We start from the raw sequence: 109842 nt of genomic DNA on the forward strand, positions 1-109842 counted from the left end.
GTGTTACAGCCCATTCCAGAAGTTGTTTGACCAGTGCATGGTATAACGCCTCATATGTAGAAAGCTCCCAAATACTCGTTGACTGAATAATTAAACACACAGTAACTGGTAGAGCAGGGGACTTGTGAGACCTGACCTCATGTATTCTGGTTCCCATCTAATTGTTGTTTTATGGTGTGCCAAGCATATCCTATGTGCTAGGGATGCAAAGAGAAATAACGCGCAGTTCTGGTAGATAACCCAGTCTAACAGAAGTATACACAACTAAACACAGTAACGTGTGACTGTTTTCTCAATAGGAAGAAGCTATTGAGAGATAAAATAAGGCAATGGGAATGTTTGTATCCATACATATGGGACACCCCCTACCTCATTTTGGAGAAGCAACCAGAATGGATCCTGGAACTCAACGGCTAGCAAGATGTCCAGGCTTCTGCCATGTGTGTAGCACATGCAACATATATCCAAGTACACAGAAGCCAAAGGACTGGTTTCCTCCTTTGTGGCTTGATACACTTAAAAAGTTGCAAGCAAGTGGGCATTAAATCACAACAGTTATATTTACTTTCTAATGGCAAAATGAATTAGTGATTTACTAGTTCCTGTATTTATGACTTCCTCAATATGACTTAGGTAAATAGTCATCTCTCTTCTTCATTCTATAAAATACTTCTCAGGTTTAAATGTATTTTATGATAATGTTCAAACAGTCTTCTATTCAGAGATGCTCTCAGAGAAGCAGAGCTAGAGACCTGATGATTGCCCATAACATACCTCAACTCTGGACTGTAGGAATATGTGAAGATATGAGACGCACACAATAAAACAATAGGTGAATACAATCAGCTGATGTGTGCGTATTGAATGTATAGTATATAGACAAGTTTGCACTCTTTTGCATCAAAACCCTCTCTTTAAATAAAGTCTAGATGCCAAGTACAATAGGGACTGTCCTGGTGGTCAGGGCAAAGGGAAGCAGATGCAGCATGTCTACCACTCAGGCTGCCCCTCAAGGCAACACAGTTTACAAACCTCAGATACAGGAAGAAGTACCCTGCTAGGTGAACATCAGGGAAGAGGACGGTGGGAAGCGCAGACGTGAGCATCCATACCATAAACTATGGGTGCATTTGATCTAATTCAAGTCACCATTTTTTGTATATTGATTCATGTATTCATGTATTTATTTGGTCAGTTACTTATATTTCACTGTGTTCCAGAAACAATTTGAGGTGAGTTACCAAGTATATGTACAAGAAAACTTAACAGATAGAAGGAAGAGTAAAGTCCATACACAAAAGTACATACCAGAATTACCAAAGATGGGCCAGAAATTCACTTTCAAGCTTCCCACCAACCAAAGCAAAGGGGGAAACACAACCAGATGGAAAATTCAGTCCATCTGTGTAAATGAACTCCCTTACGGGGAAAAAAAAAACACTGGATTTTCAGGGATCTCTGATTGTTGGCAGGGTTCTGAATTAGGTTTCTGCACCATAACTTAGACATAACCAAATGCTTAATAAAAATTTCAAGGGGGCTTCCCTGGTGGCGCAGTGGTTGGGAGTCCGCCTGCCGATGCAGGGGACGCGGGTTCGTGCCCCGGTCCGGGAGGATCCCGCATGCCGCGGAGCGGCTGGGCCCGTGGGCCGTGGCCGCTGGGCCTGCGCGTCCGGAGCCTGTGCTCTGCAACGGGAGAGGCCACGGCGGTGAGAGGCCCGCGTACCGCAAAAAAAAAAAAAAAAAAAAAAAAAAATTTCAAGGGAATCTTATTGCATCTCTAAGTATGTACAGGTCTTTCCTACTATGTACAGTTAAATAATTATACATGTCCTTCTATTTTTAATTTCCTCTGTATACATAAAATTATACTCTCCTTTGCCAGCTTTTAACTGAGGAGTGGCTACTAATATGATGAAGCTGAGACATGTTATTCAAGTTTTTAAAATTACAGCTCATGTTAGGATGAAAATGTATGTAACAGTGACCTAGAGACTAATTGCAAGGTACTGTAAAAGCAAAGAAATTATGGGATAGTATAGCTTATACATTTACTGAGAAAATTCAACAGGGAAAAACATTGTAGAATAGGTCACATAGAAAAGGCTACATGGGGCAAGTGAATCTTAAATGAAACTTGGAGTATAGAATTTAACTATATAGAGAATAAGTCAACAATTATGTCAGATGAAGATAACAAATGAAGCCTTGAGTAATATTTACAGATGTTTAATTTTCATTGTTCCTATTTATCTACTTTCATTTGTTCTTTGAGAAACAGTATGGCCTTTTTCGTAAACTTGTAGTTTCATGCCATGACCCAGCAATTCCACTCTTCAGTATATGTTCAAGAGATACTCGTGTCCATGTATACCATGAGATATGGTCTCTTGTCCATGTACACCAGGAGATACGTACAAGAATGATCCTCACAGCACTGTGCCCAGGGAAAACCTGGAAACAGCCCAAATACCCATTGACAGGAGAGTGGATAGACTGTGGTAAAGTCGCATGGAATGTTATACAAAATAAATGAACTACAGCCTCTTACAACGCGAATGAAGTTTAGCAATATAGTGCTTACAGCAATAACTTTTTATAAGGTAAAGACAACTCAAATATAAATATGTAATCAAAAGAGAAACAGAACAGGGAAGTCAAGATTGTGGTGACCAGGAATGGAGGAGGCAGGCTGGGGCCCAGGAGGCCACACAGAGAGGCACACCATCATCAAGGTTCTGTTTTCATGTTGGTGGTGAGCCACAGGAATTTATGCCTTAATAAAGATAAACTATAAATAAACATGCTGGGCCTTCCCTGGTGGTACAAAGGTTAAGAATCTGCCTGCCAGTGCAGGGGACACGGGTTCGAGCCCTGGTCCGGGAAGATCCCACATGCCGCAGAGCAACTAAGCCCGTGCGCCACAACTACTGAGCCTGCGCTCTAGGGCCCGCGAGCGACGACTACTGAGCCCACGAGCCACAACTAATGAAGCCCGCGCACCTAGAGCCTGTGCTCTGCAACAAGAGAAGCCACCGCAATGAGAAGCCCGTGCACCACAACAAAGAGTAGCCCCGCTTGCTGCAACTAGAGAAAGCCCGCGTGCAGCAACGAAGACCCAACGCAGCCAAAAATAAATTAATTAATTAAAATTTAAAATAAACATGCTTTTAAAAATAAATTATAAATAGTTAAATAAAAGAGGAACAATGATGAATGTATGTTTTGAACTAAAAATTATGACCGGGCTTCCCTGGTGGCGCAGTGGTTGAGAGTCAGCCTGCCGATGCAGGGGACATGGGTTCGTGCCCCAGTCCGGGAAGATCCCGCATGCCGCGGAGCGGCTGGGCCCGTGAGCCATGGCCGCTGAGCCTGCGCGTCCGGAGTCTGTGCTCTGCAACCGGAGAGGCCACAACAGTGAGAGGCTCGCGTACCGCAATAAAATAAAATAAAATAAAAGTTGTTAAAAGAGTAAATCCTAAGAGTGCTCATCACAAGGAAAAGGGTTTTTTTTTATTTCTTTAATTTTGTATCTATATGAGATGATGGATGTTCACTAAATTTGTGGAAATCAATTCATGATGAAGTCAGATCATTATGCTGTACACCTTAAACTTATACAGTGCTGTACATCAATTATATCTCAATAAAACTAGAATAAAAAATAAATAAAACATAAAAATGAAAACGTTCTGGAGATCTGTTCCAAAACAACGTGAAGACACTATTGAAATATACACTTAAAAATGATTAAGATGGTAAATGTTATGCAATGGTTTTTCTTTACCATTATAAAAAAAAGTAAAGGGATGTAAAAAGATATGCCATAGAAATACTAATCAAAAGCAAGCTGGAGTGGCTATGTTAGTAACCAAAGTAGACTTCAGAGGAGAGCCCAGGGAAACCACTCGAATCATTTGCCTTGTTTTTGAACTGACTGTTGCTCCCAATATGCTCAACTCTTCGAACAACTGTTCTTGCCGAAAGGCTAATTTATTTTCTTTGGATACATTTTTCATTGACTGCTGCAAGCAAACACAATTAACTCTCCATTGGTAAATGGCTTTCCTTGCTTGGCTTACAAACGAACCACTCAGGAACTTACTTCGGTTGCAGCCTTGTTTTCATTTTTTATTTTTGTGAAGAAATTCTGCTGTGATGGAATATTTTAAATTTTCTGATGTTTTTGAAGTTTGCTTTCCTATGAGTTGGAATTGCTGTGGTGACTGCTTAGTCTGGTAATGTGACATATTGTGTTCTTTTAGCACTATTACAGTGTCGTTACATGATGAGCATGAAGCTTCTGTTTTTTTAATATTTATTTATTTATTTGGCTGCACCGGGTCTTAGTTGCGGCACGTGGGATCTTTACTGCGGCCAGCGGGATCTTTTAGTTGCGGCCTGCGGGATCTTTAGTTGTGGTATGTGGGATCTAGTTCCCTGACCCGGGATCAAACCTGGGCCCTCTGCATTGGGAGCTCAGAGTCTTAGCTACTGGACCACCAGGGAAGTCCCAAGCATGAAGCTTTGACAGCTAATCTGACACAAAATAATTCATACTCCACTGTGCCTTAAAGGCTCTATTACCATGGGGTGAGGACTCATTGTTGGGGTTCCTTTAACTATCAAGTGTGTAGATCCTGATTGTATGTTAAAGGAAGGGGAAATGACCACCAGGCGGGTCTGCCGATCAGGGGACCCTCAGCGAGATGGACTTGGGCCAGGACTGCACTTAATACCTGGTCCTCTCACTCCAAAAGCAGGCCATGGTATTGGTAAGATGCTACAGAAAAACTCGAATGAACTTTTTGGCCAACCCAATACATGCTGGGTCCCTGTGTATCAATGTCAACTAGGACCTTGCGTCTCCCAGTCCTCAGAAGAGCTGGGTATTCCTCAGTGTGCTGTCTTCTGAGTAAATGGCCATACGTCCTTTTGGACAAGGACTGGGGAAATCGTGAAATATATATTTATGTTTTTTATAGTTCTATGAGTTTTGGCAAATGTATACAGTCATGTAACAACATATATATGCTATATATATAGATCTATTAATACATATGATTTTTTTGGTATAAAAAAAGCTATTTTTAAAAAAGAATCCCAGATTTAAGTTCATGCTTACTCTCTATGGTCGCAACTACTATTTGGAAACTGGAATGAGACCTGGGCATCTGTCCAGCGTGTCAGTGGAACTAAAAAAGATAATTATAGGAACATTGGTGACAAAGAGAACTAAAGCTTCTGCTGGGGAAGGTCGGCACAGGTTGCACACAAACATTCAAAAATCAGATCGATAAGTAGCCTTGGACTTCTCAATAGCAACTCTGGAAGCTTTAAAACAACGTTGCAATGCCTTAAGAATTCTGAGGAAAAATTATTTCCAACCAGAAACTGTCATTCAAGTATGTAGTAGAACGAATATCTTTTCAGACATGTATTTAATTTCATAAAATTAGCTCCTGAACTTTGTGCTCCACCAAAAATATGGGAACAAACTAAGGAAAAGAGAAAATGTAGCATATAGGGGGGCTCCACATTAAAAGAGGGGGTGGAGGGAATGCCCGCAGTATGAGTGGGGACGTATTTCAATACAGCTCTGCTACAGTCTCAGAGATCAACCAATACAGACAAGAGCAGCTCAGAAAGCTTCAGGATGGACTCATTCAAGGCTAAATTGAACACCTCATTTGTTAACGTATTGAGAAGAGAGTTTGGGTGAGAGTTTGGAGATAAGCCTCTAGAAAACAAAGCAAATAATAAAGTGTGCAGGAAAGGAAAAGTAATCATAACATACTTCACGGCTCAGCTGTAAAAAGAGTTTATACGGTCAGAAAACTGTAAGCACTGAACACTGATTCAACCAAAAATTGATCCAATAGTATGGGGAGGGGGTGTGCGGGTGAGAAGTGTCCATGTGCAGGCTATGTGTGAGAAAAAGCTAAATCTTCATATTTCATTGCAAAATGATAAATGAAAAAAAAGAAAAAGTCTACAGTTTAGTTCTGAGAAGCAGAGGAGTCCAAGCAAACCAAAAGATTGGACAAGCCATATTTGCAGGAAACACTTTGCCTGTAGCAGTTATGACATCATTGTGAACAGCTCCTTATCAAAGGAGGCAGGGAAGGGACTTCCCTGGTGGCACAGTGGCTAAGAATCTGCCTGCCAACGCAGGGGACACGGGTTCAATCCCTGGTCTGGGAAGATCCCACATGCCGCGGAACAACTAAGCCCATATGCCGTGGTACAACTAAGCCCGTGCGCCGCAACTACTGACCCTGTGCTCTAGAGCCCGAGAGCCACAACTACTGAGCCCGCGCACCTAGAGCCCATGCTCCGCAACAAAAGAAGCCACCGCAATGAGAAGCCTGCGCTCACGGCAACTAGAGAAAGCCCGTGCACAGCAACAAAGACCCATTGCAGCCCAAAATATATAAATTTTAAAAAGGAGGTGGGGAAGAGTAAATGCAAAACCTCGAGGCTTAGGTAAATACCTGCCAGTGGGCACATGGCCCTGGAGTCCCCCGACATGCACACCCACCAAGATAGCTAGTCCAGGAAAACTCATTTTCTTCAAAGATGCATAACCCAAACAGACAACACGGTTAAGGGTCTATAGACAATTAATACAAACGAAAAGAAACAAAGGAAGGAGGGGAGAAAGGGAGGGAGGGAGGAAAGAAGAAAGTCAAATGCTGGACAAAAAATATCACTAGAATATTGGTGATGTGTTTATGAAAGCTGTAACCAAATATTTTACTGACAGAAAAGTAGAAAATAGTAGTAGTTCACTGATATTTCATCTTTAAGTTATCATTAAAGGTGACAAATCAAGTAGTATGTAAGCTGTATTTTATAATACCAGGTTAAACATAAAGTATACAAAAAGAGAAAAATAGATGAATTTCATCATCAATCATAGTACGGAATTATGACAATATCCAAAGAAATTGAGGATTAAGTTCATTATAAAATTATCCCATTAGGGACTTCCCTGGTGGTCCAGTGGCTAAGACTCTGCACTCCCAATGCAGTAGGCCCGGGTTCGATCCCTGGTCAGGGAACTAGATCCCACATGCCACAATTAAGAGTTCGCATGCCTCAACTAAAATGTCCCATGTGCCGCAACTAAGACGCAGCACAGACAAATAAATAAATATTTTAAAGTAAATAAATGAAAAAAAAATAAAATTATCCCATTAGAACAAAAATATAAACCTTCCAAATTATCAGAAGTAACATACACAAAACTTCATGGAGGATTTTTTTAAAGGTTTAAAGGAGAAAGCGTGATATAAAATAAGGTGAGAGATCTGGGCTCAAACATACCTTTCATATCAAAATGTAAATGGGCTTAACTCACCTATTAAAAGAAAAAAGATTAACAGATTGGATCACAAAGCAAAACATAACTCTGTGGTGTTTACACATAAATGCTGACAATAAAAAGACGGGCAATAGTACAATAGGCAAATGCAAATAAAAAGAGAGCAGGTGGGACTTCCCTGGTGGTACAGTGGTTAAGAATCCACCTGCCAGGACAGGAATAAAGACCCAGATGTAGAGAATGGACTTGAGGACACGGGGAGGGGGAAGGGTAAGCTGGGACGAAGTGAGAGACTGGCATGGACTTATATATACTACCAAATGTAAAATAGATAGCTAGTGGGAAGCAGCCGCATAGCACAGGGAGATCAGCTCGGTGCTTTGTGTCCACCTAGAGGGGTGGGACAGGGCGGGTGGGAGGGAGACGCAAGAGGGAGGAGATATGGGTATGTATGTGTACGTATAGCTGATTCTCTTTGTTAGAAAGTGGAAACTAACACACTATTGTAAAGCAATTATACTCCAATAAAGATGTTAAAAAAAAAAAAAAGAAGAAGAAGAATCTGCCTGCCAATGCAGGGGACACGGGTTTGAGCCCTGGTCCGTGAAGATCCCACATGCCACGGAGCAACAAAGTCCGTGAGCCACAACTACTGAGCCCACGTGCCACAGCGTGCGACAACTACTGAAGCCCGCGTGCCTAGAGCCCGTGCTCCACGACAAAAGAAGCCACCACAGTGAGGACCCCGTGCACCACAAGGAAGAGTAGCGCCTGCCAGCTGCAACTAGAGAAAGCTGGAAGACGGCAACGAAGACCCAACGCAGCCAAAAATAAACAAACAAACAAACAAATAAAAAGAGAGAGCAGATGTCACAATCAAATAGGGTTGAATTCAGGTCAAAATCATTAAGCAAGTGAAAGAAACACATTTTGAACGATAAAAGGTCCATTTCTCAATGAAGATGTAACAGTTATGAAGAGACAACAAAGTAAATGGCATCAATAATCAAACAGCAAAGTCACAGGATAGCAGTAAATCAGTGATTTCACCACAAAGCAACATCCATATTTCTGCTCTGCCATCTCAGATAGTGGACATCTGGTGGATTGCCTGGTGGACCCCATACCCTTTCTTGGAGCAGCATCCTGCCCTCCGTTCCCAACTCCATCCACCTTATCACAAGTTCCTGGTAGCCATGCATTCATCACAATTGTTTGATCTGTTTGAGCACCTGACCCAAATAGGTCAATCAGAGAAACTTTTCTATGATTTTGGAATTGGTTGTAAAAGTTTCTTAGTCTGAGCTGGTCTCTCCAACAAAGATGTTAAAAAAAATTTGGGAAAGTATAACAAGGCCATATTTTTAATCATGTAACTTGGGGAGCAAAGAAAGCTAGTCCACAGAGAGAGGGGAGCGGAATGAAACAGATTTGAGAGAGAAGCAGCAATGAGACAGAGAGAATATTGCCGGGAGTCTGTGTAGCTTTTCTAGTCCCTAATTCTGGTTCCATCTTCTTGGGGCCCGATTGCATTCCTTTCCCTGGGATAGGAATGCAGGAATTACTCCTGCATCTGCTTTACAAACTTCTCTGAGTATCCAACTAGCTTATGTTGATTTCTTTTAAGATACTTGAAACCAAAAGTTCTAGTATTATTCAGTTCTAATCCCACTGCCCTTCTTTCAGCCCTGCTGGGGCATGGCAGTTCATTCCATCCTGCCAGGCCACCATACTCTATTTCTAACTCTATGGTCATGCCTTCCCTTGTTCTCTTTATCTGTATCCTTAAGAACTCTGTCCCTCTTTCCTCCATAAAGTTTTCTAAACTATTCCAAACCTCTTTGATTTCGCCCTCCTCTGTCCCAAATGTCCATGTAATATTTGTATATTAGGAAAAGAGTTGAAAAATGTTTGCCCAGCTATGCCAAATAACACTCAAAGCTTTTTCCATCTCAAGCATCTAACTTTCATACAAAATCTTTTAGTCTTCTAGCTTCTGCTGTGTGAAATTCCCATAGCCTTGCCCCATGGTTACAATCTCATGGAACTGTTCAAGACTAAGCGATTAGTATTTCATTACTTACAGCACAATTTGCAACAAAACAGTTTCTGCTCAAGGGAACTATTCAACATGAATTCCATGACATTTCCCTTGAAATTGGAAAACAGAAATTTATAAGTGTAAAAGCTGAATAGTATATAGAATGTCCATTAATAAGATCATTGTATAAACAAATTGTGGTATATTTGTAAGTGGAATACTACAGAGCAAGGAAAAAGAATAAACTACTGAAAATATGCAATCACATGGATGAGTTTCAAAACCATTATATTGATTAAATGTATAGAAATATTGAATCACTATGTTGAGTATCAGGAACTAATATAATGTTGTAGGTCAACTATACTTCAAAAACAAACAAGCTCAAAAAAACAGATCAGATTTTTGTACCAGAGGTGGGGGGGTGGGGCAGGGGGAATTGGATGAAGGCAGTCAAAAGGTACGAATTTCCAGTTATAAGATAAATAAGTACTAGGAATGTAATGTACAACATGATAAATAATTTAATTAACACTGCTGTTTGTTATATATGAAAGTTAAGAGTGTAAATCCTAAGAATTCTCATCACAAGGAAAAATTTTTTCCTTTCTTTAATTTTGAGTCTATATGAGATGATGGGTGTTCACTAAACTTATTGTGATAATAATTTCACGATGTACATCAAATCATTATGCTGGACACCTTAAACTTATACAGTGCTGTATGTCAATTACACCTCAATAAAACTGGAAGAAAAAAATAAGACTCCTGGAGATAGACGTTGGTGGTGGTGATTGCCAAACAATGTGAACATACTTAATGCTGCTAATCTGTACACATTAAAATGGTTAAGATGGTAAATTTCATGCTATGTGTATTTCACCAATGAATAAAAATAATGTTTAACTTTTTTTGGCTGTGCCACACGGCTTACAGGATCTTAGTTCCCTGACCAGGGATTGAACCCTGGTCCTTGGCAGTGGAAGCCGAGTTCTAACCACTGGACCGCCAGGGAATTCCCACTAAAAATGTTTTAAAAAATAAACATACACATGGGACTTCCGTGGCAGTCCAGTGGTTAAGACTGCACTTCAAATGCAGGGGGCATAGGTTCAATCCCTCGTGGGGAACTAAGATCCCACGTGCTGCGCAATGTGGCCAAAAAAGAAAACACACACACACACACACACACACACACACACACACACCCCAAACAAGAAAACCCCATTGTGTTGATTGAAAGAAGCCAGACATAATAGTACATAATGAGTACCTACCATATCAGTCTGTGTATGTAAGTTTCAAGAACAGGCAAAACTAACCTATGGTGAAAGCAGTCAGAATGGGGGTAACTTCTGTGAGAGTTCTGAGTGGAAAGGAACATGAAAGACCTTTCTGGAGTTAAAGAAACCTTATGTATCTTGAAGTGGGTAGTGGTTAAAGGGTTGTATACAAGAAAAATTCATTGTCGTATGCATTTTCCTGTATGTTAAGAATTCCTTAATTTGTATAAAAAATAAATAAAATAAAATTCAAAAGAAAAAATGATGCCCATGAAAACAAAAAAGAATTCCTTAATTAAAGAAGATGCCAATGTCCAGCTATCAGAGTTGGCTTCAGCTCAAAACAAGCACACCTCGACTATCTCCAGGTGATAGTTAAACCACTTCTGTTTCAAGCCACACAGTGTCCCTCCACAGATCACTTTTCAGTTGCATGTGTCTACATCCAGATATTTTATGTATATATAAATAATAGGGGGGAGGGATGGTTAATCAGCCCTGGTGTTATTTTTCTCATTTCTTCAGAACGGTACCTTTCTGCCAGAAGCCAAACGTATTTCAATATATCAGTCTTTCCTTTCTTACGTTCTTGGTAAGATTATACTAACAAAACATATTTCCCCTTGTACAACTACGCTATATTAAAAAAAAAATCTACCTATGGATTTTCATAAAAGAAACGTATGCTGTGCTTTTTTTTCACTTCAGAATAAAGTTTTATAAAGGGAAAAAAAATACATTATTTCCCCCCGTTAGCACAATGTTTTCTCTTTTTGCACAAACAGTAGTATACTAAATATTGTTCTGCATGTTGTTTTTTTCACTTAAGTATAGATCTTAGTGATGAAACGTTTTTTTGAGGATTGCTTAGAATTCCAGCGAAAATATCGACTTATCATAAGAGAAATGTACACTAAAATCATTTAAATAAATATATCAGCTTGGCAAAGATCAAAAAAGCTAATAGGGACTTCCCTGGTGGTCCAGTGGTTGAGACTCCACGCTCCCAATGCAAAGGGCCTGCGTTTGCTCCCTGGTCAGGGAACTAGATCCCGCACGCGGCAACGAAGATCCCGCATGCTGCAACTAAGACCTGGCGCAGCCAAATAAATAAATATTTTAAAAAGGCAGATAACTAATATATTTTCAAGGATATTAGGAAATAGAGACCCTCATGCATTGGTGGTAGAATATAAATTGATACATTCTATGGAGGGTAATTTATCAAATTAGAAATGCACATATTCCTTCATTCAGCAACTGAGTCAGGTTAAGCATATTTAATTCACTTGCGAGCCGTTTGTATTTCCTTTCCAGTGAACTATCTGTTCATGTCTTTCCCCATTTTTCTATTAGGTTATTACTGTTGTGTCTCCTTGATCTTTATAGATTAGGGAAATTCACCCTTTGTGAAAGGTGTTGCAATTTTATTCCAGTTTGTCATTTGCCTTTTGACTGATGCTGTTTTTCTTTCATGAAATTTATCTTATTTTATTTTATTATTTTTCAAAATTTTATTTATTTATTTATGTATTTATTGGCTGTGTTGGGTCTTTGTTGCTGTGTGTGGGCTTTCTCTAGCTGAGGCAAGTGGGGCCTATTTTTCCTTGCGCTGTGCAGACTTCTCTTGGCAGTGGCTTTTCTTGTTGCAGAGCATGGGCTCTAGGCTCTCGGGCTTCAGTAGTTGTGGCACATGGGCTCAGTAGTTGTGGCTCGCTGGCTCTAGAGCACAGGCTCAGTAGTTGTGGTGCAGGGGCTTAGTTGCTCCACGGCATGTGGGATCTTCCCAGACCAGGGCTCGAACCCGTGTCCCCTGCATTTGCAGGCAGATTCTTAACCACTGCACCACGAGGGAAGCCCCATGAAATTTATTTTAAATAGTTGCAATTATCAATCACACTAGGCCTTTCCTAGTGTGAGTTTTTAAAAAAATCTCACCTGATTTCTTCTAAAGTTTTATGATTTCTTTTTTTTAAGTGAAGAAACTACAATTATTTTTATTGAAAAATGTGAAAGTGAAATATTATATTTATTGCATTATTTTTCTTAATATCTTTTGGAGTATAATTGCTTTACAATGGTGTGTTAGTTTCTGCTTTTAACAAAGTGAATCAGCTATATGTATACATAAATCACCATATTCCCTCCCTCTTGCTTCTCCCTTCCACCCTCCCTATCCCACTCCTCTAGGGGGACACAAAGCACTGAGCTGATCTCCCTGTGCCATGCAGCTGCTTCCCACTAGCTATCTATTTTACATTTGGTAGTGTATATATGTCAGTGCTACTCTCTCACTTCGTCCCAGCTTACCTTTCCCCCTCCCCATGTCCTCAAGTCCATTCTCTATGTCTGTGTCTTTATTCCTGTCTTGCCCCTAGGTTCATGAGAACCTTTTTTTTTTTTTTAAGATTCCATATATATGTGTTAGCATATGGTATTTGTTTTTCTCTTTCTGACTTACTTCACTCTGTATGACAGACTCTAGGTCCATCCACCTCACTACAAAGAGTTCAATTTCGTTTCTATTTATGGCTGAGTAATATTCCATTGTATATATGTGCCACATCTTCTTTATCCATTCAACTGTCAATGAACACTTAGGTTGCTTCCATGTCCTGGCTATTGTAAATAGAGCTGCAATGAACATTGTGGTACATGTCTCTTCTTCAATTATGGTTTTCTCAGGGTATATGCCCAGTAGTGGGATTGCTGGGTCATATGGTAGTTCTACTTTTAGTTTTTTAAGGAACCTCCATACTGTTTTCCATAGTGGCAGTATCACTTTACTTTCCCACCAACAGTGCAAGAGGGTTCCCTTTTCTCCACACCCTCTCCAGCATTTACTGCTTGTAGATTTATAGATGATGGCCATTCTGACCAGTGTGAGGTGATACCTCATTGTAGTTTTGATTTGCATTTCTCTACTGATTAGTGATGTTAAGCATTCGTTCATGTGTTTGTTGGCAATCTGTATATCTTCTTTGGAGAAATGTCTATTTAGGTCTTCTGCCTGTTTTTGGATTGGGTTGTTTGTTTTTTGGATATTGAGCTTCATGAGCTGCTTGTAAATTTTGGAGATTGATCCTTTGTCAGTTGCTTCATTTGCAAATATTTTCTCCCATTCTGAGGGTTGTCTTTTGGTCTTGTTTCTGGTTTCCTTTGCTGTGCAAAAGCTTTGAAGTTTCATTAGGTCCCATTTGTTAATTTTTGTTTTTATTTCCATTTCTCTAGGAGGTGGGTCAAAAAGGATCTTGCCGTGATTTATGTCATAGAGTGTTCTGCCTATGTTTTCCTCTAAGAGTTTGATAGCGTCTGGCCTTACATTTAGGTCTTTAATCCACTTTGAGTTTTTTGTAGTATACAGTGTTAGGGAGTGTTCTAATTTCATTCTTTTACATGTAACTGTCCAGTTTTCCCAGCACCACTTATTGAAGACGCTGTCTTTTCTCCATTGTATACTCTTGCCTCCTTTATCAAAGATAAGATGACCATATGTGTGTGGGTGTATCTCTGGGCTTTCTATCCTGTTCCACTGATTTTTATTTCTGTTTTTGTGCCAGTACCAACGATACTGTCTTGATTGTGTTTTCATTTTCATTTGTTTCTAGGTATTTTTGATTTCCTCTTTGATTTCTTCAGTAATCTCTTGGTTATTTAGTAGTGTATTGTTTAGCCTCCATGTGCTTGTATTTTTTACGGTTTTATTTTCCTGTAATTGATATCTAGTCTCATAGTGCTGTGGTCAGAAAAGATACTTGATACAATTTCAATTTTCTTAAATTTATCAAGGCTTGATTTGTGACACAAGATATGATCTATCCTGGAGAATGTTCCATGAGCACTTGAGAAGAAAGTGTATTCTGTTGTTTTGGGATTAAATGTCTTATCAATATCAATTAAGCCCATCTTGTTTAATGTGTCATTTAAAGCTTGTGTTTCCTTATATATTTTCATTTTGGATGATCATTGGTGAAAGTGAGGTGTTAACGTCCCCTACTGTGATTGTGTTACTGTTGATTTCCCCTTTTATGGCTGTTAGCATTTGCCTTATGTATTGAGGTGCTCCTATGTTGGATGCATAAATATTTACAATTGTTATATCTTCATCTTGCACTGATCCCTTTATCATTATGTAGTGTCCTTCTTCTTCTCTTGTAATAATCTTTATTTTAAAGTCTATTTTGTCTGATATGAGAATTGCTACTCCTGCTTTCTTCTGATTTCCATTTGCATGCAACATCTTTTTCCATCCCCTCATTTTCAGTCTGTTTGTGTCCCTAGGTCTGAAGTGGGTCTCTTGTAGACAGCATATATATGGTTCTTGTTTCTGTATCCATTCAACCAGTCTATGTCTTTTGCTTGGAGCATTTAATGCATTTACTTTTAAAGTAATTATTGACATGTATGTTCCTTTTTCTTCTATTGTGTTTCCTGCCTAGAGAAGTTCCTTTAGCATTTGTTGTAAAGCTCGTTTGGTGGTGCTGAATTCTCTTAACTTGTGCTGTCTGTAAAGGTTTTAATTTCTCCATGGAATCTGAGTGAGATCCTTGCTGGGTAGAGTAATCTTGGTTGTAGGTTTTTCTCCTTCATCACTTTAAATATGTCCTGCCACTCCCTTCTGGCTTGCAGAGTTTCTGCTGAAAGAACAGCTGTTAACCTTATGGGGATCCCCTTGTATGTTATTTGTTGCTTTTCCCTTGCTGCTTTTAATATTTTTCTTTGTATTTAATTTTTGATAGTTTGATTAATATGTGTCGTGGCATGTTCCTCCTTGGATTTATCCTGTATGGGACTCTCTGTGCTTCCTGGACTTGATTATTTCCTTTCCCATGTTAGGGAAGGGAAGTTTTCAACTATAATCTCTTCAAATATTTTCTCAGACCCTTTCTTTTTCTATTCTTCTTCTGGGACCCCTAAATTCGAATGTTGGTGTGCTTAATGTTGTCCCAGAGGTCTCTGAGACTGTCCTCAATTCTTTCCATGCTTTTTTCTTTATTCTGCCCTGCAATAGTTATTTCCACTATTTTATCTTCCAGGTCACTTATCCATGCTTCTGCCTCAGTTATTCTGCTATTGATTCCTTCTAGAGAAATTTTAATTTCAGTTATTGTGTTGTTCATCATTGTTTGTTTGCACTTTAATTCTTCTATGCCCTCGTCAAACATTTCTTGTATTTCCTCCATTCTATTTCCAAGATTTTGGATCATCTTTACTATCATTACTCTGAATTCTTTTTCAGGTAGACTATTTCCTCTTCATTTGTTTGGTCTGGTGGGTTTTTACTTTGCTCCTTCATCTGCTGCATATTTCTCTGTCTTCTCATTTTGTTTAACTTACTGTGTTTGGGGTCTCTTTTTTGCAGGCTGCAGGTTCATAGTTCCCATTGTTTTTGGTGTCTGCCCCCAGTGCATGAGGCTGGTTCACTGGCTTGTGTAGGCTTCCTGGCGGAGGGGACTGGTGCCTGTGTTCTGGTGGGTGGGGCGGGATCTTGTCTTTCTGGTGGACAGGGCTGCATCCGGTGGTGTGTTTTGGGGTGTCTGAGAACTTAGTATGATTTTAGGCATTCTCTCTGCTAATGGGTGGGGTTGTGTTCCTGTCTTGCTAGTTGATTGACATGGGGCATCTAGCACTGGAGATTGCTGGCCGTTGGGTGGAGCTGGGTCTTAGCATTGAGGTGGAGGTCTCTGGGAGAGCTCTCGCTGATTGACATTACGTGGGGCCAGGAGGACTCTGGAGATCCAGAGTTTCACTTTTTACATTTAAAACTTTGATTCATTAGATATTTATCCTTGTAAGGTGTGAAATACAATTTTATTCTTGTCTCAGATTTGTCTCCTATATCTTTCCCCATCTTGCTCACTGTGCTCCAGCCACTCTGACCTTTTGGCCAGTTCACCAAGTTCACTCCCTACACAGTCTTTTTGCAGTTGCTTTTTTTTTTTTGTGATATTCTGCCTTTGGATCTTCCCAAGACATTCTAGTCTTAAACGTGTCTTCCTCAGAGAGGAATAACATAAAAAGTACTATCATGACATTGAACTGTCTTGAAATCTACCTATTTATGTTAATTCTGTTTGTCTCTGCTATTGTCAGTTACGTTTTTCCTATTGCTTAACTCCACAAGGCAGCCATTTTAAGCTTATTGCTAAATTCATTTTGGGTAAAATGGGAGACAGGGATTTGGGGACAACCCTGCTGCTCTGCCTCTAGGACAGAACATTAACGGAAAGGCGTTAAAGGATCAGATTGATTTGCCCTTTTTCTATATGTGCAAGATTACCACACCCTGGATTGAACATTAATCTTCAACATGAGATTTGAGAGTTTGTGAAATTATCAGAATCGAAGATGTTTTGGATACTAATTATTCATAAAAAGGTATGAGTAGCTTGATCTCACAGGATATTTTATATATAACAAAAACTGAATGACTGATCTTACAGCATTACAGTTAGATAGCACGAATATCTTACACATTTTAGGTAATCTAGTATTTTAGACAAAGATATTCTGACTTTGCATTGAACAAGAATTGACTTTGACCTATTCCCAGCCTCTTCGAAGGCCCTCACTCCTCCAAAAAAGTATTTCGGATTTTCGTATGAGCAACTGAGAACTGGGAGGGAACATCATACCATCGATTCCAACACCATCTTTATACAAATAGGGAAAGTAATAGGAAGGCAAAAAACCGGAACCCATTCAGAATTCATCTATGACATCACACTGACTCATCTATGACATCAGCAGGTGTTAACATTGTTAATCCGGTTAATTGAATTAACAGAAGGTGTGGAAGGCGAGCCCTGAGATTTGTTTTCCATTAAATGGATTAAAATGGATGGTAATCCTCATTCTTTTAAAGGTGAATTTCAATTAGTTTATTACAGGTGTGTCTATGAGGCCTTCCCAATTAAGGCTCCTCTCCTACCGGAAATGGGTCATTTAGCATTCCACTTTCAAGAGAGTACGTCCCATAAAATACCATCAAACTTTGTTGAAAAGTCTTTTTTTAAAAATTAATTTAAACAGTTTAGACTTTATGAACGAGCCCATGTTCATTTGCGTGTTCAATTTCCCAACTGCAAAACGTTACTGAGCATTTTACGACCGTGTCACACAATCCTCCCTGCAGCCGGGCGAGAAATACAGGAGTCGGTTTAGGAACGGGAGGCCTGTGGGAGTCAACGTCGCGCTTTGCGCAGGGAAGCCGCAGGGCGAGTCCGGCTGGAGTTAGCCATTTCCTTTCTTCCCCGATACTTCGGGCTGCGGGGGTGCTGGCCGGGCATACACCGAGGCTGGTCCCTGCGTCCCTCTACCCTTTCCCCGCATCCGCCTTGACTAACCAGCTGACAACCCCAACTCTCTGAAAGCGAGAGCGGGAGGCGACCGGCGCCATAGCCAGATCCGTCCCAGGCACATCTCCGACGCTCGCCTTTGGGCGAGCCCCAAACGCGCCTCTGGTTTCCAGGTGCGAATAGGAAGCTTCTCCGGAAACCCCAGACCCCTCCCCTTTAGGAAGGGCGCAGACGGCGTCTCTGTTTCCAAGGAAACCGGTCTTGCCATGACGTCACTTCCGCTGACCTGTCTGGACTCCAGGCTGTTGGGAGGAAAAGAGGAAAACTGAGCCACAGCCACGACGGTGGATGTGAGCGTCTCCTGTCTGCGCATGCGCCCGCTCAGCGGCCTGCTTCTATTTATGTGGGGGATCCAACATGGCGGCCGCAACGATCCTGGCGATGGCGGTGGAGCCCATCAGAACATAGTGGCGGGGAAGGGGGGACAGTCCGCACTCACGGTGGCGTCGGCGGCGACGGCTGAGGGTGGTGGAGGGAAGAAAAGCGACGGAGAGCAAAAGGAAGGGCAGGCAGGCAAACAACTCGGCGTAGAACCGAGCGCCGGCTTGAGCGAAGGCAGAGGGCCAGAACAGTGGGGATGGCGGAGCCACGCAGAGTAGCGTTTATTAGCCTGTCACCGGTGAGGCGGCGCGAGGCCGAGTTCCCGGGGGCCGAACGCGAGCCCGACTACCCTCGCGAGCCCCCCCGACTGGAGCCGCAGCCGTACCGCGAGCCGGCCCGGGCGGAGCAGTCGGCCCCGCGGGAGGTTGCCCCCCGGTCGGACGCGCAGCCCCCGCCGCGGGAGAAGGCGCTCCCCCAGCGCGAGGTCAGCCGCGCCGAGCCGCCCATGTCGCTGCAGCGCGAGCCCCCTAGGCCCGAGCCGCCGCCGCCGCCGCCGCTCCCGCAGTTGCACTTGCAGCCGCCTCCGCCGCGGGAGTCGGCTTCCCGGGCCGAGCCGCAGCAGAGGCCGTCGAAGGAGACAGTGCGCCTGGAGCTGGTGCTCAAGGATCCCACCGACGAGAGCTGCGTGGAGTTCAGCTACCCGGAGCTGTTGCTGTGCGGAGAACAACGGGTACAGAAGATCCCTCCCTCATCCCCCAGACCCCGGGAGCCTCAGGACCCGTCCGCCTCCCCCAGTGGTTTGTCCCTCCCGAAGCCCACCTTGCGTGTCTCGGGTTGCCCCAGGGGGTGGCTGGAGGGGGCAGGGGCCGAGCGGGTGGACGGGCGGTTGGTGCTGCTTTCCTCTGGTCCCCAGTGTTGGCCGAGGCTCCCACCCGGCTCCACCAACCCCCCGCTCGCCACCGCCATCGTACGCCCGCTCCAAACGCTGTTCCAAGCCGGCTTCCCTCTGCACCTTTCGAAACCTCAGGTTTCCTCTCGGCTTCCCACAAAAAATCTGGGGGCCCTGCACGTTGCGTTGTTGGGTTTTGCTTGCGGAGCTCCAGTTGGGGGACACGCCCCCCAGTCTGAAGCAGAGAGATTGTGTAACCTCTCCAGTATCATCCTTACCTTCATCGCTGTTGTGCTGGGCGCTGAGATGTGCTTCTGAGCGTGGGGTATTTATCTTAATTGAAAGGGGATTTAAAAGTAATCTAAACATTTTCAGAGTAAGGATTCCACTTTAGGATTGGAGGTTACGTGGGTTAGTTATCTGGTTCCTTATTTTTCGCTCTCGTGTTGATATTGGTAAACCTTTTTAGCTTTGTTTTCTCTAGTGTTCATACAATAATTGAATGGGAGGGTGTCTCGTTGTATTTGGTGCCTACCATCATATCCTTGTTTGAGTACATATCATTAGTTTATGGGTCCTACTTGGAGGATATTGCACTTGGCCATTGTAATTTTTGGAGAGTGATGAAAAAAACTTAGCTTTGAATTTCTAAAAACTTTATTGAAAATATATAGGTATGCCTTTGGTGGAACTGGTGAACAATGGAGATAGGAGAGAGGTTCGTTGGTAACTAATTTTTATTGTTGGTTGGTGATGTTCAGAAGTAAACTAGAAAGGGAAATGGTAGAGTAACAATAATAAGAGAACAGTTTCCTCTGTTGTTTAGAGACTATGCTCTTTATTAGGTTTTGCTTTAGCACAGGTCTAATGGACTCCAGAAGTCACTTGTTTTATTTTCATCCTCAATTATCTTTATAGTTGAAATGAATACCTTAGTTTAAAAATATCATACTAAACAACGTCACTAGATTTTGTTTATTGTAAGGCCAACTAATCTTTTGATCATTATTTACAAATACTGCTGTGTGGTCAAACCAAAATGAATTGTTAAGGATAGAGATCATTTTGGTCATTTCCACATAACATTTTGCGCTTTAGATTCACTTTAGTGCCCCTGTCATTTATAAAGTGATGCCATTTTTTTCCCCAAAAGATTTTTGCGAATACTGGATTGGAGCATTTTTCAAAAAACTGTACTATATTTGCTCTTTTAATCTATGTAGACTTGCAGTTTTACTTCCTAATCTACATCATAAGTTACAGGTGATTATATTTGGGAAAAATGCATAGTAATGGCTAACATTTACTGATTTCTTACAATGTGCTAGACACAGTTCTAAGTGTGGTACATGGCTTGTGGAATTTAGTCCAGCAGAGCTCCATGAGACGGATACATTTATCCACATTTTGCAAATAAGGAGGCTGGTGTACAAAGTGCTCATATGTATCTTATTAATACTTTTTTCCATGCTAGTACCAATTCTTAGTAAAACAGAATTCTTACAATTAACTCATATAGTTTAAATTTAGAAAGTCCTGCCGAAATGAACTGAAATAAGAGTTATAGTAGATATACAAAGACCTCTGTTATGACCCTCTTTATGCTGTAATATTGATACTATGATAAACTAATAATAGATATGTATCTTTTAATTATAAGTATAAAGTTAATTTTGATACCCTATCATATTAACTTGATAAAATCAGAATTAATAGTTTCATGTAATAGAAAGGTGAATAATTCAGTTTAATTTTTCTGTTTACACTATCAGTTGGGGGTATTTTAGTCCAGATTTCTTGTACATTCAGCCATATATCATTTGTCATATTCCACTGAACCAAAAAATCCATTGCTTATACAGTGTACCTTTGCAACAAAGATTTGTCAGATTTTCCTATGATTACTCCCAGTGAACATATTTATTGCATAAGAAAGTGTAGAAAACACCTTTCTTTTTTTTTTTTTTTTTTCCCCGTACGCGGGCCTCTCACTGTTGTGGCCTCTCCCGTTGCGGAGCACAGGCTCCGGATGCGCAGGCTCAGCGGCCATGGCTCACGGGCCCAGCCACTCCGCGGCATGTGGGGTCTTCCGAGACCGGGGCACGAACCCGTGTCCCCTGCATCGGCAGGCGGACTCTCAACCACTGCGCCACCAGGGAAGCCCGAAAACACCTTTCTAAATGAAGTTGTCACGTTTCCATGAAAGGAAATCCTAGGAAGAGAAACCATCAAAAGCAAAATGTAAGCAATAGAATTGATCTGCAAAGTGGTGATTCCCAAATTTGCCCTCAGGAGGAGTCCAGTTTATTTTTAGTGATGTTGTAATATTTTCAAAATAGTTTTAATTTTAAGTTATTGTAATTGAATGACATACTATGTAGCAGGGTTAGAGTAGAAAGGGGAGGAAAAGAGATCTTGTAAAATTAAAAGAAGAAAAGTTTCTAAGATTTTGAAATAGCCATCTGTCACCCAATAAGATTTTACTTGATAGGTGTAAGTATAAAATAATCTGTTACATGTGAATACCAGCTGTACTAGGGTGAATTTAAATCATCCCCCTTTGTAAATACGAAATGAACAGTAAAACCCCAATTAACCTAATGCAGTTAGAAATTTTTCTAAACTTACTTCTTATTAATACGGAAAAACACGATTAAATGAGCGTGTGTTGGCAAAATATGGAAAACAAAACCTCGTCTAGGTTGTCAGGACACAGGTTAGCTAAACCCTTAACCTTGTTATCTGTATAGTATTGATCCTTGATTGAGGCTGAGACATTGCAATCATCTCTATCCTGAAAGATTAATTTGTTCACCATTTCTGGCTAAGGGGAATTCATACACAAGAAATTCTTTTTTAACTCTTAGTAAACCAGAAAATCACTTAACCAGAAAACATCTTCCTATAAACATGATTAATTGAACATTCAGTATAAAAAGAAAATAAATGATTATAGTGTTAATGTGATTATATTGTTACCAGAGAATTCTATGATATTCCATTGCTTGTCATACTGCATGTTTCGGATAACATATACGAAAGCTCTCCTGAAAATGATGTTAATGAGTTAACATCAAGAGACAGAATCATTGGGTCACTTTTGCCTGTGGGTGGTTGGTAATTTTGATATTTACTAATTGTCAGATCTTTTCACCTGAAAAACGTAAAGCTTACTTAGAGCCTTGATTGTGGATAAGCGTTACTTCTTAACTGTGAAAGAAAGGTGACTCAGTTTTCTTAAGTTTATTTTTATAGACTAGCAAGGGTAAATAAGAGATTTACTTTTGCTGCCTATATAAAGTCTACATAAAATAGTTCAGAATGGTGTATAAGGTGATTCTTATTTAAAATATATATTCATGTATTTATATTTGCACATATAAAATGGGTCAGACCAGTAGTAAGACCTAGTATTTGGACTTCATAGTGACATGAAGGAAACTGTTTATAATGGCAAGCAAGTCATGGTGGTTGTTTACTCTGCTTAACTTTAGTCTCAAGTTAAGGCTATGCCCTGAATATGCCTAGTACTTCTTATTTCATCACCAGTCTATTTCTGCTAGTTTGTTTCCTTTCAGGTCATATTTATATTTTCCATTGGTAACTCCTATTGGGATAAAAGATTCTATAAATATATTACTTATTACAATAGATAATTTAAAAAATTGATTCAAAAATTCCTTTAAGCTTTAAGATGTATCCTTTAATTCTAATGCCCTAGGTATGATGAATTGTTTTGTATTCATTATGTCCATATTTTTCTGTCACATTTTTAGATTAATCATGTCTCAGCCTTAATAGCCAGGATCATGTATCTCAGTTTCAAACTGTGCAAATCTTCATCCCTTCTGCATTTTTTCTTGCCCTTCAGGGCAAATCTGTATCTAATATTTCAGCTGTGATATATTTTCATTTTTAATTACTGCTTGAAGATGCTACATCAGTAATAGCATCTAGCCTTTTTTTTAAATGAACTTCTTAGTTCATAATTAGATGAAAATAGCATTTTTATCCACATGTAGCTCCTTGTTTTGGGTTTTTTGTATATTGAAATATATGTGTGTGTGTGTATATATGTATATCTATGAAATGTGTCTGTGAAAACAGTAAAGGATGTGATGTATCTTTTTGTTTGTTTTGGTCAATAGATGGTAAATGTGGGATCCTAGCTCTGTGTGTGTGTTTGTTTTTTTTTTAATTTATTTTTTATAAATGTATTTTATTTATTTATTTATTTTTGACTGCGTTGGGTCTTCGTTGCAGTGCGCGGTCTTTCTCTAGTTGTGGCGAGTGGGGCTACTCTTCATTGCGGTGCGTGGGCTTCTCATTGCGGTGGCTTCTCTTGTTGTAGAGCATGGGCTCTAGGTGCACGGGCTTCAGTAGTTGTGGCACACAGGCTCAGTAGTTGTGGCTCGCGGGCTCTAGAGCGCAGGCTCAGGAGTTGTGGCGCACGGGCTTAGTTGCTCCATGGCATGTGGGATCTCCCCGGACCAGGGCTTGAACCCTTGTCCCCTGCATTGGCAGGTGGATTCTTAACCACTTTGCCACCAGGGGAGCCCTTGTTTGTGTGTGTTTTAAACCATGCATTATAGTAGATTTTCACTCTCCTTGCTAGAAAGAAGCTATGATAATATAATCTGTTTGTAGCTATTGAACTTTTGTGCTTTGTTTACAAGTCGTATGTATTTTCTGAATGGATTTTCATTGACAGGTTGTAGGTGATACAGAGGTGGTCAATGCTAAGTCTCAGCAAAAAGCTGTAGCAGCTACAGATACTCCAGTGCTAACTCAGGGCAGATGATTAAATGTTGATTGTAATAACCTAGATTCCAATAACCTTTTAGAAGCATTGTCTGACCAAAGTGGTTAATCTTTGTTGGGAAGATCTCAAACTAGAGTTATAGGTGGGATTTTCATGTTTACCTAATTTTCTTGGGTTCTTTGGCCTTTTTATTTTTGGTGGGGTAACCATAGATCATTTTTTTTTTTTTTTTTAATATTTATTTATTTATTTTGGCTGCCCTGGGTGTTAGTTGCGGCACGCAGGATCTTCGTTGCAGTATGTGGGCTTCTTAGTTGCGGCATGCATGTGGGATCTAGTTCCCCAACCAGGGATTGAACCCGGGCCCCCTGCATTGGGAGCACGGAGTCTTACCCACTGGACCACCAGGGAAGTCCCCATAGATCATTTTGTGGGTGAAGACAGTTTGAATTGTTGAGTTCTTAACCACCAAAAAACTTTAAAATGTGTAAGAGTTCATTAAAACTGCAAATATTTTTGCTATAAACCAACATTTCATTCTATTTCCTTTTGTTTTACTGTTGAATTTTTTGTTTTCTAATTTTAAAAAAATTTAATTTTTTAAATGAAGTGTAGTTGATTTACAGTGTTATATTAGTTTCCTTTTTAGTGACTTTTTTATTAAAAAAATTTTTTTTCAATTTATTTATTTATTTTTGGCTGTGTTGGGTCTTCGTTGCTGCGCGCGGGCTTTCTCTAGTTGCGGCGAGTGGGGACTGCTCTTTGTTGCAGTGCGCGGGCTTCTCATTGCAGTGGCTTCTCTTGTTGCAGAGCACGGGATCTAGGCGTGGGGGCTTCAGTAGTTGTGGCTCACGGGCTCTAGAGCACAGGTTCAGTAGTTGTGGCGCACGGGCTTCGTTGCTCCGCGGCATGTGGAATCGTCCCGGATCAGGGCTCGAACCCATGTCGCCTGCATTGGCAGGTGGATTCTTAACGACTGTGCCACCAGGGAAGTCCCTTTTTAGTTACTTTTTGTGTGTGTGTGTGTGTGGTGCGTGCGCCTCTCACTGCCGTGGCCTCTCCCGTTGCGGAGCACAGGCTCCGGATGCGCAGGCCTAGCGGCCATGGCTCACGGGCCCAGCCGCTCCGCAGCACGTGGGATCCTCCCGGACCGGGGCACGAACCCATGTCCCCTGCATCGGCAGGCGGACTCTCAACCACTGTGCCACCAGGGAAGCACTTTAGTTACTTTTTAATGCTTCTAACTTTGTTAATATTTGGAAAAATTGACTCATGTTTTAAATTTAGATATATTCAACTCTGGTTGAAGTAATACTAATACTTCTATTTCTTTTACCATTCACTTTGAAGCAGAAGAAGCCCGTTTACATGGAAGACCCGTTCAATGATGATCATCAAGAGAGGCAAGAAGTGGAAATGTTGGCTAAGAAGTTTGAAATGAAATATGTAAGTATAATAAACTTTTCACGTAGGTAATTTTATCCTGTTGGCCTATTTTTTTTTCCTCTGGCAGTTTGGGAGGGCTGATAGCATCCATTGCTCACATTATCTTGTTCTAACAGATTGAACCCCAATAAATGGTTAGCTGGTCCTATAAAGATTCTGATAGGTTTGTGATGGCTGTAATAGTAGCTGTCATTTATTGTACTCCTTCTAGAGTTCAGGCAGTTTGCTTATCATCAATATCTCCAATCCTTATAACAACACTCCAAGGTAAGTAATATGGACCACATTTTACAGATGAAGAAACAGGCTCTGAGCTTAAGGTTGAATAACTGATCCAAGGTCACACAATGGCAAGAATGAGGCTGCATGTCCAGGTCTGTCTAGCTCTAATTCTTTGCTCTTTCCACTGCCATTGAGAACACTTTTAATTCCTTTGGTGTAGTAGTTCTCAAGCCTTCCTGCTTCTTAAGAGTTTAAGAGAATGCATGTGTGTACTTCTAGGCCACTGGGTTCAGGATCAATCAGAAGCAGCATGAAATTTCTTTATAAGTATCTTGTCTACCTTAAAATTCATGTGCATTTTATATTCTTTGCCACAGTAGATTGGTGTTTGTTTTAATATAAAAATAAATTTGAATTACCTGATTGTAAAGTTGCTTAATGTTATTCTCAATTTTTCTAGTATAATTGACTTTGTTGGAAGATCCCCCCTATCCCCTCCCCATTTTTATCTTATGGCTTTAACTGCCTTTTGTCTCTGCTAAAACATGACCCAGGAGAAGCAAGACCTTACCCTTTGTGGTTCCCCTGTGAGCATTGAAAAGTATCTCACAGAGATAGGATATCAGCTCACACTGGCTCTGTCATTCATGTTATCTTCAAAATGCAGCTACGGTCTTGGTGGACACTTGTTGGCTCTTTGCGGTAATGAAGAAACAGTTTGGGGGATGGAGAAAATACATGAGAATATTTTGAAATATGGGTCAGGTTCTAGGCCATACTTTGCCAGCTACTAGTTGTGTCCGTTGGTGAGGTTATTTAACCTCTTTGGGCCATAGTTTTCTTATCTGTAAATTGAGATGTTCAGGTTTTTCACAGCCCCTTGTGGCTCTGTATTCTTTGGCTGTATAATATCTTTAGGGGTGGACTAATGGGTGTTTCCATGGAAGAAATAGCCAAAGTTGTTACATTTGTAGTGTTAATTATAATACGGTGTCCTCAGATTATAAATCCTGAAATAACTGTCTAAACTTTTTATACAGATTAATACATTGGTTAAATTTAATGTTTTAACCAGGTAGTACATTTACATGGTTCAAATTCAAAAATGAAAAAAAATATAGAGTGAAAAATCTTCCTTTTATTCTACTGTCCACCCACCTAATTTCACTTCCTAGAGGCAAGTAATATTCTTGGGTGTCCTTCCAGAGATATTTTATGTGTATCTCTCTATATACATTATTCCTCCCCCTACCCCACACCTCTTTTTACACATATTACAGAATGCATTACATGGTTCTGCTCTTTGCTTTTTTCATTTACTATATCTTGGAGATTTTTTTTCATATCAGGACAAAGAGAGCTTTCTGTCTCTCATTTTTAAGGCTACACGGTATTCCACTGTATGGACATATCACAGTTTATTTAACTAGTCCCGACATAATTTCAGTTGTTTCCAAAAATTTACCTTTCTAATAGTACTGCAGTAAATTACTTAGTAGCATGCCATTTCATACATTTTCAAGTTTATCTTCAGACCGGATTCCTAGAAGGGGAATTTTTAGGTCAAAAGATTTATGCATTTATAGTTTCGGTATATACAGTATTATCAAAACCAGTTTCTACTCCCTCCAACACTATATTAGAGTGGCTTTTTTCCCCATGGGTTATAACACCAAGGATTAGATTGCCCTTTGCAAGTGGAAAATTCCTAGCATATCCTGTAAGTAATGTACCTCACGGTTAGCATTAAATCTTATTGGGAAGCTTTTGGATAGTTCTTGGCATAGAAAAACCAGTGTTCTGAAGAAGTTGGTTGATGTGTAAAGTTGTTTCAAATAACTGGGATATATCCAAGCACTGTCATTGTGCAGGGATAAAATGTTATTCTTGTTATAATCCAAATTAATGGGCTGTATTTCTTCTCTAGATTTTTATTTTGGCTACTGACTCTCTTATTTCCATTCTAAGTAGAGATTTAAAATGTCCTACCTCATGAAGGCTTTATGTGCATAAACCTAAAAGCATGCCATAAATATTATATCCGTGAATGTTAAATATGCATATTATAACAAATTATTTGGAACGTTTTAAGAAAATCATTAGGCTAAAAGTGACCTGGGAGAAGGTATCTTGCCAGCTCTAGGCTCTAGGCTTCACAAAAGATCACTCTTAAACAACAAAGATTTTTATTGGTGTTCAGGCATATCATATACAGACATCTATATGTATATTTATTCATATATGTTGTATATTTATTTATACAAACACTATATATATTTTTTTTAAGTAAAAGAAAATCTTTTAGATATTTGCAAAATATTAACCCACCGAAGTTAGATTTCTCTTTTTGCAGATGACAAAAAGATGACTTAGTTCTTTGAGGTTTATAAAACACAGATAAAACTTGTATCCCTAGCTACCTTTTCTTCTTACTTTTTTTCCCTTCATAATATAACTTAGATGTCCTTGTCATTATTTCTTTTTTTTTTTTTTTTAACATTTTATTTATTTTTTGGCTGCGTTGGGTCTTCGTTGCTGCGTGCGGGTGAGCAGGGGCTACTATTCATTGTGGTGCACAGGCTTCTCATTGCGGTGGCTTCTCTTGTTGCCAAGTATGGGCTCTAGGCTCACGGGCTTCAGTAGCTGTGGCACGCGGGCTCAGTAGTTGTGGCTCTTGGGCTCTAGAGCACAGGCTCCATGGTTGCGGCGCACGGGCTTAGTTGCTCCATGGCATGTGGGATCTTCCCGGACCAGGGCTCGAACCCGTGTCCCCTGCATTGGCAGGCGGATTCTTAACCACTGTGCCACCAGGGAAGCCCCCCTTGTCATTATTTCTGAAAATCGCTTAAGGTTACTTCTAGCCCTTTGTTTCTTGGAACAAGAGATGGAGTTATTTGTTAAATTTTGTATATAAATAATAAAATATTTGAGCATTTTTGTTGGACATACAAAGAGACATGGTATTTGCTGCCTCCTGGAGAAACTTTCGACATCATTGGGAAGACAAAACATACATATGACACACAAATTCAGGGCCAAGCAGTGGCCTATGGAAATGAATGACTCTCCTTTGGGGACCTGAAAGTGAGTAGAAGTCCCATTCTTGAAATTGGAAGGAATTTTGGAGACTTGAATGGATACTTTCAACCTCCTTTTTAGCCTTTGTAGGCTAGCAATGGATGAGATGCAGCAGCAGCAATATATTGTAGTGGAAGGAGCCCAGCGTTATGAGTTAATGCAGCTAGATTCTGATCTTCTCTTTGCCATAACTAGCTAGGTGACATTAGTGAAGGCTCTTGGTTTTTTTATGCTTTAGTATGTGTGAGGAGAAAATAAGGTCTGCTTAGTCAACTTTATAGCACAAGGGTTTTGTCAAAATAAGATGGAAAATAGATTATTAGTGTTTGAAATATTTAAAGTGCTATCTAAATGTGAAATGCTGTTCAGTCACTTAAATATATCATTCTTTTTTTCTTTTCTGAAAAATAATTTATTTAAGGAAGTAGCAAGTAACTGATTAATTCTGCAAAAGAATAGACATTAAAACACCTAATATTTTTCTCTCCCTTCCAGGTAGCCAGATATATGTGTGTGTGTGTGTGTGTGTGTGTGTGTGTGTGTGTATGTGTATATATATATATATTTTTTTTTAATTAATTTATTTTTGACTGTGTTGGGTCTTCATTGCTGCACGTGGCCTTTCTCTAGTTGTGGTGATCGGGGGCTAGTCTTCATTGCGGTGCAGGGGCTTCTCGTTGCCATGGCTTCTCTTGTGGAGCGTGGGCTCTAAGCGTGTGGGCTTCAGTAGTCGTGGCACGCGGGCTCAGTAGTTGTGGCTCATGGGCTCTAGAGCGCAGGCTCAGTAGTTGTGGCTCACGGGCTTTGTTGCTCTGCGGCATGGGGATCTTCCTGGACCAGGACTTGAACCCAGGTTCCCTGCATTGGCAGGTGGATTCTTAACCACTGCACCACCAGCGAAGCCCGGGCAGATATATTAACCAGGCCTCTTGATTACCCCAAGGGCTAGACCAATGCAGTGAATTACTTCATTGCATAAAACAGAAATTAAAACATATCATTCTTGTAGAGAATTGCTTTTATTCTGTACCTGTCATAAATTCTTTTTATGTAAACATCTATGTGGTTTTAACCTCTTTTAATTGATGACTCCACTGATTTTGATCTTTTAGTTCAGGCATTCTATTCCAAGTGGCCTTTATTTTTCGTCCTCCAGTCACTTTTTACATATTCTTAACTATTGTGGTCTTCTTAAAGACTACAACAGATTATTTGGAGCCCTTTAAGAAAATCATCAGCCGGGACTTCCGTGGTGGCGCAGTGGTTAGGAATCCACCTGCCAATGCAGGGGACATGGGTTCGAGCCCTGATCTGGGAAGATCCCACATGCTGTGGAGCAACTAAGCCTGCGTGCCACAACTACTGAAGCCCATGTGCCTAGAGCCCGTGCTCCACAACAAGAGAAGCCACTGCAATGAGAAACCCATGCACCACAATGAAGAGTAGCCCCTGCTCGCCACAACTAGAGAAAGCCTGTGCGCAGCAGTGAAGACCCAACGCAGCCAAAAAGAAAATCATCAGCCAGAAGTCACCTGGGAGAAGATACCTTGTCCAATCCTAGGCTCTCACAAAAGATCACTGTTAAGCAACAAATGAAGATATTTACTGACCTATTGTTTACTGTCCTTTAGTTACTTTAGTGCCTGAAATTCAGGAGTAGCAAATTCAGATGTCCCCAGTTTCCCCTGATTAATCAGTGAAGCAAGCCAGATGGACAATAAAGGTGGGGGATTGTTTCAAACAGGGGACAGCGCGTGCTCTGTCTAAAGGGGACACTGCTACTCAGTTCCAGCCTGTGTTACCTTGTAGGAATTTGGGCTTAGGGTTGCCAGATCTTTCCATTTCTCAAAAGAAGGCTGAAATCTGGATTTTACTCTGTTATCTCTTACTTTTTTTTAAAAAATAAATTTATTTATTTATTTTTGGCTGCATTGGGTCTTTGTTGCTGTGCACGGGCTTTCTCTAGTTGCGGCGAGCGGGGGCTACTCTTCGTTGCGGTGCTTGGGCTTCTCTTGTTGCGGAGCATGGGCTCTAGGCTCACGGGCTTCAGTAGTTGTGGCTCATGGACTCTAGAGCACAGGCTCAGTAGTTGTGGCACGCGGGCTTAGTTGCTCTGTGGCATGTGGGATCTTCCCAGACCAGGGCTCGAACCCGTGTCCCCTGCATTGGCGGGTGGATTCTTAACCACTGCACCACCAGGGAAATCTGATTATATCTTACTTTTAAATGTGGGCTTCTAACTAAAACACCTACTGGGCCAAACAAAATGTCCATCTGTGGGTCAGATTCGACTCTCAAGCATTTGTTTGAGACCTTTGTGTACTTGCTTCACTATTTTTTTCCTAATATATTTAACTCATCAGTCCATCTACTTTTACATTCTGCCCTTTCTCTTCTGTGAGCAGAGTGGTTGGTGGTACATGTGGGGGCATGTACCATTTCCATTGTGGAGGAGCATGCGTTTGTAGGAAGTTTCAGAGAATGGAGCAAGTTAAACTCAGTTGGGGGTTTCCAGATATGGAGAAAAATGGGATGCAACTTGATCTCAGAAAATTGACAAATGTAATAACAGGTCCAGTGACCAAGGAGGTGGAAAGTATAAAATAAATCTTACATGTATAGTTTTCAAAAAAAAAAAAAATAGGATGCATTGAGATGTGGCTGCGTCCAAGAGTGATGTTAGTGATAAATTCTGTGTTTTGCTGGAAGGCCTGAGAGGCAAGTTTATGGGCTTTTTGTGGTCTTTAGTATATCTAGCTGTTGCTTGTGCTGGAGAGGAGTTGAGTGAGGGGGAGCAAGCGGCCACCTGAGGGAGAAGGGAAGGCTGCTTGTGGAGTATAGGATGTGCCTTATCCTGCAGCAGTTGCTTGTGGAAGAGGATTGAGACAGCTTTGGTGATAGCAGAAATTATGGAGAGTATAGAACCCTGTATTGAATGGTTGGTTTGTGTTTTTTCCCCCATTCTGTCCTATTTTTATTGTCTATGTCATATTTCCTGTTATGTTACTCTTCAGGTAATGTGACACTGGGTATTCAGCACCAATTGCTAAATGTTCTTTTGGGAACAGAGCAGTATAAGTATTCAGCACTTACTTTTACCTAGAGTATATTAAATTGGTTGTTGTACATAAATCTTAATAAATAGCTAAGTCCGAGTTTTGACATTTGTCTTGTTGGTTACTGTAGGAAGGAAGGAGGATACAGTTTAAAGAGGCCCCCGTGACTTTCCTCATTCCCAGTTTTAAGGCTCCAAATGTGGAGACTATCCTACTTTCCAGTTCAGTTTTTAGATGGTTTCTAGGTTGTGTATGTTTTTCCAAGGCCATGTATACTGTAGATCAGGAAATGAGGTTTGGTTTGATGGGTGTAGACTTGTTCTCTAAGCCTTCTAGGGCATAGGATAACCTATGGTGGTTGGCAGATTTCTTTTAGTGATTTTTCTCACTGTGTTACCCCAGCCATCTTGAAAGATCATGCTATCCTAGAATTGGATATAAATTCCATAATCTAAATGAAAGTGCTTAACACAATACCTGGTATATCACAGTTAATACTGTTTGAATCTGAATGACTCTCTAAACAGGAAGACATGTACTTCTGCCAGGCATTTATTAGCATGTATAAAATCACATTATGACTTTAAAATCTGCTTTGTATACCACATAGACTTTGAATACCACCTTTGATAGTACCACCTTTGATGCTTAATTCTTTGTGATTTTGGACTCTCAGAGCCCTAAGTAGCTTCGTATTTATTTTAAAAGGGAGGATAAGGGACTTCCCTGGTGGCACAGTGGTTAAGAATGCAGGGGACACGGGTTTGATCCCCGGTCCGGGAAGATCCCACATGCTGTGGAGCAGCTAAGCCTGTGCGCCACAACTACTGAGCCTCTGCTCAAGAGCCTGCGAGCCACAACTACTAAGCCCGTGTGCCACAGTTACTGAAGCCCATGTGCCTAGAGGCCGTGCTCTGCAACAAGAGAAGCCACCGCAATGAGAAGTCCACACACCACAACGATGAGTACCCCCACTCGCCGCAACTAGAGAAAGCCCACACGCAGCATCGAAGACCCAACCCAGCCAAAAAAATAATAATAATAAATAAATAAAAGGGAGGATAAGGGTAGATTTGATGAGTTAAAAGTCAGTTTGAGCAGTTTTACAAATAAGGCATTTGATGAAATAGAGTTAACACTGTTTTTAATCAAAAACAAAGTATATTTATAAAAAGTCTTGATTTTCTTTTGGTATGGCTCTTAAAACTGATTTTGTCCAGTTATTTTTTAAAGGATGGCAATATCTTGGAATAACTGTGTAATTTCCAATGAAATTGGCTTCTTCATGATATATACTACTCAACTGAGTGGAAAGGAAAAATATTTTTATACTTAAAATAATTATGAATTATTTGAAAAGTGTCCTCAAATATGAGACTGATATAAGTGGATGTTAGAAAGCATTTATGCACCCTATCTGGGAATTTTAAGAATTCTATCTGTTATTCATATTATTAGATGATCATCCACAGTTGCTGAGGCAGTAGAGCGTCCTTGGGAACTTCCTGGGCTGGTTTTCCTCTCTTTGTTTGATCAACTTGGTAGGGCTTTGGGTAAAGCAGTTTGGGCCAACTTGTAAATACCACCACAAAATAAATTCTACTTACAAAGCACAAATACCAGTGTATTTAGGTTCTGTTGGCCAGTAATAGTGTAGTCCTACAAATACAATAAAAATGTGAAATAGTAACCTTTCAAAGCAGTCTGAGGGGTGCGATTTTTTAAAGGGCGAGGGAGACTTCTCCACTCAAATAATTGTTTCTTTAGTGCAGTTATCAATTGTAATTGCTTGCCATGACATGCCCTTTTAAGTCCTTGGCCTCTTTGAGCTAAATAAATTCTCTTCCATCTTCTTTCAATCCCTTAGGAACAGTTGAGAATCAGCAGTTTTAGGGTATTTGGGAGGAAGGTTTTGTATCCATAAGTGGTGATTATAGAAATCTGTGTATAGTATTTCTGTGCTGTTAAGTCAGCTCTTGACTGTCTTTCCACTGACTTAAATCTCTACCCTTTTCTATTGGTAGGTTAAGAAAATTAGTAAAGGTAGAAGATAAGGTTGTGACAGGGCTGGAACAAATAGGAAGCTTTGTGACCAGCAGATATTTTCTTCTCAGTTATCAGACTAGAGTCTTAGCAGTGTCATGAGTCTTCTGTCTTCCACAGGTGATCAATGGAAGCTTGTTATTAGTTAGGTTTCTTATTACCTGAAGGCAATAGGGGGTCCCGTACTAAGAACACTTGTTGTTTGTTTTCCATTTTAGTGTTAAGTGTAATCGGACTTCATTGGCTTGAAACACTGATTATCAGGTTAAAGCAGGTACTAATGACTCAGTAAGCTAGTTTTTTTCTGAGTCGTAGTGTGTGAACTAGTGCCCTAGGGGAGTAGATTTAAAGGGGTTTCTCCATTTTAGATGTAGCAAAATTCAAGGATTTTTTAAATTTGGAAAATAAAATTTGTATTTCTATAAGATGCATTTATTGTGTAAAATGTAACATCAACAACTGGAGGAGGCCAGAGAATTTATCAAGTCAGACTTTGATGCTACTGCAGAGTGTATTTTTGCCACAGATGCTGAAAAAGACAGCAACTCAACATAGGCCCAGTAGGGGAGACATGATAATATAGTCCTTTGCCAATCTGTCTTGAGTTCCTTTAGGTGAATTTTAATATTTGTAGATTTAAAAAAAAAAGGAGTTCCCTGGTTGCCTCGTGGTTAGGATTCCTGGCTTTCACTGCTGTGGTCCTGGGTTCAGTCCCTGCTTGGGGAACTGAGATCCTGTAAGCCGCATGGTGTGGCCAAAAAAAAAAATTTTTTTTTTTTGTGGATTAACTGGTTTGTGCCTTTTTGGCAACTGTCAAGAATTTGGCTCCACTTTATATCATTTGCGTATCACTGGATTTCATCATAATTGGGGGACTAGAGAATTGTAAGCTGGAGAATAGAAAAAGGAAGGTAGGGCAGAGGGCAGGCCGGGTACTTGGAGTTTTCCCAGTAAGGCCAGAAGGTGAAGAAAAGTAAACCGAGGCCAGAAAAACTGTGCTCTGTTGGCCTCTGTGTTGCAGGAGGGAACTGGGATGTGCCAACAGTAGTGCTTTGGCAGCAAGCCAGTAATTGGTAGAGCAAAGACAATGTAACCCTGGCTAGTGGAGAGGGATTTAAGAAAGAACCACCATGGGCCTGGGTGTGTCGCATATAGTTTATCCAAAACTCTCCCTGCAGTGGGCCTAGGAAGCAGAACCATATAAGGAGTCAAACAGTAAATGATGTTGAACATTTGATGGTCCAGACCTAAGAAAATAAAATTCCTTGAATGGGTAGTACATGCACTTAATAAAAATTTGAAAGATACAAAAGATAAAATAATGAAAAGTAAATCTACCTCCTACCCCTGACTCCCAGCTAATCAGCTCCCTTCTCAGAAATAATCACTGAGTTTCTTGCCCAAGAGATCTATGTATATGTAAGCATTTACATATTTCAAAGATTTTTTTCACTATAAAAGAATATATAAATACAGATAAAACAAAGAGAGGAAAATAAAAATCAGCTAATCATCTCTAAGCCCACTTCCAGGCATAACCACTGTTAATAGTTTGATGTGTACCCTTTTAGGGCTTTTAAAAATGCATATGAGCTTATGTACGTCCTCTCTTGCACTTTTAAAAATCATTTTAGTATTACATGAACACATTCCAGTTATTAAAAAACAAATTCAAATATACATATTAAGCCAAAGTCTTCCTTCACCACTGCCTCCAGTTTTATCCCTTCCACACTGGTAATGGTCATGGTTATCTACATGTTACAATTCTTTGAGCATTATATATATAATATATAGCTGTAGATGTATATTGTTGTGTTTTTCTTAAATGAGATCCTACTATTTGTATGATAGTTGGAAAAGCAGTATCTTGTTACGTTAATGTTGTCTCCATGATTACCAGTTAGGTTGAACACTTTCAGATGCTTAGTGAACATCAGTATTACCTTTTCTGTGAATAGCCTGAACTATACGTAACATCTGGTGAACTGCTTTTGTTGCCTTCTATATTATTAAATATTCTTCTACCACACTGTTTTAAAATGGCTGTTAATATTGCATAGATTTGTCATAGTATATATAATTTATACCTTTATCATTGTTATGATGCTTTAATTGATATGATGCTTGGGAAAGCTCATACTTCTAAGATCCTATTTTGAGAGCCATTTTAGTCAGATTAATACTGTTATAGTTAAGTAAAAGCATTAGCCATTTTGGTTACTGTCATAGACAAGAGTGACATTTACTTATTTAACCATTTTGTTGCATATATTAGATATGGACTCAGAACCATTAATAACTGCTATCTTTTCCTGTGGTTAACTACTGGTAGCCTTGCCTAGACTTAAATGTTCCTGAATCTGTCTACTTACGCATAAGTTACTTGGACTTCTGCATATGTCTTGTTGGGCCCATTAAAACAGAACCTATTTGTTTTTCTAGTTTTCCCTACGTAAATCTTTTTTAGGCAGCTAGTTGTGCCTAGACAAAAAATACGTTAGGAGAGCAGAAAAAGATCATTGTGATTTTGAGTAGAAAACATCCAGGAGAAAAGGTTTAAAACTTGGGCTGAGGAACTTTCTTGGTGGTGCAGTGGTTAAGAATCTGCCTGCCAATGCAGGGGACACGGGTTCGAGCCCTGGTCTGCGAAGATCCCACAAGCCACAGAGCAACGAAGCCCGTGCGCCACAACTACTGAGCCTGCGCTCTAGAGCCTGTGAGCCACAACTACTGAGCCCGTGTGCCACAACTGCTGAAGCCTACCCACCTAGAACCCATGCTCCCCAACAAGAGAAGCCACTGCAATGAGAAGCCCGCGCACCGCATTGAAGAGTAGCCCCCGTATGCCGCAACTAGAGAAAGCCCGTGTGCAGCAACGAAGACCCAACGTAGCCATAAATAAACAAACAAACAAATAAATAAATTAAATTTATTTAAAAAAAAACCCCCAAAACTTGGGCTGAGCAGTAAAGGGTGGGAGAATTCAGAGAGGAATAAGAGATTATTCCCAATAAGGGGGAAGCATGAGGAAAGATAAGCAAGTGTGTTTGGGAGGAGAGTGGTTCTATAAACTGAATGGATTGAAGTGTTCAAGTCAGAAAATCCTAAGAAAAAAGTTGGAAGGGTGGTTTGAGCCAACATTTAGAAGGTATTTAATTACTGCCTTATTAAGGGTTTTGGATATATTTTGTAATAGGTAGGATGCTTCTGAAGCATTTTGAGCAAGGGAATCAGAAATATTAGATGATATTAGGCAGGATGAATTGAGAATCAATATGAGGAAGGAGAAGCTAATTAAGGCATTCATTACATTTAAGTGAAAAACAATGGCCAGGATTATAAGCAACAGCAGTTAGAATGGAGAGGAAGCTGTCGATGTGAATAATCATATGAACAAAGGTTTGTGGGGAGAGAGAGTTGAAGTAGAAATAATAAGCGTTTTTAAAAATCATCATTATTGAAGTATAAATAAATACAGTTCATTCAAGTATATAATTTGGTATATTTTGGTAAATATACATAGTCCTGTACCCACTACCACAATTATGATATAGAAAAATTTCATCACCCCAGAAAGTTCCCTTTTATCTCTCTACAGATAATCCTCTCTCCTTCAGCCCAGGCTCCTGGCAGTCTCTGATCTACTTCCTGTTTCTGTAGATTTTTGGTTTTTGTTTTTTCTTTTTCTAGAGTTTCCTATAAATGGAATCTTACAGTCTTTTGTACATGGCTTCTTTCACTTATTATAATGCTTTTGAAGTGCATCCATGTTTTGCATGTTATCAGTGGTTCCTTCCTTTTTATTGCTGCATAGCGTATGGATGTACCACAGTCTGTGTATCCACTTACTGGGTGATGGGCACTGGATGGTTTCCAGTTTGTGGGTGCTAAGAGTAAAGCTGCTCTAACATTGGAACACAAGTGTGTGTGTGAACATATGTCTTCATTTCTCTTGAGGAAATATTAAGAGAGGGATTGTTAGGTCATGTGATAAGTGTGTGTTTAACTTTATAAGAAACTGCCAAATTGTTTTCCAGAGTGGGTGTATCATTTTGCAGCAGCATGTAGGAGAGTTTGAATGGTTCCACATCCTTGTTAATGCTTGCTGTCATCAACCTTTGTAATTTTAGTTAATAATGAAGTTTTAAGGCAGAAAAATAGAGTTAATAAAATGGAAATGTCAAGTGGGGGAAGCTAATTTGGAGATGATTGACAGCAGGAACACTGGTTTGAGTTTTGGTATTGAGTTTTATGTGTCTCCGAGTGGAAAAATGACCTCAGAAGTTCTATCACTTCTCCTACAGGACTTTTAATAGAATGATACTTTGGAGTCAGATGGTCATGAGTTTGAAAATTGGCTCTGTTACTTTCTCTATGAGCTTAGACAAGTTATTTGTTTTTTCCAAGGTTTAGTTTTTCCCACTTGTTAAATGGGAAATAATATATGGTTGTACTTAAGAATAGGTGCTAATGCAAAGTTAGCGCTCAGTGGATGGTGGCTGTCATCATCATTATCATGATTGGTAATTAAATATATGTTTTATGCCCCCGCTAACTTGTGACTTTCTTGCAAATCTCTGAATTTTTTTCTTTCCTAACTCATCTCCCCAACTGTGTTCATTCCCCACCACAATGGCCAGAGTGATTTTGTTAAAGCACTAATCTTACCAGGTTACTTACCAGTTCCAACACTTTCTGTGGCTTCCACAAGTGATTACTTCCACTCATCCTTGTCTGGGCATAAATATCTCAGGAAAGCCTTGATTAGGTCTTCTGTTAAAAAATCCAGTACCACCTATAATTCCCTTTTTACCATTTATTACTACTATAATTATTTAATCTTTCCCTTCTCCACAATACTATGAATATAAAATCCATGAAGGCTGGCACTTGGTAGGTGCTCAGTTCATTTGTTGAGTAGATTATCTTCTTTTAACTTCTTTTAGGGCAGAGACTTCATATTTAAATCTAAGTTCCTTCTGACATCTAACATAGCGTTCCGCAACCTTTCTGGCACCAGGGACTGCTGTTTTTCCATGGACACACGGGGGTGGGGTTGGTTCAGGTGCTAACGTGAGCAATGGGGAGCAGCAGATGAAATTTCACTTGCTCACCCACTGCTCATCTCCTTCTGTGTGGCCCGGTTCCTAACAGGCCGCTGCCTGTTACCGGTCCGTGGCCTGGAGGTTGGGGATCCCTGATTTAACATATTGCTTTCCTTTTTTTTTTTTTTTGCAGTATGCGGGCCTCTCACTGTTGTGGCCTCTCCCGTTGCGGAGCACAGGCTCCGGACGCGCAGGCTCAGCGGCCATGGCTCACGGGCCTAGCCGCTCTGCGGCATGTGGGATCTTCCCGGACTGGGGCACGAACCCGCATCCCCTGCATTGGCAGGCGGACTCTCAACCACTGCGCCACCAGGGAAGCCCTCCTTTATTTTAAAATTAATTTTTATTGGAGTATAGTTGATTTACAATGTTATGTTAGTCTCTGCTGTATAGCAAAGTGAATCAGTTATACATATATTCACTATTTTAATAAATTCATTTATTTATTTATTTATGGCTGCATTGGGTCTTTGTTGTCACTCTTTTAGATTCTGTTCCCATATAGGTCATTACAGAGTATTGAGTAGAGTTCCCTGTATTATACAGCAGGTTCTTATTAGTTATCTATTTTATACATAATAGTTTGTATATGTCAATCCCAGTCTCCCAATTTATCCCTCCCCTCTACTTTTCCCCCTTGATAACCATAAGTTTGTTTCTACATCTGTGACTCTATTTCTGTTCTGTAAATAGGTTCATTCATACCACTTCTTAGATTCCAAATATAAGCGAGATCATATAATATTTGTCTTTCTCTGTCTAACTTACTTCACTCAGCATGACACTCTCTAGGTACACCCATGTTACTGCAAATGGCATTATTTTGTTCTTTTTTATGGCTGAGTAATATTCCATTGTATATATGTACCACATCTTCTTTATCCATTCCTCTGTCAGTGGACATTTAGGTTGCTTCCATGTCCTGGCTATTGTAAATAGTGCTGCAGTGAACATTGGGGTGCATGTATCTTTTCAGATTATGGTTTTCTCCGGAGATTTGCCCAGGAGTGGGATTGCTGGATCATATTGTAGCTCTATTTTTAGTTTTTTAAGGAACCTCCATACTGTTCTCCATGGTGGCTCTACCAATTTACATTCCCACCAACAGTGTAGGAGGGTTCCCTTTTCTCCACAGCCTCTCCAGCATTTATTGTTTGTAGATTTTTTTGATGATGGCCATTCTGACTGGTGTGAAGTGATGCCTCATTGTAGTTTTGATTTGCACTTCTCTAATAATTAGTGATGTTGAGCATCTTTTTATGTGCCTCTTGGCCATCTGTATGTCTTCTTTGGAGAAATATTTAGATCTTCTGCCAATTTTTTGATTGGGTTGTTTGGTTTTTTTGATATTGAGCTGCATGAGTTGTCTGTATATTTTGGAGATGAATCCTTCATCAGTTGCTTCATTTGCAAATATTTTCTCCCATTCTGAGGGTTGTCGTTTCATCTTGTTTGTGGTTTCCTTTGCTGTGCAAAAGCTTTTAAGTTTAGTTAGGTCCCATTTGTTTATTTTTGTTTTTATTTTCATTACTCTAGGAGGTGGATCAAAAAGTTTTTGCTGAGATTTATGTCAGAGAGTGTTCTGCCCATGTTTTCATCTGAGAGTTTTATAGTATCCAGTCTTACGTTTGGGTCTTTAATCCATTTTGAGGGTTTTTTTGTGTATTGTGTTAGAAAATGTTCTAATTCATTCTTTTATATGTAGCTGTCCAGTTTTCTCAGTACCACTTATTGAAAAGACTGTCTTTTCTCCATTCTGTATTTTTGCCTCCTTTGTCATAGGTGCATGGGTTTATCTCTGGACTTTCTATCCTGTTCTATTGATCTTTATTTCTGTTTTTGTGCCAGTACCATACTGTTTTTACAACTGCAGCTTTGTAGTACAGTCTGCAGTCAGGGAGCCTAATTCCTCCAGCTCCATTTTTCTCAAGATTGCTTTGGCTTTTTGGAGCCTTTTGTGCTTCCATACAAATTGTAAAATTTTTTGTTCTAATTTGATAAGGATTGTGTTGAATCTGTAGATTACACATATTGCTTTTTACAGCATACATTTTTAAAAAAAATTTATTTGGCTGGGTGTTAGTTGTGGCATGCAGGATCTTTTAGTTGCGGCATGCAGGCTTTTAGTTGTGGCATGAGGGATCTAATTCCCTGACCAGGTATCAAACCCAGGCCCCCTGCATTGGGAACATGGAGACTTAACCACCGGACCACTGTGGAAGTCCCTATAGCATACTTTTTTTTTTTTTTTTTTTTTTGCTGTACGCGGGCCTCTCACTGTTGTGGCCTCTCCTGTTGTGGAGCACAGGCTCCGGACGCGCAAGCTCAGCGGCCATGGCTCACGGGCCCAGCTGCTCTGCAGCATGTGGGATCTTCCCGGACCAGGGCACGAACCCGTGTCCCCTGCATCTGCAGGCGGACTCTCAACCACTGCACCACCAGGGAAGCCCTATAGCATACATTTTTAACAGATACTTTTGAATCTAAGTAGTAGTTCAAAATAAGCTATGTAACTTAGTAGAATTACTGAGTCAAATATGATGAAGAGTTTTAAAACTTATTTTAGTATATTTCCATTTTGGCATTAATACTTAATAGAAATTTTAGAAAACATAGTAGAGACAAAAGAAAACGTAAGTGTATGGCAGAATTTCTTGGCAGATGCTTTCAGATCGCTTTCCAAGAGTTTTATTGGTATACTCTTATCAGCAGTGTTTGAGCAGTCCTGTTTCTTCTCCATCTTGCCAGAATTTTAAAAGTTTATAATTTGATAGATGAAATTGGTGTCTTACTTTAATTCCATTTATTAATTGCTCTCCATTGAGCTGTATTGTTGCCTTTTTCATATTAAATTCATTCTTGTATTCCTGTCATATCTATTTTAACTCCTATAACTTTAAATATATTTAATATGTGACAGGGCTAGTCCTCATTAGTTTTTATCTGTGGATTTTTATATTATTAGAACTCTCTCTTTTTTGGGTGAAACATTCCCTCGTGTGTTTAACTGCTTGTGTGTTACTTTTTCTTGGTAGAATAACTTCTAACATACAAATATCTTTTTCCTTTACTTACTTCTTATTCTCTGTAATTCTGTAACCTAGTGTAAGAGTTCCAGCTTGCAGACCTAGCATATGGAAAAAATAAGGACACTTTATTTATGTGTTGCATTTAAGCATATACATGCGTTTTGTGTGTGTGTGCATGTGTGTATGTGTGTGTAGGTATGTTTAAGTTGCCAGTTGGTGTCTCTTGAGAATAATTGTTCTTATTCTGAGATTATGCCTTCAGTGGTCTTATTTAGCAAAATAAAAGGGTTGTCACCCTGTGTTGGTCTCCAAAATTGTTTTTGGAACTTGTAAAATCTAAAAACATGAGAGCCATTACTTTATCTCACACTGAAATGACCCTCTTGGTGGTGATGGTATAATACAAGTTTTGGTCATTGAAAAACATAAACTGGAGTCATAGTTATGGGGATTAGGTTTTTTAACATCAGTATGCAATACAAACATAGCATTTAGTCAGAATTACCTTTACAAATTAATTAGAAAGTAAATGGTACCATGTTGGAGACTTTTCTCAGTAAGTCCATCATATTTGTTTTTTTCACGTAAACACTGGAAAAGATCATTTCTTTACGTGGAAATAAGATGAAACAATTTGCTTTCATTTAAGAGCCATGTTGCACAAAACTCAGCCATCTTTCACCAATTAGAACCAGTGACACTGCATTGAGAGACATGCACTATGGGAATTGAAACCAAAGGAGAGTCATGTCTTGCAGATTTCACCAGTTTTTGCATACATTCATTTTTTATTTTCTTGTATGTCTATGTGTATAAATAAATCTAGGACATTAAAAAAATAATTTTAAGATTAGTTTGGATTTACAGAAAATTTGCAAAGAAAATACAAGGAGTTTCCATATAGTTCTCATCCACTTTCCCCTGTAACATCTTATATTTGTAGAGTAGATTTGTTACAACTAACAAACCAATATCGGTTCATTACTATTAATTAACGCTGCATTTTATTCAAATTTTACTATTTTTCCCCTAATGTCCTTTTTTAGTCCCCGGATCCCAACCAGGATACCAGATGACCTTTAGTTATTATGTCTCTTTAGGCTTATCTAGACTATGCCAGTTTTTCAGATTTTTGTTTTTGATAATCTTGACAGCTTTGAGGAATACTGGTCAGTTATTTGTAGAATGTCCCTCAGTTTAGTTTGGTGTTTTTCTTGTTGTTTAGTTTGTCATGATGTTTATCTCATGGTTAGCCTACAACTGAGGTTATAGGCTTTTGAGAGGAAGACCACAAAGGTAAAGTGCCATTTGTGTCTCCTCATGTCAAGGGTGATGCTATCAACATGACGTTATCACTGTTGATGTCGACCTTGATCACCTGGCTGAGTAATGTTAGGTTTTTCACTGTAAAGTTACTTTGTCTCCTCCTTGTCATACTGTACTCTTTGGGAGCAAGTCCCTAGGTACAACTTACATTCAAGGTGTGAGGGGACTTAAATTCAACCTCCTGAGGGGAATTAATCTGCAGAAATCATTTGGAAATTCTTCTAACAGGTTTTTTGTTGTTGTTCTTAGTTTATTTATTTATTTATTTTTAACATCTTTATTGGAGTATAATTGCTTTACAACGTTGTGTTAGTTTCTGCTGTATAACAGTGAATCAGCTATACATATACATATATCCCCATATCTCCTCCCTCTTGCGTCTCCATCCCACCCCTCTAGGTGGTCACAAAGCACCGAGCTGATCTCCCTGTGCTATGCGGCTGCTTCCCACTAGCTATTTTACATTTGATAGTGTATATATGCCCATGCCACTCTCTCACATCATCCCAGCTTACCCTTCCCCTTCCCCGTGTCCTCAAGTCTGTTCTCTAGGTCTGTGTCTTTATTCCTGTCCTACCCCTAAGTTCTTCAGAACTGTTTTTTTTTTAGATTCCATATATATGTGTTAGAATATGGTGTTTGTTTTTCTCTTTCTGACTTACTTCACTCTGTATGACAGACTCTAGGTCCATCCACCTCACTACAAATAGTTCAATTTCATTTCTTTTTATGGCTGAGTAATATTCCGTTGTATGTATGTGCCACATCTTCTTTATCCATTCATCTGTCGATGGACACTTAGGTTGCTTCCATGTCCTGGCTATTGTAAATAGAGCTGCAATGAACATTGTGGTACATGTCTCTTCTTCAGTTATGGTTTTCTCAGGGTATATGCCCAGTAGTGGGATTGCTGGGTCATATGGTAGTTCTATTTTTAGTTTTTTAAGGAACCTTCATACTGTTCTCCATAGTGGCTGTATCACTTTACATTCCCACCAACAGTGCAAGAGGGTTCCCTTTTCTCCACACCTTCTCCAGCATTTATTGTTTCTAGATTTTTTGAAGATGGCCTTTCTGACTGGTGTGAGATGATATCTCATTGTAGTTTTGATTTGCATTTCTCTAATGATTAATGATGTTGAGCATTCTTTCATGTGTTTCTTGGCAATCTGTATATCTTCTTTGGAGAAATGTCTATTTAGGTCTTATGCCCGTTTTTGGATTGGGTTGTTTGTTTTTTTTGATATTGAGCTGCATGAGCTGCTTGATTACTTCGGGGATTGATCCTTTGTCAGTTGCTTCATTTGCAAATATTTTCTCCCATTCTGAGGGTTGTCTTTTCATCTTCTTTACGGTTTCCTTTGCCGTGCAAAAGCTTTTAAGTTTCATTAGGTCCGATTTGTTTATTTTCTAACAGGTGTTTTTTAATTTTATGGAAACAGCATGAGTACTGAATCAGTCTAACATATCTGTTCTTCACAGGGTGGGAAGCCCCGTAAACACCGGAAGGATCGGCTACAAGATTTAATCGATATAGGCTTTGGCTATGATGAGACAGATCCATTTATTGATAATTCAGAGGCTGTGAGTAATGTATCTTTAATATAGCAGCAATTCTTTATTTGGATAGTAGAATTCAAGGAAAAACTAAATGTTTCAGCAAGTGTTTTTACTAACTAATCCCCTTTCAGTATACATCTAAATTGTTTCCAGTTTTATGTGATTACAAATAGTTGAGCATCTGTATACATTTCTCTTTGTGTACTTGAGTATGTATGTAAGATAATTATAGAGTATAAATATATGTGTAGGGTAAATTTCTAGCAGTGGGATTTATTGATCAAAGGGTATTTACATCTTGAATTTTTATTGATATTCCCAAACTTGGGGAGGTATATTTTTGAAATGACTTCCAGATAAGAACCACGTGATCTTGAAGACTGGAGCTATTGGGTTGAAGTTAATCTGGCAGATGTCTTTAAAATGTACTTAATATTTTTATTGCTGCCAAACCTTACTACAGTGGCGGTAATTGAATGCCAGGCCTTATCACTGTCTGTTTTGATCAAGCCCTACAGCTTTTGCACTGGAATCCTCTTTCTCTTATAAAAGAAAGAGGAATTCAGGAGAGCATTTCAGGACTACAGCAGTCCATTGATCACACAGCAAATAAATAAAGGCATGTCTTGTTAGGTGGGTCGGTAAGGTATATGTTCTTACATTCTTCTCAGTGTAGTAGAGTAATCTAATCCCTGGATTATATCCTCTGCAGTGTTCACTGATTACTTAGGATATACAGAAAGTGACCCTAAGGCCGCTGTTATACTACCTACAAATTAGTACCTCTTTTTCCTGTTACTACAGTGCTTGGTTGTGTAGATGATGACAAGGCATATAGTGGTAGGAGAGTGATAGGAAGGACTTCCAGCATAAGGTGTACAAGATACCCTGTCATACTCCGGTGTTATTTTGGTGTCCTGATATAAACTGGTTTACAAGCCTAGTCTGTAGAAATAAAATGTTGACAGTGCCTTTGGAGTAGAGAGGATTTCCTGTTACCAAAAATGTTGTCAGCCTTTTTGTAGGTTAGGGCATGGAATGTTTTCAACAGTATTGACCTTGATTTGGCATTCAAGTCAAAAGTCCTAGATTCTAGACCTCACTTGGTTTCTAATTCACTGTGGACCAGGAGCAAGTCTTTTATTTTAGCATCACCCAGTTTTCTCTGTTATGAGTGGCTTGCCCAGCAGAATTTGTACTCTGAGACTCAAGATAATGACACGCTGAAAAGCATAATGCAAGTATAAAGCATTGGTACTGGTGTTAACATTATATGTAAAGTAGATTTTTGAATTCTAAGTAACCCAAGAGGGAACTCAACCATATATAAATGGACATTCCATGTACTCAGGTTTACATAAATAGAATTTTTAAAAAATTAATAAACTTGGGACTTCCTGGTGATCCAGTGGTTAAGACTCTGCACTCCCAATGCAGGGTGCCTGTATTCAATCCCTGGTCAAGGAACTAGGGATCCTGCATGCTGAACTAAAAAAAAGAAAAGATCCCACATGCCGCAACTAAGACCCTGTGCAGCCAAATAAATAAATAAATATTTTTTAAAAATTAGTAAAGTTAATTTTTTTAGAGCAGTTTTAGGTTCACAGCAAAATTGAATGGAAGGTGCAGAAATTTCCCATATACTACCTGCCCTCACAACACAGCTTCCATTATCAGCATTCCCCCACCAGAGTGGTATACTAGTTACAGTCCAAGAACCTACATTGACGCATCATCACCCTAAGTGCATAGTTTACCTTAGGATTTACTCTTGGTGTTGTACATTCTGTGGGTTTTAACAAGTATGTAATGACATGTGCCCACCATTATACTGTCATACAGCATAGTTTCACAGCCCTAAAAAAGTATGTGCTCTGCCTATTCATCCCTCCCTAACACCTGCAGCCACTAATCTTTTTATTGTCTCCATAGTTTTGCCCTTTCCAGAATGTCATATAGTTGGAATCATATAGTATGTAACCTTTCATAAATAGCATTTTTAATATTTTCCTTTGTAGCATTCCAAATATTTGAATAAAGTGTTTTTCAAACATATTTTTATAACCCATAATTGGACCTGTGTATCAGTTTAGAGACTGTGGCCAGCATTTTTAAAGAGAATAAAATAGAATAGAATAGGAGCTGTTAACAGTAAACCACTGGTACATTATGTGATTTTTATTATGTGTGTGTGTTTGTACCATGCACTGGCTTTTGATGTGTAGTATATTTTCCACTTGGGTTGTGGTGAAGAAAATTTGAAAGCCACTGCTCTAATAATAAGGATAAATTTTATAGGTATAAGTTGTATAAGTTATACAATTACTGACATTTATAGGACAAGTTAGGTCCCTGTTTTATACGAGGAAATTGAACTAAAGCACAGGTTGTTTATTGACTTGCAAAATAATTTTGTATCATTTTCCTTAATAGATTATTTGGTTCTCATTATAATTCAATAATTCAGACATAAAACACTTAGGAGCCAACCAAATAATTCTCTGTTTTTTAAAATGATTGTATTGCCAGTTGGCCATTTTTTTTTTTTTTTTTTTTTTTTTTTTGCTGTGCCACGTGCCTTGTGGCCTTGTGGGATCTTAGTTCCCCGACCAGGGATTAAACCTGGGCCCTCAGCAGTGAAAGTGTGGAGTCCTAACCACTGGACCTCCAGGGAGTTCCCACCAGTAGGCTTTCACTTTTCATATATTATTCGATAGAGAGTGATAATAATCTGGTTCTAATTAACTTTCAGAATTGTATACTACTTACTACTATAATATCTGAAAATAAATGCTTTTGAATATTATTTTTAGTCTAACACTTATGCTGCCAAATTTTTAAAAGACCGAAAGAAAATGTTTTTGTTATTGAGAAATAATAATAATACCAGACATGAGTAATGCTTTTATTTAGGTTATCTCTTTTAAATTTCACTAGAACTTTGTGAAATAAGTAATATTGTTCCTGTTTTACAACCCTGAAGTATTGATGTTAAGTGATTTATTCTTGGTCACAATAGCTAGTTGTTGGCAAAGGATCTAGTAAATCTGATTCTCAAGTTCAGTGATCCGTTGCCTCTTAATACATTGTACTTAAAAGGCTAAATTATGCAGAAGTAGAAATATAATGTACATGTGAAACTTGTGTAAGGTTATAAACCAATATTACCTCAATAAAAACAAACAAACAAAAAAACCCAGAATATTTCCTGTACCTTACAAAAAAAATGCTTGGCACATTTATAATTCACAGTGCAGTGAAGGCTGTGTATTAATCCTTGCTCTGTCACTTATTGGTTGTGTCACTTTAGTGTGGTTGCCAGATTTAGCAAATAAAACTACAGTCTACCCAGTTAAATTTGAAAAAAAAAACAAAAAACAAAAACAAAGGCTAAATCAAATATGCATAAAGAGTTTGTTCTCCTGAGAAGTGTTCTGATAGGGAAAGCACAGCAGAATACTGCAGAAGAAGACAGACATTGAACACATCCACATTGCCTGGTAACCTAGTGATGAGTGTGTTTTCCACATGAGATGCTGCTTGGTATAGTGGATGGGCTGGGAAACAGTCAGTGACTCTGCCATAAACTAATAAAAGTACTCTGGCAAGGTTCTTAACCTCTCTGAATTTGGTTTTCACTTATAAAATGGGAATATTTATTTTCCTTGCCTCAAAAGGGTATCAGGAAGATCAAGTGAAATAATTTATATGAAGAAGCGTTGAAAATTATAAAGCAGTATACAAGTATATGTAAGCAAAAAGTACAGGTGTATTTATCTTATCAAAATGACACATTTTCAAAATAATTACTACAGAGCCTTTTCACTTTTAATCCTTTACTCCTCACATCACTCCTTTACTTGCAGATAGTACTGGGCCCTTTCTGAAGGTCTTGCCTGTAGGTCTTTGTACAGTAGTAGCCTCTCAAGTGGAGCGACAAGAAAGGAGTACATTCCTTTTTTCTTTTTCTAACTTCATTCCTTTTTGATTCAATATGATTAAATGTACATTCTTTCTTTTTCCATTTTCCATGTAATTTAAAATGATACAGGTTAAAATCACAACTTTTGTACTTAGCCTTAATATTTTTAGAATAATTAATATGTTCTGTATATTTTTTGCCCATGGCAAAGAATTTTCCTTACAAATATGACTTTCTTAAAAACTAATTATGTAATATGAAGAAAACCCTTAAATAGAGTTCTGGGGAACCCAGTAGCAGGTATCTTGCTTTTGTTAGATAAGTAGTTCCTTTTTTTCTCTTCTGCCATGAACATCTTCGTTTAGTTAAGACTGGCCTTCCATTTAATGATTGTTTTTTCTTCATCTTCATCAGGTGAGATAATGATAAACCTTAAAATCTAGGCTTAGAGTACATTCAGACTGATTTAGACAATTTGAGTCTGTTTTGCGAAGCCAAGTGCCTCGCTCATTATGGGCCCTCGGTGTATGCTTACCGAACAGGGCAGTTCTTTTTCTACTTCCCTTTAAAACATATATATATGCTATTTTTCTTTTATATGTTTAAAAAATATTCCCTACTTAAAAGCTTAGAGCTAAGGCAGAAGAAATAACCTTTTATTTTTTATAATCTCTTTATGAGTAAAATTATATACCAATATGGTAAGAAATGAAGTTAATTTGCTGCCTGGACATTCAGTCATTTGTTTTAACTTGTTTCAATTTCTCATCAGAATCATTTGTCATTAAGAATAGCAGTGATCCTTCAGTTTTTCTCGGCAGATGATATATTTAGAATCTGCTTCAGTATTCCAGAAGTTCATTTCTTAAATATTGAATGATCAGAGCTCATTTCTATTCCAGATAGTAACTTTTTCTTTATTTATTCACAAACATCCTCATTGCAGTTAGTTTTGCAGTTAAGATTTAAGGAAGATTCTGACATGGTGATTGAGTTTCTTTGACATATTTATAGAATTAAAGATAAGATATATCTGAAGCCTTTTTTTTAAACCTAGTATGACGAATTAGTTCCTGCTTCTCTAACAACAAAATATGGAGGGTTTTATATCAACACTGGCACTCTCCAGTTTCGCCAAGCTTCAGATACTGAAGAAGAAGATACTACAGACAACCAAAAGCACAAGCCACCCAAAGTGAGTTTATCCAACATTGCACCAGTAATGAGAGCATTCAATTAAAAGGATATATTTTTTGATTTTTACTTGTACTTTACAGCTGTGAATATAAGGAAAAGTAAAATGCTAACCATTGTTTAATGAATTTATAGTTAATTACATGCTTTAAAGTAAAATTATGTAGATATGGGGAAATTTATTTTTATATCATAAAATTCTATTATAATTTTAATATAATTATAATATTTTCTTTTAAAACTTCTCTCTCCATATCTAGTCTAATAATCTGTTTCTGGATAAGGTTGAGGTTTTAGGATACGTTAAGACTTGATATGGAAATGACTGTTAATAGCTGTTACTTTTCCTAAGATGTAAAGCAAATTTTATAGAATATATATATTTGGGAAATTAATAGAATGTCCTTAGATAAGCGTTCCTTGAAGTGTGAGCCAAAGACATATTTGTACCAGAATCACCAAAATGTTTGTTAAAAATGCAGATTAGGGCTTCCCTGGTGGCGCAGTGGTTGAGAGTCCGCCTGCCCAATGCAGGGGACACGGGTTTGTGCCCTGGTCCGGGAAGATCCCACATGCCGCGGAGCAACTAAGCCCTTGAGCCACGGCCGCTGAGCCTGCGCGTCCGGAGCCTGTGCTCCGCAACGGGAGAGGCCACAACAGTGAGAGGCCCGCGTACCACAAAAAAAAAAACAAAACAAAAAAAACCAAAAAGGCTCTACCAAACCTTTAACTGAACCAAAACCAGGGGTGGGAGTTCTCATGGACCCAAAGAATCTGCATTTTTAACAAGCAATTCTTATGCACCCTGAAATTTGAGAAAAACCACTTGCCCTGGATGCTGGATTGATAACATCAGCGAGTAAAGCAGTAATACTTAGGTAAGTTATGCATTTAATCATTTTGTAGATTCCCAAAATGAAAGAAGATGATATTGAGTTGAAGAAGCGGAAGCGGAAAGAGGAAGGGGAAAAGGAGAAGAAGCCAAGGAAAAAAGTACCGAAACAACTGGGGTATGTGAAATTAGACATAATGAGGGAACTAGTGTTGTAGCATGACAAACTCTCCTTTTAGAAAGATATATTTAGCATTAATTAGTTCAGCTTAGCTGGGTCTAATTTAATACAGTATTTATAAATGTCAGTGACCTATCAACTTATATTTTAATAATATTTATTAATAAGTATAAGTCATCTTAGAGATGTTTTAGATCAGATTTAGAAATTTGTTAAGTATTTTGCTCATTACAACATTTTATCAACAGGAACCAGTTTGAAAAGATGGTACAAACATTGAACATGTTATTTTAATTTTCTTGTACTAAAACTGAGCTTAGATGCCTGGGGATTGACAATTGGCAGTAGTCTTTGTATAAACGATTTATGGTCGTTTTAATATTTTTTTAAAAGTCATTGATTTTACTTAGCTATTCTTAATGCTTGTGACTTTAGGTAATGATATGGCCTCTAAAAAACCAAGTAGAATTTCTCAAAAGCCTTATTAAGTCATAAGAGGGAATTCCCTGGCGGTACAGTGGTTAGGACTCAGCACTTTCACTGCCTGGGCCTGGGTGAAATTCCTGATCCCTGGTGGGGAACCAAGATCCCGCAAGCCGCGAGGCACAACCACGAACAAAAAGAAAGAAAAAGAAAAGAAAAAAAAGTCATAAGAATAAATGTTTGTACCTTGCAGTCATAAAGCTACCATTTGTCTCTACTTCTCTATGGCTTTTTTTGTAGAGTCAAGGTAGAGTCAAGGGACAAAAACTTGTGAGAGGCTGGGTTTTCCTCCCCTCCCTAGCAGAGGAGGTACATCTGAATTTGGGGCTGTCAGTATCTCCAGAGTTGATGTAGGGAGGTATTTATCCCCTCCTAAACATGAGATTATAGTGATCCCTGAGTCATTAAGAAATTATTAAGGAAAATAAAATATTACTACTGGTTGTTTTAAATATTCATTATTTACAAGTAAACTTCTTTATGAACAAAAACTGTAAGTAATGCCTTTTATTGAGTTTATCATTTTCTCAACTTTGTAAACTGATTTCATTCAGCAAATATTTACTAAGTGCTTACTGTGTACCAGACACTGTCTGGGTTTTGGATATATAACAGTAAATGAAACACTGGCCTACCTGTAAGGCACTAATAATCTTTTAGGTTCTGTAGTGCACGTAGAAGCATATAAACCATAAAATTTAGAAAAGATTTTTTAGAGAAGGTGATAGCTAAACAGAGACTACCCTTTCCTCTTAGTCCCTATAGGGAGAAAGTTGTCATTGAAAATTACATGTATCTATCCAAAAGCCTCAGAACACTGTTCCTAGAATGGAAAGTGAAAAATGATCAGAAGGTAGTAGCAGATAGAATAGGGTCTGGATAGAAGACATGGTAATGAATGAAGGCTCACAGATTGACACAGACATTTTGCATTTCTTTGGCAGTTTGTAGTACAAACCACCTGGGGTACCAGTGTGAAGGTGTATTATGTAGGTTTCTCTGGTTGTAATCAACTCTGTTTTCAGCAAAAGTGCATTTCTTTACTTCGTTAATTCTTTAGGTGCCTACTTTATAGATGTGCTAAAGAATGAACATTCCAAACAGAGTAGTAAGTTTAACTTTGTATACTTCCATTTCCTTTTATTTTTTTTAATTTTGGCCACGCTGAGGGGCTTGCGGGATCTTAGATGCACGACCAGGGATTGAACCTGCATCCTTGGCGGTGAAAGTAAGGAGTCCTAACCAATGGACCGCCAGGGAATTCCCTAACTTCGTATACTTAATAAACCAGAGCTCTATTCAGTTTTGTTTATTTCTGTTGACGTTATTTCATTTTCTTCACTCTAATGGCCATTCACCTGCCTTTTGTAAGTGACAATCCAGATGATGATGAAGATGCCATTGTAAAAGTGTAATTTAGTAACAAATTTGCTTCCTCACCTATCAAATGATTATTTTAATTCTGTGCCTGCTTATTGGGGTTTTAACCTTTAAAATCATACATAGCCTAACTGATCACTTTTTTCTTCACAGAGTTGTGGCTCTAAATTCACACAAATCTGAAAAAAAGAAGAAACGTTATAAAGATTCTCTTTCTCTAGCTGCCATGATAAGAAAATTTCAAAAAGAGAAGGATGCATTAAGGAAGGAGTCTAACCCTAAAGTCCCAGTGAACTTCTCGACCTCCTCTATGCATAAAACCCCCTCTGCTGCTGTGGCATTGGGGAATGATGTCTCGGACTTAAATCTGAATAGTGCTGATCCGGACCTCCCCATTTTTGTTAGCACAAATGAACATGAACTATTTCAGGAAGCTGAAAATGCCCTAGAGATGCTAGATGATTTCGACTTTGACAGATTACTGGATGCTGCTTCTAATGGTAGCCCCCTGTCTGAGTCAGGAGGAGAGAATGGAAACACCACCCAGCCAACCTATGCCTCTCAAGTTATGCCCAAGGTGGTACCTACACTCCCAGAGGGTCTGCCTGTCCTTCTTGAAAAGCGTATCGAAGACCTCCGTGTAGTAAGTGTGATAATTTTCTTGTGTTGTGTTTGCTGTACAAACATAACAATAATTACTTTCAGGCAAAAATAATAACCTATGATCCTAACTACTTAGAAGTAACTTTATTTTCTATATTTCCTTTTAAGCATTGACTCTATGCATAGTCTTTTTCTTTTAAATATAGTTATAACATGGATAAAAGTTGGTTTTATTATCTCACTTCACTTTATATTTTTCTGCATAGGTTTCATAAATACATACATAGTCATGTAAAGAAAATAGAAGAAAGGTAGGAACAAATAGTAACAATGCAGAAGTGTTCTTGAACTTGGTCCCAACTATTGTTAACAACTAGTTATTCTACAATCGATTTTACCAGCTAGTCCTTACCAGCTAATCAGCAGCTTTAGTAAGCATACATTGTGTTCTCACTAGACAAACTTTTAAGAGTTGAGATTTTAGCATTTCACAGTAGATTCCTCTCCCGATTGACTTGGGTACATAATCTTTATTTAACTAGCTGCAAATCCAGGTATGTCAGTACACTTCTCCCTTTAATCTCAGGGAAATATAATTTTGACTTAAAATGTTTCAAACCTTGCTTAAAATGCCCTTTTTTAATTACTTTAGCATGTTTGTTTGAACCCATGCCATGTTTTAGTCCTCTTTTTTTTTCTCCTGATTACAGAAGTTGTACACTCAATATAAATTTTTTTTTTTGGCTGCACTGGGTCTTCCTTGTGGCTCTCGGCCTTCTCTAGTTGCGCTGCGGGCTTAGTGGCCCCAAGGCCTGTGGGATCTTGGTTCCCTGACTAGGGATCGAACCCTCATCCCCTGCATTGGAAGGCAGATTCTTAACCACTGGACCACCAGGGAAGTCCCAATTGTTTTTGTTTTGTTTTTTTTTTTGCGGTACGCTGGCCTCTCACCGCTGGGGCCTCTCACCGCTGGGGCCTCTCCCACCACGGAGCAACAGGCTCTAGACGTGCAGGCTCAGCGGCCATGGCTCACGGGCACAGCCGCTCCGCGGCACGTGGGATCCTCCCGGACCAGGGCACAAACCTGCGTCCCTTGCATCGGCAGGCAGACTCCCAACCACTGTGCCACCAGGGAAGCCCCCAGTTGTATTTTATACTTAGGGAAAGATGCCCCATAATCAGACATTCCCCACCCCCAACAGGGATAACGACTATTAAACTACTTATTTTTCTGGATTTTAATCCATGCATTTGCAAATATGTTGTTATTAAAAATAATTGTTAGTCGAAGTATAATGTATGGATTATTGTACAAGTTGTGTGTTTCTTCTAGGGTTATAGTAACCATTTAAATCACATTTTAAATTTATTAATCTCTATGTTGTATTTATTTCTCTTAACTCTTTCTGAATTAGGGAAGCGAGAGATTTATCTAATTTTTCCAACAACTGATTCATGGATTCTGTTTATCAGTTCTATTCTTTTTTCTGTTTTTGTTCTTTAGCATTTCTTCTGAGGTTGTGGCTCATTAAATTCTCTTACATTTTTTCTTATTTTAAGGTACTTTATTTATTAGTTCAGGACTTAGAGAGTTGTGCTCAAGTATCTCATTGCCAGTGTTTTTTAGGTTATAACTTGTATTTACCATAGTTTTTGCTTTGTTTTCTTTTTACTTTTTTTGGTAAGATTTTCACTGTCATTTATTTCTAAGTATCTTTTATTTTACTCATGAGCTATTTTTATTTTATTTAATTTTTTTTGGCTGCACTGGGTCTTCGTTGCTGCACGTGGGCTTTCTCTAGTTGTGGCGAGTGGGGTCTACTTTTCATTGCAGTGCATGGGCTTCTTGTTGCAATGCCTTCTCTTTGTTGCAGAGCACAGGCTCTAGGCACACGGGCTTCAGTAGTTGTGGCACGCAGGTTTCAGTAGTTGTGGTGCATGGGCTTAGTTGCTCTGTGGCATGAGGGATCTTCCCGGACCAGGGCTCGAACCTGTGTCCCCTGCATTGGCAGGTGGATTCTTAACCACTGTGCCACCAGGGAAGTCCTCTGCTTTGTTTATTTCTATGCTGTATTGTTTGTTGGCCCATAAAATTCTTGATGGCTAGATCTCTGTTGTGATATTTATCATTTGAAGGTGACCCTTTCTGTGCTATTAATGCTTTTCACCTTGAATTCAGTTTTGTCTGATTTTACTGTAGACTCCTTTCTCTTTATTTTTGCATGGTATAGCTTTTCCCATCATTTACCTTCATTTTAGCTCTTTTTTTTTTTTTTGAATTCTTTTATTTTTTGACTTATTTTAGCTCTTTCTCTTATAGACAGCATGTAAATGGAAATTTGTTTATCGACCTCATCTGAGTCTTTTTTAAGATTTTCTCTTTAAGATTTTATCTTACCTACCACTGTTATAATGATAATGATATATAATTCATCTTTATTCTGTCATTTTCTTTTATATTCTGTTTTATTGTTCCCTCCCCTCCTTTGTTTTTCATTCTTTTGCTATTTTCTGTGCTTATTTTTTGAAAAGTATACAATCATTTTATTAATCAAATAGGTTTTTTATTTACTATTCTTAACCACTTTATGTATGAAGTGTAGGTATTATTTCCTTTTTATGGTTAACAAACTTAAGTGGAGGTAGGTTAAATAGCTTGGTCAGTTCACACAACTAGTAAGTGGTGGAGCCTGAATTTAAACACAGGGGTTCACCTGACTCAGTAGTACATGCTTTTTGCTATCCCATGTTGCCCCTAAAATCTTTAGTTTCTTTTATGTTTTAAATAAAAAGTGCTAGGGATGTAATCCAGGTTTTCCAATATATAATTAATAATAACAGCTATTATTTATTTAGCAAAAACCTATACTTTGTATTGAGTGCAGTGCTCCTGGGACCCACAGCTTCACAAGACATCATTTATTGTTCAGGAGACAGTTCCCTGACTAGGCTTAGAATACTGTATATACTGTGGAGTCTAATCCTCCAACAATTATGTGAGGTAGGTAGTATTCTTCCATTTAATAGATGAGGAAACTAAGGTTCAGAAAGGTTAAAGGAATTTCCCAAGGCCACGTAATTTTTAAATGGGTGAGGCTTGATGCAAAGTCAGGATTTAAAGGCAGGACCATCATGCTTTATAACTTGCACTCCGTCCACTGTGTTATATGCCGTTCATATTCACTTAATAAACAGAATTGGGGGCTTCCCTGGTGGCGCAGTGGTTGAGAGTCCGCCTGCCGATGCAGGGGGCGTGGGTTCGTGCCCCGGTCCGGGAGGATCCCACATGCCGCGGAGCTGCTGGGCCCGTGGGCCATGGCTGCTGGGCCTGCGCGTCCGGAGCCTGTGCTCCGCAACGGGAGAGGCCACAGCAGTGAGAGGTCCGCGTACCGCAAAAAAAAAAAAAAAAAAAAAAAAAAAACAGAATTGATTAGTAATGGTGTGTTTCAATCTTGTAAGGTGCTATTATATACTAAAAACTCTTTCTGTAGTAGCCATGCTAGGATTAGAACAGCTACTTCCTAACCTCTTAGGAAATTATCAATAAGAAGATTCATTTCACTTATTAGTATTTGTGAATTCTCTGTATTTTTTTCTTTGAAATAGGAGATGGTATTTTTTTCTTCAGGAGATGAGAATTCATTGTTGCCTAAAATGCTCATATCTTTCTGATAAGGACTTTCTTCTTGTTGCTCTTTTCTCACTTTGTAACATATCTTCCACTGTTCAGCCTCTTGACTTCTTTTGATTCTCTTTCTTGGAGTTTAGTTTCCATTCTGGCTTTCTTCCTGTATTTCTTCTCCCTATACATACCCAGTCTTCATCCTTTCTAAGAAGCACTGAGGCACATCTCAGAAATTGTCCTCCTCTATTTACAGAATGTGATGTTGTCAAACAGTCTAAAATTATCAATCTGCCAACTGACGGAGTCAGCATGTGACTTGCTCAGATTATTGGATCAGGCCTCTCGATGTCTTACATCTTGGGCACCTCAAGATAAACTATCTTTTGTTATTTCCCCAGTAAATTTTGCTTATGGTACAGTGTCTTGGTTTGCATACTCTTTGTTTCTGGTAAACTGGTTAAGATGACAAACACAGTGATGAAAATATTCTTATCCTCATTGAATTAATTGTTGCTTATCCCTTGATAATGACTGTGGCTAATTTTTTCATTGTTAGTAATTAGGTAGAACCCAGACTGGCTGCAGTAAGCTGAGTATCTTTGTACAGGGTGACAGTGTTGTACAGTTGAAGTCAGAAAGCTTCTGGTCTGAGTCCTGGATTCACCACTTACTAGCAGTGTGATTTGGGGGCATTATCATGTAACTTCTGTAAGATTTAGGTTCCTTGTTTGTAAAATGGGAGCTATAATACCAATGTCACTGTCTGTTATGAAGATTAGACATGGTAATGAGTATAATATATAGAATATCAGACACGTTGGACAGTATTGTCTTGTAGAAAATGAGACATCTGCTTTCTCTTATCTTGGAGATCACAGCAAGAATTGATAAACAAACCTTACAGATACTCAAAATACACAAGACACCCATAGCACCCATAAAAAGTCTTATATGTGTAACTTTTAAAAAATATAAATTTATTTATTTTATTTATTTTTGGCTGCGTTGGGTCTTTGTTGCTGCATGCGGGCTTTCTCTAGTTGCTGCAAGCGGGGGCTACTCTTCGTTGCAGTGCGCAGCCTTCTTATTGCAGTGACTTCTCTTGTTGCGGAGCATGGGCTCTAGGCACGTGGGCTTCAGTAGTTGTGGCACACGGGCTCAGTAGTTGTGGCTCACGGGCTCTAGAGCGCAGGCTCGGTAGTTGTTGGCGCATGGGCTTAGTTGCTCCACGGACCAGGGATCTTCCCGGACCAGGGCTCAAACCCATGTCCCCTGCATTGGCAGGCAGGTTCTTAACCACTGCGCCATCAGGGAAGCCCCTGTGTAACTTTTTAAATTTAGGAAAATTCAGAAAAATGAAATACAGACATAACAGGGAAGAATGTTATGTATGCTAAATTTTGTTTCAGCACTGTTTCATTGCCTGCTCATGCCAGGTAATAAGCTGGGACAAAGTGAAGTTAATCATAGCCCCACCCTCAAGGAGCTTATTCTAAGTAAATAGATATGGAAGCATATAATGTGTAATGTGTTTATTGAGAGTTATATTGACAATCTTGTGTTTCTCTAGGCTGCCAAACTTTTTGATGAAGAAGGAAGGAAAAAATTCTTTACACAGGATATGAATAATATTCTTCTGGAGTAAGTAATTTTCTTCTTTGATTAAGAAACCTTGAAAATTATTTAAACCTTAAGAAGTCATTAAAAAATATAGTAGGCCTTTGAGGTACAGATGCTGAGTGGTTGGCTAGTCTCATGCATTAGCTCTTCCCTTTTGGCCTCACAGCATGTGTGATTAACATTTGTTTCTTAGCAAAACGATGCTTCTACATACATTGGTTCTCCGGGACCCCTTATGATAATCAAAGCTTCCAATGTTATAACTGCCAGAGCAAGTGACTGCTGTATGGATTGAATATTATCCTAGATTTAAATGCATTCTTTGTCACGTTATGTGAAAATATCTTTCTGGGACAGTTCTGATTGTTCGTATTAAATTTGGTGTACTTTCCTTCTACTTTGATTCAGATGTGGGGAAAATAATTCCATTAGTATCCAGTGAGGTTTATTATAATTCATACAGACATTTATAGCCAAATGGAAAGTGTGGTTTAATGAAGAATCATTTTTGTGGGGTAGGATGGAGGCAGTGTGGAGAAGACAGATGTTAAGTTGGAAAGGAGAGGGTGAAAGCTGGTTTATGATATAAATTGTATTTAAATTAGTGATAATTTTCACCCTTATCTAGAGTTTAACATTAATGAAGTTGCATGTTCTAAGACTGTGGCCACATAAGCTGTACTTATAAACCTTATAAGGCTTATAAATTTTGACCATTGTTCCAGAAATTGAGTATATAATTGGCTACAAGCAGAAATGGGCAAAAAGGAAGTGGTCCTGGGAAAAGCAGCAAATTCCTCTCTGATGAAAATAATGTATGCCTACTTTTGGTGGTTCAGTAGCATCATATACAAAGAAACAAGGCAGTGTTTCCAATACTACGATTCCTGTCTTTTAAATATATAATGGAGATAGTTTCTCATGAGATATAAAGGTTGGATTAGCTTATTGGTTGTTTTTTTTTTTTTTTTTTTTTTTTTGCGGTACGCGGGCCTCTCACTGCTGTGGCCTCTCCCGTTGCGGAGCACAGGCTCCGGACGCGCAGGCTCAGCGGCCATGGCCCACGGGCCCAGTCGCTCCGCGGCATGTGGGATCCTCCCGGACCGGGGCACGAACTCGTGTCTCCTGCATCGGCAGGCGGACTCTCAACCACTGCGCCACCAGGGAAGCCCCAGCTTATTGGTTTTGATAACTATTTTAATTAATGCAATCTCTCTTTCTCCTGAAGTACGTAAAAAATCATTTTGGTCTCCATGGACTCAAAAAACACATAACCTAGTATGCTAGTAGCATGGAGACAGAGGAATTTCTTGTTCCTATTCTTTATTTTAGCCAGGGGTTTTCAGATTGATTCTGTCTGCCTGCAGGTGCTTCCTGTCTGTTCCACCTCCTTTTACCTAGCTCCCTTTTAAACCTTAGATTCAATAAACAGTGTAACCATTACTCATCAGAGCTGTCCCAGATTCCAAAATCTGGGATCTGACTAGCTCCTTTTTTTTTTTTTTTTAACCTAAGAGCCCTAAGTTTTCTAGATCAGGTCTTTTTCCTGTGACTGAGACAGTCCTTTTTTATTTTACTCTTCTGTAAGGGGACAACTCTTTCTCTTCTGAGAGAATCAAAAAATCATCCTTGGGATATAACATCTCAAAGAAGCATCTCTGTTAATTCCTGCCATGTCTGTCTTAAAACGAATCTTCTAGTTTTCTTGGAGCTCATCTGCTTTTTATTTCACTGAGAGTGTGCCTCTAATTCTACAAGCCCTAGTGTTCAGAGTTGAATTTTTTTCCCTTTTAGCGACTACTTTCTTACGCCCCCTTGTCGTCTTTTTTTTTTTTTTGCATTACGTGGGCCTCTCACTGTTGTGGCCTCTCCCGTTGCGGAGCACAGGCTCTGGACGCGCAGGCTCAATGGCCATGGCTCACGGGCCCAGCTGCTCCGCGGCATGTGGGATCTTCCCGGACCAGGGCACGAACCCGTGTCCCCTGCATCGGCAGGCGGACTCTCAACCACTGCACCACCAGGGAAGCCCCCCTTGTCTTCTTTTTCCACTTTCCTGAATAGACATCCCCTATTTCTCTGGACTGAGTTGATTGTCTAAGGGCATATGAGACATGATTATTTGGGTTAGTAATTCCCATGAATTTATTCAGGTATATTTTATTGTCCCCATATACTAAAACATTAGAATTCTTAGAAAAAAAATATTAAAGTATATGTGTGAGGGATGTGTACTTAAACTGCTCTCAGATATGAATTTGTATATATTTGGGATAGACCAGTACAGTCAGTAACCTCTAGGGTTAATACATTTCTCTAATTTTTACCTAATATTATAGGCTTAGGAGCAGGGAGTCAGCACTTCCTGTTTCTGAGTTAACCCCTGTTTGGAAAGTACTAATTTTTATAAGTAGGTCATTGAGTCAGTCTGTTCTTACTTGGAATCTCTTACTACTTGGAGTTTCTATTTTATTTTCAGCTTTAACTAAGCTTTTATAATGGGGCAAGCCTAGAATGCCTCCTACCCAGAGTCTTGACTTTTAATAAAGAACTAACCACAATATGTAACCAAGTGTTTGTACACAGAACTCATGACCGGAATGATTGTCTTCCATATGAACCTCTGATTTGACCCTCTGGCTCTAATAGGCCTTAAAGTTCTTTTTATTTATCCTTTTGTTGTATTTGCCTTCTCTAATACCAAGAATTTTCAGCTGTCAGTTCTAAGGAGTATAGTTTTCCACATTTCATTGTTTCTGAAATTGCAGTGTATATTATAAGTATTGGATACATTTGATCTGGCACGGTTTCTTTCCTTCCCCAAAAGCTGTTAATTGAATCTTTGCATGCACCTTATATTTGTGAAAATATTTACGTTTGTTTGCACCTTCTTCTATAGTAAAACATGATGATTTGGACATAGTTTATTGCCAAGGGCCCCAGTTTGGTCTTGACCTTCAAATTAACATCTGTTCTCATCTTTCTACAGTAGCAACTGCCAGATATACTGTCTTCCATCTGGAAGACACCTCAATTGTTTATAGTAGGCTTGTCTTGCTGAGAATATGGTGGCTATTACAAACTCTTCCGTTTTTTTTTTTGAAGTAACTGTTTGGTTAAATACCCTTTTAGCAGGAACTGGAGAACTGGAATAAATTGAACAAACTATTAAATATCTAGTTCAGTGGAGGCACAATAAGGAAAACAAAGAAGGATAAAACAGTCTGTGCGTGTGGCCAGGAGGGCTTTACCTCTTCTGAATCTGTAATTTTTTCAAACACCTTTAAGGAAAAAATACTCTAAAAATTCACTGAAACTGTGACTCTAGTATAGCAGTTGCAGGGTGGTGAGGGGAAGTATGATGTCTCTTTGAGGAAGTGAGTTTTTGGTTAATAATGGAGTTCCTGTGCTTTACCCAAAAATGTAGACTTTGCCCCTGTCATCAAAAAATTATTTGGACGGGGTGGGGAAAAAATTAGGAGTTTAGGTTTTTTGTGGGGTTTTTTGGCTGCATTGTGCAGCTTGCAGGATCTTAGTTCCCCGACCAAGGATCGAACCCATGCCCCCTGCAGTGGAAGCGTGGAGTCCTAACCACTGGACCACCAGGGAATTCCCAGGAGTTTAGGATACACACTACTATATATAAAATAGATAAACAACAAGGACCTACTATATAGCACAGGGGACTATATTAAATATCTCATAATAACCTATAATGGAAAAGAATCTGAAAAAGGAATTTTATATATATATATAACTGAAACACTTTCCTGTATATGTGAAACTAACACAGTATTGTAAATCAAGTATACCTCAATTAAAAAAAAAAAGAAGAAAGCAAAAAAAATTATTTGCCATCTTGTTGGGGTTGTAAATTCTACTCAAACTAGATTCATTGAAATTTTTTATAGCATTACGATTTATGGTTTTGTGTTTTTTTTTCCTTGAAAAATACTGTCTAGGAAATCATGGAAAGGTAAAAGGAGAAAAAAATCACTGCCTCTGCCTCCTTGCTTGTTTGTTACTACCTAAAAGAAATTCTGTACTACTTATTTGTTGTTGTTTTTGGTCAGCATTGAGTTACAGCTGCAGGAACTAGGCCCTGTCATTCGTAGCAGTGTCTACTCCCACCTTGAAGCTTTTGTGCCATGCAATAAAGAAACACTGGTAAAACGTCTAAAGAAGTTACATCTCAATGTCCAGGTAAGAGGAGGAACAATAATACCTGCTTCTGGGGTTTTATAACCTGAAAGGAGACTGATTTCTGTTTGCTGCTTTTGCATACTAATTGCTTTATAATTGTATTGTACATATTTAGTAACCATAGGATGTTCTTTAGTAACCATAGCATGTTGGATCCCCTGGGAAAAAATTGCTTTTCATCAATTGAGAGGTTTAGATGAGACATAATGTTTTCTAATGCTTCTTGGACTAGGTAAATTAACCTCAGTTCCACAACTGATACAACTTGGCCCTCAACAAATAATCTGACATACATATAATTCAATTTTCTTATTCCTGAAATGGACCTATACAGATATGCTCACACTGACATAAAGACCAATGGAAAGAATCACAGGGTTGCACTTAAACTTAAAGATTACTTAAAGATTATCTAGTGTAATCATCCATGTTCTGCTAGATTCTTCTCGACTACAGTGCCTCTAAGTAATTGTGCAAGTTTGCATGCTTCCAGTGATCAGAAACTTATTTCATTACAATATCAGGAAGTTCTTGCATATGTTGAGTCAAATCCAAGTGCTTTCCATCCCATTGGTCCTAATTCTCCTTTTGCGTTTATTCACAAATTATGTCCCCTTCTTTACTTCATATAAAATGGGCTTCAGTACCTTCACTGTCCTGATTACTCTTCCTTTAATGATTTGTTTGACTATGTATTTTAAAAATATTTACAACTTGCAAGTTACAGAAAAAATAACTTGGATGCAGTTTAAGATAAAAAAAAGAACACTTTTTTCTATGAATAAAGGTATTTCCTGGAATTAAGGGCAAGAATGCAACCAGGAAGGAATGGGAACTGATAATCTGAATTAACTCTGTTTCTCTTTACCTCTCTCGCCCTATCTCACTTTTATCCTTTTATGTGCATCTGCAGATAAGTTTTCTTTATTTCCAAGGTTTTATATTACAGAAAAGCTACACACAGAGATTGACTGTAGATTTCTCATCCCAATCCATATTCTTGGGGTGAAAACTCTGGTTGTATTATTTTGAGTCAGTCTAAACTTTCCTGGTCGGGAGGTTAGAGTCACAAAGCACAGCATGGTAGAAATAGGGGACTGAGTGCGGTGCTCTGGATCACCGCAGTGGGTGTGATCTGACAGGCATAGAATTCTTTGTTAAAGGTGCTATACTTCTATTAATAAAATAGTTCTTTTGAATTGAGAAACTGTAGTTCTTTCTCAATTCAAAGCAGGTTAATGAACAAATGAAATTTATTTGAGGTCTCAGATTTTGTGTCTATACCTGGACATTGACTATGGAATGTTGACTATGGAAGAAAGACATTTATCTAACCCTTGCTTTTCTTTATATGGTATAATCATGTACCTTTGTATCCCTAAACATTATATTGTCTGGTTTGACATGTTTTTGAGCTTCATATAAATGGAGTAATAGTGTCTGTTTTCTTACGCAGCTTGCTTTTTTACACTCACCATTATGCATCTCAGATTTATCTGTCTTTACATGCAGGGGAACTCCATTTATACTGCTGTGTGTACAGTATTCCATTGTATGAATATATCTCAGTTATTCATTTTACTGTTGATGTATATTTGGATTGTTCCCAGGCAGATAGTCTCAGCTATGTAATTCTTAAGATGAGATCACCCAGAAACCATGATACTGGATCTTCCAGTTTTTTAAATGGGATTTTATAGCAGACACTGTCATATGTGCAATAATATTTATTAATTGGTATGCATGAAATAAGTAAAATGCTTGTTAGTAATATTTGTATTTTGTTTTTATTAATAAAATTAATGTTATTAATAAAATGTTTTAATTTGTAAAACACACCTGCCATAACATGATAATTGCATTCCTAAAAATCTTCTCCTTACCAAAAATCACATTTTAAACACAGTTGTGTCAGTAAGAAAAGCAAAGTCTAATATTTCTGCACCTATGACAGTAATAAGAGTATGTCCTAAATAGCTACATATATATTTTGTTACTTGCAAGATGAAATAAATAAATTGACTGATTAAAGCTGTCAGATACAAACCTACTTTTCTTTTTGCCCTGAACTGACATGAATAAGAGTCTCCCATTGTCCTCTTTCACTTTGGCCTTGACCTTGCATTTTTGCTTACAACTTAAGTCACCGTTACTAACAATAAACAAGGAAACAGGATGCCAACATTCTGTTGGTAGTCACCAAACCAAATTGTGCATTCCAGTCCTCCAAAGCAGGATCTCTTCTTGTGGTACTAGTTCCCCATCATAATGGGGATTAACTGGTAGCCGTCTGCACAGTGTAGATTTTGTTCTCTATTTAATCATTTTATTACGGTTAAAGTGTCCATATAATTTACTGGAGTATTTTTAAGAGTGTAATTGAGCACTGTTAATAATTATGCTGAGGCAACAGGCAAAAACTGGGACTCTGCTTGGCTTTCTGGGAAGTAGGGTTATCCTAATTTTATTATATACAGTGTGCATTATGAAAAGTCAGCATTTTAGAAGAAATGTCCATATTTGAATATGCTAACATTTCAAATGTGTGATCAATATCTAAAACCCAAATTTCATCTTCTGAGGATCTGCTTGCAAAATAAGTTTTGTAAATATGTTTGAAAAAACTTTCAGTGTTTTTTTTCCCTCAGGATGATCGTTTAAGAGAACCTCTGCAAAAACTGAAACTGGCTGTTAGCAATGTCATGCCTGAACAGCTATTTAAATACCAGGAGGACTGCCAGGCTCGTAATCAAGCTAAGTGTGCCAAGTATGTACCTCTTCTATTTGGACTGGCTTTTGCATTTGAGAAATACTTGTAGCTGAGATTGGTCTTAAGTGGACTTCATCACCAAGTAGAAATCCACATAAACCACTGAAGTGGTATAATTGAATATATTTACTAAATGGCAAATCACTGCCCACTCAACTGCTTTGGTGTGAAAGGCAAAAGGTCTTTTGATTTAGTGTATGGATGTGATCAAAGCTAGAGCTGACACTGGTCAGACATTTCACATGTTGACCTACTTGACTGGTTGAAGTTGGATACAAAAGATAAGTGTTCATGCCTTTATATTAGAGTTTGAAGACCTTATTTACTAGAGCGCTTTATAATGCACTTCAACTTCAAAGTATTATGTGGAAAGGTAGACTCCTCATTTACCCTGTCTTTTGAGTTAACATTCAATTAAGCAATTCAACAAGTATCTAAGGAGCATATTATAGGCAGTGTTGGGTTGAAACTTTGCTTCATAAAATAGTTTTCATTTTTAGGTTTCAAACAGATGAAGAACGAGAAAAAAATGGATCTGAGGAAGATGATGATGAGAAACCAGGGAAACGTGTCATAGGACCAAGGAAGAAATTCCACTGGGATGACACCATTAGGTAAGATTTAACCAAAACCTTCACTTTTAACCAAATAGCTGATGCAGAAGTAAGGTTTCTCATAAAAAGAATCGATGGTAAATGGAAAACTAGATAGAAGCAACCAAAAGTTAGTGTGTAGGAAACATTTATTCAAGAGAAAATTAATTTGGTTCTAATATCCTTAGAGTTCTATCACTTTTATTTACCTATAGTACTTTTTATAAGTTAATCTTATTATTGAGTAAGTCATACTGGTTTCAGAGGTGAAGTACTAAATATATTTATATAACCAGTCATCTTTCTTACCAGTATTTCTGTACTCCAAGTGGAGGGTTTAGTTGTAGGACTATCCCTTTTAATCTTTGGTGCCTGGATTAAAGGTATCAAAGGAAATTATCTCATATTGGAAATTTGGCTATAGTACACCAAATGATATATGTTAGAAATTATCTATCTTCATGTCATCTTCTGAATTCTTCAGATAATAGTCTTTATTATTGCTGTCAGATTTGTGTGCTTTTAAAAAATCTGTTTCAAGCTTAATTTTCTACAATTTTGCAGTCAGATTTATATATAAATATATATTTTTAATCTGTTTAGAACTTTGTTATGTAACCTTGTTGAGATCAAATTGGGATGCTATGAGTTAGAGCCAAATAAAAGCCAGTCTGCTGAGGATTATCTTAAATCCTTTATGGAGACAGAGGTGAAACCATTGTGGCCTAAGGGCTGGATGCAGGCAAGGTAAGAAATATGACATCCTAGATTTTATTTTACTTTTTTATTGCTGTTATTAAAGACATATACACACACATATGACATTCATTTTCCTAAGAACCTAGTGTGTTTAACATTCTTTACAGTCATCTCAGATGATGTCTGCTGTGAAAGCTTCACTCACTTAAAAGACAAAACAGTTAGTCACATGGACATAGAGATACACATAAAGGTGATTTTTTTTTTTTTTTAACCGACCACTTTTTCTTTTTTGCACGTGAATTTCCTAATAAGAGAAAAGGGGAGGGGGGAAGAAAGTTTTGAACTTTGGAAGGGGAACTTTATATGGGTATCATGAAGATAAGTGAGTACAAGATTTAGAGTCTAGAAAAAGAGGCACAGCCTTAGTGCTATTGAAAATAGTCAATGCAGAGTGGTATCTCTAAAACTAAGTGTAGCCCAGTTTAAAGAGTTAAGTAAAGAATGTTAAAATTAATAGACTTGGCTGTCTCAACCTGTCATCCTGAAGTATTCATCTTAAATCAACAGAAATCTGTTAAAAGATTTAAATAAAGAGGTAATATAACATTTCCCATAAAATAGGTTATTGAATTTACTGTACCATTATAAGTCTTTATTTGGTAAAAAAGCAAATAGTAGCCTATTGAATATTAAATGATTAAAATGACAAAGTGATTATCATGTTATTATCTGCTGTGGAAAAATAATTGTGTCCTTTTAATTTTTCCAGAATGCTTTTTAAGGAAAGTCGGAGTGTACATAATCATCTTACTTCTGCTCCGTGAGTAAATGCAGACTCCAGATTTCTTCATTTATATTTATTCACATTATGATATTTAGTAAACAAAAATACCATTTATTAAATGCTAGGTAAAATAGAACTTAAACATACATTTATACAATCTCTGTCTTACCACTGCTTTTTTGTTTTTAAAAATCGTTTAAACTGTTGACTCTGTAGACCTCAGGACATATTTATCTATTAAAGAACTTCTCAGGCTAGCCTCTAAAAACTTGAATCCATAATGTAACATATTGGCCTGAGATCTGGTAGTGAGAAACCATGTAAACAGGAAGGCTCTGGTGGTTTCCTTTGTTCCTGGAGGATCTGCCCTCCAGTTGTTTTGTATACTTTTTTCTTTCCCTCTTAACGACCATCTACAAAGGTAATCTGTTATCCTCATGCTTTCCAAGACAGTTCTGTATATATCCTACCTAGCCTTGCCTTGCAGTGTTTTATTCTACAAAATTAACATACTCTTCATGTCCTTCCCTCTGTCCAAAACTGAATCTTTCATTAGTGATAATTACTAAATAATTAATTTAGAATTAATTAGTGAAAAGGCAAGGGTCTCTAGTGAAAAGGCAAGTTTTTTCTGTGGTTATATTTTTGGGTGAATACTGGTTAATTTGACAAGGATTTTATTTTTACCTACAACTTAAGGCTACTTCTCTATTGCCTAGAAGTGTAGTATTAAGGGTTAATAAAATATAAAATTAGCAAGTCACTGAGAATTTACTGAGCACTCTAGTTCAGTATTCCACTAAGAAATCTGGTTAACATCTGGATAATGTTACAAAATTCCCCCTCTCCTTGTATACAGCTGTAGTAGGTGGAATTTTTTTTTTTTTGCAATACGCGGGCCTCTCGCTGTTGGGGCCTCTCCCGTTGCGGAGCACAGGCTCTGGACGCGCAGGCTCAGCGGCCATGGCTCACGGGCCTAGCCGTTCTGCGGCATGTGGGATCTTCCCAGACGGGGGCATGAACCCGTGTCCCCTGCATCGGCAGGCGGACTCTCAACCACTGCGCCACCAGGGAAGCCCCCTGTAGGTGGAATTTTTTACAGCTTTTAGGAAGGACACTTTGTTAGTATACCATCAGAGATGCATTGAGTTGGTGTGGTTTTCAGATCTTGCTAGTTTTGTTGTTTTGGGTATAAATTTGGAGTAGTTTTGTTTCATACATTATAGGTTTACTTTGTTGCAGATGGTTTAGATACCCCAGGGTGGGGGGTATGTATATTTTTTATGCCTTTATATGTATTTGTGTCAATATTTCAGGCCTTTAATTTCCCTATAGTTCTAAAATCACGTTACAATTCAAGTATAAATAATTCATTCCTTTAATTCTAAAGCAAGTGTTTACATAGATCCTTTACCTCAGTTTTTTTTTTCTTTTTTAGTAGCCTCATTATTATGGCTTTATGTTTCGTTTTGTATCAGAAAGTAGGAATCTGTTTGATAATATGGGCCTGAAAGTCATGAATATTACTGTTGCCTTAACGAAGTTGTAGATTGTAATCAAGATACCTGTTAATTTAATTGATGGCATTTTAACTTAGTGAAGTCGAAATGTTCTGACATGTGAGGTATTTTAGCTTTTCAACCCTTTTTTAATCTTCAAACATTTTCCACACTGGTTCCCAAAGGTTCCAAGGATCCATGGTATTTTTATTGCCTTTTTTCTGTCATTTTGAAATTTTTTATCTAAATTATTATGTTAAAAATAATTTTCTTTAAAAACTTGAGGATTTTTTGTTTTGTTTTTTAAACAGTATCTCATTTACAACCTCTTAGCATGGTTTAATTTTTTTTTTTTTTTTTGTGGTATGCGGGCCTCTCACCATTGTGGCCTCTCCCGTTGCGGAGCGCAGGCTCAGCGGCCATGGCTCACGAGCCCAGCCGCTCCACGGCATGTGGGATCCTCCCGGACCTGGGCACGAACCCACGTCCCCTGCATCAGCAGGCGGACTCTCAACCACTGCACCACCAGGGAAGCCCAGCATGGTTTAATTTGAGTTTAAAGTTCCTTGAAGCTCTTATTCTATAAATAATTACAAATTCTTACCAATTCTTTAAAATAAGTCTCCTTAGGCAGCTTTGTTAGCCTGTTTTGAGTTATTTTAAATTTTTTTTTTTGAGTATTTACATTTAAATTTTTAAAAAACTATCATCCACATTTCACATTTTACTAATGGTTTGGCCTTTATTCTAGTTAATTGAAATTGGGGAACATGTTGCTGTATATTCACATATAAACTGAGCACTTACATAACTTATATATAGTTCCTTCAGAGAACTTCCCAAATAGAAGAAATTATTTACCCATATAATTATAAGATTATATGTTACAATTTCCTAATGAGTGATTTAACTGCTCCTGAAATAGACTCCTTTTTAATCTTTTAGGGCAAAGAAAAAGGTGATTCCTGCACCTAAACCCAAAGTGAAGGTAAGTAATGAACCAAATCTTTAATTAGTGATAATTGGTGACTGTTGAAATACATCCTTATGATGAAAAGGTTATGTGGTATTTCACATGTATTTTAGGTACCATACTCTTAAGATGGGTGTTTTCAAACATTGTAAAAATCCTAAAACCATTGTATTTGGGAGAAGAGATGACTTTGTGGCAGTGGGAAATTTGTATACATTAGTTAAATTGTAAGGCTTATTACTACTTAGAAATGTTGAATAAAATATGACAAATATCTCTCAGAAGCATCGCTGAGGTTGCACATATAATAAATATGTAAGAGAAATTCCTAAGGCTCAGAACAAAGAAGAAGCTGCCAGAGTGTTAATCTGTCACTGAAACTTTAGTTGCCTTTAGGTGCCTTTGCTGATTTCTATCACCTTCTCAGAGCACAGCAGATAAGATTTTCTTAGACTTAAATAGGTTGGGAATTGGAATGAAACTCTCCATAAACCTGGGACTCTCAAAGGATAACATTGTTAGTAAAAGAAAGAACTGGAAAAGAAATCCATTCACCAGCGGAAAGACTAAGAAATTTGTGTATCTTGGCCTGGGTTCTGGATTAGGAGAAGAAATCCTCCCTGAAATTTTTCTCTGGATTAGGAGTTTAATTTACACAACCTGCATGAACTGGGAAAACCTCAAGCTATGAAAATAACTTAAAGTTGTTAGATTAGTATTAACCCAGGGCACTGGCAAATCACATTCACTCTTTAATAATGTACCTTCCTCCCAGGCCTCAAAGGCTTATCACATATATACTGTGTCAAACATGAGTTTACAATCTGAAAATACAGAATACGTGAGGAAATAAGTTACTGTGAGTGAGTCAGCGGAAACAGCCAACAGAATTAGATCCCTAAGAAGGGCAAGTGATGGATTTATTAGATTTAGAACATAAAGTAACTTAAGTTTTTTAATATTTAAAAAAGTAGAAGGGGGGACAAAAGATATCCGATCAAAGTAGACAAAGCAGAGTTGAACCAAGCATAACCTCTAGAAGTGAAAACTATAATCATTTGAAATTAAAATTATAATGAAAGCCCACAACTTGTAGGTTTTAGACTTTTCCCATAGCCTTCATCTCTTTGAATAGAGTTTCTTTGCTTGTGAGATTAGGGCCAGAAGGTCAACATTTGCTACTCCGTGGTCTTCTTAATTTATTGTATTAGAGGCTCTTTGAACACAGATTAAATAGTCTTCTTTTTCTTAGTTAACCTGCTTTGTCTTCTAATCCAAATAATATGGAGCCAGTATTTCATTAAATCTATTGACTTCATGCTTTGTTTTGACATTTGACTTTATTTTTAAACTCCTAATACCCACCATAAAGGGTTGGTTAAATTTTGATACATCTATTTAAACATATGGTTAATTTACCAGAATTCTAATAATGGGTGTGCTGGGATGGTACAGGGGAATTATGTTTTGTTCCTTTCTTTGTGATTAAATTACCCTTTCCTTTTCCCCAAATGGAAAAACTGTATTGCAGATATGGTTTTTTCCTGCCCTGCTGACCTTTAAATACCTATTTCAGTTATAAAGGTAATATAAGGAAATGCTTGCAGGAGAAAATGCAAACAATACAGAAAAATAAGAAGGAGGAAAGTAAAAGTATCCAGAAATTTCTGCTCACAAAGAATAAAAAGCTCCTAACTTTCTGGTACACATCTGCCCTCCCTTCTTCTGGCTGTCTGTCCCTGCCTCCCTTCCTTCTTTCCTTCCACCCATTCATCCATCCATCTAACCATCTGTCCATCTGCCCATCCAGTCATTCATTTATCCAGATTGAATTAAGATTTTATATAAATGGAATAACCTGCTTTCTCGGCTCAAATATATATCCTGAACAATTTACCAATATAAATCTACACAGTACTCTCTTGGCTGGATTTACTGTTATTTTTGTAAAGAAAAAAATATTAAAGAAAAATTAAAAGAAAGTTACTTAAAATGGCAATTTTATACTGGTAACACTCCCAGTATTATTTTGATACACTCCTCCACTCTCAGTTTCTGTACTTTTTATAGTAATGCAGCTTTCACTAATCATGTGATTGGTTGGCATGTCAGTGCAGTCATGTCTCATCTGCATTAGCTGTTCATCTTAGCAGACAATTTTGATCTTAATGTAGTTACGCTACAGACTTTTAAAAAGTATTGAGGTTTTCAATCACGGCTTTTTAGAATAGAAGTTTAGAGAAATTGCTAAGAAAGAGTGTAGTGGCATTCTTAACAGAAATAAGAATTTATTATTCTTATTTACTCTAATGCCTTAGAAAGTAGGTGGTAAAGACCCTTTCTCTCCATGCTTTCCCTACTGTAGTTAGAGGAAGTGCTGTCATGGCGTAAATTAATGTATAATGTAAGGGTTTGGGTTTATTTGGATTTGTCTGTTTTTAGGAAACTAATTGAAGAAACTTTGAAAAGATTTTTATGTAGTTTTATTTCTTCTTAATCTTAAATATAAAATGAATCATGTACTTTATATTTTTCTTAAGAGAAGGATACTTTTTTTTTTTTTTTTTTAGCAGTATGCGGGCCTCTCACTGTTGTGGCCTCTCCTGTTGTGGAGCACAGGCTCCGGACACGCAGGCTCAGCGGCCATGGCTCACGGGCCCAGCCGCTCCGCGGCATGCGGGATCCTCCCGGACCGGGGCCCGAACCCGCGTCCCCTGCGTCGGCAGGCGGACTCTCAACCACTGTGCCACCAGGGAAGCCCGAGAGAGATATTTTTTAAATTCTTTTGCTCTTTGAATATTTTAAACTGTGCCCTAATTCTCGTATCTCTTCCTTGAATTTTAAGTTAATTTTTTTTGATAAAACAGAAAATATTCTCTCTTTAGGTATTCCAAGTTTTAATTCCTAATGCTCTTGCTTTCTTAGCATAGTGCCTTGCTCATAGTGAATATGTGTGGAATAAATTACAAATGACTTCTACCAAAATGAATAGAAAAGGTAATTTAAGTGTGCTTGAATTGAATCTTCTGCCAGTTTGATGTACCAGTTTCTCTATGCGCTGCCTATGGGTAGCTGTAGGACAGGCATACAAAGAGGCCGAAATGCAAGGAAGCAGAGAGTGAGGGCCAGTATCGTAGCAAACCATACTATACGAGATGGGTAGAATCATTTTTATATATAATTAATTTATTTTTATTATTTATTTTTTAAATTTTTGGCTGCGTTGGGTCTTTTTTGCTGTGCGCGGGATTTCTCTAGTTGCGGCGAGCGGGGGCTACTCTGCGTGGCGGTGCACAGGCTTCTCATTGCAGTGGCTTCTCTTGTTGCAGAGCACGGGCTGTAGGCTTGCGGGCTTCAGTAGTCGTGGCACATGGGCTCAGTAGTTGTGGCTCGTGGGCTCTAGAGCGCAGGCTCAGGAGTTGTGGCTCACGGACTTAGTTGCTCCCTGGCATGTGGGATCCTTCCAGACCAGAGCTCAAACGCATGTCCCCTGCATTGGCAAGCGGATTCCTAACCACTGTGCCACCAGGGAAGTCCCTGGGTAGAATCTTAAGATTCTACCTTAAGATTCTATTTCCCTGGCGGTCCAGCGGTTAAGACTCTGCACTTCCACTGCTGGGGGCTCGGGATCAATCCCTGGTCGAGGAACTAAGATCCTGCATGCTGCACGGTGCGGCCAAATAATTTTAAAAATACAAATAAAAAAGATAAAGGCAGAAGTTCTCCTGGGTATAAGGAGGATAAAAAGAGAAGAGTCTCTGAACAAATGGATTCAGAATAGTATCTGAAGATCTGATAGAGGTGGGTGAGGGGAGAGGAGGTTTCATTAGTAATAGACCTAGTATATGAATGTTCCTTTGGCTTGGTCTTAAGCCTTCTTAGAATGGCTTACTAAGACGTGGCAGCTGTGTGCAGTACATCAGTTACTTTGGCTTTTGAGGACAGTTCAGTTAGGAGCTCTACCCTCTGGAAAATTATTTTGGTTTTTACAGTCTCTAAATAAGATTTCTAGTAGAATTTTAATTATGAGAATTCCTTTGTCCTTTAAAATCTAATACTTTGTAATTTTTGATTAATCGTTTTTGTTTTTCCAACATAATGCTGTTTATGCTAGGAGTGTAGTCCAAAAAAGGACCAGAAAACTCCTGCATCCTTGGTGGCTTCAGTTGGTGGCCCTTCAACGAGCTCTAGCACATCTGCTGTGGCCTCCACCAGTTCTAGCTCTACACCGGCCCAGGAGACGATCTGCCTTGATGACTCACTAGATGAAGAACTTTCTTTTCATCCACCTGCACTGGATCTTGTTTCTGAAGCTTTAGCTGTTATCAACAACGGGAACAAGGGCCCTCCATCTGGCTCAAGGATAAGTATGCCAACTGCAAAACCTCGTCCAGGACTGAGAGAGGAAAAATTAGCAAGTATCATGAGTAAACTGCCACTGGCTACTCCCAAAAAACTAGATTCCACTCAGACCGCACATTCATCAAGTCTCATTGCTGGCCACACAGGGCCAGGACCAAAGAAACCCCAGGATTTAGCTCATACTGGCATCTCTTCAGGCCTTATTGCTGGTTCTTCAATTCAGAACCCTAAAGTTTCCTTAGAACCTTTGCCAGCCAGGCTACTTCAACAAGGACTACAGAGGTCAAGCCAGATTCATGCTTCTTCCTCTTCACAGACCCATGTCTCCTCTTCTTCCCAAGCCCAAGTTGCTGCCTCCTCTCACGCTCTGGGAACATCAGAGGCCCAAGATGCTTCTTCGTTAACACAAGTAACAAAGGTGCACCAGCATTCAGCTGTCCAACAGAACTATGTGTCTCCATTACAAGCAACTATTAGTAAATCACAGACCAATCCAGTGGTGAAATTAAGTAATAATCCCCAACTTTCCTGTTCATCCCCACTTATTAAGTCTTCAGATAAGCCACTTATGTACCGCCTTCCCTTATCTACTCCCCCACCTGGAAATGGTTCTCAAGGGTCCCACTCCCTGGTTTCTAGGACAGTACCTAGCACCACTACCTCCAGTAACTATTTAGCCAAGGCAATGGTGTCACAAATCTCCACGCAGGGTTTCAAATCTCCCTTCTCAATGGCTGCATCCCCAAAACTTGCCGCATCTCCGAAACCTGCCACGTCTCCTAAACCCTTGCCCTCACCTAAGCCTTCTGCCTCACCCAAGCCCTCTCAGTCAGCTAAGCCTTCAGTATCAACTAAACTTATTTCTAAATCCAACCCAACTCCCAAACCTACTGTATCCCCAAGTTCTTCCAGTCCAAATGCACTAGTGGCCCAGAGTAGCCACTCGAGCAGTAACAACCCAGTCCATAAACAGCCCAGTGGAATAAACATCAGCAGACAGTCTCCCACCTTGAATTTATTGCCCTCTAATCGCACTTCAGGCCTTGCATCTACAAAAAATCTTCAGGCCCCTCCAAAGCTAACAAACTCATCATCCACTGGAACTGTCGGCAAGAATAGCTTGAGTGGAATTGCAGTGAATGTACCGGCCAGCAGAGGTAGCAACCTTAACTCAAGCGGAGCTAATAGGACTAGTCTATCTGGGGGAACAGGAAGTGGAACACAGGGTGCTACTAAACCGTTGTCTACTCCACATAGACCATCCTCTGCCTCAGGGTCGTCAGTGGTAACAGCCAGTGTGCAGGTATGTATGTTAGATACGTTCACGTGATAAAGTGTAAGATGGTGTAATTTCTCTTGTGAGTCAATTTAATGACTTTATTATAATATCATCAGTTGTTTATGATGACTTATAACTTATGGATGTTGACATCACAGTGATGGAGACACCTGGGAATGAAATTTTTGTTGGGATGTGGATTTTTTTTTATTACATGCTTACTTTCAAAATTTTTTAAAAACACAACTAAAATGCATATTTAAAACTGTACCTTATCAAAGTCCAGAACAAAATAGTCACTTATGATTTTAACATACCTTCACATGTCTCTTCTTTTTCCCATCCTAGTCCCCTTTCTCCTTCCAACTTTCATAATTTTTTTTTTTTTTTTTTTTGTGGTACACGGGCCTCTCACTGTGTGGCCTCTCCCGTTGCGGAGCACAGGCTCTGGACGCGCAGGCTCAGTGGCCATGGCTCACGGGCCCAGGTGCACCGTGGCATGTGGGGTCTTCCCGGACCAGGGCATGAACCTGTGTCCCCTGCATCGGCAGGCGGACTCTCAACCCCTGCGCCACCAGGGAAGCCCCATAATCTTTTATTTAATAAAATTTAGACATTCATATTATTTATTCCTCTAACCATTTATCTTTTCGAATAAAATTTTTATTTTGCACAAATTTTAGTTATTCATATATAATTCTCTGTCAAGTTAGTGTCAGTAATCCATTTATACCACACTTTTCCCATTTGTGAGTTTTTAATTTAAATTTATCTCTCATTTAGCAGGAGTACCTAATTCAAGGAATCTTTTCAAGAAGGCTAATGTGAAAGCTGTTTTACTTTAGCTCTTGCATACCTGATAATTTCTGTGCTGCCACACTTGAGTTGATAAAGACTCTTGGGTCACTAACTCCAAGTTTTGTAAATACTGCTCCACTGACCCTTACTTACTAATTAAGGTTATAAAAGAGTATGAGGCAATTCTGACTTTTTGTTCCCTTATAAGTAATGTGTTTTCTCTGCCTAAATGCTAATCACATTTTCTCTTGTTTCTTGAAAATCAAGTGTTCCCAGGTAATGGCTAGGTTTATCTAGTTTTCATTAATTGTGTACCTAGAAAAATGGTAACATCTTTCAATCTCAGACCTGCCCATTTTTTCAGCTCAAGAATATTTTGTTCTATTATGTTTTCTGATCCATTGGCCTAGGTTTTTTGAGAACTCTCTAGCACTCATATATTCCATCTCTCTGCCTTTCATATCATCTTCTCTGTTATTGTTTCCATCTATCTGCCACTTCTTTGTATTCTGAGGCTTTCTCAGATTTGTCTTCACTTTACTGATTTGGTTTCTTTAACTTTTTTTCCCTTCCCCTGAAACATAATCCATGTTCGCAGTAGGTAAAATTCAGAAAAAAAGAAAAGAAAAGCCACCCATCATCCCACCAGTGTTGATACTTTCCTGATAACTTTTTTAGACTCTTCAAGAAAGTGGATTTTACGTAATATTCTGTTTCATAAGAAGCTTTAAAAAAATATAACATTTTATGATGTTATCTCTTAGCTTCTCAGTTATTCTTTGAAAATATGACTTTTATTGATTTCTGAAATTCTGTTGTCTAAGAAAGTGCTCTAACTTTGTACTGCCTCTTATTTATGTGGAATAGGAACATCTAATGAAATACGTTTCCCTTGGTGTCTGTAGAGGGTCTCTGCTACTCAGTACAAGCTAAGTGTTGGTATTCAATATACACTTAAAACCCAAATCATCACTCTGCCTTTACTAAAGTAGGCTTAGGAATGAATGAATTCTAGAATTCTAATATAGAACAAAATTCAATTAACTGATACTTCATTAACTGAAATCTAGGATAAATAGATGTTTTATCTATATGATTTTATCAGAAATTTAAAAAAACCGATTAGGGATTGTATGTTAAAATTTAAGTTATAACTAAGGTCTAGGAGTTAGTCCACATTCTTGTTTTATTATCTTTATTAAAATGTTGAGTGTTTTTGAAATCAATCTTTAATTTGATCACAGGAGTATGTGAGAGGATTATAACCGAAATGGCAGTTCCGTGCCCCAGATCCTCCTTCCTAGTGTCAACTACTGTTAACTCTCTTAGCTTTTTCTCTTGTGTTTTTAAAAATTGTTTTCAAAAAATAAGAATGAATGGAAGACTATTTATTTTAGTATTATCTTTCAGCTTCTCATTGTGATAAATAAGGCTTTTAGCTCACTTTTACCTTCCCATTTTCTTCAAAGACTAAAATTACAACTTTTGGTTAAATCTGTGACTATGTAAAATATTGTCTCTGTTGAGCTAAGTGTCATTAACTGTGGTTTCAATTATAAATTTTGGACTTTTTTCCTGTAGTTAAAAATTGCTTTTTTTCCACTTGCTTTGTTTTCTTTGAATTTAAAGTTAAATCTCCCTCTGTCTTTTGTCATCTCTAGAATCTATCGGTTCTTTTTTTTTCCTGGAAACCTTCCTATATTTGATCATTTATCCCTGAAGAACAACTTGGTTTGTTGTTTACCAATTGGTTTGTTGGCAAGGAAACTGTGGCAAAATTTGTGTTTCTAAAATATAACTACTTCCTCCCTGGTTTTCTTCCTCTCCGAATGGCTTTCTGATTTGGAGACCTTAGTGTTCCTGCCTTCATATCGGATCCTTTTTGTCTTTCTTATTGGTTTGACTGAGGAAAAGATCAGTAATTGAATAAGGTTATTTCTAACTTTTGGCCAACCTAAGGATCTTTTTTTTAACATAGCATCTCACTGAAGTCTTATCAGCTACCTTGTGGCCTCTAGATCCTATCCTTCTAGCTGGCCAACACTAAAAACAGGTTTCCTATCTATGCCTATAAACTATTCCACTCCTTTCTGAAAGACATCTTTAGCTGTTTGCAGATGTGAAAATGACAGGTCCTAAGGTTAACAAAAGTTAAAGTCTTTCTGGGTTCACATTATTATCTACCTGCTTTTTATTAACTTGCCACTCAAGGCTTTCCTGTTCTTTCTTGCCCTTCAGCTTATTGATTTTCTGTGAATCCTGTCTTTGCCACTTTATAATTCCCAAAATAATTCACTAAGCAAGTGTTTACTAAATGTTTAATGTGTGCCAGGCACTCTTCTAGGTGCTGGGGAAATGGGGTGAATCAGGATCCCTCCTCTCATGGGGGCGTATATTCTAGGTAGGAAGATAAGCAAAACACAAGTATTTAAAAATACTTTAAGCGCTATAAAAGTAAAATAAAACAGTAATATGCTAAAGTGTGATTGCTACTAACATGGATCAGGGAGATGGAGAAGGCCTCTTTGACGAGGCAACATTAGAGCTGAGAATTGAATGAGCAGGAGCCAGCCGTTTGGAGAGAAGAGCGAACAGCCCAGGCAAGAGGGGGATGGTAGATGTGAAGACGCTGAGATAGGAGAGAGCCTGACGACCTGCAGGCCTGCATGGCTAGACAGCAGGGAAGGATGGGGAGGTGAGGAGATCACAGATCAACTCCAAACCATGTGATGGAGGACCTTGTGGGCTACAATAAGGGCTTGGGCTTTTACTTCTGTTCAGTGGGAAGCTGTTGGAGGGGAGTGGTATGGTCTGATTTATATTTCAAAAGATCACTCTGGGTGTTGTAGAGAGTGGGGGGCAGATGTACTCACCAAAATGAAACACGTCGTCAAAAGAAAAATGTAGTACCCACCGCAGGAAGAGCAAGGTGCCCATTCATATTTTCCCCTAGGAATGAAATGTGGAGGCCATGGAAACTATTTTTGATTATGGGGCATTATCCCGAACTAATTGCCTACTGCATGTTGACAGCTTCTCCTGTGTGCTTCCAAATGGTATCAACAGTGGGATATCCCACTTCTGGAAGGTCTCTACCTTCTATGAGAGAAACTTAGATACTTAGGTAATCTGGTGTTTCACTTTAGCTTTATAAACAAAAGTGGTTATGGAAGGTTTTTAAAAGTACGGAATGTTAGATAGTTACGGCGTGGTGCCATTTTTTATTGCTAACACGTTACTTAATTGTGAAAGTTGCCCTAATTTGCATTTTCTGTCAGTTTAATGCTTCCATTAGCCTCCTCCAGAAAAGCATAGAAGAGTTCTCCTTATTAGCAGTGTTTCATGTCCCTCACTAGGGGGGCTCCACTGGGGGCACATGGCCTTGGAGTGTGTTCCCCATATTATCCTGAGACTAAAATAGAATTACGATTAAAAAGAAAGAACCCTTGTTAATTCTCAAATTGATGCTGGATCCTTTTTTTGCTTCAGAAGCATTGTTGTTTCTAACTTAGTAATTCTTTCCTAAATCACCCATTTTGTGTATCATGGTGGGCACAGTAGAGGGGAAAGACTGGCAAGTAAGAAAAATAGTCAAGTCCAAGCGTAAAGTGATAAAGATTTGTACTTAAGTGTGGGAGGAAGTTGCGATTAAAAAAAAAAAAAAAAGATATGTTGACTGCGAGCTCATCTTGTTCTTCATTTCATGATGCTTAAAAACTAAGGTTTCAAGCCAGAGTGGTGGCAAAGAATGAAACTACTGATCCTAGCGTTTAACATATACGAGAAGGAAGTGATTGTAGCAGATGATGAGTTCAGTTCTGGACATGCCAAGTTGGCGAGTGTTAGATATCCAAGTGGAATTCTTCACTAAACTGTTAGCTAAACAGGATTGAAACTGAGATGAGAGGTCAGAACTATAGGTATAAATCTGAGAGATAAATAAAGGAGATAAGGGAAGGCTATTGGAGAACTCGTGGAAAAACCAGAATAGAAAGCTTTTGGAGGATGTTCTTCATTTTTTTTGTTCAGCAGTGCTGTGGACCATTAAGTGTATAAACATATGATGTAACGTGGCATTTTTGCATGGGAAAATCACCTACCTTGTTCTCATACATTAACTAAGAAATAAAATGATTAGCCCTTAATTAATAATATTTACTGGTAGAAATAATCAACATACAAAGTAAAACTGACCATAGCTCATGCTTATTATTGATTAACAAATATTCAGAGAATTCAGTTTTCTTGACCAAATTTAGAACTGTAAAGTTTTGTACCGCAGAAATTTTGAGTTGATAAAATAAGGCTACAAAATTGCAGAAACTATAGTAGATAATGTCTGATACTGCGAAATTTTGATTATAATCTTTGTTGATAAGTACACATAAAAAAAGTCAAAATGGGAAAAAAATATTTAATTGCTTTATAGAAAAGTGTTCAAAGAATTAAATTAGCTTACTAGAGTATATTTAAGTAATTTGTCCATGAGAGCTCATGAGTGCTAGCGTATTTCTAAACACAAACATGGCGTCACAGCCCAGGTCCGGGAGTGTCAAAACACTCTCTAATTTACCTTTTGCCTTAGGAGTCTAAGTTCAAAAAAGTAGTGGAATTGGAAACCTCTTTCAGGGGTTAACGAGAGGCTAGATAATGTGGAAAAAGGAGGCTGTCATTCAGCAAGTTTGATAATAAAAGGAAGATCCATAAGTCAGGTTTTTGCTAGGGGTTGGGGAAGAGCCAGGAATAACAGCGTGGTTGTAAAACCATGTAAGAGGACTCTATATTTGCCAAGGCAGAGGAAATACGGAAAAGGTGCAGTGCTTGACATTTGTCACAGAAAGTTCTGCATGGGTGGGATTCGTGGCATAGGTCAGGTGTTCAGCTTCTGACGAAGAGGCAGGTAAGGCTAATGATGAGGAGGACACAGGATGGCTGTTATGATGAAAGTACAGGGTATCAAGTTGGGGGATCTGAGAGAGTAATAGTCTAGAACAACAGCTGCAGGTATTGTGTCGGAAAAGACTGTAAGGCAAACAGTAAAATTACAGAGCATTTTCAGAGACCAAATTGAAATTTTATGGAATAAAGTACCAGTGTCAGATCTAGGGGCTAAGAGCAAACATGGAAATCTAAGGTTAGAAATGAGTTGATTAAGAGAGTGAATGGGCGTTAATATAGGCATTGCAGTAACAGTTAAGAAATCTAAACTGGTGATGAAGAGCTGAGTAGAAGTATTTCCAAAGCCAGTATTGGTCACTCTTTGAAATGTCATTTATGCTTCAGTCTTCAGTTCTGTCTCCGAAAGTTTCCGTTAGAGCAGATGTAAGACATAGTCTCGTGTCCATGAGGATATTAAGTACAATAAATCAATTCAGGTTAAAGACTTGATTTCTTATGTATTTTGACCCCTGGTTTCTGCAGTCCACAGCAGGAGCATCATTATTGGCTAATGCCTCACCTCTGACTCTCATGACATCACCTTTGTCTGTAACAAATCAAAATGTGACTCCTTTTGGGATGCTGGGTGGCCTTGTTCCAGTGACCATGCCCTTCCAGTTTCCCTTGGAGCTACTTGGCTTTGGAACGGACACAGCTGGAGTGACAGCCACCTCGGGATCTACCTCAGCCGCTTTCCACCATAGCCTAACTCAGAGTAAGTGCGGCTCTTTTATTTACTTGGCTACCTAGTTTGATAGAACAGGAAACTTCACAAATTTATACTAATTGAGAGTAGTCCAGTTGGAGTTAGTGAAAATTATAGAATTTTTTAAAAAGAAATGCAGTTTATTTCATCTATATATATAAAATAAGTCAAATTACTGGACTCTGAAATTTTTTTATAGTTTGTAAGTGAACTATCTATTCCACATTTCTATCTTAATGAAATTTATAAGAGGGAGTCAGATTTGCTGGGTTATTTGCATACACATTTATATTTATACATGTAAATATTTTTTAATGTATGTGCTCTAGTTTAAGAAGTCAAGGTCTGTGCTTGCATTAGATAAACTATTTTCATTTTTTATCTAAGAGGGCTCAAATCTTAGTTTTAAGAAGATTACTGACAAGTCTGTTTTCCTCTCAGATTTACTAAAGGGTTTACAGCCAGGAGCTCAGCATGCAGCAACACTTTCCCACTCACCTCTGCCTACACATTTACAGCAAACATTTAATGGTAAGAAAGCCACCTGTTTCTTCCTCTCTTTATTATTTATACAAATTTACAAATATATATTTTAAGTCTTTTCTGAAAACCATGTGAGGGAATGACAAAGATTGGAAAAACTAATTTTCATGTGACTGAATCCTTATTGGCAACAAACACCTTACAGAAAGGAAATAGGTAGAGGAGATCTTTTATTACATGTGCAGAGAGCCTTTTCGAAGGTGTTTGTTATATGGAAATGATGACAAAGGATAGAATTCATAGGACAGTGTACAAAAGTCCTGTCCGGTAATTAATCATAGTTGACCTTTATTGAAAGCTTACTAAGTGGACAGTCTTGTGACTACCTACATGTATTAGCTAATTTAATCCTTACAACAAACCTGTGAATGAGATAACAATCCCCATTTTACAGATCAGGAAACTGAATCAGAGGTAAGCAACTTGCCCAGGATGATAGGGTAGTAAGTGTTTAATCTGAGATACAAACCCAGGAAGTCTGACTCCGTGGCCTGTATTCTTAACTATTAAACTTCTCTGCCTCTTAGCCGTGATTAAATTAACGTGATTTTAAACTGTACACGTTATATATTTGCAGCCCAACTAGATCGCTCTGAAATCTGAAATTGGGTAGTGGACACTGGACACAACACTGGCCTCCAGATTCTTGCCCTCACCAGCAGTTGACCCCCATAGAACGCTGATACTGTTCTGAAGGCCATTTTCAGGATCTGTGAGCCGCTCGGCTGCTCTCTTAACTTTGGAAGTTGACTGGGGCCTCACTATTCTTTTTGGCCACTGCATTTAAAATTATTGTTGAACAAGTTTACAGTTGACCACAATGTGGAAATGGGAGCTTTAGAACAATCTTGAGGCAATAGGTTGTAATTAATCCTCTAAAACACCTAAGTGGTAAGCTGCCCCAGACTCTCCCTTGAGAGAATGAATACAAAACCACAGTTGTGCAAATGGGGGACCACAAAGTAGGCACAAGTGTCAACAGTCCTGATCTTCCTGGGCTTCTTGATTAGGTTTAAGTGCTTAAGGAAAATTGCCCTGTGACTAAGGCAGTTCCACCCTGGGTATTGATGACAGCTTGGTAGGATGAGTCCAGCTTAGAGCTGTATGTTTGAGGGCAGACCGGTAGAAACCTGCAAGGAATTAGACACCTGGGATTCTTATGGTTCAACATGACCCCAATATTCCAAGTGTAGGTACATTATCTTGTTTTCTGGCCAGCACCACTGTTCCAGAGGGAGAAAGGAAATAAGACTGACGGTATTTTCCAAGTAATTGAAATTTAAAAGTTTATAATTTTTCATTGTAAAAACATTTTAAAGTATGAGACACTAAATTTGAGAATCAGGCTGGGATTTTTGAATTCTAGGACTGCCGCTTTGAGCAAGTCTATCTTGTTTGACCTTCACTTCCCTTGCTTGTAAACTGAGGACAACAAGATGTTTTTAATAGGCTTCTTATGAGAATTTAACAAAAATATTTATTTAGGGCTTCCCTGGTGGCGCAGGGGTTGAGAGTCCGCCTGCCGATGCAGGGGACACGGGTTCGTGCCCCGGTCCGGGAAGATCCCACATGCCGCGGAGCGGCTGGGCCCGTGAGCCATGGCCGCTGAGCCTGCGCATCCGGAGCCTGTGCTCCGCGACGGGAGAGGCCACAACAGTGAGAGGCCCGCGTACCGCAAAAAAAAAAAAAAAAATTAAAGCTTCTAGCATGGTACCTGGTGCATAGTAAGAGCTCAGTTAATGTTAATTTTCTGACCTTATCTAAAGACTGGGGTCAGTAAACGTTTTCTATAAAGCTGCAAACAGTAAATAATTTAGGCTTTGTAGTCCACATAGTCTATCACAACTACTCCACGCTGCCATTGCAGTAGGAAAACAGTCATAGACAATATGTAGCATGAGTGTGGCTGGGTTCCAATAAAACTTTATTCATAAAAAGAGGTGGCAGACCATATTTGGCCCACAGGCCATAGTTGCCAAACCCTGGTCTAAAGAATTTCACAGTCCAGTTAATATGAGTATTTTATTTTGGTAATTAACCAAAGCTTCTTTGAGCAAAATCCCACTCTGCCATTTTATGAATTTAATTATGCCTCAAGTCAAATCATTTCTGTCTACAAATGCAGGGGTATAATACCACATTATAAATGGAAAAGTCAGTTCCTTAGATGTTGTCACCAAGTTCATTTTAATAGTATTCTGTTTATACAGCTTTTGAAATAATTGTCTTGTTTCATTAATACATCTTTTCTTCAGTGGAGGCAGTTTTTTTGTTGTGCTTATGTTTCACCCGAGTAACTTAGGTTTCACACGAGTGGACTTAGCATTGTGACTTTTGGGGTCTCCTCCAGCCTTAGGATTGTTACTGAATGCAATAATTTGTTCCTTTACACCTGTGTATTTCTGCCCTTTGTGCCTCCCTCTTTTTCTCTCAGGCCTGGTGGGGCCTTAATTTTCCTTGCTAAGGCAATGAATGATCTATTAGAGATTTTCTGTATATTCTGTTGTCTCTAGAGGTCACTGGGCCCTACTCATGTCCAGTTTAACTTGAGTGATCAGCATTTTCCCAGTAAAAGTTACATAGCCATATGTAAAACTAAGAAACCATTGTTCCCAGTAGCAAACTTTCCTACCTTTTACAACTTTTGCCAGGTTAGGACTAAAACAAAGACTCAGCTGGAGTTTTCACTACCAGTGTGGTCCAATCATTTACATAAATAATTGAGAGTTATTAAATGCTGTGTCATGGCAGGAAATTTAATCTCACTTGCAAGAAAATGAAATTGACCTTGTCTTCTAAAGGAATCAAAAAATGTGTTAGGTCCCTTGAAGGAGGGGGATTATGTCTCTTATGTTTCTTTATAATCCTCACAGCATTTGACACAATTGACAGTGAGGGAGATAATAAATACTTGTTGAAATAGTATTTGTAGGACACTGAAAACCAATTAAACCAGTCATTTGAGATAAGAGGATCATTCTTGTTGAGTTTTTATCTCCTTTATGTTCTCAACCTCTATACTGCTATATAACATGTAAGGTACTAAAGGTTATCTTTTTAGCAATGTCATCATCCACGTGAAAATTAAAAGTTAATTGTTCTTTTTGCTTTGTTTTTATTTTTTATTACATACCGACCCATACCAATGAAACATCTCTTTTCTCAGATGGAGGCCAAAGTAAAGGGGACACTAAATTACCACGGAAATCTCAGTGACTTCCAGCAAGCAAAGGAGATGACACACTCGGCTGGCTGATGGAATCTACCTGATGGAAAAGTACTCATGTGGTCATAGGGCTGCTGTTCTGTCGATGTTTACATTCTCTCGTCCCAAGCACTGTGGTGAGGAGGAAAAAGAAAAGAAAACATTACTTGAGTAAAGCCAGGTGCAGGAGGAAGAAATGCTTTCGTGCAAAGTTAGTGACCTTTGGTCTCTTCTAAAGAAAGACAAAGTTACCATATTAACTGACTTGAAAGAGACTCAGTTGTCAAACCCACAGAAATACAAATTTGATTTTTCCCGGGGGAGGAAGAAGGAAATTGAGGATTTGGGTAAACTCCATCCATCCTGGGGGTTGGATCTGAACACTTGTAGACATAATTGCATAATAAAAGACAATATATCTGAAATTAGGCCAGTTTGTCAGGAGTAATGATCATGTCTGGGTGGACCGTGCAGCAAATTCGCCACAAAAAAAGTTGATGAGCCCGTGTCTGATACAGACCGGAGCTGAGTATAAATCACGTACCCTCACAGGTCCTGAACAAACTCGAATCTACCCCAGTGTGTAGCAACTCCTGTGTAAGTCAGTGGACTGAAGATGCTTCAGGAAAGTCATTTTAGCACAGTGATATATATTACATCTTTAAGTCAAAAAATTGAGCCCGTTGCTCTTAACAGACAAAACTTAGATGTTCCCTTTTTGTAAAAGGGTCAGTTACATCTTCCATTCAGAAGCAGGTACTTAACTCTCTTCTTCAGGTGATCTGTGCATCTGGTATTGACTGGTTAATTCTTATTTCCATTCTTGATGTTAAAACGTGACTGTGTTCACATTTTCCTCTTGAAAAATGGGGATCTTTGATATAGGGCTGTGGCTTTGGTCCACTTAGCCTTTGCAGGCCTGCCAGTATGAACTTTGAATTTCCCCCAACATCACCTCAGGTTCACAACGTCTTCTGTTCTTTTAGCTAGTGGTATTTCAGGTGATTATTAACTATTGATATAAACAGGTATAAGTGTGCATTACAATGCCTCTTCATTGGTCATTCAAATGGCATATATGTATTTTTTTTTGAATTTTGAAGATGGTATTTTAAAGGGAAGAATTAAATTAGGATCATTATGTGTACAGGGGATTATTTTTATAACAATCATAGTGTATTTTTACTCCCTATATCCAGTGGAGTGAAATTGATTTGGAGCATTTGGGATTTTAAAGCTTTACTAATATTTACTCAGAGTATTGATATGTGAGTAAACCTGCATATAATAAGACTCCATTATTACAGCTTCCTCATGCAAATAGCATATTCAACAAAGGACGTTAAGGGAGATTTTTTTTTTTTTTTTTTTTTTTTTGCGGTATGTGAGCCTCTCACCGTTGCGGCCCCTCCCACTGCGGAGCACAGGCTCCCGACGCGCAGGCTCAACGGCCATGGCTCACGGGCCCAGCCGCTCCGCGGCATGTGGGACCCTCCCAGACCGGGGCATGAACCCGTGTCCCCTGCATCGGCAGGCGGACTCTCAACCACTGCACCACGAGGGAAGCCCCAAGGGAGAAATTTATGGTTATGTTTGGATACATTTTGTTTGGTTTTTTTTTCACCTCATCATTGTTCTAGTCTCTCTTTTTTCTTCCTATTTAGGCTTCTGAATGTTTTCAGACTGTACTCAAGAATAGTGTAAGCTTGATCCATTAACAATAACAGACTAACCTAAAAAAACCAGCATCAGATTGGTAGTAGCAAGATTCCTTGTATATGTTTTCACTACAAATCATCCTGTTACGTTTACTCAGATAAGGGTGTTAACCAGGCCCTTTTTTTACTTTCATGAGCAGAAGTTCCAAATAGCTTTAGGACTGTGAATAAATTAACACAGATCTCTTTAGATCTGTAAGCCTATATTTTGACTTCAGAGTCACATTGGCTTGGTTATAGCAAAAAAAAAAAAAAAAAAAAGTTAATAACTGAAAACTTTAGTTCTAAGAACTTGTTACAGTAAGAGGAAAGGATTATTTCAAAGGAATCATTGATATAATTACTTGCCTCTAAGAATTTAGTTTACCGGTAAAGCAAATAAGAATGTTGTATCAACCCTGGTGGATATTTTGGAAGGATATTGGGATGGTGCAGATAGGTTTGACTTGAATTGAGTATGTTTGATTAAAGTTTGTTTGGTTTTTTAACTAGGGAAACTTACCCAATTCTTGAGTTGTTCCAGTGTAGCATACCTCTTGCTTTTATTTAATTTAGAAAAAAGAAGTCTTGCTAATCTATAGGAACTTTCCTTTGGGAAGCTGCCTTTGTTTTCCTTCCCGTACCAGGAGAGAAGTCAGAATGCACACTAATCTCTCTTCCTGAGGACAGTCGTGCATGTATTCATCTGCGTGTGTATATCTGTACACATATATTTATCTATACATAAGTTCATTGGGACTTTCGGTTGAGGAGTAACAACTTTAATTTCTTAAATCCATGAACTGAATCACACCATGTGAAGATCCCTGATGACTCTGTCCTCATTAGAGAAGAACAGGATTATCAGTTCTTCCCCACTATCGTTTATAACTAACCGGTAAAAATAACTGAAGGCCCTTGGCTCTGTGGAGTTCTCATACGTGGAGATTCTGTTCTTTTCTCTTCGGTCTTGATTCTGCATCACTGCACCACATTTTCACTACCTTAATCCACTCCAATCAAGACTACCCTTTTCTGTTGTACAAGTGAAACCAACATCCTTATATTTCTTAAAAAGTATGATCAAAGAATTACTACATGTAAATACCTCTTTCTTTTCTAGGCCATGAAAATGGTGTCCATACTGTACAGTCACCTATTTTTACAGTTTGTCTTACTAAAATCATACATACAAATCGGTTATTTTTTAGCACAGAGGCTTGTGACTCATATTCTATTTTTGCACTTGAAAGTCAAATTATGTTATTTTTTAAAATGATGAGTAATTTGGAAAGGATATAGAGCAAAGTGTATTTCTGAAGAGCATTAGCGGCACCCCAATGTAAAAGTAATCCGCACACAATTATGTCCCATTTCAGCGGGATTTCTTGATTCAGGAAAAGTAAGCTGTTTTCAACTGTCTTGTGTTTTAAATTGCCTTCACTGATGTATAAGCTGTTACTGTACATACAAGTTAATCCTCAGTATTCACGAGCAATAATGAATGGTCAGCAGAGTTGTCTCCAGAGATAGCAGTGCTGAGCCTCCGTTGGAGACTGAGAGCAAAGTGTCAAGCTCACTCAGAGCCTCCACAATAGATGTAAGCAATAATTTAGTTGTAAGTCGACTATGATTCTTCCTCATATGCTTCTGAGATCAGTGGGTAAAAGAAATCACGATTTTAAAGCAGCCTGAAGAAACTAAGTTTTGGGGAAAGAAGTGAGGTTAATCTGAAGTCACAAAATCTTGATATTGAGGGAATCAGAGGATTGTGTTAGTACATTCTTTTATGCCTACCACCCCTTTGATGGATGCTGTTAGCCCAAATTACATTTTTTAATATCAGAGAAGCTGAATAGGGTTTACCATATCACCCAGGTAGGAGGAAGAACTGGGCACACACATGTTTGAATGCTGTGGGTTTGACACCTGTTTGAAAACAACTTATCTGAAAAGATTTTTAACCCAGGATTTTTTTTTTCCCAAAGCAGATCTAAATTGTTTACTACCCAGGTTTGGAAAGGGCAGACACCTCTAATCTTTCTCCTCTCGTTGCCCTCTACCACACCCCTTTCCACCTCTACTTGGTTCAAGACATTTTCTGAAATGGAATTCTACTGTTATTCAAACTGCCATTGATTATGAGAACGCTGTGTCCCTTGGGATCATCTCTTAGCACTCCAGTTATCTATCAGATTTGCTGCTACATTTGTAAAATGAACTTTGCCTGTAATGGTCAACTTTAATCTAATTTACAGTTCTTTACTTTTAGGAGGTTTTGTCATATAATTTGACCCATGTATAGAATTAGGATACTTTATTTTAGGGGTGTACCATAAAAGCACACTGGTCCCTGTATTCTTTTTATCATCATTTAGGTTTTGAGTTTTTGTTTGCTTTTTTTGTTCGTTGATGTTTGTTTTGTCTTGTTTTAAATTAGAAGAGTGAGAGAAATCTGTAATCAGGCCAAAATTGAGAACTTGCCCCATGCTTCAGCACTGTAGTTTCTGCTGACCTTATGTTCTCAAAAGGGCACTTTTACTTTCTATTGTGCATGTATGATTGGTTTTTTGTTTGTTTTTGTTTTTGCTTTTAGGGGGCTTTTGTTTTTGTAATAATGATGTGGAAGAAAAATGCAGTAGTAAGTAAATGACTGGTTACAAACATGTTAAACAATTTTATTTTATAAAATTTAAGGGGAAAGGTTTAACTCTGTAGATCGTTTCTTAGCTCTGGTAAAATGGCTTATATTACTCCTCTAAAACATACTCAGTTCAGGCCTTTGTCTTTGTTAAGTGCCTTTTTTTTCTTTCTTTTTTCCCTTCTTTTGAAACTGTTCTCAGATATCCTAAAGTACAGGCTAATACGTCAGGGGATTCAGGAGGAAGAATCTCAAAACTTGCCAAGATCATGTCATGCTGTAATATTCTTCCTTTTCCTTATATGAATATGGATATATGTGTAAGATACATACATACATGCATACATATATATATATCTGTATATATATGTATACATATGTAATATATATACAAAACTAGTAGCTGCTGTACCATTGCATCCTTTCTAAGCACTCCCCTATTAATGCTTGCAAAACTGCCTTGTTTATTCCATTGCTTTTAGTCAATTCAAATGGATAGATTGGGAAATTGTCTTTTCACAAGATACTATTTTCCCCCTTTGAATATCTGTTTGTAGACGTCAACAGCAACAACAACTATAACTATATATATATATATATAGATATATATATAGATATATAGATATAGATATATAGATATAGATCTAAATAAAATAAGTCAGTTGTTACAAGTAAAATAAATTTAGTGGACTCACTGACTGTTCCTGGATGTAATCCACTACTCTGTGCCCTTCAAACTTGGCGTGCATAATACTAGAGAAAGCATTGGAATAACAAGAATCTTAGAGTCTTTCTGGGTCAAGTTGATAAGGTACACAACGGCAGGCAAGACTAAAGACATGGGAGAGCTAGAGTTAGAACCATGGTATTGTTTCTGAGTTTTGAAGGAAGTTAGCAACTTTGTCAATATTAAAAATGCATCATGTATTCTTCTGGGAAATAATTTTTGAAGAATTCATATAGCTGCATATCTGTCAAAAGGTTAATAAACTTAGAAGTAGAAAGACTTCAGATTCTGAGGAAAAACACTCATATAACCCATAGCATTCTTGAGAGAGCTTCAGTTTTCTTATTTGCCAAATAATTACATTTGGCTTAATACGATCTAATGGTCATTTATGTTTCTCCCTTGAGCAAAATAACATAATATTCGATAGCTAATATTCATCAGTTTCTTGTTGAAAACAGATGTGACATGTTAAGGGAGACTAAATTGAACCAGTCCTCAAAGCCCAGTACAGATATATCTAGTAAATGCCCCCTTTTAACTACATTTTAACTGAGGAGACTGGTGGCCAAAAAGGAGAAAGCAGAGGCTCCTGGTGGTGTTACCTGATAGCAAGACTGTTATCAGGTGGCCTCAGTTCAGTCATGTTACTCTTGAATTACTGTGTTTAGGGGGAATATCATTTAACCTTTGTGCCTCAGATTACCCACTAGAAAATTGGGTATAATAATATTCACCTACCTCCCATGGATATCAGAGACTTTTTCAAAAATATTTTGAGTTTTTCTAAAATGTCCTATATAATTAAAAAAGTATTATCATTTTCCTGCAGAGGCTAAAAAATGTTTCCCTATGATGGGTATAAAAAAGTACCATATGATTTTTAAGTTTAAAAAAAAATCACTGGAATTCTAATTTAGATACATATTTGTTATTTAAACATATTATATTTGTGGTTGGATAAAATGCTTAGTTTCAGGTTAATAAGTGGGGACGGGGTAAATAACACTAAGTTTCTTAATTATAAGTAGATTTCTTTTTAGCCATTTATGGTATTATTACACGTGTGATCTTTGCCAAGGTTGTGGAGCTGAAGCTAGCTAAAGCTTGGACGATTGGTTATTGGAGTTGATTAATGATCCCAAACATTTTATCTGCCTCACTTTGCCATATTCTCAGTCTGATTTCCTTATATTACTTGTTTAGTGATGGATAGCTAAACTTTTAACTTTCTGAGACTGAATGGGAGTCTCCTCCTTCTTGTAAATCGAGATTGTGTACTCTTGCTGTAACTATAGGTTTATCCAGCTTTGCACTGAAGGGGCAAGCACTACATACAGTCAGCTGGGTGTACTTTTAGCCAGTCTACCTTTGTAATTTATGCTTCTTCAACCGTGAAAGAGTTGGAGCCATCAACTGCTCAGGTGGTAGGAAAATGGGAGAGGGGGGAGGCAGGATTCTTTTCCTATAGCTGGGGAGGGGGTGGGGAGGGTGGGGGTAGAAGGAAACATGTTTTGCTCAACTCCAAAGAGGAAAGGAAGGTCATCTTATCCTACCCTCCACTGGGTATATTAAGCAGTAATACATAGAACTTTCCTTTTATCATTGGAAACAACAACAACAGGAAAAAATGGATGCCGCCTCTCTGAGCTAATTGCTTAGCGACATTTGTTAGGGGGTGTGTGTAGATTTAAATTGTAGCACGTATTCAGGGTCAGGAAAGAGAATGTAGGGGGATGAGGAACAAATGATCCAGTGTGTAAGTGAGTCAGCAGAAAGCGCCAGGCCCAAGCAGACAAAGCCTCTGGGTTAATTCCCAGAACTAGCTGAGGCCCATTTAATCTCTAGTGATAGGATGTTTTTCCTTAAAAGTCACTTTTTGGTTTTTTTGTTGCTTTTTCCAGATAAAGCCTTAGTTAGTAGCCTCTAAATATCAACTATGCAGATAAACACACAGATTTTCCACACGTTTTCTTTTTGCCATTCTTTAAATGACAGATGTTAATTAAGACTTCTACCCAAAGAAATAAGGCATAAGGGTTTTGTTGAATGTGTGTTTGTTCCTCTAGGGAAAATTAATGGAAACATAAAAATAGAGATATTTTGTGTGTTCATCTATCCTAAAATGTGAACTTTATATTCAAAAACTAAGTGCAGATACTGGTGCAAACTGTAGTTAGAATCATGGAATGTCTTTGGGTTGTTAAGATAAAACCATCCCAGTGTTCAATTCTGAGAAAGTTTTAGATTCTGTGGCACAGTGTTCAGGTTTGTGGAGCTAAACAGATGGTCAGACTATAATTAAAAAGCTTTGAATATTAATGTCAAATTCTTTCTTCATTTTCTTTAGTCTTCATTCTTCTTTCCTCTAGTCTGAGCTCTTCAGTTAACCATTCCATCAATCAATTGCTACACTAGAATATAAGTTGCTAAGAGTCAGGGGAGGAAAGGTTAAACTGTCTTTCACCTCCTTTTCTCACTCACGTTGGCCATCTATGCTGTGTTCCCACTGAATTCAAAAGTAAAGACTATAGGCATTTCTAGGAGACGGTTTACATCCCAGCACAGACTCAGACAGGGACTGGTAGGATTTTAATCAGACTGCTTTTGAATAACTTAGTATTAAATTACATTTTTCTCAGATACTCCCAAAGTACCGTTTGCTTGAAAGTAACTATTTGTGATCTTTGTTTAATTTCCTCATACTGTAATACTTCTTTTTTCCAGCCTTTCTTACATATGTACATTTTAGATCGGGTTAGTACTTAAATTTTGGACACTTTTCCGAACTGTTACCCAAACAGGTCAAGAATACTTTTAAAAATCTCAGTAGTAAAATCAAAGGGGTCTATATGTCCAGAACTTAGAGTCATCACTGGTGACCTGAATTATTTTTCTCTTCTTTGTGTTAAAAATAGATTTCTCTACTATATAATGTAGTAGCAGCTACATTGCATGGCTTCCTCAATACTCTTCAAGATTATTCAGAAGAGACACAGACCTTTTCTAGGCCTCTTATTTCACATAATACTCTGCCTTGCTTATTTTCATTACTTCCCCTGGAATAAACCTACTTTGCAAAGGTCTGAGTCAGAGAGGCCATATGAATCCTTAGTACCAATTTTATGTTCCTCAGAAAACTCTCTATACATTATTTACTCCCATTTGCCAATAATAATATAATTCTATTTTAATCTAGTTTTAAAATATTTTGTAATAAAGCACTAATGGAAACCTAATTGAAATACAAACAAGATGATTATTACCTAAGATAACTTGGAGATACTTCTGTTTTTGAAGTTAACAGCTCCATCTACCCTCTAAGCACATTTAGGAGTCAGCAGTAACCAAGACCAGCCACGTGGCATGTTTTTCTATGTGACAACCTGCCCTTTATTTGTCACATCTCAGCTATATTATATTTTCTGTCCTTGCGGCCATAAACTTCCCTCCTTTTTTTGCTTCTCTATTCTGTTTGCAGGGGTAGTGTGCCCTGTGCCCGCATATTGGGTTTTCTTTCCTGTACCTGTGAAATTACCAAGAATTACCCCAATTTTGGCCAGAGGCATTAAAAGAGAAGTTATTCTCAGTTGATAAATGTATTACTGTTTTATATAGGTAGTCGGAAAGTTGACCAAGTTTGGCCAACTTTTAAAATCCTGGCTATGTTACATAATTAATTACATATACCTTCTGAGACCTTCAGATAAGCAAGGGGCCCTTTCACCAGTAGAGGTAGGTTTCCAACCTATACGTAATTTCCTGGCCAGCCTCCAGAGAAAGGATTCAAGCTTTGTACTGTTCTTTTGTTGGCTGTCATTGAAAAACTATATTATAGAATGTATCAAAAATATCTAATTGTTCTTAAGAAGAGTATGTAAATCTGGAGCTTGCCCTTGTTTGTTGCTTGCTAAACATTGTAAAGCTTAAAAGAAAAGGAAAGGAAATCTCTGGCTGGTGAAAATTTTGTGCCCCAAATAATGTGTTAATCAAAGTTATCTACCACGGTAACCAAGTGATGAGTGTTCTCTCTTTTATTACAAGCAAGAAAATTTATTTGCAGTTGTAAAACTTATTGTGGGACTGCAGGCCTATTTACTATAAATGATTGGAAATAAGGATTCTGATTTTTAGTCTGGGTTAAGCACATATTTCCAACCCTTGCGGTATGAATTTTCATAAAGGAAAGACTTTTGTTTGGTAACAGAAGGAAAAACAGGACTTATTTATACAGTGAATGTTCACTCTGTAGAGGAGCTTCCCTCCAGTTACACATCATGTTCTTACTTTAGCCGCCTCCACGCTTGATATAGATGTCAACATGTTTTACAATGAGTCTTGAAGGAAGGAGCCTACATAATTGTTGCTCCTCCGGGTGAAAGGCCCTGGTTACTGTACTGCATTTGTTTGTAGGGAGGTGTGTTTTTGCTAACTTGAAGGGATATACTGTATTTTAAATAAGTGTGTGACTTAATATTTTGGGATTTTTTTTCCTCCTTTAAAACTGGACCTGAACACAGCTTTGAGTTGATATTTGTAATAATCTCAGGACCTGAAAGATTGTAGCATTTAGTGTGTCTTAAAAATTATGTACTGTACCAGCCATGGATTTTTGTAAATATACCTGTCTCCCTTTTTTGTATTATTTTAGTAAAAAAAATAATAATAAATTTAAATACAATGGGGTGGTGACGACATGTGGATGGGTGTGGGTATGTATGTGTGTGTGTTTGTATAAGGCTCTTTTGAGATGAACTGGTGCTTGTTTAATTTCCGGCTCTAATGAGAGCAGGAATATGGACAAACTGCTGCTACTGAACCCTGCACTGAGCCTAGCTGTTTCCATTGCATTTCCTAGTGATTGACCAGGAAATGACTAAGTTAAATTCTTCTTCCCACTGCCATCTTGCCTTTGAATTCTCAGTTCTACACACTTTTTGAACTTCAGTGGTAAATCTTTCCAAACTTTGGGTGGTTTGCTGGTCTGTAGTTTTTAAAGAGCTCTTGTCACTATTTTCTAAGAAGAAAGAAAGGTAAATTTTTGTAACCAAAAAAAAAATCACATTTCATAAAATCCTGATGAATTTTGGACATGTGAGAGGACTTGAACATTCCTAAATGTGGATCTGTGAATTTAGTAAATTGACCCCATTGATATACTCTTTCGGTGCAGGGATTTCTTTTTTTTTTTTTTTCGTAACAGCCTTGCTCATATTCCAGGTGTAGCTAAGCAAACCCCTGTTTTAAAGCAGGAGCCTTATTTGATTCAGTGTAGATGTTTTCCTGTCTATCCTTTGTGACAGGGCCTTTTACATGAGTGTTTTTTCTTTTTGTATGTGTTATGTGTTTGTTGTATTAAATAAAGAGGAATGTACATATTGTTCTTGTGTCTGTTGTATCATTGGACTAACTTGGATTTTAATATCTCATTCTTTCAGTGGTGGTTGAGTATCTCTTGCCTGTTTCACACTGTGCTCGGTGCTGTGGGATACAGAAGTAAGGGCATAGTCCCCACCCTCCATATATTTACAGTTTGCAATCACATGAGAAGTTAAAAGACAACAGTTCAAAATTTATCACAAAGGTGTGGTCCATGGCCATCTGACATGTGAGTTCAGAGCAGGGGAGAGATTGGATTGGAAAGATCTGGGGAGAATTGTCAAGTTGATGGCATTTGAACTGGGCCTCCAAGAATAAGTGGGATTTGGCTGGGAAGGAGGAAAAGGGGGCATCCTGAGCGGAGTCAGGGACAAACAGGAAGGAGGCCAGGCTGGTGTGAGGCAGACACGGGGGTGAGTAGGAGAAGCCAGGCTGTGGGAGTCTGGAATGCAGGCTTACCAGGCTCTTCCTTCAGGTTATAGGGTGTGTGTGTGTGTGAGTGTGCCTCCAGGATCAAGGCTTGCAGTTGTAGATACAGGAATTAGTTGCATAGGTGAGCATCTTTTAGTCTTGTGGAGGACTTCTTTAGGAAAAATATTAAGAGAAAAAATTTAAAATTCAACCTTAGAAATCCAGGTAGAGTGTGGGAAAAGGATGAGAAGATAGAAAGCAACTTGTCAGAGAAATTGAACGGTTTTGTCATTTATAAGTGTATATGTGCATAGAAGATACAGAAAATAACATAAGCCCCCAAATACAAGAGTGGTGGTACTTAAGTGTATTTTCAGTGTATTGTCATCAGGATGAAGAATTTAAAAGGCCTGGTCCTCATGCAGGGAGGAGGGTAGGCTGCAAGTGCTTTTATGAAAAACTAGTAACATTTAAGGACAGTTTTGCAAGTGTGTTCTTGACAGTAACAAGAAATCTGTAGTTAAATAATAAGACTACACTTAACTATGTTGTCACCATCTTGTAAATGTGTGTTAACATATTAAAGGTGCCATTGTTAAACCAGGTTTTTTAAACCCATAATTTCCTGAAGCTTATTTGACCATGAAATACTTTTCTTCATGTAACTTCAATTAACATTAAATTATATAAGGCATGTGAAGCACTTAGCCCAATGACACATAGTAAGTACTAGGTAAATGTTAGCTTTTATTATCATTCATACTAGTTCTGTTTTATTATTTATTATATAGTATATATATTTTTAAAGTTTTTAAGAAGAAGAAACATGACCCAAGGAGTTGAGGATTTCAGAATAACCAAGTCAGTTTAGAGAGCCGAGAAGTAAGCAGGTAGAGAAATGCAACCAGTTCTCTAGAGTTGAATGAAGGACGGGTGTCCAGAAGGGGGGCTGGTTCAAAGGAGTATAGAAAACTCCAAAGCAGGAAGTACGTTTTACACTTGTCTGTGTAGTCAAGAAACCGTCTCAGACCTTAGCTTTGGCACAGAAAAGAGTGTGGCTAGTTACGAAAATCGACAACTGTAGAGGGAGCTCGAAGGCGGAAATTAACAAATTGGTGATGGAGCTACTTTGCTTCTGCAAATTTATTCTAAGGGGAAAATGGCCTTGTACAAAGGTTTCTGTACGAGTGTGTTCATCTGTGTTGCTCATAACAGTAAAAGTTTGAACCAATCTAACGTGCTAGAGGGGATTGGTTAAGTAAATAAAAATACTACTACTAAACAAAATTGTTCTAACAGAAGAAATGATTAAGATGTCCATGTATTAAATAAAAGAGCAGTTATAAGTGTTAATGCACACAGATAGGCACAGAAAAAAGTATATGGAGGGACATACACGCCAAAATATAAAGATTGGTGAAATGAATGCTTTTATCTTTATCATTTTACTTAAATGTATTTTCAATGAACATGGATAACGTGAGCAAGTTTTTTGGTTTGGGGTTTTTTTTAAGAAACAGTAGGTGGACTTAGTTGAGGAAAAGGGGAAAGAAATGGGAAGGAGCCTCTTGCTGTCTCATCACTGGGAGAGGGAAAAGAAAATAATTTATTTCTTCCACTCAGACCCTGCTAGATCCCAGAATTGGATCTGGCTTAGAAGGAAGACACCTGAACTGCTTGATTTAAAGTAAAGATTTTTCTAGAAGATTAATCTTGCACTTAAGTTAACAAGAAAAAAAGTACCAAATACATGATTATGCAGTGAACGCAAAGCATCTTTCCTACCCATGGCCCCATTTTCCTCCCTCAGACCAACCACTGCTACCAATTTCTCCAGTTAAAAGTATAAATATGCATCTGACCTTTGACCATAAATTTAGTGTACATATCTGCTCTCCCATACCTAGCATTTTTTTCTCTATTATCTTGGAGATTATTCCACACAGTACATAGAGGTCTGTCTTGTACTTTTTGACAGCTCATAGTATTCCATAGTTATAGTACCATAATTAATTGTATCCATTAATGGGCAGTTAGGTAACTATCACAGGTTACATTGTGATATCCTGTAGGTATTTGCATGTCAAACCAACAGTCAAAAGTTCGTTTTGTGATGGATGATAGTGACTAACATTCCAGATCTGAAAGTTGGTGTCTGGAATCTGTGGCATCGCTTCATATCTATGTAAAGCTTTGAGGAATACTTGAGAAAATAAATATTTTCTAAAACAGTTTTGAAAATTGGAAGTAAAAGAACTGCTTCTAGGTGCACGAAGGGTTGCGTTAGCTTGCAGGTGGGATCGTGAGCTTTTCAAAGGACAGCGACAGCCCTTCTGATGCAGGTGTCATCTAGTAAGATTGCCCTTCCTCATCAGTATGTGCCTTGACATGGCTTGTTTTCTCTGTCTCTGTGTCTAGACCTCTTCTGTGTTCCTGTGTCGACCTTCCACTATTTCCCACTATCGTTTTTCTAGTAGGGTGACACGGCATGCAGAATAGGCTGACATTAAACAGACTTGGGTTCTCAGGTCCCCATTATGAAGCTGGGCACTTAAGACAAGATGTGGATCTCCTTTCAGCCTGTTTCCTCATTTCTGCAGGGATAATTTCCAGTGGTGGGGTTTGTTGTTGAATTAGAGACAAGATATGGAAAGCACCTAGCATAGTGCCTAGCACATAAGAAGAGCTAATGAATGGTGGCTACTATTATTCTGTCTCTTTTCTGCCTTTTTCTTCTTAAATTCGTGCTTCCTCTTGCTCTCCTAATTTCCCCAAATATAGAAGTGAAACCAGTGTTTTAAAAAAATCTTAAGAAATATATATATATATTTAAAAGTACAGGAGTGGATAAGTATCAGTTAAAATTCTTTCATTGCAGGTATCAAACCCCTGGCATAAAAAGTAAAGGGAGACTGCTCTAAAAATGAAGTCTGTTAAAACAGTTAAGGGGAATCTTTCGATTCATGTAAGTGAGCCGTCTAGAGGTAAACCTAGTTTAGGTAAAGCTTTATCGACTGATTCAGTGTCACCAAGAGCCAGCCATCTGTCTCTGCCCTGGCATTCGAAGTGTCAGGTTTCACAGGTAGCCCTCTGACAACTACTGCCTCTCCCTTCATAGCCAATTGGCTGCTGCATTTCCAAACTGTATGTTAGTATGTGTTGTATATAGTCTATTTCTGCTTTATTGTACCTCAAATGCAAAGCAGTGCACTAATCATGTGCCTCGATCCATAGCACATGGTTTTCATCACTTAATACAAGATCTCATTCCCTCATTTTATTATAAATTAGGTTTCTCCTTCCTTCCTTAGTCCCCATTCCCTCTGTCCCAAAGGTACCCTCCCTTACTCTTTTAATATGTGCCCCTTGTTATGCATGCTTTCTTCTGTAACTTGTAGTGTTATTTTGTGTGTATGCAATTTTAATTTATACAAATGGTCCTGTGCTATAAATTGTGCTCTTTTCTACTTTTCTCCCTTATATTGGTCCGTGTTGCTCTCTGTACATCCTACGTGTTGCACAGCATTTCATATGATGCGCCCACCACTTTCTGCATATCCGTCCTCCTAGAGGTGGATACCTAGGGTGTCTCCAAGTCCTTATTACCATGAGAAAAGCTATAGGTAGTCTGCGAATTGCCTGTTCATCTCTTCTCATTCTATTGCATTTTCATCTTTTTGTTGTGATAATAATCTCTTAACAGTTTCAGATATGTCAGATACTTTAGTCTATTACCTGTCTTTTTAACTTTGCCTATGCCATCCATTATTGACCAGAAAACCCTTTTTAATAGTCAATTTTTGTCTAATTTATGTTTTGAGGGGTTTGTTATGAAATATTTCCCTTCCCCTAGATCACAAAGATATCCTCCTACATTCCTTTGAATATTCGGTTTTTCATTTAGAATCCTTCTGTTGTCCATTATACCTTGTATAATGTAGGGGTCCAGCTTTATTTTTCTTCATTTAGTGGGCCAGTTTTTTCCCAGCACCATTTAGTAAGTCAGTATTTCTCCCATTAATTTTTGGTGCCATTTTTATCATATGTCAAATACTCATATATGCAATGGTCTATTCTGAGCTCAGTTCCATTCCATTGTTCTTTTTATTTCCATACCAGTATAGACTTATAGTCTCCCTTAATATTTAGTAGGCAGAGTCTCCCTCTTTGTTCCTCCATGTTCACTCAACTAATCGTGAATTGTTACTCTTCTATATAAATTTTAGAATAAAATCTTCAAGTTCCATTCAAAAAATCTAGCTGAAATATTTATTAGGATTGAATTTAATTTGTAGTTTACAAAGAATGGAATCTTTAACGTTAAATTACCTCATTCATGGTATATCTCTTCATTTATTTAAATCCTCTTTCATGTCTTCTAGTAAAGCTTTTAAATTTCCTCTGTAAAGGTATTGTTTGTGTATGGATTTCTAGGTACTTTATAGTTGTAGATTTTAAGTATGGTATGTTAATCTCTATTATGTTTTCTAGTGACTTTTGCTAGGATCGGGGAATGCTGTTGATTTTCACAAGTTGCGTTTGTATCCAGCAACTTTGCTGTACTCTCTTATTCTAATAACTTGTCTGATTATTTTATTAACTTTTCAACTGAGTTAATCATACACTCTACAAATAATGGCAGTTTAATCTCTCCCAGTTTTTTTCACTTTTTATGTCTTATTTTAGAGTATTAGACTCTTTAATAAGTACTATGTCAGACAGTAGTTGTGAAAATGCCATCTTTGTTTCCTTCTTTTTTTTTTTTTGGCCACACTGCACGGCTTGTGAGATCTTAGTTCCCCAACCAGGGATTGAACCTGGGCCCACGGCAGTGCAAGCATTGAGTCCTAACCACTGGACTGCCAGGGAGTTCCCACCTTTGTTTCTTATCTTAACGGGAAAATATCTAAATTTTCTCCGTTAAGTATAGCGTTTATTCTATATTTCTGGTTTATAGTTTTTATGAAGTTAAGTAAATTCTATTCCTAATTTTCTGGAAATCTTGATCATAAGTATGATTTGAATTATGTCAAGTGCTTTTCCTATAACACCTATGTACAATCAACCCACTTGCAGAAAATTTCTTAGAAATGTATTCATAATATTTTTTATTCTTATAAACTCTGTTGTATCTGTATTTGTTTTCCTGTTCTCATTCTCTGTTTTGTTTATGTGCATCGTCTCCCTTTTTCTTATTCAGTCGTGGCAGAGGTTTGTTCTTATTAGCTTTTCAAGGAACCATGAGTTTTATTGAGTTCATTATGGTTGTATCTTTTCTTTTTTTTAAATTGAAATATAGTTGATTTACAATGTTATGTTAGTTTTGGTTATATATATATTTTTAAACATCTTTTTTTTTTTTTTTTTTTTTTTTAAACATCTTTATTGGGGTATAATTGCTTTACAATGGTGTGTTAGTTTCTGCTTTATAACAAAGTGAATCAGCTATATGCATATGTATATCCCCATATCCCCTCCCTCTTGCATCTCCCTCCCACCCTCCCTATCCCACCCCTCTAGGTGGTCACAAAGCACCAAGCTGATCTCCCTGTGCTATGCGGCTGCTTCCCACTAGCTATCTATTTTACATTTGGTAGTGTATATATGTCCATGCCAGTCTCTCACTTCGTCCCAGCTTACCCTTCCCCCTCCCCATGTCCTCAAGTCCATTCTCTACATCTGTATCTTTATTCCCGTCCTGTCCCTAGGTTCTTCAGAACCACTTTTTTTTTTTTTTTTTAGATTCCATATATATGTGTTAGCATACGGTATTTGTTTTTCTCTTTCTGACTTAACTTCACTCTGTATGACGGACTCTAGGTCCATCCACCTCACTACAAATAACTCAATTTCGTTTCTTTTTATGGCTGAGTAATATTCCATTGTATATACGTGCCACATCTTCTTTATCCATTCATCTGTCAGTGGACACTTAGGTTGCTTCCCCATCCTGGCTATTGTAAATAGAGCTGTAATGAACATTGAGGTACATGACTCTTTTTGAATTATGGTTTTCTCAGGGTATATGCCCAGTAGTGGGATTGCTGGGTCGTATGGTAGTTCCATTTTTAGTTATATCTTTCTGATCTATTGTTCTTTTCACCAATATATAATGTCGCTCATTTTTCTTTATGATGTGTTTTTGCCCTAATATTAAATTTAATATCCCAGCTATCTATATCCTGAATAATATTCCATTGTATGAATATATTATATTTTTATTTATCCATTCATTAGTATGGACACTTGGGCTGTTTCCACTTTTTGATTATTATGAATAATGCTGCTATGAACATTTGTGTACAAGATTTTGTAGGATATATGTCTTCAGTTCTTTTGGGTGTATACCTAGGAGTGGAATTCCTGGGTCATATGGTAACTCTATGTTTAATTTTTTGAGGAACCACCAAGCTGTTTCCCACAGTAGCTGGATCATTTTACATTTCCACCAAAAATGTATAAGAGGTTAAATTTCTCTACATCTTCACCAGCACTTGTTATCTTCCTTTTTTTTTTTTGTTGGTTATAGCTATCCTGGTTGGTATAAAGTGATATCTCATCCTTTAGATTTGCATTTCCATAATGACTAATGGTTTTGGGCATCTTTTCATATGCTTATTAAGTATGTAGTGTATTAAGTATAATTTACTTTTATTAGTATATTAAATATATAAAAATACTTTTTCCAGGAGAGTTTTCTTTCTTTTTTTATATTTTTTATTATTTTTCTTTTTGAAGTGTAGTTGATGGACAATATTATATAAGTTACAGTGTACAATATAGTGATTCATAATTTTTAAAGGTTATACCCCATTTATTACTATTATAAAATATTGACTGTATTCCCCATGTTGTACAATATATCCTTGTAGCTTATTTTATACCTAATAGTTTGTACCTCTTAATCCCCTACCCCTAATGTTACCTCTCCCCCATTTCCCCTCCCCATTTTTAAGCACTAGTTTGTTCTCTATATCTGTGATCTTCTTTTCTATTATATTCACTAGTTTGTTGTATTTTATTAATTTATTTTACATCTTTATTGGAGTATAATTGCTTTACAATGGTGTGTTAGTTTCTGCTTTATAACAAAGTAAATCAGTTATACATATACATATGTTCCCATATCTCTTGCATCTCCCTCCCTCCCACCCTCCCTATCCCACCCTCCCTATCCCACCCCTCCATGTGGTCACAAAGCACCGAGCTGATCTCCCTGTGCTATGCGGCTGCTTCCCACTAGCTATCTACCTTACGTTTGGTAGTGTATATATGTCCATGCCTCTCTCTCGCTTTGTCACAGCTCACCCTTCCCCCTCCCCATATCCTCAAGTCCATTCTCTAGTAGGTCTGTGTCTTTATTCCTGTCTTACCCCTAGGTTCTTCATGACATTTTTTTTCCTTATATTCCATATATATGTGTTAGCATATGGTATTTGTCTTTCTCTTTCTGACTTACTTCACTCTGTATGACAGACTCTAGGTCTATCCAACTCATTACAAATAGTTCAATTTCATTTATTTTTATGGCTGAGTAATATTCCATTGTATATATGTGCCACATCTTCTTTATCCATTCATCCAATGATGGACACTTAGGTTGTTTCCATCTCCAGGCTATTGTAAATAGAGCTGCAATGAACATTTTGGTACATGACTCTTTTTGAATTATGGTTTTCTCAGGGTATATGCCCAGTAGTGGGAATGCTGGGTCATATGGTAGTTAGTTTGTTGTATTTTGTAGATTCCACACATAAGTGATATTATACAGTATATGTCTTTCTCTGTCTGACTTATTTCACTTAGCAGGAGAGGTTTCAAAGAGACCCTTTGTGCTGTAAACTTTCTAAGGCCTTGTATGTCTGAATGTATCATCTTTCCATCCTTACATTTAAGTAACAGTTTAGCTGGGTATAATATTCTAAGTTATTTTCCTTCATCACTTAGAATATATAACTTCATTGTTTTCTTTGTCTCCAGTGTCTTTTAGGAAGACTAATGTCAATCTAATTCTTATTCTTTTGTGAACTATCTGCTTCTCTCCAGAAGCTTTTAGAGTTTTGTTTTTGTCTTTAATGTTCTTAAATTTCACTGTAATGTGTCGAAGTTTTGGTTTTTCCATATTTATCCCATTTGGTACTCCATGAGATCTTTGAAATGGAGTCCTTTTTATCTTTCATTTTTTTAAAGTTCTTACTTATGATTTCTTTAAATATCTCTTCCCTAAATCCATTTTCTCTCTTACTGGGATTCATATTGTACAGATATTGACATTATTATTATCTCTTAAATGTTCTTTCATATTTTCCATCTCTTTCTAGTACCTTCTAGGAAAACTCCTTGAGCTGATCTAGATTATTATTCATTTTTCAGCTAGCTAGCCATTGTTTTTATCCAGTCTGTTGGGTTTGTTCAGCTATTACATGTTTCATATATATTTCCATTTGGTTCTGTGTAACTGCTTGTTCCTTATTATTAGCCTCTTTGTGAGGATCTTTATTATGCTTATTTTAAGTTCTTGATCTGTGTTGTTCCATTCTGGTTTGTCTATTAGGGTATGTTCCATTAATTGTCTCTTTGTTGTGATTATACTCCTCAAGTATCTCTTTATTTTCAGGTGTGAGCCTGTTTTTTCTTGGGTTTAGCAGCTTTCTCGGCTAGTGATATATACGAAGGGGAGAGGCCAAGATCAGGGCCCTAGCATATGCTTAGTGGGTTGGGAGCATCAGACCCACAAGGTCCCAGGCACCAGAGTCAGACCTTGAACCAAACTGTAGGTCCAATCCTACAGTTTATTGTTTTCCACTAACTTGCTTATACTGGCTTATTTCTGCATGTGTGTGGTGATTTTTTATTATATATCCCTGCACTTTGGCTTTGGGCATTCTTTGAGGCCTTGTTTTAAAGTGCGTTCCTCTAAAAGAGTATTTGAGTTTGCTTCTTCCAGGCTTCTAGGAACATTACCAACCCAGGACCACTTCAAACTAAATGCTCAGCTTAAGGATTTCAAGGACACACAGACAGGAGGATTTTCAGCCACAAATGTATTTGAGTGGTTACTGCTGGTGGTTAAGAATTCTTGTAGAAGGTTCTAGGGTACCCTGCTCATTTTTTTGGTGGTACCCTGCCACCCAACCCTGAGCTGAGGTTGAGACAGGTAAGTCTCCTCTTGGTGAGGTCAGGGATGTTTTTTTCATTCCCAGCAATAAGGTCAATTGTTGGGGGCTCCATCATTTTGCAAGAGTTTATGATCTGACCTCCTACCATGCTGCTCTGAGGCTTTCTTTCCTTTGGACTACCTGAGGCAAATTAAAATCTAGACTGTAGGCCACCAGGAGTGAGCAGATATCTTCGGGGCAAATGTTGCTTTTATTGCTCACTTACCTCCTTTTTCTGACCTCGGTTGTTCTGGCTTCCTTTACTGTCAGCTCAGTCAAACTTAAAAAAATATATTTTTATGTTTGTTAAAATTTCACCCAGGACTTTGTGTTTTATATGGAGAGAGATTTCTCTGCACATCTAATCTTCCATAATGTAAAAAACAAAAGTCTTACATATAGGTTCTATAAAAATAGTTATATCTCTATATAAACACATAATATTAAAATTTAATATAATTAATATAAGAGTATACTTAATAATTAATATGTAAATATCAAAAAGTTCTATATTAACTGTACATTCACACAGTCCAGTTCACAAGTCAGACTGTCCCATGCTGCCTGCAGTGCATCAGGTGTCCTGCTGAGAGAGCAGGAGTTCCATAAGGAGGGTTTGACAGTGGTAACTTCATTTACTAAAGTGGGAATCTTTCTGTGTCAGTTTCACCAGAAACCCCAAAGGCTGAGAACAAAACAGTAGGTGCCAAGTCCATCCACATTCTAAAGGGAAAAGGAGCTAGATCACCTGTGCACCACATGCTAAGAGATTGTGAACTAGATACTGGGAAGCACTGGCTCAGTGCTAGGAAGGAAGAGCTCGGCACCCACCTTCAGGCTCTGTGAGAGAATGTGAGAAGATTCCTTTGGAAGCAGCTGTCAGTATGCTGGACGTTTCCCTTCCGCTCCCCAAGCAGGAGAGGGTGGAGGTGCTTCCTCTTCACCCCATGCCAAATGAGGAGGCTTCTAGAGGACCATTGGGAGAGCGTGACACATCCTGTGGAGTATGAGGAACACAGAAACTGGTGTCTGACTCACTCCTAAAAGTCTAAAGACAAATGAGGAGTAGGTGGCTAGCTCCTGGAGAAGACAGAAAAGGAGAGAAGGCTGCAATGGGAGTGGTTTACACTCCCAAAGTTTCCGAGTTCCTGTGGGCCTGATGTGGTTCTCAAGAAAGGGAGCCAGATTTGGTCATTTTAAGAAGGAACCCAAGCCAAAGGGAACACCTGGACGGATGGAATGACCTCAGTGGTGGGGAGGCTCCTGGAAACTAAGGGGCCGGGGCAGGAATTCTAAGTAACTAGAGAAGGCATGGCCTACAAGGGAACTACAGCTGAGAGATCCCCAGAGAAGGAGAAACTATTGAGAACCTATAAAAAAAAAAGAAGCAACACTGGAATCTGCTGCTCCCGGAGGATACGGACACCAGCTTATCTCTACCAACAAAGTAAGACCTTACCTCTTTCTTCTTTCCCTTGCTGTAACCGGCCCACAGGCCTGGAAGAGCAGCCAGCAAGGGGGCAGGAGGTAGTGAGAAAACAGAAATGACACTGATCCTGACCCCCGTTCTCCTTCACATTTCCAGACTGGAGGAGGAGAGAAATGTTAAATTAACTGACATTTGAAGTTTTGATCTGATCCTGGATGAGACTTGGTCATACCTAGAAAAAAGAGACTATTCTTAAAATGATCATGATAACTCTTTAACCTGTTTGTCACCTAAAAGAGTAAAGCTGTAAACTTCATCCAACCATAAGAACAAATCATTACAGCAAGTGTGTAGGGGCGCTCATGAGAAAACAAAGTTGCTTTCTGTTTATACAAGTCTAGATTATTCCAGGAAGAGGTTGCCTTTGAAGAGCAGAAGAGTAGGTGGGATGTGTCCTACTGCCCTAACTGCCCATTTTTCACCCTGTGGCAGCCTCAGCTGACAATGGGGAGAGGTCTTACGCAATGACGTTTGGAGTTTTAATGTTAAACAGACTGGACTTTTTTAAAACCAAAGGGAAAAAAAAAAAAAGCCAACTGTCCTGTTATTTCCTAGGAAAGCTGTGTGAGCCACCCACGATTTCATGCCGGAGAGGAAGAAATCCACAAGCAGCAGTGGAAGGAGGAATAAATTGCTCTCTGCTTGTATCTAGCAAGTCCAGCTTGCTGGGGCATAGTCACCTCTACTTCTGAGTATTATAATGTACTGCAGCCTATATGCTACAGGATGTTATCAGTAAGGTTAATTTGCTTAAGAGTAAGACATTTAAATGGCAGAAACTACTATGTAATGGGAAGTAAACGACATAAAAATCTGTAAACTACACAGATGGAATGATTATCTTGCTGAAAAGTATTTACAAGAGTTGTCAAACTTAAAAATTACCTATTTTTCTTTTACAAAAGAGGCAAGTGTTTCTCATTTGCTGTCCTCCTCTGTGATGACAAGAGGGTATGAGGAGTATGGTGCTGTGTGGTCTGCAGTCTGGTTTTTGGCAGCCAGCATTCATTCCCATATCCTTATGTATTCCAGGGGCTAGATTTATGGAAACATTCCCAAACTCCTTGCCTTCAAGGTTCTGGATGTGATTTCTTTCTGCTAGATGTATTCACGTGGTATTTTGTAGGTGGGAGGAAAAAGTGATGTTTTTTCTTCTGGCAGCACCTAGCAAAACGGGCAGGCCGTGGGAGACTTAAAGTTCTGCCGTAGCTCCCAAGTAATCTCCTATCAGCCCCTATGTGAGCACTTGGGGACCAGCTCTGATCAGCAGTGGGGGGACCTGCATTTTTCTGACCTAGGTGATAGCAGCAACCTCCCAATACTCTGAACTGCTGAATGTTAGTGGCAGCTTTCCTTAACTCCTGCAGCTCTTCTAATAGTGCCGTCAAGCGTCTACTGAATTGAATGCCCTGCACTCAGTTCCTTTCTGCTTGAAAAGCCTGCAGTGGTTTCTCTTTTTCTGACTGAGCCCTGATGGATACAGGTGCATAGCTGATCTTCTGAAAGAAATGAACATACTTAATGGGTCCTTTTAAGCTAAAAGTGATATTTTAAAGCTAAGTGAGGCACTGACTGCCTTTTTAAAAGAAATTCATGCAATGAAGAAATTTGAAAATGGATGTTTAGAAATGTTTTATCACTATGTGATTTTGTTGCCCCAAATGATGTGTTAAACCAAGATTTTCAAAATAATATACTGTATTACATTGCATTTTCAATAAAATAAAGAATAATAATCTTTCTTTACTGAGAGAAATTAGTACTTTTTTACTGTTAATAAATAAAATAAAAATATTTTCAAAATATTGTTTTTCTTTTTTAAAATATATGTTTTATTTCTATTTTGTGCATGTTTTAAATGTATCTACTACATTGAATCAATAGTACATGTACATAATTTAAAAATAAATACAAAGGGGGAGGCACAGGATTTTTACCACAGTGGATACACAATCAAAGAAGTTTAGAAATCACTGCCTTGAGACACGCCATCTCTAGAATCACGATTGATGGAAGCGAGTGCCTACAAACGTCTACTCTCAGATACACCCGCTTTCATTAGTCCTGGCTCTTTCCCACCAAAATTTCCCCCAGATTCCCAAGCTCATGGCCAGGTAGCTAGCTAGTCACTGCTATAGTTGCAGTGTTAAGACTGGACCTTCAGGGTCTGTTCCTACAGTTTCACTGGGCATAGAAAACTTGTCCCAGAACTCCTCCTGTACCCTCCCAGAGCTTGAAGGACAGAATAATGGTGGCCTCACAGTGGGTGGAGACTGGAGGTAGGGTCTCTCTACTTAAA

At 38.4% G+C, this 109842-nt stretch overlaps 1 protein-coding gene across 1 annotated transcript; it reads left to right on the plus strand.

Moving 5' to 3' along the window:
• Positions 1-18351: 18351 nt before the first annotated feature.
• UBN2 (ubinuclein 2) lies at positions 18352-86052 on the plus strand. Its single transcript, XM_065883993.1, has 18 exons — positions 18352-19060; positions 25335-25427; positions 44772-44873; positions 49829-49966; positions 50872-50975; positions 52995-53484; positions 58640-58710; positions 62760-62889; positions 65538-65656; positions 66160-66273; positions 66856-66999; positions 67724-67774; positions 70183-70225; positions 72536-72589; positions 74325-75875; positions 82071-82302; positions 82735-82824; positions 86003-86052. Exons 1-18 carry the CDS (start codon positions 18587-18589, stop codon positions 86050-86052), a joined length of 4050 nt encoding a protein of 1349 aa, XP_065740065.1. The 5' UTR covers positions 18352-18586.
• Positions 86053-109842: the final 23790 nt, after the last annotated feature.

This window comes from Phocoena phocoena, chromosome 9, assembly GCF_963924675.1.
Source record: "Phocoena phocoena chromosome 9, mPhoPho1.1, whole genome shotgun sequence".
In the NCBI taxonomy this organism is placed as follows: Eukaryota; Metazoa; Chordata; class Mammalia; order Artiodactyla; family Phocoenidae; genus Phocoena; species Phocoena phocoena.

Coding starts and splice junctions, on each gene's coding strand:
- UBN2 (XM_065883993.1), top strand. CDS start 18,587: ATGGCGGAGCCACGCAGAGTAGCGTTTATTAGCCTGTCACCGGTGAGG. Junction 53,485..58,639: donor GTATCGAAGACCTCCGTGTA/GTAAGTGTGATA, acceptor GTGTTTCTCTAG/GCTGCCAAACTTTTTGATGA. Junction 62,890..65,537: donor AGTTACATCTCAATGTCCAG/GTAAGAGGAGGA, acceptor TTTTTCCCTCAG/GATGATCGTTTAAGAGAACC.